The 144,179-nt window shown below is 41.0% G+C and overlaps 1 protein-coding gene and 2 pseudogenes across 3 annotated transcripts; 1 reads left to right on the top strand and 2 right to left on the bottom strand.

Moving 5' to 3' along the window:
- Positions 1-52,549: 52,549 nt before the first annotated feature.
- On the bottom strand, positions 52,550-141,726 carry UACA (uveal autoantigen with coiled-coil domains and ankyrin repeats). 3 transcript variants are annotated; one of them, XM_037047164.1, is made up of 19 exons: positions 141,511-141,726; positions 99,172-99,305; positions 94,122-94,210; positions 91,679-91,743; positions 90,829-90,886; positions 82,778-82,848; positions 82,570-82,676; positions 80,193-80,374; positions 77,054-77,091; positions 74,349-74,417; positions 73,161-73,268; positions 72,054-72,086; positions 71,431-71,529; positions 66,853-66,889; positions 65,993-66,045; positions 60,263-63,001; positions 58,428-58,580; positions 56,271-56,336; positions 52,550-53,776 (listed from the first exon to the last, which is right to left on the bottom strand). In XM_037047164.1, the coding sequence occupies exons 1-19, from the start codon at positions 141,583-141,585 to the stop codon at positions 53,705-53,707; spliced, it is 4,248 nt and encodes a 1,415-aa protein (XP_036903059.1). In that variant the 5' UTR covers positions 141,586-141,726; the 3' UTR covers positions 52,550-53,704. The 3 variants fall into 3 exon arrangements, with proteins under 3 accessions (XP_036903059.1, XP_036903060.1, XP_036903061.1); XM_037047165.1 differs by lacking the exon at positions 141,511-141,726 and adding an exon at positions 101,396-101,838; XM_037047166.1 differs by lacking the exon at positions 141,511-141,726 and adding an exon at positions 101,662-101,838.
- On the bottom strand, positions 64,130-65,087 carry LOC118987661 (GTP-binding nuclear protein Ran-like; annotated as a pseudogene).
- LOC118987660 (cell division control protein 42 homolog) lies at positions 84,276-84,874 on the top strand (annotated as a pseudogene).
- Positions 141,727-144,179: the final 2,453 nt, after the last annotated feature.

The raw sequence follows: 144,179 nt of genomic DNA, 5'->3' as shown, positions 1-144,179 counted from the left end.
AGGTCAGACAAGTGCAAGCAAGATGAGAGGCAGGCAGGCCCCTGGCTGTCTGTATCCAAATCACAGTCAGTCCCTGAGCCCAGTTTTTACATGAAGAACTTAGACTGAAGTTAGAAGGAATTTTAAATCTCATCTTGAAAAAAACTAAGAATGATACAAGATCCCTTTGTAAATTTTTGCATTCCTTAGACCATAGGTTCTTTTCTTGATCAATCTTGGCAAATGTTTATTTTATTAATCTTTCTAAAACACTCACTTTTGGTTCTATTTTATTACTCCTCTTTTTTCTTTACTTATCTTTATTACCACTTTTCCTCACTTGCTACATTTATTCTAACTTCTTAAGTTTGATACTTGGCTCATTAATGTTTAGGCTTTCTTTATTTCCAACATAGCTATTTAAGGCTAGGAACTGTCCTCTGCTTTGATGCTTTGGCTGCATCATCATGTTTTGATGTGTAATATTTTCATTGGGGTTTAATTGTAAATATTTTCTAATTTCTATTATGATTTCTTTGACCCATGAGTTGTTGAGAAGCACTTCTTTTTTCAATTTCCAAAATAAGAGGCATAGAGGTTGTAGTTTCTTGTTGTTGATTGCTAACTTAATTGCATTGTAGTTAGATAAAATAATCTATATGAAAATAATCCTTTAAAAATTTTTGAAGGCTTGGCTTCATGGCCTCTCTCAGGATCAATTTTCATTGATGTTCCAAGTGTGCTTGGTAAGAACGTGTGTTCTCTATTTGTGTGCAAAAGTCTGTAAGTTTCTATTAGGTCAGGCTTCGTGTTGTGCAAATATTCTATATCACTGTTATTTCTTCTTACAAAAATCAGTTAATAAAAGAAGTTAAAATCTACTTTGATCATTAATTTATTGATTTCCCCTTATAATTCTATCAAATATATATAATATATATATACTTTATATATATATATATACACATATATATACATATTTTGAGGTTCATGTCAGTTTAAAATTGTTATATCTTTCAGGAGAAAACTGTTCTATCATTAGGTAATGATACTCTGTTTCTGCGGTTATGGTTTCTCCTTAAATACTATTTTGTCTGATATTTATATTATCATACCATTTCTCTTCTTTGGCTTAGTATTTTCCTGGCATATATTTTTTCTATAAGCTCTGACACTTAGCTTTTGTGTATCCTTATGTTTTAGGTATGTCCGCTGTATCCAGCATATAAGCTAAGTTTTGCTTATTTTAAAAAAATCAACTCTGAACCTCTTTGTCTTTTTTTTTAGATTTCATTTATTTATTTTTAGAGATGGGAAGGGAGGGAAAAAGAGAGGGAAAGAAATATCAATGTGTGGTTAACTCTCATTCATCCAACTGGGGACCTGGCCCACAACCCAGGCATGTGCCCTGACTGGGAATTGAACCAGCAACCCTTTGGTTCACAAGCCGGCACTCAATACAGTTAGTCACATCAGCTAGGGTAGAACCTCTTTTTTCCCCCAAGAGATTTTATCTACTTTACACTTACTATGATTGTTGACATATTTTAATTTATTTTTGATATCCCACATTTTTTATGTCTCTAGTTTTTCTTTAATGCTTCATTTTTTAAGATGTAGGGTGTTGATTGACTTTTTTAGTGTATTTTATTGATTATGCTATTACAGTTGTCGCATTTTTTCTCCCCTTTATACCTCTCTGCCCAGTACCTCCCCCACTCTTCATTATACCGCCCCCCCACCTAAGTTCATGTCCATGCGTCATACATATAAGTTCTTTGGCTTCTCCATTTCCTATACTATTCTTAACCTCCCCCTGTCTATTTTGTACCTGTCATTTATGCTTCTTATTTCTTGAAGCTTTTCTCTCCCATTCTCCTCCTCCCTCTCCCCACTGATAACTCTCTATGTGCTCTCCATTTTTGTGATTCTGTTCCTGTTCTAGAGTTTTGCTTAGTTTGTTTTTGTTTTTTTAGGTTCAGTTGTTGATAGTTGTGAGTTTGTTGTCATTTTACTGTTCATAATTTTGATCATCTTCTTTTTCTTAGATAAGTCTCTTTAACATTTCATATAATAAGGGCTGGGTGGTGATGAACTCCTTTAACTTGACCTTATCTGGTAAGCACTTTTTATGCCCTTCCATTCTAAATGATAACTTTGCTGGATAGAGTCATCTTGGATGTAGGTACTTGCCCTTCATGACTTCAAATACTCCTTTCCAGATCCTTCTTGCCTGCAAGGTTTCTTTTGAGAAATCAGCTGATAGTCCTATGGGGATTCCTTTGTAGCTAACCCTCTGCTTTTCTCTTCCTGTTTTTAAAATTCTTTCCTTCTCTTTAATCTTGGGTAGTGTAATTATGATGTGCCTTGGTGTGTGCTTCCTTGGGTCCAACTTCTTTGGGACTCTCTGAACTTCATGGACTTCCTGGAAGTCTATTTCTTGCACCAGAGTGGGGAAGTTCTTCATTATGTTTTCAAATAAGTTTTCCATTTCTTGTTCTTCCTCTTCTCTTTCTGGCACCCCTATGATTCAGATGTTGGAACATTTAAAGTTGCCCTGGAGGTTCCTAAGCCTCTCCTTATTTTTTAAAATTTTTATTTCTTCATTCTGTTCTGGTTTAATGTTTCTTTATTCCTTCTAGTCCAAACCATTGATCTGAGTCCTGGATTCCTTCCCTTCACTGTTGGTTCCCTGTACATTTCTCTTCATTTCACTTTGCATAGTCTTCAGTTTTTCCTCCATTTTTTTTTACCATATCTATGAGCATCCAGATTAACAGTGTTTTGAGCTCTCCATTTGATAGGTTGGCTATCTCCTTATTGCTTAGTTCTTTTCCAGGAGTTTCAATCTGTTCTTTATTTGGGACTTTTTTTTTTTTGGTCTCAGCACACCTCTTATGTTGTAAGGGGCAGAACCTTAGGTATTTGCCAGGGTGAGGCAACCCACTTTGCCATGTTGTGGTGCTGTATGTAGGGGAGGGGTCATAGAGGGAACAGTGCCACTTGCTTGTCTCTTCCCAGCTTTCCGTCACTTCTGTCACTTCCCACAAGTGGATTGTGCCCTTTCTGGTGCTGATTCCTGGGTGTGCAGACTGGTATACGTTCTAGGAGCCCTGTGGGCCCCTCCAACAGACTTTCCTGTGAGACTGAGAGTTACTCTTGCTGCTGCAAGACTTTCAAGATTTCTTTATTTATCTTTAAATAAGGGAAGGGAAGGAGAGAAATATCAATGTATGGTTGCCTTTTGTGTGTCCCCTGCTGGGAACTGGCCTGCAACCCAGGGATATGCCCTGACTGGGAATCGAACCGCGATCGTGTGGTTCGCAGGCCTGCGCTCAATCCACTGAGCTACACCAGCCAGGGCTTTAAAGTCAGAGGTTTTGAGGCTTTAGTTTCCTGTGCTGAAATGCTGTGTTGCATGGTCTGTCTCACTCCCCAGTTGTTCCTCAAGGTTTATCCACACGTGAATGTGGGATCTCCTGGTTTGCCGCCACCTTGTTGCATGTCCTCACTGCCCAGGCTTCCTCTTTCTGCCCCTCCTACCAGTCTGGACGAGTGTTTCTTTAACTCCTTGTTTGTCAGACTTCCATACAGTTTGAATTTCTGGCAGTTCCAGTTATTTTTTGTTTTTAATTGGTTGTTATCCTTCTTTTGGTTGTTCAAGGAAGCAAAGCACTTCTTTCTACACCTCCATCTTGCCCAGAACTCCCCTGATTGACCTTTTTCTCATTCAGTGTTTTGTCTCTATGATTTAGCAATTACTCTAGAAAGTTTAATGTACATATTTTTAAAGCTGGTCATTATTTTTACCTTCTGCTGAACAATCCATTGACTTTAAAATATTTAACTTTGATTACTCCTTTCTACTTGCAAGGTATTGGAAACGACTTTTTATCCAACGTTTTATTTAATTTTAAAAATAGGCATTTTCTTATTTTATACAGTCAACATTTATTTATTGTTACCACTTTCTTGGCTCTTAATTCCTTGTAGTGTGTAATATCTGGCACCTGGGATCAAGTAATCACATTATTTTTTTGAGAAGTACATGATTTTAGAATGTCTTTTAATGAAAATTTATTGGTTTCCACTCCCTCATTTTTTTGTTTGTATAAAAAATGTCTCTCATTTACCCTTCCATTTACAATACACTTTTGCTGAGTATACAATTTTAGGCTAATAGTTACTTTCTCTCAGCACATTTTTCTACTGCCTTCTGGCTTCTCTTCTGCTCATAAGTGTAATTACTTTGTAGGTAATCTACTTTCTAGCTTTTGCAATTTTTTTTAATCTTTAGTATTTTACATTTTCACTATCATGTCTCTATGCATGAATTTTTTTATTGCTTGATATTCAGAGTATTTTAGTTCTAAGGTTTAGTATTATTCAACAATTCTGGAAAATTCTCAGGCACAATTTCTCTGTCTTCTCATCCTGCAACTCTGAATAGAGATCCCTGTATGCTACATGTGGCCTAACTTTTCTTCCATATTTTTCTATTGCTTTTTTCTCTCTAGTTAACATTCCAGTTAACTACTCCACACCTATCTTTTAATTCACGATTCTTTCTTCAACTGCTTCTGGTCTATTGTATTCACCATATACTGGCTTTAAGTTTCAGTTGCTATGCTTTTTGTTCTTAGAAGTTTTATTTAGTTCTTTTATCATTCCTCTTGGTTGTTTCATTTTAATACTCTTTTCTTCTTTGCTTATTTTCAGGTATCTCTTGAGTTTTTTTAAATGTATTGAATATACTCTTGACTATGCTATATTTATTAACTCCAACATTAAGGTCTTTTCAGTTCTAATTCTACTGTCTTCTTTTTCTGCTGGTTCTTCCTCGTGATGCCTTTTTTTGTGCCTGTTTGTAATTTTTTACTATGAGCACAAATTCTTTAGAATTTTATTCATGGGAATTCTTTGAGTTATGGAATACAGTTGTATTTCTCCAGATAATTTATATTTGCTTCTGCCAATGTCTGGGGCACTATAAACCTAAGAGTACTTTAGGTTAAATTTTTTTAAGTTTTTTTTTTCAGATTATGTAAGCAGAATGAATTTGGGCTGGAGATTTACATGAGGGCCAGCTAGTAATTATGATTTCTCAAAGGATATTTTTTTCTCCACTCAGTGCAAAGTCTTGTCAGGCAAGGACAAGTTTGCTTGTTGTCCCACCACCTTGTAGGCTCATTTCCCACATTCCTGAGACTAGAAATACATCCCTCTTGAGTCCCATCTGTATGTGAAGGCCTGCATTAGATTGACCAGCCTGGGTGAGCCCCCGACTTTATCTCCCCACATCACATTCAGCTTTCAAAAACTGAAGCTCATGGTCATCGGTTCTTGTCAAATACCTTCAGGGGGAACACGTTTCTGTGTTAGCTTACCAAAATGGCTTCCCTGTTGATGTTACTGTGGTTGTTACTTCTCCTTCTCCTCCTCTTCTTTTTCTTTCTTTTCCCCTGAATATTCATTATTTTCTTGTCATCTCAGCTTTTCATATAAAACCCTTTTTAAAACATAATTCATCCCACAACACAGCAACCCTTCTTTTGGGTATCTTCCCTAAAAACTCAAAAACACTTATTTGCAAGAATGTATGCACCCCTATGTTCATTGCAGCATTATTCATGGTGGCCAAGACATGGAGACAACCGAAGTGTCTTTCAGTAGATGACTGGATAAGGAAGATGTGAAACATATGTACAAAGAAATATTATTCAGCCATCAGAAAAGATGAAATACTGCCATTTGCGACAACATGGATTGACTTGAGAATACCATGCTAAGTGAAATAAGTCAGCCAGATAAAGTGAAAGACCATATAATTTCATTCATGTGTGGGATATAAAACTGAAACTCACAGGCACAGACAACAGTATGGTGGTGACCAGAGAGAAGAGGGTGGGGAGTAATAAAGGGTAAAGGGGGCAAATATATGGTGACAGAAGATGATTTGACTTTGATTGGTGGGTACACAATGCAATAAACAGACCATGTATCATAGCAATGTACACTGTAAACCTATATAATCTTATTAATCAACATCACCCCAATAGATGTAATAAAAAATAAAAATAATAAAAAATAACTTTTCCAGTTTTTTAAAAAATAATTTTCTTGCAGAATCTAATTTAGGGTGTCCAGTTCATCAAACTCCCTGAAACAAAGTCTAAAAGTGTCTTTGGATTGTGGGCCCTAACGGATTTGTAATCACACTGTCTGCACGCCTGAGTCCCACAAGTGTGGTGGTCATTTCACATCCTTGCTTCGTGCCCCCCTCACCTGCCCCAACACCAGACCTTGTGGATGATGCCAGGTGACTTTTGTTTTCGTTTATGGGGAGCCCAGAACAGTACTGAAATTACAGAATTAGTGGCTGTTCTTCAGGCCGTCTTCTAATGCGATAACAAACACAGCTTCCTTTAGTTCACACTTACTGCGTGCCAGCCAGCATGCGGAATGCCAGGCAGGATTGCAGTTGGAGCCCAGGTTGTATCTGACTCAGAATCAGAGCTACTGACCGCTGCGCATACTGTCTGAGTAATGGCTCCTTGGCCATGATGACCAACAGCTGTGGAAAGCACTAAATGGTACAGGCTGGAATGCGTGGCTGATGGGGCTTAAAACCTTATGCATCCCAGAGCACTCTCAGCCTTCAGAAGCCCTTAAAGCTAGAGATCCATCCTTTTAGGTGAACATATTGTGTTTTTAACCCTTTACTTCTGGGAATGGCGGCACAGAATAGCTGGCAATACAAGAAGGAAAGAAAACTATCATTTATGTAGCACCTATTATGTTCCAGACTCTGAGCTTGGTGCTCCCACATCAACCCTGTGAAATGGATATTCTTGCCACATTTGCAGATAGAGCAAGTGAAGCTCTGAGGAGCTTAAACGACTCACCCTGCATGAGCATGGGGTTCAGACCAGGACCATCTGATTTCACATCCCTCTGTCTTCCATGTAATACTGAAGATGGTGAAACAACGGAGTAAGACACTAGCCTTAAGGCTGTGTGGGAGAAAGACAGAGAGACCAGACAACCCAGTCAGAGAATGTCACCCAGTGTCCCCAAGACACATACTGACAGGGAAAGAGAGCTACTAAGGATGGGGCTTATCTAGAGGAACTATTTGGAGCCTGCTGGACTGCCCAAAACTGGACATCTACAGCCAAAAAAAAATGTATCTTAGGCACAGACCTTCCATCTTTCACTAAAATTACCTTAACTTAAAATGGATTGTAAAGCTAAGTGTAAAACACCCAAAAAAATATAAAATTCCTAAAAGATAGCATAAGAAAAATATGTGACAGCCTCGAGTTTGATGATGACTTTTTAGCTGCAACAAGACGTGATCCATGAAAAAAATAATTGACACACTGGACTACATTAAATTAAAAACTTCTGTGAAAGATACTGTCAAGAGACTGAGAAGACAAGCCATAACTGGGAGACAATATTTACAAAAGACATATCTAATAAAGGACTGTTACCCAAAATTACAAAGAACCCTTAAAACTCATCAATAGAGAATGAACAACCTGACTAAAAAATGCACCAAAGCATTTAACAGACACCTCACCAAAGGAGATATATAGATGGCAGATAGGCATATGAAAAGATGCTTCATATCATATGTCATCAGGGATGAAAATTAAAGCAATGAGATACCCCTAACACCCATTGGGATGGCCAAAATCCAGAAACTGACAACATTAAATGCTGACAAGGATGTGGAGCGATAGAAACTTGGATTTACTACTGATGGGAATGCAAAGTTGGTACAGCCACTGTGGAAGACAGTTTGGCGTCTCTTGCAAAACTAAATATACCCCTACCATATGACCCACCAATCACACCCCTTGGTATTTACCCAAAGTAGTTGAAAACTTATGTCCACCCCCAAATTTGTACACCTCTTTTTATAGCAGCTTTCTTTGTAATTGTCAAAACTTAGAAACAACCAAGATGCTCTTGGTGAATGAATAAGAAACTGTGTTACACCCAGACAATAAAATGTGAGCCAGTGGTAAAAAGAAATGGCCTCTCAAGCCAGGAAAAGGCGTGGAGGGAACTTAAATGCATATTACTAAGTGAAAGGAGCCCATCTAAAAAGCCTCCATACTGCGCGATTCCGACAATGTGACAGGCTGTGACAGGCTGGGACAGGCAACGCTGTGGAGACAGTAAAATGTATCTGGGGTGGGGGGAGCAAGGAGTAGGCAGAGCACAGAGGATACTTAGGGCAGTGAGACTGCTCCGTGGGATGTTGTCGCAGTGCGTACATGTCACTAAACATGTGTTAGAACCCATAAAAAATACAACACCAAGAGTGAATCCTAATGTAAACTGTAGACTTTGGGTGACAATATGTGGCCACATAGGCTCATGGGTTGTGACAAACGTGCCACTTCAGTGCTGTATGTTGACAGTGGGGGAGGCCGTGTGTCAGTGGGGTATGGAGAGTATCTTGGAACTCTGTACTTGCCAGCCGGTTTTGTGGTGACTCAAACTGCTCTAGAATGAATCTCTTAAAAAAGAAAGGAAGTCAAATGGCAGGCCCAGATGAGATAGTGATCAACTCAAGTTTCCCTGTGAAAGCCAGGGGCCCTCTGTGGAGACTCTCATCTCCTTTCCCACCGGGGCTCCTGTCCTAATAGTCCCCACATGGAGGTGGCAACGCTAAGAGGCTGAGTCTCCACATCGAAGTCGAAGTCTTCATAGAAGGAGTGAGACCCTGAGATATGGAGCAGGGATACTGGACAACCAAACCCGGGAACCTGAAACCCACAGATGCCCTGAGTCCTCAGCGCTAGAAGAAGCTCCCTTCTATTTTTTAGACAAGAGAGGCCCCCCCAGGTTTAGAGACTACACACAAAGCTCACCAGAGACAGGCACCTCCCAGAATGATTTTGACCTTCTCAAGATCTTTCCCGGGCATCACTGGCTGCCTTAGGCCGATAACCAGGGTGAGGACCCAGCACAGCCCACGCAGAGAAACACAGTTCCTTCTCTGAGAGGAGACAGCTCACACGTCTTGCAAATAGATGCCTGCAAGACCCATGGGAACAGGTGTGGGAATAGAGCTGGAGTCTGGGCTCACTACATTTGGTTCAAGATAAGGTTGGATACCCTTCGTATTTATCGACATGGGAGGATGTCATAACACAGGGTCCAGTGTCTTGGCAAGGACCTTTGGAGCTGGCCCTGACACACTGCTAACTCCTTTCAAGGCTGGACTCAGTGGAGGCCTGGGGTCAGAAGGCAGAAACGCCGGGAGATGAGCATGATACTGAGGAAGGCGCAGAGTCCTCAGGAGGGTGTGAATGTTGGAATGGATGCACAGAACTCACTTCATTTCCTCCACAGCCCACTCCCATTAGGAGGCCTAAAGGTAGCACAGGAAAGAGGACCACCGGCATCTGTTAGAAGCTCGGTGGTGGTGGCTCTTCTCTGCAGGACAGGGTTGAAAGTAGGACCTGCAGCCATGAAACTGAGGTCCCCAGAATCCCTCGTGGGGATAATGGGGTTCCAGAAAGGCTGACACTAAGAAGAGCATTTAATCAGCAACGGCGAAGTAGACAATTACTGTAACAGGCAGCGAGGCTGGAGTGGCAATCAGGCTGCCCTGACCTGTGGGGATCATCATAATTGCTAATTGATCATGCTGTCCCCGGGGGCATGAGAGATAGCCAAAAATAAAGAAATAAAACCCACCGAGCGCTAACAAGCAGAGGCCGCTCTCAGCTGCCGCACTAGAATACCAAGTGCCTGCACGCACTTTCCAGATCTAAGTCAGCCCACAAGCCTGGGGCCCGTCACTGAAGAGGAGGCCCAATCTCAAGAAATGGCTGTGTAATGCCATCAGAAGTATATACAGTAAACCATTTCCTGATCCCTCCCCTAAGAATCCTGCATCCAATTTCTATGGTAACCGTGCACCAGGAAAGGAGAACGCCCAGACTCTTCAAGAGATTCTGGATAAGGGGTCTGAGCTGGCACTGATTCAAGGGGAGCTGAAATGCGCCTGTGGTTGCCCAGGGGGCCTGGCACCACTGGAGAGGAGGGGCCAGGGGGTGGTAGTAGGCGTGGACCCTTGACGACCGTGCCCGTGGCCTCCTCTGCAGAGGTGATCGCGATGGTGCCGGCCTCAGACCAGTGACAGCCCATGGGAGAAGACTACATAGTCACACTGGCCAGGGAGAAGTGTCCGTTTACTTTATAGGTTAGGAAAATGAGAGAGCTGGTCTCTAAACCAATAATTAAAACAAACCAAACAGAAATATTGAGGAAACATCTCTGGGGCCTCAGCAGGTCTGAGAAACTATCTAGTTCTAACTGTCATCTCACAGAGACCTTTGAAGTCACTCCCTTTACCCAACACAAACACCCAACTTGTTTCTGCTGGCAGGTGCGGTCCAAGTTCCCAGGGGCAGGCCGCCCAGCACTAAGCAGCCCTACACGACTCTTGCCTTGGGACCATCCCTGGACTATCCCTCGCCCCACACACTGCTCTTCTCCCGTGCAGTCTGCCCTCAGCCGTCCCCAGACATGCCCACTGTGTCCTGCAGGCTAGGCAGGAAGGGAGGAGGCCCAGAGAGCCAGGCCATGGATCCAGGCTGCAGGCTCTGTCTGGGCAGAGCCGGGCCAGGGCCCAGTTGGGCCCAGAATGCGTCCTGCAGGCAGACGTCTGCTGCCTCTTTCTCCTTCCCGCGCGTTTTGGCAGGGCCCACACTGTTTCTTCATACTAACAGTGAAAAAAGAAAAACCCTCAACGAATGTGCAGTGAAATGAATCTGCAATTAATTTTAAATAAGCTTAAAATCCCATCGCAATGCCCTCCCTGGGTATTTTTATGGGAAATGGTTTTCGCTAGATACGCATACCATAAAGATCCTGAAACATATGACAGACAAAATCCTCTTAGGCATGCTAAAGTATAATTTGGTTTTTCTCAAAGCATTAAAAAAAAGGGGGGGATAGAAATAAGCCAGCTTTTAAGGAAATATTAACCGCTAACCTATAAACTATCCCAAAAAGCAATCTCCCTACTCAGGAAATTTAGCATATGGTTCTCTGAGTTTAACCCTTTAGCTGTTTTGCATCTTTATGCATCTCTCACATAGGCCAAATCACTTTAAATCCCTCATCACAAAGAGCCTCAGAAGGCTTTTTCTCCTGGATCTAAAACCAGGAGAAATGACCTGCAGGCCAGAAGCTCCATCCCTCACCTGGTTGGTCTGGCTGCGGGTCATTACGGGGCAGGAGGGGCAGCCATTCCAACGCTTTCTCCCCCAACCCCTCCCCGGGCCCCAACTCTGGGACAGTTTCCAGATCCAGTTCCCCACCCCCAGGCCTCTCTCTGATCCAGGGCCAAACCATGGCTCCAGCAATAACAAAGAGGCCCAGGAGATGAAAAGCTGAAGTCCTTCCCCTTCCAGCTGAACCCAGGTGTGATGTTGGCCTGGGGGGTGGGGCGGTTCCAAGCTCCAGCGGCCAGATGAAGGCTCTCGCAAGCAATTACCGGAAAACATGCCCCACGTGGGGCCAGATGCCCAGACCTTTCACTTATTTTGCTATAAATGAGCATCCTGGGGCAAAATAACTTCTTCCTTTAAAGAAAATCATAGTCAAAAGCCAAAGAAGAGAAGGGTGAGGAGAGAGGGAGGAAGTGAAGGAGAGGGGGGGAGAGGCACAGAAGGAGGCGCCTCTTGGAAGACAGGCCAGGGCTTCCCAGGAGTTCAGCCAGCCCAGAGGGAACTGTCTGCTTGTAAACTCCCACTTTGATCTTTGCATGGGGAGCAGCCCTCGAAGCTTTGCCTAGACTCTGGGCTGGCGCTGTGTCCTCAGCAGGGAGGCAACCGTTGTGGGGTTTGCTGGCCTCCCAGTGGGCTGGAAGGCTCCAAGGGAGGCGTCCAAATCACAGAGTAAGGTCTTGGGGGGTGGGTGCAGACTGCAGGCTGAATTTAAAGATTGCACCTACTTCCTTCTGCCTCAGTGGTGGCCCGGGGAACAGAGATTCGAGAAGGCAGCCATCAGCCGTGCCTGCCAAGAAACCTTCGCTCTTATCTTGTGATCCCAGAGTCACATATATTTGGAGCTTCTGGGCTCCACTTCAAAATGAAAGCCAGATGCCCTGCCAAGCTGCTTCTGCCTGGTCAGTTCAAGGGGACAGCGCCACAGGTTGAGCCAGGCATGTGGCCATCAGTCCTGAAATGGGTGTTTTCTGCAGGGATCGGGAATGGCGACAAAGAGGATCCTTCCTTCTTGCCCTTGGTAACAGCTAATTAGGTAGCGGAAGGTGGTCTGGCTGGTGGCTGCCACTCTTCCCAAGGCCTCAGCGGTCTCCCGGATGCGGAGCCGCCATCTGGAGCGCAGCACACTCAGCGCCAGAGCAAAGCTTGCTCCATCACCGTGCCCCCTCCCTCCCCACCGAGATGAAGATAGTGGCTGGGGGACTCATTTGTTCAACTGGTATTTACTGAGCACTTACTATGTACCTAACATGGTTGTAAGCCTTGGGAATATAGCTAAGAAAGAAGAAATTTTTTTTCTTCTTATAGTCCCAGAGCAGGAATCTGCAGTCTTCAAAAATTACCCAGTCCAAATTTAACTGTCTAAAGAGGAGAGACTTTTTAGGCAAGGGTGTCCAACCGGTGGCCCACGGGCAGATGCAGCCCAGGATGGCTATGAATGAGGCCCAACACAACATCGTAAATTTACTTAAAACATTATGAGATTTTTTTGGTGAGTACATACCACAATGTATTTAATATGTGGCCTAAGACAACTCTCCTTCTTCCAGGGTGGCCCAGGGACGCCGAATGGCTGGACACCCCAGCACCAGAGCGTCTCCCCTGCTGAAGGGACGCTATAGAAAGAGGGAGGTTACCAGGGAGAAAAGAGAGGTTTACTGAAGGAAGAAAACAATACTTAAGGGGAGGACACAGGATCCTGAGTGGGCACAAGGGCTGGCCTTCAACACAATGAGAGAAACTTCCTCTGTAGTAACACCCTCTTGATGTTCAAAAGCTGCAAAGCTCCCAGGCCACAGGGCTTGTGTCCAGGAGCTGGGAGAGATCAAACAAGAGGAAGCCAAACTGCTTAGAGCCTTGAATGCCAGCCCAAGGGGATATGACCTCCTTCTGAGGCACTGGCTGTCGGGGCCAAATGCTTCCAGCCAGAGGAGCACACAAGGGCAAATACCTGCAGGAGGCCCAGATCAAGTGCAGGAGAAGGAGCACCGTTACCGGCACAGTGAGCAGGTGCGCGCCTGGGTGCCGGGCTGGCACCGGAACTGGCATTGGAGCCTGGGACGACAGAAAGTGGAGATGTGAGACAGAGCCCCACTTTTGGATTCAGACGAATCTGGGTTGAAATCCTGAAGATAAACAGCTGTGAAACTTGATGGAAAAAAAGTGGGAAGAATAATTGTTCCTCTTGAAATGAATGTTGAGAAAATTAGATGAGATTAGATACTTTGTCTAGTACATAGTAAGTACTAATTAATAGTAACGACTGAATCATCATTTCTGCAAGAAGGGCCTGGATCCACATTTTTAATGGACTCTGGGAGGTGATTCAAGTGTTGGTTCCTGGGGCCTTTAAAAATGCTTGTCTTGGGATTTTCCTGTGACCTGGCAGATAGCGGGCACTCAGTAAGTATTTATTGAATAGATAGATAGATAGATAGATAGATAGATAGATAGATAGACAGATAAAAGAAAAAGAGGGAGAAGGAAAAGGAAGATTAGTCCATTCACCCTGCTATAACAAAACACCACAGACTGCTGCGTAAGGCCACAGAAATTTATTTCTCACAGTTTGGGGGGCTGGGGGTCCAAGATCACAGCACCAGCATGGTTTGGTGAGAGCCCTCTTTGGGGTTCACAGCTGGTGCCTTTCTCTGGGTCTTTACACGGTCAGAGTGGCTAGGGATCTCTTGGGGTCTCTTTTATAAGGGCATTAATCCCATTCATAACAGCTCCAGCCTCATGACTTAAGCACTTCCCAGGGGCCTCACATCCTAATACTGTCTCCTTTGGGGGGCTAGGATTTCAACGTGAGAATTTTCAGGGGTGGGGGACAAGCATTTGCACCATGATAGGTAAATGAAAGAGAAGGGAGAGAGGGAGAGAGGGAGAGAGAGAAAACACCTTGATACGTAGCCAGAACTGACTGCAAAATTCTACAGTTTCAATTTGGAACATTAAAATTTAGAACCTTCTTTACGAGACCTAGCCATGCTCCTGTAAATAACAATGCCATAGTGAGTGAATCATTTCTCTCTTTGGGGGAAAAAAAACAAAAACAAAAACAACCAGCAAGGCCAGGCCCGTAATCACAGCCCAGCACCAGGCAAAGCCAAATGAGCCACGGACTCATTGCCTGCAGACTCGTTCTCTCCTAATAGGGCAGTTGGGGTTTTCAGCAACACACTTGCAAACTGATCAGCTTGAAACAAACATTTCTTCTGCAAGCAGAACAATTCTGTTGGGCCTAATTTTGTGGAATCCGCTTCAGGATCAGTTTCACGTCTCCATCCCAAGCTATGCCAACCACAGAGCCCACATACCCCAAGAGGATCCCTGCCATGCTCCCAAACCCCGCCAAGGCCGGTGCTGACCCAGGCGGGAGGAACCACTTTAAAGAGGCCCCTTGCGGGTTTTCACCAATGCCTTATCTTTCACCTAATTTATTAATGTCTGAAAACCAAGGCTTTGGAACGGTCCTGATTTCACTTCTTCCTGCCTGACTGGCAACTCCCCAGAAGTTTAAATAAGCCAAAAATTTAAGTAGATGGGGAGGGGGTGGTTGGAGGAGTTGGGAGATGATGAGGAAAGAAGTCCAAGAAAAAAAAACACACAGCCTGCCTGACACTGTATTTCAGGAGAGTCGTTCATTATGCTATTAAAGCTCCCTGCCTCATCATTCTTGGTGAAGGTCAGTTTGAACATTCGACTTTTCGTCAACCCAGATCTCCAGTTGACAGCCCTTCTCCCTGCAGAGCAGGAATTTTGAAAGGTTAGTGGCAAACAGCCCCAACATCACAGCCCCTTAGGGGTTTGGAAACCCGGCTGCCTCTCCTGCTTCACCTCTCCCAGCAGTCAGTCGGCAGTCGGAGTTTCCCCGGGAAGCTGAGCCTCTGCCCTGTTCTGTGTGGGCCCTGGGGGCTACCAGGGATTTTTTCTTTTTATTTTCCATTGTTCAGTGAACAAGACACTCTGAACCTAAAGCTGGGGTATTTATAAAGTCTGAATACAAAGTCTGAAATTCATAGACTTGATTTGGAAGAGTAATTGTTCCCACAGATGGTCACATCGCCAAAGCATCTTAAGGTGGGTCGGGCACTCCTAAGAGATCAAACTAGCTGGAGCCCTGGGGAAGATTGGCATAAAGATTCAAAACACTTTACAGTTTTCATTTGAGTGTAGCAGCCCCGGGTGGTAGAAAACCCACCTGGGCTTGGAATGCTGGTACGCCCACGAACTAGCTGTGCTACCCCTGGACCTCAGAGTGCTCATCTTGTGAGCTGGCAGGGGGAGGATGCCTGATTCTTGAGGGGACGTACGAAAAATACGGAACAGGCCGTGTGGGGTGCCTGGCCCGGCCCCTGACACAAGGTGGCGCTCAACCCAAGTGGGCTCCTCCCTCCCACCCGGGCCTCTTCCGAGGAGCTTTCAGGGGTCAGAAGGGGTTCTTCCGAGAAGATGCTCACCCGTTCAGAAGAGCTCTTCTCCCGAGGTTTTGTTCCTGCATAAACTCAACAAGCAAAGACTTGTTGAGACTATCACTTTATTTCTGAGGCTCAACGGAGAAAATTCCTCAGTGTCCTCACCCTTGGCCATAGCAGTTTCAGTATCAGCTTCTTGCTTTACATGAACTTTTAAGAACTTGAGGGATTTTTCCTACAGAGTAAATAAACGCGTGTATTTTTCTTCCCTGAAAAGACCTCCACATACCCCACTCAGTCCTTGCTGCATCCATTCCAACAGTGGGTATTTATTTTTTAGGACGCAATTATATTTTTCTCTTAGGAAAAAGAAGTTCCAGGATTTGTGAAAATCTTTTTAGACCAGGCCTAAGATCTCCCATGTGGCGCCATGGATTCCCCACTTGCCCACCACCCTGCAGAAACCTACCCCGTTAGACCGTCCTCTGCCTACAGTTCTACCACCGTGGGCCCAGCACTTTGGGTTAAGCGTCCTCTTTCACTTGGCTCCTGGGGCGTTAGAGAGCCTAATAGCTGCTAATGACTCAGTAGCAGGAGTAAATTTCTACATGTAATACTTTAACATGCAAAAAATATAATTGTATTTATTTTCCTGAAAGGATTCGGGACTCATTCTAAACCCCTGAGTCCTGAATCCTTCCAGAATTTCCTCATACACTCCTGATTCCTGCTCCAGTCTCTGGGGTCTAACTGAAGTTCGCGCTCCTTATTCACGTAAGACTTGGGTGGGAAGTGGCCCCCACTGCTGGGTGTTTATCTCATTGCCTGACCTCTGGTGACCCAGTCCTAAGTGGCTTCACATCTTCCCTAAAATAAGCAACACTGTGCTGACCATCTTGGTGCCTGGGTCCCAGGAAGAAGTCTCTCTGGCGTTTGAGAGTAGAGGGCTAGATGCCAGGGTACACATATGCCCAGCTTCTCTCGGCACTGCCACGTTACTCTCCCAGACCGCTGGGCCAGCACACCCATGGTTCCTGGTACCTCATGGCCTCCCCAACATGTGGCAATATCCAGCTTCTTAATCTTTGTCAATGTGACAGGTGTGACGTGTGCCTCTCTCAGTTTTGCTTTAGTCTTTCCTTTCTGTGACTGCCATAGACATTCTTCATGTACTTGATATAATCAGGTTCCCTCTGTGAGTTGCCTGTCCTTTGCCCATTTTTCTAAATTGTTGTTGATCTTTTAATTGTTGATTTTCAAAATTCTTTGTATATTTTGAATATCACTTTATTGCTATTTTCTCCAACTTTTTATTTAAACATTTTTTAAAACCAACAAAAAACTAATGTGGATATCATACTAGATTTACCAGTTGCTAATATTGTTCCCTGTCTGCTTTATTTATCCCTCTCTCTATGATATAAGTATATAGACACATAAATGTATTTTGATGAAACTTTTGACAGTAAGTTGCTGACATTCAGATGTTTCACCACTAAATACGTCAGTACGAATCTCCTAAGAATGAGGATATTCTCCTCCATAAGCCATAATACAGCTCCCCCACTCAATACATTTAACATTTATACAACACTAATGTCAAATTTAGGGTCTATATTCAATTTTCCCACTTGTCCCAATAATTTTTGACGTTGTAAAAAGTACCTCCCAACCTGTCATAGATTTATTAATATCATCAATGAAGGAGATTTAACAAAATCTTTAATTTTGATATCAGCAAATGTATTAATTCTTCTTCCTAATGAGATGGGTTTAAGGGTCTCAGTTAAGAAGTTTTTGTGATCCCCAAATAGTGAGGATGTCTTCTAAAAATTTTTCCTGTTAGTTCTACAGTTTTACCTTTCAAATTTGGATCTTAAATCTAAGTGGGCTTCACCTTTGCATAGGGTAAGAGTAGGATCAACCTTTTCTTCACAGAGAGAGCAAGGTCGTCCAGTGCTGCCCAATAAATATGCAGTTGCCCCAGGTGACCGGCGCTTGGCTCTCCATCAGGCACCTGCGCACAGGGACCGGTTTTCAGGCCTGTGCACAGGCTCCCTTTTCTTCTCCTGTACGCCTGTGCCACGTGCTGTCCCTTCTTCCTGTCTAATCAGTCAAGCTCTCTCTCTGCTCTTATTTTCAAACCTGACAACTATATGGGGCCTTTCATTAGATTTAAGTTCCTGGTTCTGCCTACAGCCACCCCCTGTAGTAATAGCTGGTTTGTGATGCTAGCCAGCAAAGTTACAAATGTGGGTTCAGTTTTTGAAAACTCATTTCAGATACCGCAAAAATGCCCAAATGTATCCTGAAAATAGACAAATCAAAGCAAATCCTTGTGAAGAGACTGAGAATCCCACTTCACGAGTTCAAGGTGCAAAGAAGAATACTCTTTCTACTACCTCAAAACTGAATGGCAGGGTAGGTATTAGAGTCCCAGAGGACTCATGAGAACCAAGGCTTCAAAGGAATTGGGGGGGGGGGGGTTCTATGAAGTCCTTGGTATTATTAAGAGACAGGTATCATTAGGCACCCATTGTCCATCTAGTTCCTAGTCGATGGCCCCCGAAGGTGTTTCTCTGTTCCTCTCCTGGGCTCCTGACACTCAGTCTGTGGTCATGTGAAGGGGAGAGAGAAATACTGTGAGACTCCATCTGCCCAGATGCTCCCCACAACCACCGGTTCTCTGGGATCTTGCTGCCTCTCAAAACTCTACCAGGAGAACTGGGCACAGGTGTTGCACATCCCACAGACCTGTGAGAGTTCCCACAGGGCTTATTCTCCTCTCCTGGCAACACCAAAGCTCCCTCTGTGTGTGTCAGTGTTCCCCAGAGAAACAGACCCCGCAGGATGTGTGTGTGTGTGTGTGTGTGTGTGTGTGTGTGTGTGCGTGCGCGCGCGCATGTGTATTTATTTATTTAAGAAATTGGCTCATATAGTTATGGAAGCTGGGAAATCTAAAATTTGCAGGGCAGGATGGTGAGCTGAAGACCCAAAGAGAGCTGATGTTCCAGTACGAGTCTGAGAGAAATCTTCTGTAGAGCTAAGAAAAGATGTTACCGATGAAATCCAAAAGCAGTCTACTAGAGAATTCTCTCTTGCTCAGGGAGACTGCTCTTCTCATTCCATTCAGCTTCTCGACTGACTGGATGAAGCCCACACACATCATGGAGGGTGATCTGCCCACCAACCTGAATGCTTGTCTCAGCCAAAGCAGCCTCGCAGAAACACCGGGGTAACGTCTGACCACATATCCGGGCATGGTGGCCCAGCCGAGATGACACCTGAAATGAATCCCCACTCTCCCCTTGGTTAATGCTGCGTCAATCAGGAGCCAGTCAAGCAATTTAACAGAGGATTGATTTAATGAGATATAATTCACAGATCATTAAATTCACCCTTTTGAAATGTACCATTCAGTGGTTTTTAGTAAATTCAGAGGTTGTACAACCACCACCACTCTTTGGGGCCTGAATGTTTTCCTCACCCAAATAAGAAATCCTGTAGCCATTAGCAGTCAGCAAGAGGATTTAACACAGGGAACTGGCTGCAAAGAATAAATGATAAAGGAGTGAAAAGGCAGAAAAAAAATGATGATGGTACACAAACACATAACTGCAGAAAACAGCTCCCACTTTCAGGGCTGGGGGAGCAAAGCAAAGGAGTTGGAGTTATGGGAGCTGAGGCCCTGGAGGAGGGGTGTCACGGAGCTGGGGCTTGGATCTCTGGGGAGGGCAATGAGCTGAAACCTATTGCTATCGTACCACAGGAGCTCAGAGGACAAGCCTCTTGAAGTTACCCTAATGTGGAGAGACAGGCTGGTTGATCATGGGAACATCAATAAACTCAGGAAACTGACAGGCTCTGCTGCCAGAATAAAGCTGGCAAGACCAGCAAGCTCACAGGAGGGGTATGCACATCCATCGTCCATCTCTATTGAGTGCTACCGGTTAGCAGTCATGGGGAATCAGGGTCAACAAGCAAAGTCGCAAACTTAGAGCTTCACTATTGTGAAGAGTTGTTAGGAGCTGAGACGTGGTAGCTTAACAACTCCACATCCCAGCACTCGCTGTGGAACCCCAGCCCAGGGGGAAATTTTTTTATCTGGAGGTTGGAGGACGGGGATGACAGGCGGAAGTCTTGTTCTACCCACAATGTTTCTTTCAAATAATTTTATCTGCTGCAAGTAGTTTTGTACGATGTCCTCTACCTGGTCCTAGTACCAGTTACCATGATCCCCAGAGACACCTGGGAATGGAGACTGGGCAGTGGTGAGGTGGAGGGGGAGGCAAAGGAGGACTCTGTCAGTGCCCAAGCGGACCAGACCACACTGCCCATTGCGCACCCCTGTGACGGATGAAGGCTCAGCTCGATGAGCTGGGACCTGGGACCTGATCACACTCACCCCCGTGCAGCACTGCACCAGCTTCAAACCCAGAGGTGCCTTCCTTGATTGAATAAAGAGCCCAGCACCAGTCTTAGCAGATAGCACTGTGCTCTTTTCAGTTCATAAAGCTGGTTCAAATGGGGGTGGCTGAGCTTCAGAAAGTCTGACATGACCCTCGCTCAGACATTATCACTTGCAAGTGAGAGTCCATAGTGTGGGACCCCAGGCAGCCCAGACAAGGCTGTTCCTCTGCCTGCCCTATGTCCTGACTACACGGCTTGTGCACTGCGGTAAGTAAACACCAACCTACCCAAGCAGTGTCTGGGAGGGGTTTTCCTCTAATCCAAGCCCACGGCTGACATTCGTCTCTGCAGTATAGTGGGTACAGTTTCCAGTAGACAAAAGGCTTAAGTTTTGAAATGCAGGGCACTGGAGAAAGAAGGAATTCTTTCTTTCTTTGCATTTGTGTGTTCATCCCCTCTGCTGAGAGAGCTGGCACGGAAAGGCCTAGTCACTTCGGTGTAGAAGGTGGGGTGGGAAAGAGACGGGTTACAGTGGCTTGTTTTAGCCTTTTGACTTGGTAATGTCACATATATTCAGTTTGCAAAAAGAGGGTGTGCAGCTACAGAGTGGGCATCCAGGTAGCCACCACTAAGGCCAAGAAATAGGACATCGCCAGCCGCACAGGGGTTTCCCTGTGCCCCTCTGCGTCACCAACGTCACCCTGCTCACTGGAATTGGGCTTCCTGGGCTCCCCGAGTTGTGTGTACAATAACTCAAAATTTTCCCTCCTCCCCCACTCCATTTTTTTTGCAAGATTTGGAAGGCAGACGTGACATAGCAGAAAGCAGTGACTTTCTGAAGGTTGTCACAGATGTGGTGGCAGACAAATGCAGCGATCCCTGTGGACCCCAGCTTGTCTTCCTCCCCTGCCTGCTGAACAGCGACCCCAGCCCACAACCAGAACATTGCTGCAATAGCTGCAAACACGGTAGCTACTCAGAGACACTAGCCTCCTACAGACTCCTGCCTCCACCAGCCCCAGTCCCCCAGCTGGTGCGCCTGTTTCCTGGAGCTTCTGGAAAGCTCCGGCAAACAGCGCTTCCTGGGTTTGGTTAGCAGCTTTTCTGCCCCCTTCCACTCTGGTTCTGGAGCTCTACTCCCCCAGCCTCTCCCACAACCGAGTCAGGTCTCATTAATCCCGCATTGCACAGTATTCATAGGATCCCACCCCCACCCCATGGAATGCTGACTGACCCACACACTTCCACATGAGCACTTTCTCGCCTTTCTTTGCAGAGTTCTTATCAACTAAGCATGCATCCCTGAACACTGGAGTTTAGTTTCACCTGTTTTCTTTGAACAATGTGTGAGTGGAATCATCCGGGGTGTATATTTTGTGTTCAGTTTTGTTTATGCATCGTGTGTGTGCAAGATTCGCCCACATTGAAACTGGAGCCTGTTCGTTTTCTTCACTGTGAGAACTTCCTGGTCTGAGTAGCTTGCAGTTTGTTTACTGCATTGTTCGTGCATGTATGTATTGTCTGTCACACCATCATGCCTTGTGCTGCCGTAGGTATTCTTGCATGTGTCTCCTGTGCACACGGGTTTGCGTTTGGGTTGTGTACACACTTTTGGGCAGAACTTCCAAGTCAGTGAGGATGTGTGTTTTCAAGTTTAGTAAATAAAATCAAATTGTTTTTCAAAGTGGTTTTGCCACTTCACCTTTCTACCAGCATCATAATTACTATAATCCATCTTTGCATTTTTTAATCCTCACCTGGGGATGTACCATGTTTTGCTGTGTATAATGCACACCCACATTTTTGGCCCAAACTTTCAGGGAAAAAAATCTTTTGTTTTAATTTTGTCATTAAATTATTTATTTATTTATTTATTTATATTTAGATACTTGTTTTTTATATTATAAAGGAAATTTAGCATTTGTTTTTGATCATACAGATATCCTTATTGCTTTCTAAAGTTACACTTTAAAAAATTTATTTATTTATCTTTAGAGGGGAAGGGAAGGAGAGAGGGAGAGAAATATCAATGTATGGTTGCCTCTTGTGTGTCCCCTGCTGGGAACTGGCCTGCAACCCAGGCATGTGCCCTGACTGGGAATCGAACTGTGGTTGTTTGGTTCACAGGCCTGCGCTCAATCCATTGAGCTACACCAGCTAGGTAAAGTTATACTTTCAACGCATAAACCTAAATACAAGAATTTAAAACATTTATTTAAATATGGAATTAGTACTACCCATGTATAACGTGCATCCTTATTTTTCCCTCAAAAATGTGGGCAAAAAGGTGTGCATTATACACAGCAAAATGTGGCAGTTACTGATTTAAGAGAGGGAGGGAGGAAGGGGGAGAGAGAGCCCTGGTTCAGCTGCCTGCCGTGGGTGCCCCCACCGAGACTGGAGCCCACAGCCTTTCCGTGTGCGGGACAGCGCTCCGCCCACCTGAGCCACCCAGCCAGGGCAGTCTCTCATTCTGTCCATTCTGCTGGGTTGGTAGGGGAAGCTCATCTGGACTGAAACCACATTGTCTCGGTAATGAGGTTCAGCACACCTGCGTGTATTTGCTGGCCATTTTTTAAATGTCTGCTTTAGTCTCCTGCTCATTCTTCCTTTAGAGGTTGTTTGCTTGTTAGTTTTTCATTGATTTGTAAGAATATTTTATATTTTTAGATATAAGAACTCATTTTAAGTGTATAGTTGAATGACTGTTGACATAGGTGTACACCAATTGTTAAAAAGACTACCCTTTCTCTATTACCTTTGTCAAAAAATCACTTGCTCACACACGAATGGGTCCATTTCTAGACTCCCCTCTGTTCTGCTGATCTATATGTGGACATGTGCACTGTCTTGTTTGTCGTAGCTTCACACAGTTCTGTAGTCAGATATTTGGAGTCCTTCAACGTTTTTTCTTCTTTTTAAAATTGTATTTGCTATTAATGGTTCTTTGCAAATTCAAGTTTGAAAAATCAGACTGTCAATTTCTGGTTTTCAAAAGACTGTTTTGATATAGATTGATCTAAGGTTCCAATATCCCAGTTTGGAAAGAATGGACATTTTAACAGTGTTGAGTCTTAGGATCCATGAACATAATATATATATTTATTAATTAGATGTTAAATTTCTCTTGGCCATGTTTTTTAATTTTCAATTGGCATGTTTTTTTTTTTTTACTTAATCCCAAGTGTTTTATGTTGTTGACTTTGTATTAAATGAAAGTAGTTTATTTTCCAATGATCGCCATTAGTACATGAAATTACAATAAATTTATATATAATGGCCTATAGCTTTTCTAAATTCACTTTTTACTTCTATTATCTTACTGACTTTTTAAGATCTGTAGTGTCTACAGTAATAACATCTTTTTTTAATTTAGGTTCATCGGGGTGACCTTGGTTAATGACCTTATATAAAGTTCAAGTATTAATTCTGTGATACATCGTCTATGTACTGCCTCACGTGCTCACCATCGAAGTCTAGTCTTTCTCTGCTGCCATGAATTCGAACCTCGTTATCCTCTGCCAACCTCCTCTGATAATCATCTTTCTGTATCTATGAGTGTTTTATTTATTCATTTGTGGCTTTCTATTTTATATCCCACATGAAAGAAATCATATGGTTCTTGTTCTTTTCCACCTAATTTCGCTTAGCATGATACTCTCAAGATTCATATTCTTGCGAATGTCAATATTTCATCCTTTTTATAGCTCAGTAGTATTTCAGTGTATATATGTACCACCTCTTCTTTAACCAATCATCCATCAAAGGACGCTCAGATTGTCTACATGTCTTAGTTACCTTGTATAATGTTTCAATGAACATAAGGGTACATATATTCTTATGAATAAATGTCTTCAAATTTTGGGGTAGATACCCAGAAGAGGAATTACTGGGTCACATGGTAGCTCTATTCTTAATTTTTTGAGGAACCTCCATACTGTTCTTCATATTGGCCGTACCAGTTTACATTCCCACCAGCAGTGAAGGAGGGCTCCTTTTTCTCCACAACCTCCATCACTTACCAGGAAAATGGTTGAAAATTGCTGGTATATTTAGATTTTCCAGTTCCTTGTGATTCATTCTAGGACAGTTATACGTTATGTCCATTTCTTCTAGTTATCAGCTTTGGTCGTGTAGCGTTTCGCAGTATTCTTGTGTAGTTCTTTGTATTTCTGTGGTGCTCATCATCACTTCTCTTTTATTTCTCATTTTGTTTATTAGAGTCTTTTCTCTTTTTTCCTTAGTGAGTATAACTAGAGGTTTGTCCATTTTATTAGTCTTTCTGAAGAACCACCTCTTTGTCGATTTTTTTCTATTGTCTTTTTTCTCTATTTTATTCAATTCTGCTCTAATTTTTATTATTTCCTTCTCTAATAACTTTGGGTTTTGTTTGCTCTTCTTTTTGTAGTTCTTGAAGATGAATGTTAGGTTGTTTATTCAAGATGTTCCTTGTTCCTTGAGGTAGGGCATTTTCTGTTATTACCACTTTTTGCTTCATCCAAAAATTTTTGATATGTTGTCATCACTGTTCTCATTTGTCTCTATGCATCTTTTAATACCTTTTTTTACTTTTTCTTTAGCCCAGTCATTGTTTAATGGCGTTTTATTTAGTCTCCACATATTTATGGATTTTCCAGCCTTTCTTGTTGCAATTGCTTTCCAATTTCAAAGCAGTGTGGTTAGGAAAATGCGCTTGGCATGATTTCAATCTTCTTAAATTTGCTGAGGCTAGTTTTTGGCCCAACAAATCATCTATCCTTGAGAATATTCCATGCGCACTAGAGAAGAACGTATGTTCTTGTGTTCTGAGATCAAACACTCAGCTCTGCAGAATCTCTAGTCCGGCGCTGGCTAGCTGTGGAAGCCGCAACCCTCTGCACCACCTCTCTGCTCCTGACCTTGGCCCGGCCTCCACGTGTGTCAGCCACCCAGGCCTGATTCTATCTCTGCCCTTTCAGTTGGCCCCATGGTGGTTGCCCCCAGACGCTTCATTGTTATTGCATCCACTGGGGTCCTGGGAAGTACCAGACTGTGCAAGTCTTCCATGTCTGTCCTTTCCTTCCATCCCATCTGCCCTATTCACTCCTGCATACCTTCTCATGTCTCATGTGCAGATCTCTCAGATGCGGGTATGTGCTAGCCGTCCAACGACTGGAACCTCAACAGGGGAGACATGGAGGTTTTCTCACTCTGCCCTGCTGCTGGCATCTGTCCACTGAATCTTGATACTGGTCATGTCTCTTCTGTCTATAAATTTATAATCAGTCTAGATCATGATTACCAATTGTGTTCCTCTTTTTAAGAAAACAACTTTTGGTCTGGCTGATATTTGTATTATTTGATCTCTCCTATACTGATTTGTGCTTTTGTCTTCATTTTTTTTTCATTCTACTTGCTTTGTGCTTTCTTTTTCATTTTTCCCTGACTGTTTAAATGGTCACATTGGGCATTATTTTGGATCTTTCATTTTTTCTAATGTGAGGAACTTAAGTTTATACCTTTCCCTCTAAACACTTGTTTAGCTAAATCTACAAATTAAGATGTTGCATTTTCATGCCCTTCAATCTAGAACATTTTCTAATTTTCTTAGGACTCCTTCTTTGACATGGAACTGTGTTGTTTAATTTCAAATATGTGGAATATTTTCTCAATGCTTTATCATCATTGATAAATAATGTAGAGCATTCTACAATGCTCTAGCTAGTCTTATAGATTTTCTCAAAACCCAATGTCATTGTTAGGAGGAAAAGCTTATTCCCCCACTTGGATCTCATTCTACATGGAGGGGCACCATTTTGTTTTTTTGTTTTTTAAAGATTTTATTTATTTATCTTAGAGGGGAAAGGAAGGGGAGAGAGAGAGAGAGAGAGAGAAATATCAATGTATGGTTGCCTCTCATGCGTCCCCTGCAGGGAACCAGGAACCGGCCTGCAACCCAGGCATGTGCCCTGACTGGGAATCAAACTGCAATCATGTGGTTCACAGGCCCGCGCTCAGTCCACTGAGCCACACCAGCCAGGGCAGAGGGGCACCGTTTTTGGTGACACTTTCGGTCTCACTCAGGTCAGTGAGTCAGAAAGGAGGAGAGAGACACTTGCCACATGCGGTCTAGCCTCCCTCCTTTTCTCTCGGGAACAGGCTGCCCAAAAAGCACACCCTCCGTCACACTCCACCTACAGCAGAAATGCCCAGGCCAATGTTTCTGGATGGATACACCTATCAAGGCCTAAATTTCAGGAGTAAAGATACCAAATATCTAGGTCACAATTAATAAAGGAGCTGTTTTGGTGTTGATTTGCCTTATTCTTTTGCAAGGTAAGAGTGTGCTACTTGCTAGTTTCCCTTGAGCCCAGGAGATACGCACACCTACTGTCTTCCTGACATGATCGATCCATCCTTTGCCTAAAAAGAAAACGTTCTCATGTTCTCACACATTCCATTCAGAGACTGGCTCTACCACATGGTTCCATGTGCAGAGGAGCATGGGTATAACACATTACAGGAGAGCTTTACCACCTCAGACACCAGCTCGTCATATTTCTGTCACCATCAATTGCTTAGACCATCAGTAACTTCATATGACAGTTGAATTCACAGATTAACCACAACTAAAGGAGTATCAATTGTGATAAAAAAGGTGAAAACGGGTAAGGGCTAGTGAAAATGTGAGTAAGTTGAGAGTACCTCTGATGAGAAGAAAACGGTGGTCTTGAGTCTTTGTGTGGTATGATAAACAGACCTAAGCTCAATTCCTGCTCCATGACCTTGAGCAGACACTGGGCCCCCATTTCCTCCCTTGTGGAAAAAAAGGCAAATAACATCAGTCTTAAAAGGCTGTTAAATGGGCTAATGTATTGGAAAGCCTAAAATATCATGAGTACTCAATAATTTTTTCTTTCCTTCTAAAAAACCAACTGGCCCAAATTTTCTTGATTGTTTTAGGAAATGTTGGGGAAAATTCTCTATAATACTGAAAACCAGAGAAATAGGAAGATTGACAAATGAACAAACAAACAACAACAACAACAAAAACCCCTCGCAAACAACAGAGTTAAGAAAAGAAGTGATTCTATAAAGTATCCTATACTGGTACAACTTAATGCTTTGCCTAAGGGCTTCCCCAACTGTTGTTTGATTTGAGTCTCGTGTTTGATCCCTCACGGCACTTCAATGCCCGATCTAGTGGGCCCCTCTCAGGGCGCCCCTGACATGTTATGGTTACTCTGAAATAATGACGGAGGTGATGCTGCCAGTCTGCATAGATGGTACTTTTTGGTGTGCAAATCTCACGTTCATTTTCTCATTCAGTTGTCACAACAAGGATTTCTGGACATTTCACAGCTGAGGAGCCCAAATCACCAGAGAGGCCAAGCAGCCAGCCTAATACCACACACCTAATTCAGAGGCTGGACCCAGGCCTTCCCACAAGTCCAGGGTCCTGCGCTCATGGGTTTTAATCCTGCTAAGGATATCCAGGGCAGTGGGGAGGCCAATCCATGTCCAGGATGACAGCAGGCCACGTGCTCTTCAGCCCTGGAGGAGCACCGCCCACGAGTGGCCCTGGCCCTTGTGGTCATAGCAACTGGTACAGCCAGCACTCTGCCCAGGTCCTTCAGTAAATCTGCAGCAACTATGTGATTTATTGATAACTTTTATTTCCCACTGCCATGTTATCAACATAATCAGATGAATAAGGAGCCTGTGATGCTGGAGTGCCCTGAGCTGGCTCTCACAGAAGGAAATCATACACTGGGAGTCTGCCTGGAACAGAACACCACGGTGAGGTCTCTGCAAAAGGCTGGCCTCGTTTGCCCCTTTGACAGCATATCATTTCTCTCTATGGGCACACGCTTAAGAGACAATAGCACTGGAAGTCTCCATTCCAGGAGTAGAGATCAATTGGCATTGAAGGGATCAGAGAGGACAGCACAGAACCTCATCGTGGGGGACAAAGGCTGCATTTAATCCTGTGGTAGTTGGCAGGAAGCCATCGCCTCCGAGGTTGTCCAATGCACGGGAAGCTGCCCTACCGGACCACAAGTCATGGCACTTCCCTGGTGGTGCAGCCACGCTGTATTACTGACCTACTGCTGACTCGCAAACTACCCTGAAGCCTAGAGCCTTCAAACAACAATCACTTTATTACTCATCATTCCATGGGACAGAATTTGGGTTGCCCAGTGGAGAAAGCATGGCTCCACTCCCCATGTGTTGGCTGGGGTGGCCCAACTGGGACTAGAGGACTAAGGTGGCCTCATTCACCTTATGGGGCCAGGGTGCTGGCTGTTGGCTGGGTGCCTCCGTTTCCCTCACACATCCTTCCTCCAACTCGCTCCCTCCCCATCCCTGGTGCAGCTGTTACCTGGATGACCCAGACAGGATCCTGACCAGGTTTCCTCCTGCCACCCTTTCCCTCTGAAAACCAGTGTGTCCGCAGCAGCCTCCCCTCTTTCTAAAACAGAAATCTCCTGAGACTCCTGCTTCATGTCCTTCTTTGTTTCCATCACCTCAACACCAAACCCGAGCCTCTTGACATGTCTTCCCAGGCAAAGCACAGCTTTGCCCCAGCACATAGCCCAGCCATGGTTCCTATCCTGCTGCTTTCCCCCGACCCTTGGGAGCTTTAGGTGCCCCTCTTGCCTCTGCACAGATGCACAAGCTGTTCCATCTGCAGGTATACTCTGTCCCGTGTAGTCCCCTTTCCCGCCTCTCTCACCCCCCTCTGCTCACTCTTCAGTTAACCGATGGTTCCTGGAGCCTTCCTGGCCCCCGGAGGCCCCCTCAGGTGTGTCAGGTGGCTCTCTCATGTCCCCGTGGCACCCCATACTCCCTCCCCCCAGGGCTGTGCCCATCAGCGTAGGTGTCTATCTCCTGCCAGACTTGACCCATGTCCACTGCACATCATAGCAGCTGAGTTGCATGTTCTCTGGGCTATGCTGCTGAACTGACAGCTGGGGGGATGACGAGAGGAAGGAAAAGAGGACTGCAGGCTGAGGTCTTCAAGGGACAAGCCTCAGAAAATGAGTGCTCTCAGAGGAAGGGAGAGCAGCCCTCGGCCTGCCCAGCCACAGCCTGGAGAGACGAGTGCCTTGCCTCAGGTGCGAGGTTGACCGAGGGCAGTGGGAGCCTGAGGGACACCCAGCAGAAGTGGATGGGCTGTGGAGGGCACCACTCCCTTTAAGACAATATCCACATCTGTCCTCCTTACTAAGCTCCTCCACATTGGCTATGCCCCTAGAGTTCCTACCAGGGGATAAAATGCTCTCTCCTGCCCCAGAAAAATGCTGCCCACCCCCAGAGCAAGAGAATTGTTCATCATTTCTTGAGTTCGTACTGTGAACCAAGCCTTCCCAATGCACTCTATGAAGCTTATTGTCATTGTTTCTCAGATTGGATAACTGAGGTGCAGGGAAGTTAGGTGGCTCGTCCAAGGTCCCCACAATCAGAAAATGGCAAATCTGGGGTTTGAAATCCAGTTCTGTCTGCTCTGAGCAGCTGGAACTTTGCATGAGGCTGTGCAGGGCAGCCTGGCAGAGTTGGAGCTCACCCAGGGGAAGCAGCTCACAGCCGCGGGAGAGCGAAGAGGGAACCTGGAGGCTCGCTGGCCCAACTGCCTCCAGTTGTGTTTAATTTTACTTTGTAGCCCCCCAAGACTGTGGTTTTAAGACCCACCACATTTCTAAGTGAGCATCTGGTCCATTGCTTTTAAATGCTCCTATTGCTGCATCGACACTGGTTTACTGTTCATGGCTGTTGGGAGGAATGCCCTGAGCACAGCTCCCTCCACAAACTGCACTGTGATCACCCATGGTCATCACTCTCTGTTCAAAGGGCCAAGAACAGGGGCCAAGGGAAGAGGCTGGCAGCCACAATCATCTGTCAAAGATATCTCTAGTTATCTCTCAGCAAACCCGGGGGCAAAGGCATTTTTCTCTCTCCAAATTTCTGTTTGTCCATTCAGGGAAGAACTCTGAGTGGTGCTGCCTGAGTGTTCACACCTGTGACTAATCCCTGGGGTAGGGCATTTTGATAGGTTGAGCCTGGTCATGTGATCACCCTGGTTTGGGACCAATGGAGCCATTCTTTACCTCCCTACAGGAGATAGATGGAATGAAAAAGGGACACTTAGTTCTACAAAAAAGAATCTTTGCAAAGAAAAATAGCAGGTGTCCACTTAGGGTTTCATAGTCTTCCCAGACTATGACACCAACTCTTTTCGTAGGGGCAGGGTCCTTGCTGGGGGTGAGGCCTGGTGGAACTTCTAAGGGGCAGGAGGGATGAGTGCAGGTGGGCCAACACCGCCTGTGTGTGGAGGCGGGTGTTTCCTGCAGCGTGCTTCCCCCAGGGCAAAGGAGCCCAAGTGCCTCTGCTCGCCTTGCAGTGACGAGCAGGGAGCAGCAGGACTCCCATATTCACTACATACCTGTCTCCTCACCCTTGCCCAGCCCACAGGAGAGAGATGGTGAGCGCTTGCTAACAGGCATCACCACATCTGCACAGAAGCAGGCATGGGGCCAATGAAAATCCCCAGACGCCTGAGAAGCTTCATCCTCCATTCCCCTAAGTGCAGAGTCTGATTCTGTTGATAAGTGGAAGAAAAAGAGTAACTCTTTCTACGGACTTAACCGTGGTCAAAAAAGAACTGACTGTGGAAATGGGAGAGAAAGAAAACTGAGAACATGACCATCACCTCAGAATATGGATGTGGACTAGACGAGTGCCCATATGCTTCTGTGTCCCTGAGCACCAGAGACCATACGCCACCTCTGGAGAGGTACAGTGGCTCCCTCACAAGCAGCACTCACCACCAGAGAGGAGGCATTTGGTGAATGGACCCCAGCTCCCTTTGCTTCTGCGGTGTGCTCTCTAGCGCCCCCTGGGCTCTCCACTGGGTTCAGCTTCTGTTGCCCACAGTGGTAACTCATCGATAACACACCCCCAACCCCGAGTTTCCTTTCTTTCTTGCCTGGCTTGTCCACTCCCCTATCACGGTTTCCTGGAATCACTTTCCAAAAAAAAGCACTTACACTCAAATCCTCCTCCCAGGCTCTGTGTCTGAAGGGACTCAAACTAAGACAATGTGATAACCAAGAACATAAATCTGGGAAACTGGAGACACAGCAGCAGAGTGGATAAACTTACAGGCTTTGGAGTTAGACAGTCTGTGTTTGAATCTGTCTATACTTGTATATAAATATTTGATATTAAGATGAGTGTTATTTATAGCCATTAGGACATAGAGTTCAGGACAGGCATAGATGGAAACTCTAAGAACAGAAAGATGGCTCAGAACAGATGGGAAGCTTTTAAAACCCTTAGACTATACAAGTAATTCCCCAGAAGCAGCTACAGAACCGCTGCGGTTTTCCAGGATGCACTCCTTGGTGGGGTAGGGGAGCAAGTATTTAAAGCAACAGGCAGAGGAATAGCCACGGCAAGACAGAGAACAAAGGTCCCCATGCACCCCAGCCTATAAGGCAGGTGTTAGGAGGTCATACCCCAGGATGAACAGAAGCTTGTGACTGTCTGAAGGGCGACGTTAGGCGGGAAATGGAATAGGAACTCCTGAGACACTACAGCTGTCATCAATCAGCTCCCGATTTCCAAGAATCGCCTTGTGACACCTGATAATAATCCTCCTCAAGTGGGCAGTCAAGGAGGATTGTGGGAAATTGCATATGTAGGAGCTTAAATCAAACCCTTATGAAGCCTGTAACTGTTCAATAGAGAAAAGCCATTCCCTGGCCAGAGACAAGCTGCTCCCCTGTCTCGGGAAATGTACTTTCCTTAATACATTTCCACTTGCTTCACTTTACAACATCTGTGTGGTCAGTTCAATTCTTTGTTTGCAACTGCCAAGAGCCTGGACCCCACCTCCATCTGCAAGGGCTTTGTTAATGGAAGGGAGGAGGAGGAGAGGGCAAGCCAGAGCCTGTAGACTATTTCCAAGTGGCAGGAGAAAGCAGAACTGCTGGACTCCTGTTTTACTCCTGCCGTTCCTGTCAGGCAAAGGGCTTAGGACATAAAAGGTGAAGACACACAGAGTTGAGAGAAATTAACACTCATCTAGAGGCCTGGCAGGCTTTGGGGCTTGACAGGGATTCCAGACTAGTAGACGCCTGTGAGTCAGTGGGGCTCAGTTTGGGTTCCACCTCAGAACAGCATCCTCGGTCCCTAGGGGTGGGCTGCAGGGCTCTGTCCTTGGTCCCAGCATGTTTTCCAAGGAGCACAACAGAGATCCTAAGCCCAGAGAAAGCTCTATACCTGTGGTTCTCTCCACAGGACATTTGGAAAGATTGGAGACTATTTTTGGTTCTCCTCATTGGGTTATGTGTGGGGGCGCCACTGATATGCGGTGGGTAAAGGCCAAGGATGCTGCTTAACTTTCTATGATGCACAGGACATCCCACAACACAACAAAGCATTATGTGGTCCAATATGTCAATAGTGCCAAGGTTGAGAAGCACAGCTCTGAATGGACTACTTTGAATGAACAAAGCAGCTGTTGAGTACCCACTGTGTGCCCTGGGAATGCACAGACAAAAAAGACAGTCTCTCCACTCAAGAGCTCATACTCTAGTATAAGAGAGAGAGGGGCAAGTGGCTGCATTACAGTGTGCAATATGCTCTAATGGAGGGGCTATGAGAACAGAGAGAAACGGATCACCAGCACTGGCCAGGGTGGCTCAGTTGGTCAAAGTGTCATCCGTGGACCAAAAGGTCGGGTTGGGGGTCAAGGCACATACAAGAAGGCAGCTGATGGATGTCTCTCTGTCTCTCTCTCTCTGTCTGTCTCCCCCTGCTCCTCTCTCTAAAAGCAATGAAAATATGTCCTTGGGTGAGGATAAAAAGACAAAAAAACACCACCAATCTCACTAAGCCACATGAGCTGGGCTTTGAAATATGGGTGGAAGTTTGTTCAGGACACAGGTGGAGATGAAGGGTGAATGGGGGCATTAAATATGTGGCTGGTGTGACGGGAGTGCCAGGTTCTTAAGAAACAACTGGAGACAGGGCAGGAAGGCACCAAATGCCACGGAAGGGCCCCTCAACTTTGTCAGACAACCGCAGAGTTCAAGAAAGTTGTTAAACAGATAGTAACAATTTTTTAAAAATAAGAATATGTTTACATCTCTTTAGTTAAAAAATTCTTCTCTCATGTAAAGAATCAGCATAATATTCATCTCATTAATAAGTCTACCATGATGCCCTCACACAAAAACACAGTGGAACATACTAGAACCTTCGAGAGCACACCATAACACTCTGCACATCCATACTCATCAGTCCCTCCTTTGCCCTAATATGTGCCAAATTTTGTTTGATGCGCTATACAGTAATTTGTAGTAAATTTGCAGAGTTGTGCCACCGTCACCATAATCCAGCTTTAGAACATTTCTGTTACCCCAAGGCATCCCACGTGCCCACTAGTAGTCAGTCCCCAGTCCCACCCTTGGCCCCAGGCAACACCGATCTGCTTTCTACCTCTGTGCATGTGCCATTCCTTGACATTCCGTCTAAACGAAAGCATACAGCGTGTACTCTTTTGCTTCAGCTTCTTTCACTCAGCACTGTGTGTTGAGGTTTATCATGTGGGAGCATGAATCAGCAGCTTGTTCCTTTTTATTGCTGAATGATGTTCTGGTCAGAGCTCTGTTTAAAAGACAATGCTGGATCTCGAACGGAAGATGGGTAGGAGGAGGAAGACACTAGAAGCCAGGAGACCGGCTAGGAGAACACCACGGTTGTTCAGGCTGGAGACAGGCCTGAGCTGGTGGTGGGGTGGCAGGTGGGGAGAGGGGAGGCATGACAGGTCACAGGGCCTAGGGGCAATTCATTCCCAGGGGCTGTATGGGGAAGGTAAGAAGCCATCCACCCCAAGGACCTTCCTTGGGCCACTGGGATGAAGACACTGAGGACATTTATCAACTGTGACAATGACACAAAGCTGTGAAGGACAGCAAATCTGGGATGACAAAATTCTAACTCTTGGCAAGTTCCAATGATGGGTCATGGCATAATCTTGCCAGTTCTATAGTCATAAGACCTAAAATTGCCAGTGGAATGTGCTTTTCTTTTCTTTTTTTAAATACATTGTATTGATTATGCCATTACAGTTATCCCACTCCCCCCCTCACTCCCCTCCACCCTGCACACCCCTCCTCCACCATTCCCCCCCTTCAGTTCATGTCCATGTGTCACAAGTTCTTTAGATTCTGTATTTCCCATAGTATTCCTGCCCTCCCTGCTGTCTATTTTCTACCTACCATCTATGCTACTTATTCTTTGTACCTTCTCCCCCTTCTCCTCCTCCCACTCCCCTGTTGCTAACCCTCCATGTGATCTCCATTTCTGTGGCTCTGCTCCTGTTTTAGGTGCCTGCTTAGTTTGTTTTTGTTTTTGTTTTAGGTGTGGTTGTTAATAACTGTGAGTTTGCTGTCTTTTTACTGTTCATATTTTTTATCTTCTTCTTCTTCTTAGATAAGCCCCCTTAACATTTCATGTAATAAGGGCTTGGTGATGATGAGCTCCTTGAACTTGACCTTATCTGAGAAGCACTCAATTTGCCCTTCCATTCTAAATTAAAGCTTTGCTGGATAGAGCAATCTTGGATGTAGGTCCTTGCCTTTCATGACTTGGAATATTTCTTTCCAGCCCCTTCTTGCCTGCAAGGTCTCTTTTGAGAAATCACCTGACAGTCTGATGGGAACTCCTTTGTAGGTGACTGTCCCCTTATCTCTTGCTGCTTCTAGAATTCTCTCCTTCATTTTAAGCTTGGGTAATGTAATTATGCTGTGCCTTGGTGTGTTTCTCCTTGTGTCCAACTTCTTTGGGACTCTCTGAGCTTCCTGGACTTCCTGGAAGTCTATTTCCTTTGCCAGATTGTAGATGTTCTTCTTTATTATTTGTTGAAATAGGTTTTTGACTTGTTGCTCTTCCTCTTCCCCTTCTGGTACCTCTATAATTTGGATGTTGGAACATTTACAAATGTCTTAGGGGTTCCTAAGCCTCTCCTCATTTTTTTGAATTCTTGTTTCTTCATTCTTTTCTGTTTGATTATTTCTTTCTTCCTTCTGGTCCACTCCATTGATGTGAGTCCCAGTTTTCTTCCCATCACTATTGGTTCCCTGTGCATTTTTCTTCATTTCACTTAGCATAGCCTTCATTTTTTCATCTAATTTGCAACCAAAATCAACCAGTTCTGTGAGCATCCTGATCACTGGTGTTTTGAACTGTGCATCTGATAGGTTGACTATCTCTTGGTCGCTTAAAAATATTGGCGCTGGGGCTTTGATTTGTTCTTCTGATTGAACCATTTTTGGTCAGGTCGCACCTGTTACATATGAGGGGTGGAGCCTTAGGTGTTCACCAGGGTGGGGCAACCCAGTTGCTGGGTTGTGACACTGTATTGAGGGGCGGGGTCAGAGAGGGAACAGTGGCGCTTTTTCAGCTCTTTCTCGGATTTCAGTCCCTTCTGCTGCTTCCCACAACCTGGCACCTTTTCAATTGGTGCTTTTAGGCTTTATTTCCCGCCGTTGGGGCCCTGGGTTGCGTGGTCTGTCTTGCTGTCTGTTTTTGCCTAGTTTTTCTGCGTATGAATGTGTGACCACAGTCAGCCTCCTGCCGCCTGTACTCCCTGGTCTGGCAGCCACCGCCTGTTTCTTCCACAATCCCTCTCTGTTGGCCAATGACTCCACCCCTCTTACCGGTCTGGTTGAATGGTTGTCGGACTTCCGTACAGTTCAATTTTCTGTCTGTTTCGGTATGTGTTTTTCTGTCTCCCCAGGACACTGTGAGCTTTGTGAGAACAAGAACAGGGGCAGGGGGGTGGGATATAAGGAGGATCATGTGAAAATGACCCCGGTAGCTTTCTCTGGGTTGTCAGGACCTCCTCTCCTCAGGCCCTTATGGGACCTGGCGCTCTTCTGCTCAGCAGGAGGGTCGGTGTCTGCCTGAAACTCCCTCAGACCCCCCTGGTCCCCAGGTGTATGGTGACTACTTTCTGGACCATTCTTCTGGCCTCTCACCATCAGACAACAAGTCCAGCACGCCTCTCCGTGGGCTGTTGAAAAGATGAGGACCTCATGTCTCTACTTGCTGATCTTGACTTTGTGTGCTTCTCTCAGTAAAGTGTGTTCCTTATCCTTTCCTGTGTGTTGTGCAGCAATTATCCCTAGCCCTGGTACAACACAGGCGGTCATCGCAGCAGCGACAACAGCACACTGTCCTCCCATGCCAGCAGAGTGCCCGGCCCATGCTAAGCATCTGAGAAGTAGCTAAAGGACCAATGAATGCACGAACCACCTGGAGGAGGGATACCTGCCTTACGATGAGTCAGCTCAGACGTGTGAGTGTTAAGCAGGAATCCTATCACGGTACTCCCTCATCGTGCCCCAGTTCTCGGGAGCTGTAAATTCTGATAATAGTCACCATCGTTTCTAATTATAGAAGTAGCATATCATCTCCAAGGCAGATGGCCTCTCACACACACCCAGCTGGGTACCTGGCCTGCAACCCAGGCACATGCCCTGACCTGAACTGAACCTGCAACCTTATGTTTTACAGGCTGGTGCTCAGTCCACTGAGCCACACCAGCCAGGGCCAATGGTTAACTTTTTAATTAATTCTTTTCTGTCTCAATGCTGAATGTATGCTCAGAATATTCATTCGTTCATTCATATACACAGAACACACACATACACCATAGATATTTCCTACATAATTAGGATCAACAGCAGGATTTTCAGTTTCAACTTAAAAATCTGTCATTAAAACTCTTTGAAAACACCCTTTATCATCAGGGCGGGATATTCCATCACAGGTGGGTTACATGATTTATTTCCCCATTTCTGTCTCGTTGCCCCTTAGGTTGTATCTGGGTCTGGGACTGGCTTTGGTGATGCCTTCATCTGCATTTCCCACCTGGGGCTTAGGCGTTCTCCCCCAGCTGCCTGGCTCTGCTCCCCGACGTAGCCCACCTGTGCTCAGTGCCTTACACTCTCCTCCTCTGGGTACTCTGCTCCGGGTCTGTGTGCAACCTCACGGCCTCCCTGCTCTTCATCCCAAGGGCCAGTTTGGTCCCAGTGCCCTGTCTCCTCCCCATTTCCAGGCTTCTACATCTTCACCTTCCCGGAGGACACCAGAGTGGTTCCTGGCTCTTTCCTGCCACCTCCTGCCCACTTGCAACATCTCTAGCACCCTGGTTTAACTCTTACAATGCTGGGACAAACTCAGAGGACAGGCATAAAGCAACATGACATTTCATAGGTTACTTGTCAAGTCCTGTACGTACTTTGTTCTCAGTTATCTGTATATTGACACTATGAGAGGCCTGATTTAATTACATCTGAAGATACTCCTGGAGGCTTTATTTGCTAATAAGCCTAATACAAATTAATAATGGAATGTGGCTGTCCTGTCCAAAAAAAAAGTGAATGTCATTTCTAGCCCCCTATATTTTTAGGCCCAACACCAATAGAAGGAAGTCAGGTCAAAATAAGGAAAGAACTTCACAGACTGGCAACAAGTTGCCCGCAACTGGCAATGCTCAAAAAGATGGAGTCCCTTATGCCTCTAAGATTCTATTGCTACCCCCACAAAAGTATTCCACTTCTTAATGAGCTCAGAAAGAGAGAAAACCCACACTGTCCATGGGAAGTGTGAACCCTGGCTTTGCTGGTGAGCTTTCATTATGCAGCCTGTTCCTTAAAGTGATCGGAGCCCAGAGGCCTTCAAAGGCCAAGTGAGGTGTGTGGCTGCTCCTGACGCGGCCCTGAACAGGCCCCAAGGCAGGCTTTTCACCCAGTGGCTGGGCCTTGGCGGACTGAGGCAGCGCAGGGATCTCACTCACTCCCTCTGATCCCCCACCCCACCTCCTCCCCAGCCCCTTGATGCTCTGCTGCGGTCACTACCACGGCTGCATTCAAGCCACAGCAGCTCCCGCAGTCACCTGCGTGTTATTCATCCAACACACATCCCCTCCCTCAGGCCTATGGTTCAGGATGGTCTACAAGGGTGCCTGAGGGGAAGTTTCTGTTTCCCTCAGGGAGGGGGGTCAGGAGACCACAGGTTTTACAGGGCCCAGGAAGAGGACATCTGAAAGGCTGTGCCTACAGACAAAAAAAGATCGCGTGCAAAAGCACGGGGTGGGGGCGGGGGGAGGGGGTGCAGGCGCTGGAGAAGACCGCAGTCAGCATGCTGAGTGGCTTGGTCTGGCTGGGGATGAGGTGTCACAAAAAGAATGGGGGGTGGGACGTGAGGCTGGAGGGGCAGATGGGGCTCCGAATAACAGCCATACTGAGGAACCTGGCTTTCAATCCAAAGGCCTCGGGGAGGCACTGAAGAACAGCAGGGAAAACCTGACAAATTCAAGGACTATGGGGTAGGTGGTTCCTCTTAAGGGCAATGGCCAGCTGAAAGAAAGAATGGAAAGCTCTGATTCCTAATTCTTGACCCCATAGGGTCAACTTGCCAGCAGAGACTGACATGAGACCTCACACAGCACCGTGTGGAGATGGAGCTTCTCACTGAAACACATTGGCTTTGCTTCCCAGATGCCTCTGCCCACGTGGTCCTCCATGGACTCACCTTCTGCACAGACTTGGTATCAAAGACGACCTCGCTTCTGAGAAACCCATTTTTCTGCAATGTTGGAAAATTGGTCGATGGTCTTCATTCACTATGTTTTTACCGTGTTCCAAATCACCTGGAGGGGTGCAGTCGTCACTTACTGAGAATTCAGGTCGTAGTAGCACTGGGGAGACAGCGCCCCTGAGGTCAGTGCTGAGCTACAGTGTACAGTGTATGCCCTGAACCAGCAACCGGAATGCAGGCCAGGACCCCAGCGGCGGGCGTAGGAGTGCTCGCTTGTCATCACGCTAATGACCCACTCAAAGCATTTTTGCATCCCGTCCCTGTGATGCAGGGTTTTAATATTGGGTTTAAATGTTTTTGTCTTGAGAGAAGACTTCCATCAGAAGTGTTTCAAACTCTTGGCCACTTCAGACACTTGGCTGTGTCACCTCCGTGTCACTGCGGTGCTGCCACACTACCTCTACACGTGGCAGGAAGACAGGCTGGAGCCCAGAGGGCCCCTGGGACTGCTCCTGGCACAGCCAGTGGGAGAGAGGATGGAAGCTGCAGTCCGTGGTGCCGGAGCGTCGTGTGTGCCAGTGTCCTTAGAGTGCAGACCCCTGTGCGGCCGGTTTCAAGCTCCCAGCAGCACCTTCCTGAACTACAGAAAGCAGCTGCGTAGGATGAGTAGCGGCACACAGTCGTGCCATACTTTCATCATATGTTTAGAGGTATAAACAACCCCCAAAAGACAAATAATAGTCAAATAATTAGAAAGTGGTAAGTTTCAGGGTATTTATTACGTTGTTTTTAATATGCTTATTGAACGATGAGTTTCTATAATTTGATTTTTAATAATGGCTGTTTTTAACAAATGGCCCACAGCATTGCTGAAAATGTACTAATCGGTCCTCGCCCGTCAGTGCAAGACAGATTCAGCACACCACTGAGAGGCCCTCCATTCCTCAGAAACGCAGGTTTGGGTCACCTTTCCTCGTTAAATGATCTAGTTGAGGTTCTGGCTGCAGGCAAAGGGAACCCCCAATGTCGTGGAGAAGAAACGTCACCAGTACCTTTTCTGGTCTCGGGTCCGGTTGCAAAACCCATCACGAGAGCAGTTACCCGTATGTCCTTTCTGTCCGAACACAAATGCATGTGTTCATTTATGGGCTTTAACCCATTTTCCTGGTCTTTCCTGTCATTATCCCCCAATCTTGGCATAGTTAACTTTACCATTTTGTCTCTAGGTCAGGTCACAGAATTTTGAAAAAGAAAGTGACAGAATGAGAGGAGGAGGCCCCAGAGACCCTGGACTTGGACCCGAAACTGGTGACAGTCCTTAAGAGACAGTGGGTTGTCTCCCCTTGAAAAACCAATGAACACATTTTTATTACATGAGGGTTAGGACAGAGGGAGTTATGTTTACCTTGTTTTAAAGAAGGGATATTATTGATATGGTAAAATCCCACAATAACGCACTACCTCATAGTGCAAACCCGGACACAGCACCGTCACTGCCTGCGTCCCCTGCCAGCCTCTGTCCTCAGACGGAGGCGGGCTCCGTTCGTCTTCTGCTTCTGCAGCGGGACCAGGGGATCTGGAGGGAGGAGGAAGCTGAGCAAGGAGACAGCAGGCAACCCGCACTGTGAAGTGGAGAAGTGGACAGTGTACTCCTACACCACTGGCTTTCTCCCCATATCCGGACAACGCCATGAGAACCAGCCACGCAGGAGAGTCTTAGGACCATTGCAGCGGTTCTAGAATTCCTTCCCACTGCGGGATCCAGGACCATTCTCTTGGTATTTGAGCTGGAGCTGACAGCTGCCCCGAATGACACCATACGTGAGCCGAGACCTAGACCCAGTTGAATCACGCAGTGGGGTTCTCGGTCTGCCATCCAGCCAGCTGCCCTGTCTTGCCCAGCTATTAAATTTGGTCACAATAATACAGCCCACACTTAACAAGACTTGAATACTGGAGGGAACTTACTCATAGCATGACAACACGGTTCTATGGTGTTGGAGAGCAAAGGGAAGCTGATAGATATTTGTATTTTAGTTGTTTGATTTTCGACATTGGATTTAAGTCCATTTCCATCATTGAGAAATCCCCATGTTATGAGTCTCGGTATGAGGCAGTGCTGATGATGCCCCGTGCTCAGTTTCCCAGCCTCCCTCAGGGTCAGCACAGTGAGGTGCCACTGATGCCAGCCTGCCCAGGACCTGGTACTGAACCAGTTCTGAGAGGTGGTTTGGCTGCGTGGCCTTGAGACATCTTCCCAGTGATTCCGTGAGCTTCCTCATATTTTTTTTTTTTCAGTAAACGACTTTCCTTCTTAAATCAGACAACTGTTCTTATAGCTGAACTCTTTGGTTAATACTATAAAAATAATTTCAAAGGGGAAGTAGCTGAGTCTCATTCCAACTTCTGGACTGCTGACCCCGGAAGCAGGGCCACCCACTAAGAGTTCTGGGCACAGAGTGGGTTGAAGTGAAATGAAGAGTCACTTTGAGCAACTATGAAATGCTTTTGAATGAGTCTCTTTCTGGCATCAACGTGCTGCCTCCTTGGTGAGAGCTCTTTGAATCCTTTGCCTTTAATCTCACCTTTCAAATCGCCTGTGTTCCAGTCACTGTTGCGGAGGCAGGAGAGGGGCTCTTCTATCCGCAGTAGCCGCATTGTTCCGTGTTCTCTGCCAGCCTCATTCACGCAGGTAAGCAAGAGCTGACTGCATCTCAGCAGAGGGGAGGGGCAGATGGGTACGCATGCAAGCACACATACGTCTCAACCAAACTTAGTGTCAAAGAAAGGAACCCTGAAGTTCACAATTCAGAGAAAACAGCAAGAACATGATGGGTCCATGTACCAAAACAGAAAACGGTCACTCCACGAATGGAAGCTCATAAGACTTTGGTGCTCAGAAGTACTTTTGTAATAATCACCCTGGCTGGTATAGCTCAGGGGATTGAGCACGGGCCTATGAAGCAAAGGGTCGCAGGTTCGATTCCCAGTCAGGGCACATGCCTGGGTTGCAGGCCAGGTCCCTAATAGGGGACACATGAGAGGCAACCACACATTGATGTTTTTCTCCCTTTCTCCTTACCTTCCCCTCTCTCTAAAAATAAATAAATAAATATTTTAAAAAATAAAAAAAAGAAGTACTTTTCTAATAATCGAAGCAGCTCTCTTTCTATTCAGGTCTAGATACGGGAATTCAGGTCATACCCCTTCTCAGGAACATGCCCAGGAGCCAGAACCAAATCTTGCTCACAGCTGTACATTTCACAAAACCTTATAAATTCTCATCATTAAAGATGTCTTGGAGGGTCCATAAATATTACTAAATGTGATCTCACCCACACATTCATTACCATTCTTATTCATTCTCTCTCTCTTGTCTTAATCTCCTGTAAGACAGAGACTTTCTACAGAAAGAGAAGTCCCAACGTCTAACGGAGTGTGCTCATCACTGAAGATACCCTTCACTTGATTTAAAGTTAATTTCTCCCCCCAAGACATGAACCTCTTCTCTGGAGCAGGGCCATTTTAGAATGTTCTCAGTAAGCTTTGAACTTTGGAAATTCACTGTGCTAGTTCTTCCAGCATAGGCCCTGGCTTTTCCTGCTAACCATCACAGCCAAGGCACTAACCGACTGACCAGCCTCCGAAGTGCACCAAGCTATGAAAAGCAGAAGGGAGAGGATTGGCCTGCGCTGCTGCTCAGTGTTTTCACTGTAACGCAAAGTGACAGAAAAAGCTTTCTGGTCCACACAGGTCTTAAAGGTGCCCTCCTCTGGTTGAGAGAAGTGGCTGGGTAGCAAATACAAACAGCTTTGCAGACTCAGGTTTTTCTTTAACCTTTAGGAAGGTCAGAGCTGACTTTGCAGCCCAGTTTAGTTATGACATGGGGAGTTTCTCCTACTTTATCTTACCCCTCAATGTTCTAATATAACTACTTTTACCTTGTGTATATATTTCTATAAGTCATTGCTTATTTTTATAGGGTCACTGAATGTTTTAAAGATTTTACAGAGAGGCCCTGCTTACTCCGTGCCTAGTTTCCTCCAACGGTTACACGACATAAACACAATGAATTTTATCAAAACCAGAAACTGGCACAGAGGGTATGCGTAGTTCTAGGTCATGTAATCACCTGAATAGATGCACATAACTACGTAACCTCACCTGCAGCCACGATGCAGAGCCGCTCCCCCACCAGGAAGGTGCCCTGCGCTGTCGCTTCCTGCTCACGCCCACCCCCCCAACCCTGGCAACCACTGGTCTGTTCTTCACTGTACTTTTGTCATTTTGAGGCTGTTCTGTGTTTTTGAAGTACATTTACTTGTCCGCTCAACGGAGAGTGTTGAGATTGTTTTCATCTGCTGTTTTTTCACGTATTCACTTCTTCATGTGAATGAAGTCTCTGGGAGTCTCTGGGCTAGGGCAGCCAGTTCTGGAGGGGGTTTCCTTAGCACCCCTACAGTCAGTAGCTTTCAGTTTGGCTTAGGAGGTTTAGGAACAAAACCAGTAGAACTGATTTTGGAGCTCGGGCTTCCAGAAGAGTAACAGAATAAATTCTGTGCTTGAAGCCACCCTGTTTGTGGTAGTTTGTTACAGCAGCCGTAGGAAGCTAATACTGTCCCCTGCAATTAGGATACGCCTTTCTGATACGAGGTATCTTTTACAAACTTCTCTGAGTTCACACTAAGAGTAAAACTCTCCCCAGAGGGAATCCCTTGCCACATGGCTGTGCATTGATTTTGAAAACTGACTTGATGTCATCAAGAGTAAAACATTAATGAGTAAAGAAGGCTGCACAGAAGTAGAATTTGAGTTGTTCCTTGAAGAATTAGGTGACTATGATAGGAAGGAATGGAGAGACGGTTTCAGGTGGTGGGAATAAAGTGGTCCAAGCAAGGAGGCTGGAAAGCTGAGGACTATGAGGTCATGATACTGGTCCAGTTTGGCTGGGATAGAAGAGGGTCCTTACTGGGAAAAGTAGGAAAAGAACCTAGTACAAATGCCTCGGCTCCCTCCTTTACCAGTCCGGGCGTGGGTTTTCATTAGCTCCCTTCCTATACGAGTAACCCCACCAGTGTGGGAAACTTCTACAGATTATTTTTCTTTCTAAGACCTGAGCCTCAAGAGTGGTGTTCTGTGGTTTGCTGTAGAAACCCCCCCTAAGTGAGTCCTACTGACTCCTGTGCCAGGAAGCTATTTGGGTCCTAGTAGGACAGAAATTTTTCCCTCTTCTGGGAAAGGGTTCCATGAATTCCTGACCACCCGTGTATCCCTGTCTTGGCTATCACTCTGTAACAGTCCTCACAGCCCATTCATCAGCTCGGGGTAGGTGTGGTAAGTCACAAAGCAAGCTGAGGGACTTGTCATCTGTCTGCAAGGGCCCTGCCACTCACTTCAGTGCCAGCAGCCAAGAAGAAAAAATGTGGGGAAGTCTATTTTATCCAACCGTCTGCTCAGGCCGTTAATGAGCACATCAGCAGCGTGATGACAGTGTCTGTGGTGCTGAAGCCCCTGAGATGACATAAGGTCTTGACAGGCCTTGTGAATTCTCAAAGGCAAAGTAAATTTGCTTTTTTAAAACTTTTTTTTTTTTTACAAAGTAAAAGGCAAAGTTGCTTATTTAAAAAAAAAAAAAAAAAACTTGCATTAACCAGAACATTGAATTCCCTGCCCACAATAAATAAAGAATGTGGTTCTTCACAACAATCTCCAATGGGCAGGTTGCCCCAAATCCCTGCCTGTTTATCCAAGATTGTCATTTCTTTTCTTACAAGCAATTGCAGAAAGATTTGGAACTTGAAAGAACATACAGATTTTGAAGCAGAGGGAAGAGCTAGGTAGACCAATGAAACACAATGTAGGGTCATAAACTAGCCTGAGATACACACAGAAATTTAACACCATCACAATGGGGCATCACACATCAGTGGGGAGAACAAAGACTTTTGATTTAAAAACAAAAGACAATGGATTAATGAGCCAATCTGGCTAACAATGTGGATAGTAACTAGACTGCTGCACTCACCTGATACCATAAAACAAATTCCAAACATATTATTTGTTTAACAGGCATAAGAAGATAATAAAAGCACCAGTAAAACAGAGGCACACGTGTTGGGGAAAATGTGCCCGGTGTGACACCACACACCACAGAAGACTGGCAAACTGTATTCTATACAACGTTGAAACCTCTGGGTGAAAGAAAAATAAATCAGAGGGAAACACTTGCCACTTACATGGCAAAGAGATAACACCCTTTAGAGCTGATTCTTAAATAAGCTACAAGGGTTAAGAGCAATTCTTGCCCACAAAGCCCAATTCAATCAAGCACTCAACCCTTTTTAAAAAAGGGTAGGAAGGCTGTTTATTTGATTTCCTGAACGAAGAAGGAAGTGGCCCCAACACCCTGTGCCCTAATCTTCTAATTAAGGACAGGTTTCCTTGGAAGGGTGCATGCAGTGTTATCAAAAAATACACACCAAGGCTTTTCAGGCTTCTGTGTTTCCTTCGGCAGGCTCTCTGTTTTCAGAAGGGGTTGCTCCGTTAGTCTCATCCAGCAGCGGCGATCCTTCCTGAATGTAAAAATGCCTGTTAAAAGGTCGCTGAAATTGGATGATCCATTGGAAGCAAATGACTTCCGGCCAAGATGGAGTCGTAGGTAGACACACTGTGCCTCCTCGCACAACCAAAATAAGGACAACAAAAATGTAGAAACAACAACCAGAACTGACAGAAAATTGAACTGTATGGAAGTCTGACAACCGAGGAGTTAAAATAGACACATTCATTCAAACCAGTAGGAGGGGCTGAGTCTGACAGCCAAGCAGAGAGGGGTCATGGCAAAAGAAGCAGTGGCACCAGGTACCAGAGGCAGCAGCTGACAAACCCCAGGTGCGCACGTCGGCAGCGAGCAGGCCCTGGGTGCACAGGTAGTGGCTGGCAGACCCAGTGAGGCAGGGCATGGTGGCACAGGGCGGCTGGTGGACCAGGCAGTCTCACCTTCTCACACAGATAAACCAGATGAAACTGGGAGCAAGACAGACCGCACAACCCAGGGCTCCAGCGCAGGGAAATAAAACCTCAAAACACCAAATGAAAACACCTTTCGGGGTTGAGGTGCCGGGAGAAACCCCCAGCCTCACAAGAGAGTTTGTTGGGGAGACCCACAGGGTCCTAGAATGTACACAAACCCACCTGCATGGGAATCAGCACCAGAAGGGCCCAGTTTGCTTGTGGGAAGAGGCAGAAGGGATTGAAATCTGACAGAGTTGAGCAAGCGCCATTGTTCCGTCTCTGACCCCGCCCCCACATACAGCGTCACAACCCAGTGACTGCGTTGCCCCGCCCTGGTGAACACCTAAGGCTCCGCCCCTCATGCCTAACAGGCATGACCAGACAGAAAAAAATGGAAGAACAGATCAAAGTTCCAAAACAAATACAACTTAGCAACTAAGATATAGCCAACCTATCAGATGCACAGTTCAAAGCACTGGTGATCAAGATACTCACAGAATTGGTTGAATTTAGTCACATACTAGGTGAAAAAATGAAGGCTATGCTAAGTGAAATGAAAGAAAATGTATAGGGAATCAATAATGATGGGAAGAATACTGGGACTCAAATCAATGGAGTGGACCAGAAGGAAGACAGAAACAACCAAACAGAAAAGAATGAAGAAACAAGAATTCAAAAAAATGAGGAGAGCCCTGGCTGGTGTAGCTCAGTGGATTGAGCGCGGGCCTGTGAACAAGAGGATCGCGGTTCGACTCCCAGTCAGGGCACATGCCTGGGTTGCAGGCCGGTTCCCTGCAGGCCAACTCCCAGCAGGGGACGTACGAAAGGCAACCATACATTGATGTTTCTCTCCCTCTCTCCTTCCCCTCTAAAGATAAATAAATAAATAAAACCTTAAAAAAAAGAAAATTTAAATTAAAAAAAAATGAGGAGAGGCTTAGGAACCTCTAAGATATTTGTAAACATCCCAATGTCTGAATTATAGGGGTTCCAGGAGAAGAGAAAGAGCAACAAGTGGAAAAGTTATTTCAACAAATAATAAAGGAGAATGTCTACAATCTGGCAAAAGAAATACACTTCCAGGAAATCCAAGAAGCTCAGTGAGTCCCAAAGAAGTTGGACCCAAGAAGGAATACACCAGGGCACATCATAATTACATTAGCCAAGACTAATGAAGGAGAGAATCCTAGAAGCAGCAAGAGATAAGGGGACAGTCACCTACAAAGGAGTTCCCATCAGACTGTCAGCGGATTTCTCAAAAGAGACCTTGCAGGCAAGAAGGGGCTGGAAAGAAGTATTCCAAGTCATGAAAGGCAAGGACCTACATCCAAGATTGTTCTACCCAGCAAACCTTTCATTTAGAATGGAGGGGCAGATAAAGTGCTTCTCAGATAAGGCAAGTTCAAGGAGTTCATCATCACCAAGCCCTTATTATATGAAATGCTAAAGGGACTTATCTAAGAAAAAGAAGATCAAAAACATGAACAGTAAAATGACAGCAAACTCACAATTATTAACAACCACACCTAAAACAAAAGCAAAAGCAAACTAAGCAAAAACTAGAACAGGAACAGAACCACAGAAATGGAGATCACACAGAGAGGGTTAGCAACAGGGGAGTGGGAGGGGGAGAGGGGGGAAAAGGTACAGAGAATAAGTAGCATAGATGGTAGGTAGAAAATAGACAGGGGGAGGGTAAGAACAGTATGGGAAATGTAGAAGCTAAAGAACTTATGACATATGGACCTGAACTAAAGGGGAGAATGGGGGTGGGGATGTGCAGGGGGGAGGGGAATGAAGGGGGAAAATGGGACAACTGTAATAGAATAATCAATAAAGTATATTAAAAAAATTAAGCCTCTTGCCATCAAGTCTGACAGAAGTGTGTGGGAAGATGCCCCTGTTCTTCAATGTCTGACGTCCTCGAGCAGGTGCCCGCTCCAGCGAGAAGTGTCCCGACTGCTGGGCTGGGGCCACAGGCCAGGCTGGCCACCTTGGAACCCAGGTGCCTCTGCTTTTCCTAACGGATGCTGGGCCTCAAGTGTGGGATGCCCTCTGCCTTGCACTGGCTGCTGGGAAGTTGAATCAGATTGAGGTCGGCTGCAGAAAAGTTCACCAGAACACTTGGTGTTCATGGCATGTTTTCCGCATCCCCAGCTGCTGCTTGTTTTTCCTATCCTTTTAGCATTTACCACCTCCCTTCCCCTCCCCGCTATTCATGAAAAATTGCATGCCACCGTCATTTAAAATCCTTTCTGCAGTGGTAGGGCAAAAACACTAAATATGCATGTTGACATTCACTTGGGAACCTAGAATATAAGTTCCAGGCACTAGCTCCTTTTTCTCATTAGCATCAGATCACAATGAAATTACCTCAAATTCTCTGTTGTCCTGGTAACTGCTCTCTACTTAGAGAACACAGAGGCTGAAATTGCCCGAAAGGGTCTGGAAGAAAAGCAAGGGCTTATTAAGGAATTCTTCCTGATGTTCATAACCAACACAGCGAGCTGAGCCAGATGGTAGCATGGAGTCAGAGAAAAGCCCTCCTCACGGTCATCCCAGTTGCTGTGATGTACTCGGGCTTTGCCACCGTTAAGAGGCCATGCACATTATATTAACAAGATCGGCTACGGCACAGCAAAAATATTGACAATGAATAGTATTTTGGATCATCACAGACTGCCAATCCTTTTAAACACTTTCAACTCTAACAGATATATTTAGTCTTCAGGGAACAAACAGTAGCTGGGGGAATTTCTTCAAGTGTCAGTTGATGTGAATGAATAGAGATGGTTTTAGAAGAAGTATATTGCTTAGGGATTAGGGCCAACTGGAATAGCTCACTTAAAAAAAATAAAAAAGCCCCACAGTTCCAGGGAGCAGCTGCCCTCTGTGTGGCTGAGGCAGGCGCTCTTGTCCTCGGGGCTGTGCCCGTGGTGGCTCACTGACCCGTCCTGCCTCCCTCCCCACAAAGGACAGTTTGTAGTGATGCACTGTGCACACACACGGCAGCTTGGAACTCCTGTACGTGAGAGTGTTTGTAGCAACAGGGAGGACAACGATTTAGGGAGCAGTCATTTTTATTTTGGCTCAACGGATTTGTAGCAGGAATACTCTGAGTATGAATTGGCTTCATTTTTAAATCCTGAAGAGAATTTCTGAAGAAGTCCATAAGGCGCCACTTTAGTCAGAGGCCATTTTTAAAAAGCTTAGAACGGCAAGAAAGAAAATCACAAAAATTTGTTTGGGAATAGTAGGGGAAAAGTTAGTTTATAATAACTCCATTCCTTCCCACATGCTCCGAGTCTATGTGCCTTTATTCTCCCACAGAATACTGGCCCCCGGTTTCTGGAGGAGGGAATGGGGTGGGAGGCATGGTTGTAAAGAGCAAGAAAAGTTTATGTTAAGGTATTGCTTGTCATGTTTTAACTGCAACTAGGAGAAGTGTGTTCTAAGCACTTAATAGACAGCATGGTGCAGACGTCCTCCCCACGGGTGAGTGGCTGTCCCGAATGTGGACTGCAGAATGGTCCTGTCTGGATTGCTTGGGTATCACTAGTAAAAGCTGACACTCATTAGAAGTAACTCCTCCTCTTCAGGTCTTTCCCCGGCCATGGTCTTTAGGGGCCACGGGAGTACGCATTTTCAAACTCATATTCTTTACGATATAGAGTGATCTGAAAACTGAGAAATGTGGTTTCTCAAAATGAATTATCAACAGAGGGGTCCCGGCTGCTTGGATCTCCTGCAGGCACCACTTTTAAAAGGGCCTTCCCCATATTCTTCCAGCCTGTAAGAAAGCAACTTAATGATGCATAAAGCTAATTATTATAAAATAAGACTGAATCTGCACGGTAGCTGTTCACAATGTGGAAAATGGCACTCCTTCACAGCCTGTTTTCTCTGAACACATGTGCCCTTCTCCCCACCCCTAATGCAGTCTGTATACGTAAACAAATACTCCATGGGGCGGGGCCTGGGCCTTAAAACCATAGAGGCCTGTAGTTTAATGTTCCTTAAATGCTCGACATCTTCTTCACTTAATGTAAAATCCATCTGATCTAATAGCTGTGACTGAATGATACAGTTTTTTCTATTAAATGTTAATCTTGTGACTTGGCAGAGCAATATAAGTCTTCTAAATTATTAAGAAGGCAATAACCTCTCTAAACTCCTTCCCGAATTCAGAATATTCCCAGGACTGTTATCTCAGAAAAATTGCAAACCTGTTTAAAATATAAAATCCGGGCCTGGTAAGTACAATTTGATGCTAAATATCAATTATAAGGGGTACGTTTTCACTGATGTCTCATGTCACTGAATGGGGGACATACACACACATGCTGGGCAAGGCAGCCCTCACAGGCTTGGCTCTTTCTCACTTACATGACATTTTTGTAACCTTCCCTCTTTGGTTGAATTCATTCATCAGCAGTGTTTGTTCATGCAGGCATAAATAATGAAAATGTCCTCTAATGAGTGAGCGATGCCACACGCCCAATTATGCTGAATGCAAGTGCGCTGATGAGGGAGTCTTACTGGAATGCCATCTCTGCGGCTTCCTCTTAAAAGAAAAATCTCTGCATTCATGACTCTTGTCAGCCAAAGGCCCCTACAGGCTGTAAGAAATAGAGATGATGCTAAGAAGCAGATTAGTATGTACCTGGAGAAGTTGGTCTAGACAGCCTTGTTTCAAATAGCCAAGGCCCAGAACACAGGCAAGAATTTCCAACAACGAGGCGTCAGATCCAGTTCAGTGGGAACAGAGAAACAAGAGCAAGACTGCCTGGTTCCCATCTTGCACTGTGTGCACGATGCATTCTGAGCGTGACGCATTTTATGGTGCCATTCCTACTTTTCTTTCTGAAAATTATTCACCACATTTAGCAGCCAGGAGTGAGGTCCAGGTTCTTTTTTTTCTGCCAGACATGCACAGCCACCCTCTGCATGCTCATCACAGGTGGTCTTCTGTCAACCCTCATTTTAGCACCAGAGGTAGGTCATCACTTTGATGAACAGAACGTGCAAGAGGAAGAAAGATCACCACAAGGCTGAAGAATCCAGCAATGAGGAGAATACAGAGGCAGTGAGAAGCCGTTTTCCTCAACTGTGGAGAAGCAGACAGAACCACTGCTGGCTAATGTCTGGCGTCAGTGTGAACAGTCACCATGGACACCAACAGCTCATTTGAATCTCTGCCCTATTCTAGCTTGGAACAAGGGAACCAGGAGCACGCCCTTCAGACAGGTAAGAAGCGTGTGCACGAGAACGACGCTTACGTCCCTGTTAGTGGACAGCTGGGACCACTCAGGAAATGGGATCGTCTAAAGCTGCAAGACTTTTAAAGCAGCAATAATCCCGTGCCTTTAGAATAACAGAACATTTTAAACCGTAACATGTGGTTGGGGACAAGAGAAAAGGTTAAAACAACACCCAAGCCATCAGAAAGATTGAATTTAATCTGTAGTTTTTGAACAACACAGGAACACCGAGACTCGTCATTGTAATGTGAAAATTTAAGGTGTTCATCGGATGAATGTCTGATTTTATGTGAATAGCTCTTTACGATGCTGATCCTCTGTGGAAAGGAATAAGTTTTTCTGGTGAGCCATGAGCGATAATAAAGACTAAACCATGGAAGTGTAGAGCTTCCCACAAAGGGGACCACACCCCACAGCTCAGCGGTCCTTCCAGAGCCCGCACGTCTCGGGCAGCAGCGCGCCTGCTCCCCTGGCCAGGAGTCCGGAACCTCCCAGTCGTTCTGAGCACAGGGCAGCAGAGAACGGCATCACCTGTTTCTTATGTTCCACTCACTTACTGTCTAAAAACACTAGTCCTCGGGGCTGTAAATGCAGTCTCTGCCTTTGATGTCACAAGGTGAGTGAATAAGTGGTTGGGCCGAATTCAAGGGTACCCGATACTTCCTTCACTCTACACAGTAGCTGCCAATGGATATCACCGTCTGTACTTTGAACCCCATGGATCTCCACACCCAATTCTCCAGAGACAGTAAATAGACTTTGTTTACTTACAAGATGCTCAAAACAATATTCTGCAGAGAACACTTTATTGATGGTTGAAGACAAAATAAAATACACATAAGGCTCCCTTCCCACCCCTAATACGGAAAACACAGCACTGAACCGAAACCATTCAGTTAAGAACTTACTCCACTGCAGGGCTTCAGTAGGTGACCTAATACTCGTGAAACAGAACCCAGGCTGTACGACAGGGGTCCCCAACTTCCAGGCCTGTTAGGAGTGGGGCCACACAGCAGGAGGTGAGTTTGAATGTAATGTGCTTGAGTCATCCGCAACCACTCACCCCCACCCCCACCCCAGGTCCATGGAAAAATTGTCTTTCACGAAACCGGCCCCGGGTACCAGAAAGGTTGGGGACATTAAATATAGAAATTAAAGCCCTAGCTGGTGTAGCTCAGTGGATTGAGCACAGGCCTGTGAAGCAAAGGGTCACCAGTTTGATTCCCAGTCAGGGCACATGCCTGGGTTGCGGGCCAGGTCCCCAGTAAGGGACACCTGAGAGGCAACCACACATTGATTTTTCTCTCCCTCTCTTTCTCCTTCCCCTCTCTCTAAAAATAAATAAATATTTTAAATATAAAAATTAAAGAATCCAAACACTGCTTACATAAACTCTGCACATTCACCTGAAGAGCTAAGAGTAAACCCAGTCCTGCCTTCCCGCTGCTGTCTCCACACTGAGGCACCGCCACAACTCCATGGGCGGGGGGGGGGGGGGTGCTGCCTGACGGCCCTGTGCCTTTGCTATCACACCTGAGCGGGCTCAGCGGTCTGGTTCCCAATGTTCAAAGATGACTGTAAACGTACACTTTGCAATTAAAAAACTTGGCAGAAATAATTCATTTGTTCAGTTTATTTGCTAATAGTCAAATTAGTAATTCTCAATGTGAATGGTAAACAAAATTAATAAAAATATCAAAACATAAACTTTAATGAGATGTAGTTAATACAAATGGTTGGTTACAACAGAGCATTTACTATAAACATGTCCAATTTTATTTATTATTTTCTTACTAACTACATTCTTAAAGTTTACTATATTATTGCACTTTTGTCTAGAATCTTAAAGAGCTATTTTCATGCTATTTTGCAAGAAAGTTGCTTTTCACATTATTAATCTCATTAGTGTGATTTTCCTATAAATAAGTACAAACATTTGGAGGATGTATGTGTAATGAGTGCTTGGTTATTATAGTTGCAAATATCAACATAATTGCTAAAAAACTCTAAAATTTTTGACTCTGAAAAATCTACCATACCATTTATACTTCTCTACATACTGCAGCAAGGAACGTCACCACAAGTGAAAATTAAGGTACTGTTCTGGAGATTACGAGGCAATTTTATTATAAATTCCTGATATATTCTACCCTGGCCTGTTCTTAATCTAAATGTAATTCAGCACTGCAAACCATTATGAAAAGAAATTTATTTTAAAAGGCATAAAAGTTACTTGTGTAAGAAAAAAAATTCTGTAATTCCAAAAGAAGTCAAAGGCACTCACTCAAGTTACTTCAGTAAAAATGAACTTGGCCAGCCAAGTCACAACGCATTCCTCGAAACTGTATCGGTCTCCTGGCTCCGACTGAAGATCTGAGAGATCTTTTGATCCACTTGAAAGTGGCCACCGACCAAATTAATTTCTCTGAGAGAAATCTTTAAGCAATTTTTTCAGCCTAACCCCTCTTCAACCCCACTCAGATGGCTCAGGTTTTATTAGGGATGCAAGGTTTAAACGTACGTGGCCAGTCCTGGGCAAAGCATTATACTGTTTGCCTGACTGTAAAGTTAACACATATGGAAGGTCAGATTTGAACTGATATTAAAAAAACTCAATAACATACTCATCTAATTGTTTAAAACCTGTTGATGGAACAAAATATATTTTATTTCAATTATACCAGTACAGGAAGGCTCAGAAAAGCCATGCAGCTGCAAGAGAACGCTCAGCACCAGCAGGCGAGGCGGACACTGTGGGCCGGCGCCGACCCTAGCACACAAGCCCCTGCCGCATCTGTATGATCTGGAGTAAGGCCGCCTGCACGTCTTCATCCATGTGACCCTTGAGACAGAGAGGAAAGGGGAGAAAGAGTTCACGTCATCTTCATTTACACAAGAATTCTGGCTAAAGATTTGAGGCTTTATAATAGGGCCCAACTGGTTGTGATTCACCAAGTGCCCAAACCTTACCACCCTGGTCGTATTTCTAAAGGATTCATTGGGAAATGGAGTAGAGCTCCATCGTGGAAACAAAGAAACTCATTTTAAAAGTTGTTTATACCAGTTGCTCTTAAAATCTATTACCAGAAAACAGACACACTTCTCTTTTACAACAGCTTGGAGAATAAGGCACAGCATGAGTTTATAAATGAGCAAAGTAAACTGCAAGGAAATTTTTATTCTTGCTCCTGCTGAGAGGTTTTTTTTAATTAGAAAGGTTATTAATGAAAAATCCCCATATTTTTATATTTCACACAAATAGAATCATACATGTAATTTTGCAACTTGCTTTTCAGCTGGTGTCATAGGAATCTATCCCAAGTTAATTCCCTAATTATTTTAAAATACTGTATAACATACCACTGTATGGATATATCATAACTTCTTTACCCATTCCCCCAATCATGGGCATTTTAAGGTGTTTCCAATATTTATGAGCAGATTCCTAGAAAACAAATTGATGGGTGAAAAAGCAAGCTCAGCCCTGGCCGAGTGGCTGAGCTGTTTGGAGCATCGTCTTGTGCACCAAAAGGTTGTGGGTTCAACTCCTGGTCAGGACACACACCTAGATTGGGGGTTTGACCCCTGGTTGGGGTGCGTATGGGAGGCAACCAACTGATGTTTCTCTCTCTCTCTCTCTAAAATCAATAAGCATGTCCTCGGGTGAGAACTTAAAAAACAAGTGAACTCAATTTTTAATTTTGCTAAGCACTACAAAATTTCCTTCTATAGAGATTATAAGTTTACACTCCCAACAACAGGGGGTACGTGCCTACTTCCCACAAGGCCCTGGCCAACAAACGCTATGACCCAGCACCTTGTTTAACATTGACCAATCCCATGAGAGAAAAATGGTACCTCCCTGTTCATTTCCATTCCCCCCATTACTGGTCAGCTTGAGATCTTCTTGGCCATTTACTCACATATTTAGAAAGAAACACTTCAAACTTAAAAAGATGGCAAGCGGGTTGATTAATTGCAAGTCAATATGTGAGTTTATTACAGTTCCCCCTTCTTTTTCTTTGCTGGAGCACTTGAATAGGTTTCAGCATAATGCTTCCTATTAATATAAAAAGTTCTGCTTCCAAAATCTGTTTCTCTAACAGCAGGGTGTTTAAATTTCAAACATTAGCCATAGTTGACTAAACTGAATTTCTTAGTTAACTTTATGATGCCAGAAGGTAAGACTATTTCAGATGCCAGCTGCTTCCGTTATGTTTCATTAGGAGTCAGCAGAACAGTTTCAGAAGCTTGTTAGTTGGCAGTGTCTCTTGAAAGAGCACGCTCTCCCTCCCTCTCCAACACAGATCTACATACTTGCCCACTACTCCCCTCCTCCACTTCCCATCCTGGCCCCTCAACAGCCTCTGCAGTAAACTCTCCATCTCCAGCTCATCTCCTACCTACTGAGAGAAGGGAGCCCGAGGCATTTTCTATCATCGCATTCATTCTCTTCCATTGGTTTCCCATTCATCTCCTATAGAACAAGCCAGCTTTTTTCTTTTAAGAATTCTATGCCGTGGTTTCTTCCTTTTTATTATTTTACCCAGTTCTTTTTTTAAAATGACTTTTCTTTGAACTTTGCTTCAAATACCTTTTTTTCCCCCTTTTAACAGTGTGGCCTGACACACTCCAAATCCAAACCAATCCATTTATGTCTCACCTGCTATTCTAACATAGTCTCTTTCAGTGCATATTCCTGGAAAATCCATTATGAGAATTTTGGAGATGCTGATCACAGGGTTTCTACAGAGCATTAAGGGTAGTATCTTTCGTATGTTAAATATTTTCTTAGTGAGATTTATTTTTTTCTAAATAGAGCTTTCTCACTACAAACCCAAAGAAGGGAATTCTTAATCTGATGCTTCACTGAGTTTAAGACTCAATACATAAGTATTATTGATAATCTCCTAACAGAATCAAATTTTCCCCTTAAATTACTGTAATTCTGGGCACACCTTACTTGTCATTTTTTACTCTGACAGTGTTCTCTACATTTCGGAGAAGTACTCCCGCGCCACCAAGAGACGAAGCAGCCTGTCCCGCTCTGTTACACCGCGTGTGGCCAGCAACACCATCAGCGTGTGCTGCTGTTGTGCACTGCAAAACTGTTAGAACACGGGTGACAAGCAAATGGCGCTAACACTAAATTTAACATGCTGTGTTGCCGTATAGCTTTGTACACTTTCCTGGGAGATGTGTAAGCCGCGGTTAAAAGAAACAATTGTTTTTAACTAAGTGCATGGGGTACACCTACTTTAAACATACACTTACTTGAACATAAAAAATTATTTTCTCTAAATAATATCCCTCGCAAAGGAGAAACTGCTCTTTACCTGTGCAGCACTGAGAAGGTGTGTCCGGTAAATTGCAATTACTTCCTGGTGCTGTCTGTCAGCATCCTAGAAATGTGGAAAGACAGGCAGATCAGCATTACCAGCATTCGTGTTTTGAGACACATGGAGGCTCATGACACTGCTGTCCTTGGGTCTGAGGCTACAAATCTGCAGTATTATAAAAGTGCAGCTCCTGCTGCTTGTAACAAACCACCGCGGACCCACCCGTGCACAACTCCACAGCATAACAATAGTGTGAACTTTTCTCATGGCTCTGTGGGAACATCCACAGTGAAAGCAACCCTACTTATCCCCAGTCACACGAAATTATTGCCTTACTTTACACCTAATGCTAATAAATAATATGGACACTTAACAACTTATGCTTTAGATTACTGCGAAGTGTCTCTCGTCCCCATCTCTAGACTTTATTCCCTATCATGCTTTGGGGGATAGAGGAAGATCTTTCCTCATATCATGTTTGGCTTAAAAGCCTTGGGTGACACCTCATTACATATAAGAGAGAATCTAGGCCCTGGCTGGTGTAGCTCAGTGGATTGAGCGCGGGCCTGCGAACAAGAGGATCGTGGTTCGATTCCCAGTCAGGGCACATGCCTGGGTTGCAGGCCAGTTCCCTGCAGGCCAACTCCCAGCAGGGGACGCACGAAAGGCAACCATACATTGATGTTTCTCTCCCTCTCTCCTTCCCCTCTAAAGATAAATAAATAAATAAAATCTTTAAAAAAAAAAAGAGAGAGAATCTAAAATCACCTGCTTGGTTCTCAATAGGCTCCACGATTTGGCTGCAAATACGGCTCCTGTTACTGGTCAGGCTGGTCAGCCTTCTACTGCACCGGGCCGGGCCACTCGCATTCCACCTCCACGCCTTGCTTCACGCTGCTGCCTCTGCCTAGAGGTTCTGCTTCCCTCTCACCTACCAAAGCACCACCGACCCTACAAGCTCAGCCCTTCCCCTTTGAAACTAGCTCCCGCCACACCAGCAACCATTCCTTCCTGGGACTTGATCATCACTTAGAATCTGGGACTATACTCACAACTCTATGTCTGCTCTTTTTTGTCATTACTTTTGTTGGACCTATACTTTGCCCCTAAAACTACCCAGAACTCCCCGGGGACCAGACTGCACACTCTTTTTGTCCCCGACAGTGTTTAGTACAATGTCACGAACATAATAAATAAGCAAATATTTCCGATTACTGAGGGACTACCATATCCCTTTGAGAAGACCCAAATCAGCAATTTTGACAGGGTGCTACTGGCCTATAGTGTTATAAAATGGCTACTTAAAAATAACTTTTTTTCTACTCAAAAATAATTCATAGCCAGTTCCTATAGAGTACAAACATATTAGCAACAATTTACATTTGACCGGGCTATGTTTTACTTGGTGCTTCCATGCACATAATTTCATTCCATTAACAGACAAACAATCAGTTCTTCTTATCCTGTTTTATGGATGAAGCAGCCACTGCAAAGGGAGATGCCCATGTCACTTGCTTTTAAAGGTAAGGCTCACAACTGAACCCCCTCTTCAGCTCTAAATCCAGACGTTTCCTTTAATATATAAAGGGGATATATAGCCTTATAGGTATTTATATGGAATATAGGCACCTATATGAATATATATATCCCGATGTTTTCTTTTAATAAATAATGATATAAGGTATAAGGCCATGGGAAGGCCTATCTCTACTTGTAAAGATAAAAGAGTGTGAGAAAATTTCCTTTCAGTTGAGTGGACCGAGACTTTAGAGAGTGTGCCGCAGCTGGAAAGGCACCAGATTCGGAGTCAGTGCACCCCAGGGTCGAATCCTAGCTGTACGGCTCCAGGCATCAAATATTTTCATCTTTGTTTCCTTAACATGGAATGTTAAATGGGGGGGAATAAAGCCTTGTGAGGTTGTGATGAAGATATAGTTTAAAGTATGTAAAATGTGTAGTGTAGTGACTGGCAGATAGTAGGCACCAGATAAAGTATATTATACCACTAGTGTAAGTCACTTTTAGCAAAAATGATTACATTCTTGGATCTGAACACAGCCACAACTCCATCTGACTTCTCAATCGGCTTTTATAAACCAACAAGCCGCCGTGCCCCTGCACTGGCAGCCCGAGGCCCGAGGCCCTGGTACTCACAGCCAGCTGCTGCTGCAGAGACCGCACTTGGTGCTGCAGAGTGTCAATCAGCTGGCTCTGTCTCTTGCTCGGACTCCCGCTCGCGTAGGTAAGTTGTGAGAGGCCATTCAGTGCCTGTTTTAGTCTTTCTACATCATTAAGCAGCTCAGTTATCTTATTGGGAAAAGAAAACAAGTTGTGGGAGAAACGTGCATTACTCCTTTACAATGAACACCTTGACACAGTATACACAAACATATTTCTTGAATTATATTCCTCAGGAATTCCTTACGAAAGCATTACAAAATTAAGAACGAATATGACATATGCCCTAAGATGTGAGCGTGACCCCAGTGTTCTTGTTTTTAGGTAACACAAAAGTACCTGTGAAGCTACACAGACTATCTTCCAGGTCGTCTGAACGAGAGAGGAAGGTAGAGGTTTTCTCCAAGAATGTTTGAGAGTAAAAAAGCCTGGCTCCTGTTCCTCCAGCACTCACTCACGTGCCCTGTGCCTCTCAAGAATGGTGGGTTTTACACTGCTTTGTCTTAAAGAGGGAGAAACCAGGGAGGCTGTTTAGAATAGCACAGAGGAAGGCTTTAGGGCTTTAACTTCGGCAGATCTGATGCTTTATCAGCTGTGTGAGCTGGGCTGATTGATTTCCTTTTTTTTTTCTAAGCCTTAATTTCATTATCAGTGAAAGGGGGAAAATCTTTCACAGTTAAGAAAATCAAACATTACCATAAAGATATGCATGCCTGGTACATAATACACACTCAATTCATGGCAATGATTCTAAGTAGAAATTAATAACTTGCTATGATGGTATATTATTATACTCATAACCACCTTCCCAACAAGCAGGGAGGACTCAGATTCCGGGGCATCTGTGTGGATGTGTCAGGTTAGTACCTGCACCTACCCCAGGGCTGGGCTGCGTCTCCTCTCCCCAGGGCTGCGCCCCCTGCCCTGAGCACAGCACCCAGCATGTGAAAGGCATTTAACAATTATCTGCTGAACCGATAAAACTGCACTCAGTCCCCCTGAGTTCTCATCGTTACACTACATACTTTATGCAACTGCCACTTCTGCAAATGTCGTTGAGCTCCTACTCTGTAAATTATACTGTGAGAGTGGATGATAAAAAGAAAAGGTGAGTCGTAATTTTTCTTAACAATTGGTTGCGAAGATTGACCACATAATTCTGACACTGTAAAACGTATGTTTTAAATGGATGGCAATGCTGAAACAAAACATGCATTTTGGAAGAGGAAAGATTTACTGCGGACTAGACTGGACAGTGAAGGCTTCAGGAAGGACAAGTACTGATGTGAGCACAAGGAAAAATGAACAGAATCTGGCTGTACAAAGGAGGGGCAGCACATTCTGGGTAATGGGACCGGTCTGTGGAAAGAGGGGGGGAGAGAATGTACAGTGGGGAGCTTGGTGTGCTGGTATGGATGAGTGCCAAGATTACGTGTGGGTGCTCCCCAGCATCCTTGGTTTCTTGCAGCCCAGAAATATAGTTTTTTTCCCTTTCCTCCTTCACTGTTCTTCATGTACCACGAAACCCCCTGGATTCACTGTGAGGAACATGACCCTTGCATCTTCTCACCTTTCCTCAATTCTTGGCTGTTACCAGCTGAAGAAACATAACTCAAAATGCTTTTGATTTTCCTGTGACTATAGTTTTTTTATTCAATTCCAAATTTTCTTGCACACCAGTAGTTAAATAGGGGGGTGACATGTAATGGTCACTATGTTAATGCTTTTGTTAACCTGCCTGCAGGATGCTCAAAAACTCCGTTTGCTCTGCAGTTTCCAATGCAAAGGCACACAGACTACACAGGACCTACCTTATTATCTTTCGCTTCGATCTGCTTAGCAGATTCATGAATTCTCCTCTGTAACTCTGTGATTGTTGACAACGACTTATCGCACCGCTCCTGCTGATCCTTGATTTCTTGCTCGATGCTGAAATGGAGTAATTCTTTCTCATCCTTTGCAGACAGTTCCTTCTTTTTGGCATGCAAAACCTCCTCACATACTTCTTCATACTTCCTATTCAGGTTGGCCAGTTTTTCATTCAAGTTGGAAATCTGTGTCTCCAAATCACTTTTCGTTGCTTTATATTTAGACAAATCAACCACCTCTCTGGTCTCTAAATTTTTTAATGCTTGTTTACTATTCTGAACCTCTGACTGGAGTTTGGAGACTTCCTCAGCTTTGCATTGGTTTTCTTCTTCCTTGGCTCTCAAGCCCGCTTTCAGGATCCCAAGTTCTTTCTCAAAGGCTTCCTTCACCTGCAAGTGCTCTGCCAGCGGCACAGACGCGCTCCTCTGGTTCTCCAGCAGCCGGTGCAGGGTGGCCACTGTCTGCTGCTGCTCCTCGTAACACTGCTGCTTATTCCGCAGTTCTTCCTTCAGCTTCTCAATCGTGCCATTGAGAGACTTTTTCAGGGCCTCCACCTGTTCCGATGGAACATACTGCTTTTGCAAAAGTGCCTGTGCTGCAAGTATGTCAGAAGCCTGTTTGGCATTTTCTTCTTCCAGTCTCTCCTTCTCGCTCTTCACCTCCACGTATTTCTGTGACAGGTCTTTTAACTGTCTGTTCAGCTCTTCTGTCTTTCTGCTTAATGCTCTTTCCGTTTCATGAGCATCCTCAATGAGAACCTTCTTACCCTTTAACTCCTTCTGAAGAGTGCAGATCTCCTTCTTTAACTCGTCATTCTCTTGTTTGCACTTCTTGTTCTCCTCGTCCCTGAGATTACACTTTTGTGTCTGCTCCGATAACTGTTCTTTTAGTTCCTTCTCTACTGCCTTAAATTTCCTCTCACACTCTTCAAAGCTGACAATTGGAGCATATTTTAGTTTAATGCATTCTTGTATCGTGTCGAGTTCTTTTTTCTGGGCTTCGATTTCGCCCTGCAGTGTCACGATCTCTTCTTGGCCTCTCCGGTAGCTGGCCAGGATGTCAGCGCGGTCATCCTGCGCCTTCCTCGCGCTCTCACTGACAGCGCGCACCTCTTCCTCGTGCTCTCGAAGGCTGATGTACTCAGCTTTTATTTGCTTCTGAGTGTTCTCCAGGTTTCTTCTTAATATTTCATTCTCATCTTTTATTTTCATAAATTCTTGATTTACATGTTCAAATTTTTTCTTCACATCTAACAATTCTCTGTTAGTTTTATCTAATGTGCTACTCAGTGCAGTTTTAATCTCGTCATGGGTTTTAACTGGCACGTACTGATTACTCATAGTCTTTTTCAGTGTCGTGTTTTCAGACATGAGTGAATATACTTTCTCTTGGTCTTCACCACATTTCCTATTAAGTTCAGACAGCTGTTTGTTAAGTTCAACTATATTGGATTTCAGGGCCATTATCTCTTTTTCATGTTTCTCGGGAGCTATGAACACAGTTTCCAGGCGGCTAACATTTTTACGTAAACTGTCATTTTCCATCAGCAGTTTCTCCATCTCCAACTTCTTTTCTGTGTATTTTTGTGTTACATCTAAAAGCTTTTTATTCAAATCACCAACAGTTATATCATGTGACTTTTTCATCTCTTCACTTACTTTTAAAGGAACATAATGGTTTTTCATGTCAGCTGCTAAGTTATGCACTTGCTGGTTGAGGAGCTTATTATCCAGATAAGCCTTTTCAACCTCCTTTTGTAAGGCCTGATTTTTCGACGTTAACTCGGTGACCTTCTTCCCAAGTTCTCCCGACCTCTGTTCTAACCTGCTCTTGAGCTGCTCGTGCTCCTCTGGTCTGACGTGCTGGGAAAGCTTGGCCTTACTGTTCTCCAGTTCTCTCTTCAACTGTCTAATTTCACCAAGTGACTTCTCATGTTCTCTTTCCATATCAATTAGCTTTTTTGTCTTCTCATTTACTTCATTTGACAATAAGCTCTTCATGCTTTCAAATTTTTCTGCTGGAATGGAAAGGGCCAACTTTGCTAACAGTTCTTTTACCTGGACTTCCATCTCTGTGACCTTCTTACCTTTCTTCTCTCGCTCCAATTCACACATACTGAACTCCTTCTGCAGTCGCTTATTTTCTTCCTTCAGCTTGCCTTCATCCCGCTTAAACTCTTCGACCAACATCTCGTTTTGCTTGATTTGGTTTCTTAATTTTCCCACTTCTGCTGAAGCACCTTCATATTTCGCTTTCATGTCTTTCAACTGATCCTTCAGCTCCTCTGTTAGCCTGTGACTCCCTGTAGCTGCTTCACTTGTCAGATGCTCTTTAAGGGCAAGAAAATGCGTCTGCATTTGTTTCACTTTCCCTTCGGACTCATACATTCTCTTCTGCACATCTTTCAGTGCGTCTTCTAGCTGCTTTATCTGTTCATCGGAGTCCTCCTTGACCCTTTCGCATTCGAGGGCTAGCGCCTTGCACTCTGCCACCTTGTGTGCCAGCTCATTCTGCAGCTTGAGTCGGTCCTGCTTTGCGGAATCGCAGAAAGTTCTCATTGCTTCCAACTCTTTCTTCAAAATTTCATTTTCAGAATATGAGGTTTGATTGGGTAAGGACAGCTCCAGTGGTCTTAACATAGATCTACTTTGCATATGAGCTGGCATGCCCGTGGAAGTACACTGAAAAGGAGGGGACAGGTATCAATCACAAAAGCCAAAGACACCCCCTTACTTGCCAGACTTACACAGGATCCAGAACATCAGTAGTCAAAGGTTTTCAGACTAGTATTTTGGAAAAATATACTACTGATGTACGAGGTAAGAAAAACAGTTTTGGGTATGATTTCCTTAATATACACTTAAGCGGTGACATTTTGGAAGTCTGTTCACTTACACGTATTTCTAGCAGAACAAAGAAAATAGCTGTGGGCTCTGGAAACTGTCGTGTCCTTCCCCGTTCACAATACCTGCCCCCACATGACTATTAGCTCAATCAATACACGTGCATTATCTCTATATTTTAGGACATATAATGTGCTTAGAACTTCAAATTCTGAAGCCATCAGAACCCTCTTAGATTTGAGCCCTTGAAAAAAAGTTAAAAATTATTTCTAAAAAAATCTGACTTCTGAGTATCCTCACTGTTAACTCCAAGATAATGTTCTTAAGTCATAAATATACCACCAAAATAAACCTAGCTAGCATGAGAGTAGTCAAGAGACTGATGTTAATCAACCGGCTAAAAAGCAACAAGTTTTCTTCTCTCAAATAGAAAGATAAATTAGAACTTTGCATTCAATCTTACTACAATATTTGATTGATATCTTGTTCCCTTCTAGTAAATGCTGACAAAAAGAAGTATAATTAAACTTCTCAGTGAAACATATAATCACGAAAGACTAAATTTAACAATTTGTATTTTTTCCCACATAGCCTATCACAATAAGGGCTCTCTACAAGTACCAATTCACTGATAAAAGCCATGTGTTATGCGTACATTCCACTATTTTGTTTCATTTTTGTTACATGAAATACAACTTTATTCTGACTCTAAATGAAAAGGAATGAGAATGACAGGAACAAAGTTTCACCTTGAATACTGTGATGTGGCCGCAGCAGTCTTAGATTTGAAACTCATTAAGGAAACAACCCTGTTCCAAAACAGCTAAACACGCAGGTCCAAAAAACGAAGGTATTTTTGAACTGCCACCGTCAGTCCCAAGTCCGCTCATCTCCAGCATCCCAAAGATCAAACACAGCTTCTGCTTAGCTAGGTAATAAAGCCGCACCACTGACACCACAGGACAGCTGCCTATAAAACTAGGCATCTGATGCTGGGCTCCAGCTTCCCTTTCTCACAAAGTATCATCCTTTGTCATCCAGGGGAGCGGTGGTCTGAGCAATTTCAAGGTCATGTCACACTCAGACTCTGCTGCCAAAGCTGGGTCCATGACAAGCAAGAGCAGGCATGGCGACAAACTCCAAGTTGGGGTCTCTAATTAGTTTCTTTCTTTAAAATATTTTATTCATTTTTAGAGAAAGGTGGAGGGAGAAAGAGGAGGAGAGAAACATCAATGTGTGGTTACCTCTCATGCATCCCCCAACTGGGGACCTGGCCTGCAACCCAGGCACGGGCCCTGACTGGGAATTGAACCCGTAACACTTAGGTTTGCAGAATGGCACCAATCCACTAAGCCACCAGCCAGGATCCAGTTAGTTTACTAGTGAGCCAGAGAAAGGGCTTTTCAAAGTTGTAGTTACTTTTGGCAGAATGTTATAGTACTGAAGATTCTTCTTTCAGTGGAAGACCATTGATTTTGCCTTAACTTTCCTGTCCTTAACATCCACTTAGTTGTCACACGTGATGATGGGGATGCTTTCACACACCCGTACCAGATCTCTGTGCCAGGCAGACACATTCTTGAAGTGACATCAAACATTATATTAGCACACTGGGCTTGGATGTTAGTAGCCATCCCTCAGCGCGCCAACTTCTCCTGGCCCACTGTGTCTTGTGCGTTGAACTTGATGGACCCTCTGTTGGCGTGGAACACCAGAGGGGTGGACCTCCACACTCAGGGTGGCTACATACTTCTTCTCAAATTCACCCGCCAGACTGGCGTTGCACAAATGTGGTTTTCCCAGTCCCACCATCACCAACCAATAAAAGTTTGACCTGAACTTGGGGTTCTCTTTGGGTGGTGATGTGACTTCCAGAACGCCTCCCAGTCTGTATGACCGAGAGCTGGAAAGATGGCGGAATTGTGATTCACATGCCCAGAGACACAGCTGACCCACTGTACTATTCCCGCGTTGTGCAGTTCAAGCTACACTCCCTTCCCTGGATCAAGACGAGAATTTACAACATGGGATAATTTCCCAGCCTCAGTCTGCTTCTAACTACCTTTCAACTTATCGATTATCTTTAGACTAAGACCACTATAACTTACCAACAAGTTACTTGCACAGCTTCCCAATTTCCATACTTGTTTTACTTTCATCAAATATTATCTAATCTTCTTAAACATCATTCAGTTGATTAATATCCATCCTCTCGCCTTAGAAGTTTCCAGCTTCAAATGATTTTACACACCACACACACTAACTCACTGTGTCTACAGATGCAGGCACATAAAAAAGCCTCTAAAACCCAAATATTTCTCAGTTCTGAGGTCCATAAGAGGCATTAGGAGTGTAAACCTTGTTATTACTGGAAACTAAAAGTGAGGGACAGATAAACAAGCAAGAAAATCAGACAACACTACCTTCTTGGAAGCTTTATTTATTTTGAGGTGAATTTCTAAAACACAGCAATTTGAAAGCAAGGAAAATATACATATATATTTCAAGGTCAAAACAAATGGCTCTTTAATTATTCATACATGTTTTCCTCTTTTTATGGGAAAATACGAAGAGTTAACCACTGCTGTAATAGAGGCTTACTGTAAAGACCATGAAATTGTACATTCAAATCTAATTTAAGCCACTGTCATCAAAAATACACTAGGGGGCACCAGAGAAAGCAGTATCTGCGAAAGAATGCAAGACCAACTTAGTTTTTTTTATAATGAAAACCATATTCGGCATACATATTTTTGATAAATATAAAAATCATTCTTTTTAAAAGACAGATATATTTTTTATAATTTTTGTATTAAAAAGTAGTATTACCTGTGAGTCTGTCATGTATATTTGACCTTGTTTAAGAAGCATATCTTCTTTTCCTAAATAAATCCAAATAAATGATGTCAACTTCAATATCAGTATCAAAGTAGGCTAAGTATTCATTCGGGTGTTATTATCTCTCCTTTACTTTTCAAACAAAAGAGAAGCATGAGTTATAGTATAAAGTTATCTCTGTTCTAAGACATTCATTCTTTTCCTTTTTTCTTTGTATATAAGGAAAGTATTGGTATTCTTCTGAATAAAGTTTAAGTTTGCTTTTAGAAATATGTAACACTATTAAATTAAATAAGCTCCACAATTATTATATATGTACCTGTAATCAGTCAAAATAAAAATGGCGTAACTGCAATTGACTGAATAAATATTAATACTCAATGAGAAGCAAAAGATGTTCTAGAGAAATTATTTAAAATTGAAAAACAAGAAACAAAAGTGAAGATTAATTACGTATACTCTTAAAATAAATGTTTATGGAACTTCTAAACTAATTTTAAAATTAGTACCTGAATTTAAACAATATCCATAGATTTCTCCATATCAGAAAACCATGTATATTTCCACAAAAAACAAGCCCCAAATATCACAAGATAAATGTCTACTAACCAGCAAAGCAAACTTGGTAATATACCAGACACAATTTTTAAAATACGTGCCATGGGAAGCTCAGTGACGGCTGATTTTACGTCAGAGGCTACAGAGTTCCGTGTGTTGAGGAATGTCACACATAAGTAGCCGGACGAAGTTTAGCAGCAGGAGTAGCGTGTACAGTTAGACAAAGTCAACGGGCATCAACACTCTGCTTAAGCTGGGTGAACTGGAATGACAATCTACATTTGTACACTTACGGTTACTGAAATGACTTCCTGATCCAACATGATCACTCTGAAATCAAAAGTATAAATGTAAACATTTTAGGTGAATACTGCTTCCTTTTGTTATATTGTGTACCTAATTTATCGCCAAATGATCCAGTCATTAAAACCACATTTTAAACATTCCTTGTTTCTCCTGAGTATTATCCTGCTAGAACCCACAAAGACCCAGCAGTAGCAACAATCAGCAGGGAATAAACTACCTCACTAGGCATTTTAATAACAGCAGCCAAGTGTTCAAGGAAAAGCTTTATTGTGCAACTGAAAAAAACTGAGCTTCAAATAAACTGAATATTTTTTATTTTATTTTAATTGTTGTTCATGTACAGTTTTCTGTCTTTTACTGCCATCCCAGCCCACCCCACAACCCTCCCCATGAATAATTTTCAATGTATATTCTTTGCTGCTTCTTTTCCTCAAAAGGAAGGAAATGCCACATTTGTACCACATCACTTTACCACGGCCAGGAGTGGGAACCCTGCCTCGCTGACTGTGAAATATTAGTATTAACCTCTTGTTTCTGAATTTATAAAACACCCATTAATTTTGAAGGCAAAAGGAGACAGAGAGAGCAGGAAATGAAATTGAGGCAAAAACCTACACTTAGTACCACACCTACCAATGCATCAGGGAAAGAAGAGAGGAACTCTGCTCTGAATACAATATATCTGGGTCGCTCCTTTTCCCAAGTAAGTCAAATACAAATAATCTAACACATAGGTTTAAAACATTATACCTTCAAGAGTGAAGATATGGGTATGTAAATTTATGTTTGTGTATCTGTGTGTATTAGAATAGTTGTGTGTTGAACTCTGATATAGGTAAACACAATAAAAAGGGCCTATAGTTCTGTAACTAAACTAATGCTACCTCTACCAATTCTTATTGCCCCAAAGGTATGGAAATATGCCTGTGAACTTAGTTAAGCTCTTTGTTCTATGTAATATTTAATAGTCGAGTTTGAAACAGCTACCAAAACAATATATCAGCAAACTGATATATTGTTTGTATGTAAGTATATCAGCAAACTGATATATTGTTTTATGTATCTAACAATACATAAAAAAGATCATACACCATGATCAAGTGAGATTTATTTGTGGGACGCAAGGATGGTTCAATAATCGCAAATCAATTGTGATATACCACATTAACAAAATAAAGGATGATAATCATGATATCAATAAATGCAGAAAAAGATTTTGGCAAAATCTAGCATCTATTTATGACAAAAGCAGTCAGCAAAGTGGGATAAGAGGGGACATACCTCAACATAATAAAGACTGCATATGACAAATACACAGTTAACATCATACTCAATAGGGAAAAGCTAAAAATATTTTCCTTAAGATCAGGAACAAGAGATGTTCACTTTCATCACTTTTATTCAACATAGTATTGAAAGTCCTCACCACAGCAATCAGAAAAGAAAAAAAAAAAGACACCCAATTGGGAAGAAAGAAGTAAAACTGTCAATATTTGTACATGACATTATACTATATAGAGAGAACCCTAAAGATTCTACCAGAAAACTACTAAAACTGATCAATGATTTAGTAAAGTAGCAAGATACAAAATAAATATTTTGAAGTTGGCTTCACTTTTATTCACCAATAATGATCAGAAAGAAAAAACACAATACCATTTACAGCTGAATCAAAAAATAAAATAAAATAAAATACCTAGGAATAAAGTTAACCAAAGATGTAAAAGACATGTACTTGAACAGTTACAAGCCACTGAAGGAACTAAGTAAAATACAAATAAATGAAAGTATATACCATGTTCATAGATAAGGAGAATTAACATCATTAAAATGTCCCTACTATCCAAAGCAATCTGTAGATTCAACACAATCCCTATCAAAACACCAATGGCATTTTTCACAGAACTAAAACAACTCAAAATTTTATATGAAACTAAAGAAGACAGCCACAGAAACCTTGAAAAAGAATAAATAACAAAGTTGAAGGTGTCACAGAACCTAATATCAAACTACACAACAAGGCCACAATAATCAAAACAGCATGGTACTGGCATAAATAGGGACACAAAGATAAATGGAACAGAATAGAGAGCCCAGAAATAAACCCACACCCATGTGGTCAATTAATACATGACAAAGAAGGCAAGAACATACAATAGGGTAAAAACAGTCTACTCAATAAGTGGTGCTCGGAATATTAGATGGATACATGGCAAAAAAAGAAAAAACCGAAAAAAGTGTAGACCATCTTCATACACCATACACAAGAATAAACCCAAATGGATTAAAGACAAATGTAACACTCAATACCATAAAACTCCTAGAAGAAAACACAGGCAATAAACTCTCTGACATTTCTCTTAGCAGTATTTTTTCTGATATATCTCCCCAGGCAAGGGAAACAAAAAATAATAATAATAAAGAAATGGGACTACATTACACTGAAAAGATTTTACACAGCAAAGGAAACTATCAATGAAATAAAAAGACAACCAACTAAAGGAAGAAAGTATTTGCCAGTGATACATCAGGTAAGGGGTTAATATCGAAAACTAATAAAGAATTCATATAATTCAACACCAAAAACACTCACAATCCAATTTAAAAATGGGCAGAGGACCTGAATAGACATTTCTTCAAAGAGGACATACAGTGGCCAATAGACATACGAAAAGGAGAGCAACACCACTGATCAGTAGAGAAATACAAACTAAAACTATGAGATACCACTTTACGACCGTCAGAACGGCGATCATCAATAATTCAACTAACAAGTGTTGGCAAAGAAAAGGGAATCTCCATGCACTGTTGGTGGGAATGCAGACTGGTGCAGCCACTGTGGAAAACAGTATGAGGAAATTAAAAACAGAACTACCTTATGACCCAGTGACCCCACTTCTGAGTATATGTCCAAAGACACCCCAAACACTAACTTGAAAAAATATATGCAGCCCTATGTTCATTGTGTGTTATTTACAATACCCACGATACAGAAGCAGCCCATCAGTAGATGAGTGGATCAAGAAGATGTAGTATATACATACAATGGAATATAAACAGAGAATATAAAAAAGAATAAAATTTTACCATCTGTAACAATGTGGATGGAACTAGAGGGTATTGTGTGAAGCGAAATATGTCAGAGAAAGACAAATACCAAATCATTTCACTTATCTGTGGAATCTAAAGAGCAAAATAAAAGAACATGAAATAGAAACTGAGTTACAGATGCAGAGAACAAGCTGATGGTTCCAGAGAGGAAGGGGGTTGGGATGCTGAGGGGACAAGCGAAGAGATTAAGAACAACAAATGGGCAGTTACAAAACAGTCATGGGGATGCAAAGTACAGCACAGGGAATACAGTCAGTAATACTGTACTAACTGTGTATGGTGCCAGGTGGGTACTTAAATTATCATAGGGATCACTTTATAAATTATATAATTGTCTAATAACTATGCTCTACACATGAAACTAATATAAAGTAATATTGAATGTGAAGTGTAATTGAAAATCAAAATTTAAAAAATCACTTTTGTATTTTTCGGACCATAAGACGCACCCAGATTTTAGAGGAAAATAAAAAAATTTTGAAGCAAAAAAATGCGGTAAAATATTTAATAACATAACATTTCACCAATGTAAACAGAACTCAACAGCAGCATTAACAACCATTATTCCTCCCCAACAGGGGAGGGTGCATCTTATAGTCCGAAACATACGGTATATTCCTGAATAAGGATAAAGAATCACACTGAATAAGCCACTCTCTTCAGCGATCCCCAGTGATGAATGACATTTATAAAACACATATTACGTCCTTGCACAATGAATCCATGCAGTTATAAGTCAGGAGAATGGTCCTCCTTGGGGTGGAGAGTGTGAGTCCTGACAGGAAACAAGTGTAAGAAGCTTTTGGATACTGAAACAGTAATGCTGTTTCTTCACTGGGTGTATGTTCAATTTGTGAAAAGTTCTCAACTAATACTCTTGAGCATGTATACTTTTTACTTTTCAATAAAATTTTTTTTAGAAAAACATGGCCTTGGAGAAACTAAAAGTTAACTGATCCAACTAAAGATGAGTACATGATCTGACCCTCTTAACACCCTATTCTTCATCAAACAATGTGTTCTGCTTAATCTAGATAGATATGGAATTTTTCCTGAGATAATCCTGGAAATGCCACTATTCATTGATATAATGCTTTGTTACTACTGCCATCATAATCATTGCAAATTTACAGGTAAAAAAAACTTTTTAAATGGTAAGAATGGACAATGAGGAAGGCTGGGATGAGAAACTGGAAGTAAATTAAACATCAGTTACATGCCAGTCAATTTCAATGATCTCATTTACCCGTTAGGACAGCTCTGGAAAAAGGCACAATAACTCCAATTTTGCCAAAAGGTAACAAGCTCAGAAATTTTAAATAAAAATCTGCCCAAGGTCAATGTATTTAAACTATAAAGAAAAGAATGATAACACAAATTCACATCTGACTCCAAGCCCTTTAACACTATCCATTATGAATTATATAAAATAATTTATTTAAACTTTTCTATACCTCAAAATATTTATATCTATTTTTCAGAGCCTCAATAGTTCTCAAACTTTCTTCATGTTGCTTTTCTTTAGCCGCCAAAAGAGACTTCAGCTTTTCTTTCTGAAGTAGAAAGGAATAAATACAGAACAAAATCACACTGTGCTTGAAACTGAGTTTAAACTGTGTTTTAGGAAACATGAGTTTGAATTACTCTGAGGGCTGCAGCTAATGAGATCTCTAGCATAGTGGATTTTTAACTATTAGCAGAGTTAACAATTTCTTTAAATATACTAATAAAATATATAATACATATAAACAATATTATAAAAAATTCAAAATTCCTGTTTGTCTTAAACATTATTTTCAGATATTTATTTTAAAATGTTTAGAATTTTACATCTTTTCATGAAAAACATCACAGAAAATGAGATATTCAGGTGATAACAACGAAATGCCAACGATAACCATGCCACTACTTTCACAATGTTCTTTTACAGTCACGTGTAACCTTTTTTTCCCTTTGAGCAATAGCCAGAAATACATAGAATCCTGGTCTCTCTCTCAGCTGGGGACTTAAACCTCTACTGACACGTCATCAATCTGCACAACGTTTCACAGCTTTAAAGTAGAACTTATCACCCTACCTCGCTTTCCAGATCATCAGCAACCATTACTTCCTAAATTGGAAAGAAAAAAAAAGAAATGTATTTTCATTCTTGGAAGTTCATTTTAAAAGGCTTAAGCATGGCACATACCCTTTAAAAAGACCAGCACGTTCCTTTAAGAGTGGGAACAAGAATGCCCACTCTTAATGCCCACCCGATTCCGCGGAGCTGTCATTTATTCTGCTCACTCTCCAGGTTCAGAAGCACCTTCGATTCTTCTGGAAACCCATCAATGATCAACCCCTACCTGCTCTCCCTCCTCACATTTCTGTCTGCCCTTTCCTCTACAATCCCACAGTCCCAACTATAATTAAGCCCTTTGTTACTGCTATATACCAACATCATTTTCTGTTCTTGTGAGGGGGTGACTCACCCCCACAATGGAATTTATTCATAAAAAATTGTGTATTTATTCTTACATGTTTAAATGTCCATCACCTTCAAAGTACTCCACGTTTGATGCAATACACCTATCAAGATTTTTTCCCACTGCTCAAAACAGGTTTTGAACTCGTCTATTTTGATGCCTTTTTAGTGCTTGTGCTATTTTTTGTTTAATCTCTTCCATATCAGCAAAACATTTCCCGTAAAGGACTTTTTTCATCCAGCGAAACAAAAAAAAAATTCCTTGGGCAATCAGGTGAATAGGGAGGGTGGGGCATGGGGGTCATGCTAGTTTTAGTCAAACACTGCTGAACACCCAGTGTGGTGTGGGTAGGTACTTGTAAATCGCCCATCACGAAATAGGAAAATGTGTTGAAAGAGTCTTCAAAAAAAATTGATTCAAGCCAAACGCAGCCTCTCACAACAACTGGCACACTGGCACACTGGCACAGATGGGGTCCTAGACTACTCACCTAGTGGGAGAAGCCTGTACTACAAAAGGCCCACCCTCCCATATCAAACACTAAAAGCTTCATGTAAAGGCCCCAGCGAAACAGAACTTCCCTCAGAGCAATGACCAAATTTTACCTCTTTAAGCACATAGTATCTGACTTGATTTGACAAGTGATTATTAATAATTTATTATCAATGGTGATTACTGCAGCAAAATAGTGTGGATTTTTTAATATGCAGATTATTTACCTCATTTAGCTGTAGTTGTAAACCATTGACTTTATCCAATAATATTCTCTGTTCTTGCTGAATTTTTCTCAGCCTGTCTTTCAAATCTCCATTTTCAAGCTCCAATTCCTTAAATAGTAAAGAAAACAGGTGCTAGGTAGACAACTTTAAAAGACCAATTCTTATGAAAGGAATTTTAAAAAACAGTGTGCTATCACATAATGATATATCTGTATATAAAAGAGCTTAACTCTAAAGATACAATGATTTCAATGATATGCAAATTATATAAATCCATAGATTGGAAATAAAAGAGAAAATTAAAATCTCATGATATCCAGTGAATACAAGTACATAAAAAACAGCAAACCATCATGATTCTAATAAAAAGTAAAAGGACCATCTATCTGGAAACAGAAAATAGCAGAAGAATATGCGGTTTTAACTTGTTTAACACCCTCAAATTTACAAGACTAATCTAACGCTTTTGTTAAACTAATCACCACTTCAGTGGTATAAAAAAAACATTTAAGTCTCCAATTTAAGGCTATATGTTTCACTCTCTTAATACTACATAGTAAACTATAAAACCCAAAGAAAATACTTTTGTTTTAGCATATGGAAAACAGCTATTCAACTTATATTTTAATGATATTTCAGTCATAAGATAAACTATTTAATTATGGGATCTTCTTCCAACATAATCCACATAACAATTACTCTTTGAACCCTTTCCCAAATGTGAAAGGTAAAAAATGCTGTGTGGTTAACAAAATTTTTTTTCTGAATCAAAATAAAAATACTTTCAGAAGAAGTTCAGATTTTATTTTACTTACATTAACAAGCTTCATTTTTATCATTATAATTAGTTATGTACAATGAATAGCAACTTATGATTTCTGGCCCAAATGAATACTTTTAAATGAACAAAAAGTTATATAAAGTTGTTAAATTATTTGCTTCCTAATATGTACTAAAACAATACTTTGTGTAAGATAATACTGACCCAAACATTCATATCAAAAGTAAATTCTTTCCAAAGGGACTGGATAAGAAAATGGAGTCACAAAACATAACAGGCCACTTTCGCTTCCCCTACTCATTCCCCCAACATTTTTGCTTCCTCTCTTTCTTCCCTACCCCACCACCAAAAACAACAACAACCAAAATCACTGGAATTCGTTGCAAAGAAAGATAATATTTTTTTACCTGAATGCTTTGATGTTCCCTCTGATTTGACTTCATATTTACATCATCTAGCATGTGTGTCAAATTTCGCTTTGATAAAACAGAAGAGAACACAGGTTAGCAAGTATGAGAACAGAGAAATATCCATTTTGCTCACTAGGTAATAAACTCAATTAGTGATTTTTCAGTTTATCCAACATTAACTTTTGGTATACATAACGCAAGGTAGCAGCATTTGTTTCCATTTAAAACTCCAAATGGAAATCATATTTAAGGATATTGATTTTAAATAAATCAAGTATAACTTATTTTAAAATGCTAAAAAGTAACACAACTTAAAATACTTATTGCTAAGGATTTACTTGAACCAAAGGAACCAAATTCTGAAAGAGAGAATTTGTACTAGACAGAGTCTAAAGTTGTGCCACGAAGCATCACCAACCATTCCCAAAGGAAGAATTTCCTCTTTGAAAAGCAAGAAGGAGGGGAGATACACGTTGGAAGAAAAATATGGAAACTCTTTCTTTGAGCACCTATGAAATAAAACACCAAGGGGCTGCGGTAGGTAAGAGACAGACAACCCCCTGACCAGAGCTACACGAAGGTCTCTCGAGACTTGGCTGGGTGTGTGTTATCTAGTGCACTTACTGCTCTGACACCTCACTCCAGCTTAGCGAGCTGCTTTAATAAAAACAGAATGATTAAACAAGACAGCAAACAACCTCCTTTTTTCACCCAAACTGACCTTTAAATCGACAATAATTTAGAAAGCTCTTTCTTTCTTATTATTTGAGAGCAAGAAAATTAAACAAAGAAAGAGCAGCTAATGCTTTAATTTTCCAAGATAATTTTTTTATGTTTTGCATTATTTGTCGAGTTTCATTTAACCAAGTGTATAATGAGTTTAAATTTAGAATTCGAGGAACAAGTTAAGATATTCTATATCTACAATTAAGAAGATATTCTATATCTACAATTAAGAAGATACTCTATATCTATCATTAAGAAGATATTCTATATCTACAATTAAGAAGATACTCTATATCTATCATTAAGAAGATATTCTATATCTACAATTTGGCCCAAACTATATTTCTACCCCCTTTCCTCCCACCAAAGGACTGTCCTTATGTGCAGTCTGACCCGTCTGACTACCTTTCACACCTCCTCCTTCCCTTCAGAGGGTCCCTCATAACCTGGCACCCGGTTACCGGTCCCGTCACTTCTCCTGCCCCATGACGTGCGCATCTCTCCTGCCACTGTGGCCATGTTACACATGCTCCCTCACAGGAGCTTGCACGCCCCCTCCCTCTCTCAGTCAGGCACCTCCCACAGATCCCCGTGGCTTCCTTCTCCCTTCCTTCAAATCTCTGCTCCAATGTCACATCCTGGGAGAGGCCTTTGCTGACCACTCAGTCTAGAACAGCTTCTTACCCTCTTCCTCTTCATCTCCTAATCCTGTTCAGTGTTCTTCAAAGACTCTGCTATAATCTTAAATACTCATCCACCTGCTGGTCATCTCTCTCACTGGGTTGGGAGTTCCATCACTTCAATGACTCAGGAACTCTGAACACTAAGATCTCTCCAGTAGCTAGAACAGTAACTGGCATATAATAGGTGCTCCACAGATATCTGTGAAGCAAATTGAGTAAGATTTTAAACTACACTTCTTAACAGGAATTATATGTCCCTTAGTACTGGAAAATATCCTAGTTACAGAATACATTTTTAATAGATCTAATAAATAATGGAAACAAATGAGTTTTACAGTTCTTAGCAGAATATCAACTCCATGTATTCTTTTAGATAACACTAAGCAGAATACCATTCCCTTATTAATATTCGATGATAGTTCTTTAAATATCTATATGTTTTAAAAATTATTTTTCTCTGACTCTATGTGAGATGGCTGGTATAGATAGATACAACAGTGTCTGTTTTATTTCACTCTACCCCCCCGCCCCCACTTAAGTTATCTGAGGAATGAGAGAGGAGGCTCAAGCAGTTGCTCTGGATGGAAAAGCACAATGACAGTGGATATGATCCATGCATAAATATATTATTTAATCTGACAGATTAAAATGAAAAATATGCTTTAGTATAGCTTTCAGGTTCAGGTGAGAGGTGGAGAAATGATGCAGAACGATGACCAGGAATGCTCAGAAAGTACCTGATTACTTTCTCTTCAGGGCTGGGAAGTGCTCAGATTCCTTTCGCTAGAGAAAAGCTGAAAGCCTGGAAGGAAACGGCCACAGAAGAGGAAAGCTGCCTACACTAGCTTGTGGCAAGATGGACAGAGTGCCGTAAACCAACCCCTGTAACTTGAAGAGATTGGGCAATATAAGACATTTATTGAGACTAGGTCACAAAACCTGGGTTAAATAGTGACTTGATAATAAAATTAATGCAAGGCATAAACTATTTTTATGGTACCCTGTGACTCCTGGCTTTTCCCCAAACTAAAATCACCTTTGAAAGGGAAGAGATTTCAGACCATTGATGAGATTCAGGAAAATACAACGGGGTAGCTGGTGGCCATTGGGAGAACTGTGTGAGGTCCCAAGGTGCCTACTTTGAAGGGGGCTGTGGCACCATCGTCCTATGCACAATGTTGCTTATATCTTGTATTTTCGTCAATAAATGTCTCTATTTTTAAAAATACATGGATGGATACCTTCTGGGAAGATGTCAAACATACAACTTTTCAAATTAAAATTAACACCTACCTGTTGTAATGATGGTCCTTTCTTCCAAAGCTCTCTCCCTGAAGATTTAAAGAGATGAGGAAGAGGAACAGTGAGACAGCCGGCTAACTTGAGTAGTTATGAATTTCCTAACTATACAATTGAGTCAATATAAAAAAATAAATTTTAAAGTTGCTTCTCAAGCTTACTACTTTAAAGTTAAAATAACAGTAAAATATCACTTTTGCATCTCTAATTGGCAACATTTTTTTGCTATGATGACATCCAGGTAGACAATATACAATGGTAGGGAGAAGACAGGTGAAAACACAATATTTAAAACACTCCTAAATTGAAAGGTAACTTATCAATAATACACAAGGTCTGGGAGAAGTAACGCCTGCTTGAGTATGGTTGGTAGGGTAATAATATGGGTGTAATAATTTACAGTTTTAATTTGAACATTTCACCTAAAATGTCATATGGTGTGCTTGAGTGTGATAGTTATGTTACAGAATTATATCCTTATGATTTTGTAATAAGAGATCTTCTAATTAAAAGGGGCATCATTTGTGCCAGATCCTGTATATTGAAAGCTTAAAGAAATATGCATACCCTGAAACTCCATGATTCAACTTCTAAGAACTAACCCTAAGAGTATAATAAAAATAGGCTGAAATAGTTATGTACAAGGACAGTTACTAGATTGTTATTTATATTAGTAAAATCTATAAACAACTTAACACCTATAGAAAATTGCTTAATTAAGTTAAACCTAAATAGATGGAATTTTAAGCATCAACAAAAATCATATCATAGAAAAAACATTTATTTATAATGGAAAAGCCTACAAAACACGTTACACAAAAAGCAATCTACAGCTCACTCCAGGTAATCTCGATTTCATACAGAGGGAGAAGACTGGGAGGATATTCCTCAAAATGTTAATAGAGTCTCCTCAGTAGTCAGATGACTGACTAATTTTATTTGTTGTACTTTTCTGTATTTTCCAATTTCTCTTTAAAATCATAGAAAAATATTTGGCACAGGTACTCAATAAATATTGGTTGAGTATTATATACACAGGTTTGAACAATGATTCTTTAAAACTACAAATATAAAAGTTAAAAGTTTTGCCCCTGCCATCAAAAATATATTACCAAAATGCTTGATTTGACTCCTTCTACTCAGTCCTTAAATAACTCCACAGTATAGCCGGGTCTACTGATAAACTAGACAATATATGCAACATACACTGCCTCAAAACAAGTGACAATGGGACTTCCAGCCAAGATGGAGGCGTAGGTAGAAACCCTTCGCTTTCTCGAACTACCAAAAGGAGGATAACCACCAATCTAAAATCAATAAACAATCAGAAGCACCAGAAAATCAAACTGCATGGAACTCCAACAACCAAGGAAATAAAGAAAAAATCAACCAAACCAACCAGACTGGTAAGATGGACTGCGCAGGACAACTCAGAAAATCAGTGGCGAGAAGCCTGAGGGGCGGAGCCAGCTGACTGCCAAGCTCTGGGGCTGCTGGGGCTGAGGGACTGACTTAAGGGGAAAACTGAGACTCAGAGCTCACTGTGGGCTATGGCTGGGGATGCCCCAATGGGAGAGTCTGTTGGAAAGTGCCGTAGAGATGAACCAGTAAGCTGCATTGTTCCCTCTCTGGCCCCTCCCACACGGGCATTGCAGCAAGGAGGACTGATCTGCCCCAGTGAATACCAAGGCCCCACCCCTTACAACTTATCAGCTGTGCCAAGGCAAAGAAAAATGGCCCAAATGAAAGAACACAGCAAAACCTCAGAACTAACCAATGAGGAGATAGCCAACATATCTGATGGAGAATTTAAAGCCCTGGTAATCAAAATGTTCATAGATCTGACTGAGCTTGGTCAGAAAATGAAAGAATAAATGAAAGATACCCAAAATGAATAAAAGCAAAATATTTAGGGAACCAACAGTGACAAGAGGGAAACCAGGATTCAAAGCAACGATTTGGAACAAAAGGAAGAAATAAACATCCAACCTGATCAGAACAAAGAAACAAGAATCCAAAAAAGTGAAGAGAGGCTGAGGATTCTCTGGGACAACCTGAAACATTCCAATATCTGAATTACAGGGGTGCCAGAAGGAGAAAAGCAACAGCAAGAAACTGAAAACTTATTTGAACAAATAATGAAGGAGAATTTTCACAATCTGTTAAAGGAAACAGACTTCCAGGAAGTCCAGGAAGCTCAGAGAGTCCCAAAGAAGTTGGACCCAAAGAGGAGCACACCAAGGCACATCATCATTAAGTTACCCAAGATGAAAGACAAAGAGAGAATCCTAAAAGCAGCAAGAGGAAAGGAGACAGTTACCTACAAAGGAGTGCCCATTAGATTATCAGGTGATTTCTCAAAACAAACCTTGCAGGCAAGAAGGGGCTGGAAAGAAGTATTTGGAGTCATGAAAGGCAAGGACCTACATCCAAGATTACTCTGTCCAGCAAAGTTATCATTTAGAATGGAAGGGCAGATACACTGCTTCCCAGAGAAGGTCAAGTTAAAGGAGTTCATCATTACCAAGCCCTTACTGTATGAAATGTTAAAGGGACTTATCTAAGAAAAAGAAGATCAAAACTATGAACAGTCAAATGAAAACAAACTCACAACTATTAACAAATGAACCTAAAAGAAAAGAAAAACAATGAAAACAAAAACTAAGCAAACAACCAGAACAGGAACAGAATTGGAGAAATGGACATCACACAGAGGGAGTTCAGTGGGGAGGGGGAAGGGAGGAATAGGGGAAAAAGGTAAGGGAAGAAGCAGCATAATCAATAGGCACAAACTAGGCGGGGAAAGATAAAAAATGGTATAGGAAACAGAGGACTCAAAGGGACAACCCAGGGACATGAACTAAGGGGGAGGGGAATGCTGGAGGGTTGGGGCGCAGAGGGGGGTAAAGGGGAAAAATTGGGAAAACTGTAATAGCATAATCAATAACAAGTACTTAAAAAAAAACAGGTGACAATGTAAATACACAAATCCATCGTACAAAGGGAGATAAGCCAATACTGTTCATCCAGTAACAAGTATTTTGCTTCTTAAAAATTGTAGTCCTACCATCTAATCTTTAAAAGCTACTCCTTATTAACCTGGGCTTTTCTAGTTACAGAGAACTTCTGATACCTCTGTTGGTATTTTCCGATGCAGTCTTCAACAAGGCTAGAATGTCCAGGTTGTCACCAATTCTTGCATAGTAAGCACTATCATGGCCAAGAGCATCCAGCAAGCTTACATCAGCACCATTTTTAAGTAGGACTTCTACGGCATCTTTACAACCATACTCGCAACCTAGCATGAGAGCAGTTCTAAAAGGAAGACAAGGAATAAAAGACCTTGAGAAATACCCAAGAAAATACTTCAGAAATCTTCCAGAGCCCCCATTTTTAAAGAACAAATATTACTTTAAAAAATCATACTTATTACAGATTCAAATTTTACTCTAAGTTTTAATCTCATATTTTAACATCACAGCATTTATAAAAACATTTGCTTTGTTTCTTGGTTTGCAGAGCTAAAATCTTTGATCACTTTATATACATTTGTTACTTCTGATACCAAACTAACTGCCTTTATTTCAGTCCTACTATGTCCTGCAAGCAAATTACCAGAAATCTTCCACAGCTGATACTGTCATCCCACCTGCTCAAAACCTACAAACCCAAGCCACCCAGGCCCCTCCGTGACCTGAACCACAGTGCGCCAACCTCCCCCATGAGTCCCTTCTACTCCAAACTAAACAAGAAGTGAATTCCTGTTTATATCAGCAAGTAGTAATAATGCAGCAAAACAATTAAATCATTATGTAAATTTAGAAGGATCCTAGTGATTATTTTGCCCAATTCTCTATTTTTATGGCTGAGGAAACGAATACCTAATGAAATGAAGTGACTTATCTAACTCTGTCTTCAAATGTGTGTGTTAGATTTTAGAAAGAAATTGATTCTTGACTTACTCTGCTATGTATGTTCTATTTCTTTTATACTCTGTAATAGTTATTGGTATACAATTTTATATAAAACAGGAATTAATGAAGTTTTTAATATTGGGGAAAATGCCATATATAGATAGAACAGGGAATAAAAAGAAACTTGAATACAGTATTAGAACTTAAGATTTTATTTTTAAAACCATCTGCTATCTACTCTATATAATACAAACTGCCCTACCTCACTGATTTTTTTTGTTTAATTCCAATGGGAAAAAAACATGCTTGAAAGAAATATAAGATCAATTTTCAAAAATGAGGCATGATACATGAATCAACCAGCTCATTGCCCTCTGATACTGACATTTATTTTTAAGTCAAATTCATCAGTAATGCCTGGAACCAGATTATACCCACAAAAACAAAGTAATATAAAAAGCCGCTTTCTTAATAATCACATCAATGATTTAACTGCTTAAGAATTTCTTCCTGCCCTGGCTGGTGTAGCTGATTGAGTGGATTGAGTACGGGCTGCAAACCAAAGTGTTGCAAGTTCGATTCCCAGTCAGGGTATATGCCTGGGTTGTGGGCCAGGTCCCCAGTGGGGGCTATGTGAAAGGCAACCACACATTGATATTTCTCTCTCCCTACCTCTCCCTCTAAGAGTAAATTAAAAAAAAAAAAATTTCTTCCTTTGAAATGCCTGAAAAATAAAAGCAATCAGAGCCATAAAATCTAACATCTAAAGACTATTATACTTCCTATTTCCAATGAACTACAAAAAAGTAAGATAAGTTTAAAAAAATAAAATTAAGAAATCAACAACTTCACTCATAATCATCTGCAAAACTCCAGAAATTTGCTATAATTACTGTGATGCTTCAACTAGTGGAGGGGCGGTATTCAGATACTTTGTTGTCAGATACTTTCTGACTATAAATACTAGAATTATAATATAGCAAGGGCCATGATACACTAGTCCTAGAAAAGGGGAAAGGGAAAATCACAGAGAGAAATTCTAAGTGCAACCAATTCATAATTGGCACGAAATACAGGAGCAAAAATAAACTAACAGAAACTTGGGACGGAGAATGAACCCGGTTTCAGAGCAGGAGTCAGCAGGCGCCCGGGCCGGGCGAGGAGAGCAAACACCCGGAGAATATCTGCGCTGAAACCTGCGAGTCCCCAGGACACCCAAGGGGACTGTTGGAGGACTCGCTAACGAGAGTGGACTGTAGGTATAATTCTGTATTCTTCTCCCTTATACCTTATTTGAGCCCATTTCATGACGCCTAACTGGGATTCTCTTCCTTTAACCCTTCGACTCCAATACGGGCCCTAGTCATTCTGTGTATTCTGCATTTGCCCGTCACCTTCCCTGTGTGCCTCTCCCCACCCTCCTTCAGGCAACACTGAGGAAAAGCAAGAAGTGGCGCTAATTCCAAGGAAGGGGAGAACCGAAGGGGACGGGAGGCCAGGATGACGTGACTTGCAGGCCAGGGCACAGCAGCAGTTTCAGAATCGCTGTGCAGCCAGTTGGGGCGGGGAGCTGTGGTTAAAAACAAAAACACTCACCTGTTTTGTTTGTCCCTAGAATTAATATCCGCTCCCCTATCTATCAGCAGTTGGCATATCGTTGGCCTACACATCTGAGTGGCCAGAACAAGTGGTGTCCGCCCATCCTAAGCAATGAGAAAAATAAAACAGCATAAGGCAACAAATCTCCCAAAACAAAAAGTCTGAACGCATGAGTTGAAATGAGAATAAACATGCGCTGACTTACTACATCTCTGGCATTCACCGAGGCCCCGTGATCACAAAGCAGCTGTATGCTAGAAGGACAGTCTGCCATAGCTTTGGGGGACAAAGGAAAATGATAAATGGTGAACATCTGTCGGTAAGACATGTGGTGCTTTGCTAGGTCCATTTGAGGGATAAATTCTTCATTTTCTAAACTACCAAGCTTCTCATCATCCACTCTCAGGTTAGCATTATATGCATCAATTTTCTATCAGAAAATGGATTAGACAAGACCATCTTATAAATCTCATATACTTTTTAAGGAACAACAAATTTCATTGTCCTACAGAAGACAAGAATATACTGCTCTTCTAAGAATAAACACAGATAATAAAAATCAAGCTTAAATTTTCTATTTATAGTATGTTTTTAAACATGGCTATAACAGGCTTGATCCTTGAAGTGTTAGCTGGTTTTTATTAAAGAACCATGTTCACTTTTTAATAAAAGAGCCACAGTAGATAAAGTATGACTCATACAATTCGTACTCCCTTTCAAAAGCAGAGATTGCAATGTCTGCCCTTAATGACACAGAGCAGGGTCATTTTGCTAAAAACTAAAAAATGGCACGATGTGTCTTCTCTGACCAACACTAGACCACATATTTGTATAATGAAAAAATATTGTCAAACTCATAAAACAGAACTGTGTTTATATTGCCACGAACTTTTTAAAGCCTATGCATTAATCCTAGATTGTCAGCAGAGAGAGTACTAACGAAGTCAACAGCCTTTTGTCTGTGGTGTATAATTCAATAGAACAAAACCAAGCAGACATGAGATCAAGTAAATGTTCATTTCTGGGTGTCTTTAATCCAGCAAATCTTTAACATAAAATATATAAACTTAAAAAAAAGATAAGCTGAAAATGAGTACATTAATTCAGAAATAAAATTAAAAACCACTGAGGCCCAATTAAAAATAAAAATAAAAAAAGTAAAGCATGATACAATTCCAGAGTGATGAGACAATGAACAAGTGCAGTCACTGTAAAAGGTGCCACAGTGGAGAGTGGCATCTGGTTGTCCTTTCTTCTAGGGCAGTGAAGTTGTACTGGGGACATGGTGGATCGCCCAGAGACCACAGTTTCCAGTGTCCCTTGCATGTATGTATGGCCACATGAGTTAGGTCATGTCTATGAGCCCTGACAAGAGTGATGTGCGCCACTTTCTAGTCCAGGGCTCAAAGCAGTGGTTTTACATTCCTGTACAATCTTTCTCCTTCCTGTTAGCAGGAAAACGGAGGTGCTGCTACCAGCTTCAGTCTTAAAGATGAGGGCAAGGCCCTGGGCGATGGTACAACTGCAAAATGGGAGGAATCTGGATCCCTGATGACCATACGGAGCAGAGGCACAAGCCAATGTGAAAACCAGGACTGTAACATGAAAGAAATTAATTCTGGAGTACTGTCCATGCCCTGCTAAAGAAGCTAAAGCCATCATCAGATTGGGAATATTTAAGTGAACAGAAAACTGTTTCGGCAATGCAGACAATTAAATGAGTTTTGGGCTATGGTACCGTTGGTAAAACATGTCTCTTGGTATTCTACATAACAAACAAATTTCCATCTGAGGATGTACTGACTTTTTCCGATAACTATGCTGTCATGGTTATGATTGGTGGAGAGCCATATACTCTTGGACTTTCTGATACTGCAGGGCAAAAAAATTATGACTACCACCAGAGTTACGTACAAATAGATGTATTTCTAGTCTGCTTTTCAGTGGTCTCTCCGCTCTGCTTTGAAAATGCAAAAGAAAAGTAGGTACCTGAGACAACTCACCACTGTCTGAAGACTCCTTTCTTGCTATTGGTACCCAAACTGATCTGCGAGATGACCCCTCTCCTATCAAGAAACTTTTCAAGAACAAATAGGACACTATTGCTCCAGAGACTGTTGAACAGCTGGACCATGACCTGAAGGCCATCAAGTGTGTGAAGTGTCCTGCACTCACACAGAAAGTCTTGCAGAATGCATCTGACAAAGCAATATTAGCTACCCTGGAGCCTCCAAAAATGAAGAGCCACGGGTACACATTGCTTCAGAGTCCTTCTGCACAGCTGGTACCAGCATCATATTAAAAGCAATGTTCAAATCAAACTAAAAATTAAAAATTATAATTTGATTTTGCAATAATGACACATGTTCTACACTCAGCCACATGCACTCGTGTGAGACAAAGCCCATAGATAGGTACGCCCCCCCCTTCTCACTGTTCATTAACTGAGTAATTGCGCATTGTCAGAAAAGTGGTCAGTACTAGTCTTTGTTCTGTTTCAAAAAATTTTATTTTGGTACAACCACTATGGAAAACAGTATGGGATTTTCTAAGAAAACTAAAAATGAATGTGCCTTTTGACCCAGCAATTCCACTGTTAAGAGTATATCCTAAGAACCCTGAAACACCAATCCAAAAGAACCTATGCACACCAATGTTCATAGCAGCACAATTTACAATCGCCAAGAGTTGGAAGCAAACTAGATGCCCAGCAGTAAATGAATGGATCAAAAAACTATGGTACATTTACGCAACGGAATTCTGTGCAGCAGAAAGACAGAAGGAGCTCCTACCCTTTGCAACAGCATGGATGGAAATGGAGAGCATTATGCTGAGTGAAATAAGCCAGGCGGTGAAAGACAAATACCATATGATCTCACCTTTAACAGGAACCTAAACAACAAAATAAACAACCAAGCAAAATATAACCACAGACACTGAAATAGAGAACAGGGTGAGTGACCAGAGGGGAAAGGGGAGGGAATTTCGGGGGAAAAGGAGAAGGACTCACAGGAACAAGTATAAAGGACACATGGACAATAACTAAGGTAGCGGGCGTGGGGGGTGGGGAATGGGAGGGAGGTGGGGAGCACTCGGGGGGGGGCTGAGATGGGAGTATAAGACAGAAAATTGTACTTGAACAATAATTAAATAAATTTTTAAAAATCCCCCCAATTTTTTTATTTTTGTTTAAAAGCAAGGCATACTTGTGATGCCTCTGTAAGTCTAATTCAAGTTGTTAAAGCTGTTCCCAGGTTCCACTTTGCAGGGTGAACTGGGATATCTAGCTTTTTTTCGTGTGTGTGTGTGTGTGTGTGTGTGTGTGTGTGGAAGGGCCTTGTTTTTGTTGAGTCATTTTTGTAAAAAATTAATTAACCATAGGACAGAACTTGAGGAGGATGGAGTGATTCCACAATCACTTCCTAGATTTAGTTTAGAAAACATGCTCCCCACCTGGTGCTTGTATGAAGGGGTATGGTACATGCCTCATTTCATAACATGCTCCTTTTCGGAAGTTGCCTTTCCTCCCCACCCTTGCGCAGGCCCAGTGTTCGATGAAACCCCTGACAGCGGGAGGGACCTGTCTCGTCCCTCCTCTTTTCCAGATGCACTACATACGTAACTGTGACTTTCAAGGAAATTTGTTAGCCATTTGCTGATTTTTTGAAGTTAATGTCTAACTTCTTCCACAAACGAAAAAAAGTATTGTCCCTTTTGAAATACACCAAATGTATTGTGTACATAATTTTTAAAAAAACCAAGCCTTTCCCCCATCAGTCATTATCTTATATGCTTAGCACAGATATGTAGCTCAATGTGTACAATCTGGTATTCCTAGAACGCAGCCGAAAACCTGGTGTATATGAGGGGTGGTACTGGGAGACAGATGTCTGTGGAACCATGCACATCCTCTTTCGTGCTATGAGGGTGAAGTCATGCTTCATTAAGAAGCTAGGGGTGGGGTCGGGTGGGGAGAACATTGAACAATCTGGAGACCAGCCAGGGGACTCCCCTTATTTATGTTTTACGTGAGGAGCCCTAGAGCAGCCAATAGAGGCTCTCTCGTTTAATAAAAAAATCACAAAGAAAGTCTTATGAAGACTCTTTATAAGTGTTAATAGGGATTTTATCAGCTTATTTTGATTGCAGTTTACAGTTTTTAAAAATGTTCAGGTAATCCCTACCTTTCCCAAATCCTAATTCTTGTAGATTCATTAGTGTTGAACTGATGCTTTCTCATGTCTCAATTCTTTGTGTATATATGCATTCTGTTTAGATGTATTAAAAAAACAAACAAACAATGCTTCACAAGCCAAAACGAAAAACAAGAAAAAAAATAAGTTAATTCTGTGGGTTTTTTTAAAAGGCCAATGTTACTTTACAGCACCTTTGTTACAACAGCCTAGCCTTACCCCTGATTCAAATAGACAATGTCGCTATGTGGAAACAGGCACTGCCGTAGCAAATACCCAAAGTACAGGTACTAGTTCAGTGGTTGGGTTCTAGGTGGAAAGTAAATATGTTTCAGGCTAGAAACCTTGTGGCTTTTTGTATGCTGTGGGAAAACATTTGATAGAGCTACCATCTATGATAATTTAGAAGGTACCCCACATGACTATAGAGGCTTTCTAGGTAAAGCAATAGAAAGAGCCAAAATTTTAGTGCATATGGGCATCTGCTTACTGCTTTTAGTTAGGTATTTAGGAGAAAAAGATGAGATCAAGCAAGAATCAGTCAATTTATGAACAACAGATAATGTCCAGATATTTGGACCTTCACAGGTGTGGAGAGACAATTGTTTCTCTATATCAAACAACAGGTTGTAAAACTATTCTAGGTCACACATTTTCTCAAAGAACTTCCAATAAAGAAAAAAAAAAGATCCAGTTCTAGATAAACATCAGATTAAGCATATTATATTGCCATTCAAGGATATTATTTCAGATAGCTTTGAGGTAGCAGCCATTAAAAGTACAGACTCATGAGTCTAGAAATAAAAAACAAGAAAGAGAGGAGGGTTAAGAACTTTATGTCCAGAAAATAACTTCAGAGATGGTTCTGGACATAATGAAGTGGCTGGCAATGAAGAGACCAGAACTGTACCAAAGTCAGGGGGAATTATACTACCCAAGGCCCCAGAACCCCAGCTGGCTAAAACTCAGGTGGGCTTCTGGGGCCTTGGGTAGTATAATTGCTCCTGCCCTTAAGCTACCTCTACAGAGGGCGTACCCTTCAACATCAATTTATCTGTGATCTTGGAGAACAATGGATAAATAAAAACCTCCTACAAAGCAGAGCTAGGGCCCACAGAGGACAATGGACAGGGGGTTTCCACCAGAAAACAGAACCCGGGGGGCATCCAGAGGAGCTAACCAAGAAATGTACTCCAAGACCTCAGTAAGGAGTTTGCAAGTTTTGCCCAGCAGCATTTGATATCTGCTATTGACTAGTAACTGCAACGTTTTGGGTTCTCCCTTTTCTGAAAGAGACTTTGTCTTTCATTTATCCTGTTCTTGCTCCATAACTATATATTGTGGGGAGCAGACCTCTTCTCTTTGAGTTTACAGATTGCTGAACATGAAGAGCCATATCAGAACAACAACAAAAAAAGGTCCACTACCCAGGAATCCTAGAATTTGAGCAAGCAGCAGTAACTCGGTTGGCTTGTGTATCCCCTCCCTTAGGACAGAGTTCTGCGTGGGGAAAGTAGGGGCTGTAGCAACATCTAGAAGGCCAGAGGGTTGGACTGTGGCAGAAAATGCAATTTGCTACCAGAATCTTTTCTTCCCTTCTACAGTGTAGCAGCTCAGCCATGACCAGTGACCTAGAGAGGACATTTCTGAGCCTTCCTTGAAGATAGATACAGCTTATCCACTTTGCTTTTATTGATGGAATATGAATAGAGGGCTATCATAGACTTCCAAATCTGGGCCGTAGAATTCAGGCAAGTGCTTCTTCATGCTCTTTCCCCTTCCAGCTCACTGGAACATGGATATGACTGCGACCCTGCTTCAACCATGTAGCTGAGGAAGACACTCAGAGGAAGGAGATCAATAAGATGGAAAGAAATCAGTTCATGAATGACCTTGAGTCATCTGCCAACCTCTACCGCTTAACGATTGTTTTATAAGCAGCTGATATTGGAGTTCTTTTATCACAGCATCCTTATTCTAGCTTCATCCATACAACTACTGAACAGATGTTAAGATTTCAGTTGGTTAAGTTGTGCCAGTTTTAAATACAGGGGTAATAAAATCTATAGCATACACAAAATTGCACATGTTTAACATATACGTTTTGATGAGTTTGGACATATGCATATATGATGATACCATTACCACACTCAGGTACTAAATACATATACTCATCACATTCCAAAATGTCATCATCATGTGTGTGTGTTTTGTTTTTGGTGGTGTTTACTCTGTATATGCTAAGAACACAACCTGAGATACAACCCCTTATTATATTTTAAAGAGCATGCTAATTATGTATTAATTATGTACAATTTTTTCATACAATTATACCTAAAAAAGCATTAAAAAATAAAAACTGGGGAAACTGAACATTGACTAGATAACATTGAAAACATTTTCAAATGCCTTAAGTGTAATAATGGTATTATACTTAGCTTACAAAATAGAACCATTATCTTTCAGAGATACAAACTGAATTATTTATGGATAAGGTTATATGATATCTTGAATTTAATATAAATAAGCCAATGGAGTGGAAGAATAATGTGTGGTGGTATAAACCCAAATTGGCCACATGTTAACAACTGTCTAAGTTGACTGAAGAGTACAGGTATTTTAATATAATATTCTAACTTTGTGTGTGTTTAAAATTGTCCATAATAAAGTAGTTAAAATAATTTTTAAAAGTGATTATTAATAATGTTGGATTTTTAAAACTAGGAAAAGGTGGAAGGAGAACAGAAATATCATGTGTCACATATTCATTCTTCAGCAAGAGGCAAAAGCATTTTCAAAATTCCATCAAACACCGCAAATTAGTATTATAAGTATAAACTGTATTTTTAATGGTTTTAAATTTAACTTGTAAACATGTCTTAATGATTCCATAACTGTACAGGCTTGGTAAGTATATCACTTATAAATCTAGGCTTATATTTTATTTCAGTAGCAATACAAAACTATCATCAAAAATAAAATCTATAGTAACGCACAGGGGCACTGTGAGACTAAAGCGACAATGTATGTTAAAATACTTTGAAAATAATACTATTCTATACAAATATAAAAAGAAAAGTGCATTGTGTAGAAAATTAAACTATCATAACAGCAATAAAATATAAAAAGAAAATTAAGGTGTAAAAAGTTTGAAGGAGATTTGAAGTCCAATCCATGTTTAACACAAATGACTTTAATCTAGTGCAGACAGTCCGTATATGTGAGAGGAGAGGGCAAGTGGTTTTTCCTTCCCTTTGGCCTCCTAATAAACTACACGACTGTCAGGCCTACAAGAGTCAGGCCACTGGTCAGACATTACATTCTGAAAATATTTAACGTCCAACTTTTTTCTAAGTATTTTAAGACACCTAAAGAATAATACAGACTAGTTTAGATATGCAACCCTGAGTAATAAAATCTGTGAAGTTATTAGTATACATCTTTTTAAAAATATAGCACATTACAGTGATATGAAATTCAGCACTGACACCTCTAAGTAAACAGCCACCACCACCCTTAATTAAGAAATTACTACTGTAATTTAAGGATATTTAAGGTAGTGGTGGGAGTGGAAGTTGTAACACTGTCCGGGCACTACTTATAATTTAATTGTAAACACTTATTGCAGTAGTATTAACTTCATTTTGAAGATGAGAAAAAGGAAATTCAGATATGATAAATAGGTAAATGTAGTTTTCAAGGAAGAGAAGTCTTCCTCCCTCCCATTTCTCCTGCCAACTCCCAAACTAACTCACTAACTTACTAATTCTCTCTCGGCCTTTCCCTTCCTCCTTCCCTCCCTCCCTCCCCCCTTGGAGGTCCTGAGAGCAGGTTACAGTTTATTCATTTTTGGACTTTTGGTATCTAGCAAACTGGACAGTAAATATTGGCTGAACGAATCTTTTTAAGCTGCACGATCTAAAAAAATTCAAATTCAAGTAAAGAAATTTGAAATGCTGTATTTGAATCATACAAGTACATGTCTGTTAAAACTTTAAAATTAATGTAAGTGCCTAGCCACTTAACGAGTGCTTGTTTCTGTCTAAGTGCAGCCTTGGCTTACCAGCGTCATGAAGTGCGGTTCTACCCTGCAGGTCTGCATGCTCCGTGGGACAACTGTACTGTTAAAACACAGAGACCGAGTCATCTAAAAGAGTTTCATTTTAAAATTAAACATCTAATTTCCAATGAATAGCTGTCATTTAATCTTTAAATATTCCATTTATTGATAAACAAGGACTACCAGACAGGCTACTAAAATATTTTGACATGAAACAACTATAATACTTTATGCTGTAAATTTAACAATATTTCATCAAACACAAAAACATACGGTGCACTATAATAGCCTGGGATATAGAAACTATGTTATTGTTTGGTTGTATTTTTTTCGCATCATAGGTTACAACTTGAACAACTGAATCAGAAAAACCACTGAGTTCTGCTATTAAACTTGTTGTGAAAACGTTTATGGTGATATATGATTGGACCTTTTAACTGAAAATTCAGCCCACTAAGTCATAAAATTTTGTGGCTGCCTGATTACATGCTTAAGTAATGGTTACTATTATTTAGTGTAGGTAACTGATGTTAGAAATACACAGATTCTATGCTGCCTCACTTTATCTTATCTCATATACCAGAAAACAGAGAATTCTAATCTCCAGCTAATGTCAACAGGAAGGTCATGTCTTTGTTATTTATTTTTAATACACTGAGTTATGCAATTCATTTCCCTCAGAGTTTTTGCTCTTTATTGTTCACATTCTTTCACAAACTATGAAAAAATATTATGTAAACTATTAAAGTTAGCCTATTATTTTCTTTTATCTCAAATTCTGAAAACATATTAAAAACACATCTATTATTTGCAGTCAAAATAATAAAGCCAAAATATTAACCACTTTTACTACCTGTAGAAGTTTTTGTAGGCACAATGCATGTCCATACTTTGCAGCCAGGTGAAGAGCATTTCTCCCTATAAAAGTTTAAAATATATGTGAGTTTTCCATAGAAATGTGATTAATTTTTTCAAATTGAATTGACAGACTACTTAATTTGTAAGCATGTTTTCGGTTTCTAATATATTTCACCTGGATTGATATTTTAATACGATATAATTGCACGCACCGAAACAAGAAAGGTGAGAAGGAAAATTATGTACACGAATGCATAGAGAGCAAGCACTTTGTCTTATTAACCCTAGACCTACAATGCCTATAGCAGTGCCTCAGACAGTGAATAATCGCACACCAGCAGAGCAAAAAAGGCAGGAAGGCAGGGAGATAGGGAGAAAAGAGAGAAGGAAAAAGAGAATGAGGAAGACAGAAAAGGAAAGATACCTAGATTTCTCATAACATTTCCAAATCGGCATCATGTATACTAAAATGAAGTAAATTAAGAAGTATGTTAAAAAAGGGTATTCACTAATTTCTATATTCCAACTAAAATTTAAAGTTCATTAAGAAACTGTCTCTTAAAATCAGTCTTGTTCACCTATGAGGGGAGGGGAGGGGAGGGGAGGGGAATGGTGGAATAGTCCCTGGTATTCAACAAAATGTCACAGACACTGGGTCACATAAAAATTCAGGTTTTGTTAGCCAAATTCAGATCTAGCCACTAAGACACAGCACTAAAAATCAAGAAAATATCAGATCTACGGCTTACCACTGTAAATTATAGTAAAGGTTCATACCTGGTAAGACCCAAGTCATAAATACACCAAAATCACACTAACTTGATATCTGGTTATTTTCAATATACTTTCGTATTGCTTGCAAATAAAGAAATTAAGATTGAATAACATTTTTAAATCCAATTTTATCAAATATCCACATTTGGATTATAACAAATAATATAACAACAAGTGAGACAAGATCCTTGTCCTCAGAAAAGGACAACTCTAAGGACAAACATAATAAAACAGGGTAAATAAAAGTATGACTAAACAAAAGCAAAAACAAAAGACAAAGCTAAGCAGGTAGTTGAAACAGAGCATATGAAATCGTTTCTTCTGCGCTTGGAGAAGCAGGTGAGCACGACCCGCACAGGAGGAAGGGGGGCAAAAGTTACTGGATTGGCCACTAGGCAAAAATGGCAGGACCAGAAAGGGCACAGACAAAACCAAGAAAGGTACTTGAATCAGGAACAAATTTTAAAAGTCTTAAGAGTTCTAAAAAGGTATAGTTAGTTCAAATTTCTAAAAGTAAATATTCCTCTACATCAATGGAAGGCATGTATAATAGACCCACTCTTTTGTTCTTTCAAAGGTGGCAGATAGTTTGGTCTTTAATTTACAATTTGATACACATTTAGGTAAAGATTTTCCTCATTAACTCAATTATGATCTCTCTTCCTCTCCCTCCCTTCCATTTCTAAACAAAGTGCTAGTTAACAGTAATGCATTTATTTGTTCACACATGGCCTTATAGAATAAAAGATTAAAGCTGGTAAGAAAATTCTCTGTTCCAGGTCACCTCCTAGTTAATTGAATACCAAAGTAGAACTGCAGAGAAATAAACTGTCAAGAGTCCCAGAGAACTGAGAACGGTTATCCTGATGAACAGAAAACTAACACAGTCATTGAAGAAAAGCAACAGTTGTGTTCAAATACTTAAAGGTTGACCTTGTGACATGCACTCAGACTTATGCTGAAAGATTTTAAAAGACAGATAGAGGTACAACTAAATTTAAGCAGCAAACATGGTAATGGATAGACTTGGAACTATCTATAATAATTTTTTAAAATTTAGTTAGCCAAACACAGAACAGGTTTCCTTGTGAGGCATAATAATGAAGAACACAGACTCTGCTGGTGACACACCCACTGAAGGACCCAGTGCCTCCCAGCCTCACGGGGCTGATGCAGCAATGAAAGGAGTTAGCAGGTGTATACCACTCAGATGTCATGAAGTGGCAGCTATTCTTGTCGTGACCATTACTGGTAATGTTGTTGTCACGAGGCTGCTAGTTCCCCACCACAAGGTATGTCCGACCAAATGCCACTTGACCTTACAACATAAAGGATCCATGTACTGAACAGAGTATGAGTAGAAACTAAACGGCTCCTAATGGTTCTTCGAAATCTGACATTTTAGGAGCCTGTAACCCTACCAGGACCACCGCCAGGCCGGAGGCCCTCAGCTGATCATCAGCTCAGTAATCCTTTCTACTGAGTTTCCTGAACCTGACCTCTCCCCAGCAACACCTCAGAAGTAAACCTTTTCTCAACTACACAAAAACAGAAAATTAAGGATTTCTCTTTTTAAATCACATTTATATCTGCATAAGGACATGAACAGTGGATATGTTTGTATCTCCTTTCAGTCTGGTAATTGGCTGCCGAGGCAGACATACCTGCAGTGTCACTGGTTGTAATATCAACTCCGTGTATAAGGATGGCATTCAGACATTCGAGGTTCCCCTTTGAGGCCACCACGTGGAAGCTAAACGAAAGGAAAGTATGTGTTACGCCATGGAAACTCCCAAAGGTCAACTGAAATGCTACAGTAACATCACTCTTCATTCAAAAGACATACACATTTTAAAAGCTGGCACATTTATGTACTTAACAGAACAAAAAAATCTATCCCATGTTACTGAAAAACTCATTTAAACCCAAACATACATAAAGGGCCAATTCTTTTTAGAAATACCTCCTTAGAACCAATGGAATATTCCAATAACCAATAGTCAATAATAGAAATTTTATACTATGAGACGTCTGTCTGGAAAAACTCCAACCATCACCAACATAACAAGAACAGTTTGTACCACATTGATGAAACCCGGCAGCCAAGGAGGGTGGACTGGGATGCACATGTGTGAGCAATGATGACTTCACTGTACCAGTCAGGGAGGGCGGTAGATGCTGGTGAGTGAGCATGCGTACAGTGTGGCCACCACATTCAAAATGACTGAGCAAGTAGAGCAACAAATTTGCATCAAATTTTGCATTAAGCTTGAACATTCCTCCACAGATACTATTCAGATGATTCAGAGGGTTGCAACTATGGGCAACTGGTGATTGGCAGCTTCATCACAATAACGTCTGCTCATGTATCTCATCTCATGGAGAATTTTTGGTAAAACATCAAATTGCCCAGGTGTCTCAGCCTCTCTACAGCCCAAGTTTGTTGCCCTGCGACTTCTGGCTTTTCCCAAAACTAAAGTCACCTTTGAAAGGGAAGAGATTTCAGACCAGCGATGATTTCAGGAAAATACAACAGGGTAACTGATGGTGATTGGGAGAACTATGTGAGGTCCCCAGGTGCCTACTTTGATGAAGGGGACTGAGGTGTCCTTGTCCTATGTTTCTTTTATCTAGTATCTTCTTTAATAAATGTCTCTATTTTTCACACTACATGACTGGATAGCTTATGGACAGACCTTGTATATCATTAACTCTATAGTTTATTATTTCAATAGAAGGCACTGGTGCTTAAAACTTAATAAATGCACTGAAAAATTTCTATCGGTGATACACAGAAAATAAATTATCTATACTGACTAGTTTCAAATGTACTGAAACTGCCAAAACAAATGAAATTACAGTAGAATACTAAGTCCAAAGCCTGATCAAAATACTATCCCTTCTTTTTCAGAATTAGCAAATTAAACCTGACATAGATATGTCTTCAAAAACAACCAACTAAACTACACTTGAAAGCCATAAAAGAACTGGCATCAACCTCTTCTCTAAAAGTAACAAAGACTACCACCTAATTCTTCCTTTCACTCATGGACTAGAACAACTGCTTGAAGTTTCACATAAACAGACATAATTGAACAATTTTCCATAAGGCAAGTAAAGCCTGCTTAAAAAGTAGCTTTAAGCCATCAAGTATTCCAGACACGAGATGAAAAATCTCATTGGTTCCTTGATTATCTAACACTTCATCAATCAACAAATATTTACAGAAACTTTTTGCGTGCAATAAACTGACACTGACTACACTCCACCAAATCCAGATGGGTAGGTAAGTCCAAAAGGACTTGTTGGCAAAGGACGGAGAACTCAGGTTGAGACAGAACTGAGGCCCTAAACAAGCACAAGAACCACTGTGAGGATGGCAGGAGGTAAAGGGTGTGCGCGTGCTCAGCAAGGCGCCCGGATACCGATGCTCTCTGTATCACACTCACAGAAGGGTCTTTCCTGACCCCTCCACTTAAACGTTCGACAATTCCCCATTCCCTGAAACCTCAGTACTCCAGTTCCCGTCCTTGTCTTTATTATTCTATATAGAATTGTGTGTTTCCTAACATAATATGTAAATTCAGGATTTATTTTCTTCATAGCCTATCAATCCCTTCCCACTCAATTATAAATTCATAAAAGCAAGGATTCTTGTCCATTTTGTTTCCTATTATATTCCCAGAACCAATCTAAGTACCAGTCACATGATGGGCCCTAAGATATGTGAATAACTGAATACTTAAAGACAAAATCTGGAGACAGCTTATAAATTCATTCCCACATATTACAAAATTCTATCTCTATGAAGGATATAAGTGCAAACTAGAGATAAAGCACTACTAATTAAAATTAAACAGACTTGGTATAATTTGAATTAGAGAAAGATGTTTCTGATAAAAAGAATATGGTATTCTTAAAAGTTAGATAAATTCTACTTATAGTAGAATTAAAATAGTATAAGGTTGAGGCCATCAATCTCTCTGTAACACTGAAGTGGGGAATTACACCATGCAAGGTGCATCTTTACACCATTAGAATCTTTTGAAGAATGGCAATTTCCTTCAAGCACAGGTTTTATTCTCCCAGCAATCTTAAAGATATTTTTGTTTGTTTTCATTTCTTAGCTCACAAAATTTGGAGGACTTCTTTCTTCAAAATAAATCATCATTACATATTAATGATGTACGAAAGGGCGGAAATCATAACAATCCTCAATGCATTATTAATGCTGGTGTGCTATAAACAGATGTGCTTCAAAAAGAAGATACAGCAATCATTAAATTGTATGCTAAGAGTTGTAAAGGAAATCTGAAAAACTGCACTAAGAAATACTCTTTCGCAATTAAAAAATCCATACATTTTCTTTTTCTTAATATGTTTTCTTTTTTAAACAAGACATGTACTACTACTTCCATAACAGAAATGCAAACAGTTCAGACAATACCCACCCTGTAAGAACTAGAAAAGCTGCATAAAATATAAGACACATGTGTGGCCCTGGCTGGGTACCTCCGTTAAGTCAGAGCATCATCCCAATGGGCCGAGGTTGCGGGTTCGATCTCTGGTCAGGGCACATACAAGAATCAACCAGTGAATGCTTACATAAATGGAACAACAAATTGATGTTTCTGTCTCTCAAATCGATAAATAAAATATTTTTTTAAATATATCCGGCATATGTCTGAAGTTATCAGTGAGCTAAACAAGATAGTGAAAAATTAAATGGGCAAGATGCAAGAAAGGACAAAGGTCCAGAGAGGTGAGCTTGGTGCTTGAGGCCATTTTTGCCTGGGAGCAATTCTTGATTCCAGAGAAAATAGCTGGGAAGTTGAACCTCTGACAGCGTTAGGGCTGGGGAGATGGGAACTGGAATCCACAACTCTCCAAGTGGTAGGGGGATTTCTTGGTGGATCTGCCCCATTTTGCATTGGCAAAAGACTGCAACCTAAGAGAGAGGTGAACAGGAAGGAAATAGATCCTTGCACTGACTACAGCCAAGATCCAAATATTTCATTTTTGGAATTGGGATTGAACTCAAGGAGCACTTGTTATTTTTGTCTTAAATTTCCAAATTAACCACCCTCCATCATTGAAAATAAATTTATGTTTATAATTATAGATAATACAGAAAATATATTTGTAACAAGTTGTATATTTGACTAATTATAAAATGCTTTAATTAATGGAGAATACAGTTTGTGTGTAATAAAATGAAAATATTTCCTTATAAATCCCAGAAAGAATTCTACCTCCTGTAGTGAAAACCTCAGACTAGTTACACTCAAATATTTCACAAAATAAAGTTCATAGTTCATCAAATCACTTTATATTTTTACAACTCTAACCTGACCATTAACACAAATAATTTCACTCAAAATTGAACCCTAGCTCAAAAGAATCTGAACAAAAACTCAGCAACCCTTCATTTAAAACATCTAAAGCAGGGATGGGCAGAACTAAAGAAAGAAGGGTTTGAAGATTTTCAAGCCCAAAGAAGATTCCCTTATATCTTTTTAACATCTTAGTGTTTGGGAGAAAAGAAACCTGAGAAGCACAGTCACTTTTACATGTTAAATTTTCACTATATATGCTGTGAGTCCTATAAATAGCTTAAAATTTACCTAAAATAGGAGCAGGACTCAAAATAACCAATGTTTCTATACCTATCAAATTGCCTACTTGATAAAATTAAAATTGTATAGAAAAACTGGAACTTTTCAAACTTTATTGCTCCTAAAAACTGTTTAATTTATAAGTCATGCTTCTTTATTTTTACTATTCTTAAATATCTAAGCATCCTACGGTAGTAACCCACATCAAACACTGACTATTCACTTCTTAACATTCATCTCTATATTTAGTATCTGGTTTCCACTTATGATAGTCTAAATAAATTCACGCTAGTATAAGACAGAGGAATTTCAGGAAATGCGACTTTTCACCTCTAACTTTGGAATGTTTCCCAGATGTGGTTTTAACTGCTATAATTATAGATGATAGTAACAGAACCTAGATCTTACCCTTTAACTCAATGGATCCCCACCCTGAACTGGAAGGGAAGTGATGGCTGGGGGGGTGGGAGAAAAGGTAACATGGAAACAAGCCACAGGCCTCAGTAACACAGAAACTAAAAGGAAGGATCGCTATCAATGTCTCCCTAAGCCACACAAGTTTTTCTGCCTCCCTTTCTGCTAAAAACATTCTCATTTAAACTAAATTTAAGTCTCATTCACCCAAATATACAAATGAATTGGGGGTAGAGAGGAAAACACAGTGCAATTTACAGAACGGGAGACATAGAACTTGGGTCCTCATCCTACCCCTGTAACTTTTGGTGCAATTAGACCAAATTATTTAACTTCTGTAAACTTTTCCTACTTCTTTTAGAGGGCCACTGCGAGGATTAAACAGGAGAAGGAATATGAAGAAGCTTCTAAAGGAAACACACCAAATAACGCAGGCTGTGGCGAGCCGCAGGACCTAAAGAACTACATCACTGCTGGTACTTTTAACATTCGCTCTCTAGCTTGGAAATCTTTCAAGGAACAATTATTAGTCCAGAATGTTTAAAAGAGATGTTTGAAAACATTTTAAATGTGGGTTTTGATAAAGATTTTTCATTTTAAAAGCTTATACGCACAATTCACAAGCTACATTTGTATCCCAAGGGTCTTCCCAAATTCCCTTTAGGACATCATCAGTAATACTTACGCAGATCTGCCTTCCACATCTAGCTTGCCTGGACTGACCCCTTTTTTGGCAAGGATTGAGGACACTTTTTCTACATCACCCCTTTCTGCTGCTTTCATCAATCGGTCATCGTATTTGTTCCAATCCGCTACATTCTACAAAAATAGGGAAAAAAAGTAAATATAGCATACTGTATATACTATACTAGTAAGACTTTCTAAAGAAGAAAAGAAAAACATTATTGCATACTATATCATTCAGTTTCTAATTGCATTCCAGATTTCCTTCTCCCTGTTATGCTAACTTCACAAAGAGAACCTTTTAAAAATACATGATATGCAGGAAATACTTCAAATTGTATTTTTGAGAAAAAGCATGCTTCTCATGTTCTCTGCTCTGTTTTCTTTGCTTTCAGAACAAAGAAAGTAAACGAATAATTGTTGAACACCTACCCTGTGCCAGGCATGAATTACTCAAACAACCCTAGTACACTAAAATTATTATCCCCAATTAACAGATGAGAAAAGTTGAGGCTCCAGAAACATTAAATGACTTAAGTGGCCAAGTCCAACCTTGACTTCTCATGATTTCCAAAATCAGCATGCTTCTCCTATCCTCCAACTCATGCTTTGAAACTTGGCTCTGGTTACATATCTCTAAACACCTTTAGATGCAGTGGAATTCTACACATATTTTTTAAAAGCCCCTCTCTCCTGTGGTTGGAAATATACTTATGGAGGCAAATGACACACACACACACACACACACACACACTCTCTCTCTCTCTAAATAGAGAAAGCAATACATTATATGTATATTAGGATAAAAAGAAACTTCTACAGAGAAAACATTTTAAATACGACTCTGAAGTATTACTACTTAAAAATCCTAAGATAACAGGACTATAAGTGACTTTCATTTTCTTTTTTTTTACATTCAACATACATTGCTTTTGTTAAAAAGATTTTTAATTTTATCAAAAGCTCGGTGCACATGTATCTAAAAGAGCAAAGGCAATTTTTAAAATATGTTTAAAAGTGTTTCAAGGCTATCTTTAGCTTTGAATGGAAAAAATACAGTCACGATATTCTGAAGCCAATAACTTGGATCTTCTCTTAGTGAGCAGAAATGTAGAACCCAGAACTAAAATATATATTATTTTAGCCTTTTAAAATATTATATAGTAAATGTATTGCTAAGTTTTGTGTTGAGTCCAGTATTATTTGTAGAGCAAAAAAAGATGTACATAATTTTGAATTACCTGACAGAGCAATTCCTATGTCCACAAATATCATAACACATTTCTGGAGGAGAAATGAATCACTTATATGAAGCATATCCTCTAAATGTTTGACCATTATGATTATTTTATATACTATCCCCTCCAAACCAAAAGGAAAAAATCACCAGTTTTCTAACTAAATAAGCAATGTATTTATTAAATACTTGAAGTGAAAAATAAATATGAAAAAAAGATAAATACATTAAAATTTTGACCCACTGCTGAAATGTAGTGGAATCTAGTTCAACTACCTACATAGACCTGTCTCTAAAGTAATCAAATTTGGAGATGAACCCCCTTCCTTCTAACTTCAAAAATTCAAACTGACAACTATGAGCAGAGACAGCCCTACTTACTGGCTCAAAGTCTAATCTAGGTACCTCCTTTCTTTAGCTTTAAAGCAAAACAAAGGGTTTACCGACTTAGTGGTAGAAGGTGCAGGCTTAGGAGACTGTTCTCAAATGCCTAAGGGATCAAGTCACACAAACACGAGATCTAAACTGATTAATAACTTATCCTTGCCGTTAAAACAATCCTAACTTTACACCCAAGTAAATTTGTTGGGGGAGAAAGAAACTATTTGAAACACTAAGAAAGGTAAAATCCAAAAGTAAGACTGTTTAAAATATACTTTAAGGTGATTGTAGCCTCTTACTATCACATGGTTTTCACTTCTACTCTACCAAGCAGGTTTTCCACTTTGCTCCACTGTCAGTTAACAGAAACACAGCTGCATTATTAAGATTCTATCATAAGGTTTTTAAACCTGGAAACAGAAAGAAGAAATTTTGTTTTCTATCACTAACACCAATCTGTTAATCGGACAAATCAGAAAGAACATCACAAGACAAAGAAACCAGAGTTAATAAAGTTAACCAAAGTTAACAGTAGTACACTTTAAACAAATACAGTTCAGAAAGCCTAAGAGAGAATCTTGTTAGACTGGATGGCACGGATACCTACTCTGTTCTTAGGCGCACAAGAAAACCAGCAGTTCATCATAGGCAGGATTTAGTTTCTTTTGCTAACACTAAACTACTTCACATTAAGTTACAAATCTCCGTGGCTCACAAAGCAAGCCTGCCAACTCCTAACCAGTGCCTCGTCCCTCTCTCTACAACGCTTCCTGTTCCACAATCCTCATGTGGCGCTACACTTAGCTTGGATCTCTAACGATATTTTCTTCATCTTCGGGATCATTCTCCGCCTTCATAACGCTTGAAAACTACCTTCGCCGCAGTGCAGAACTTGACAAGAGCAGCCCCAAGTCAGGTACCGTAACTCCTCCTATTTCTTATTCTTCAGAGGCTGTCTTTCAAAGCTGTTCCCTTTCAGAGACTCTGGTGGAAAATTTGAAGTACACTCTGCATCCTGCTGCCTCAAGACTGCAACACAGACGCTGCAGTGCACGATAAAACAGACCACACCCGAATCACCGGTAAACAGCGCGGAGGCCGTCTCCCATTGGTCAGGTTCTATTTCAGATTCCATAGGACTTGACAGCTGAGTGACAGAAAGCAGCAGCTAAGAATATACTGTAAATGAATGCCTCTCCTCTGAGTAATACATCTCAGGTCTACTGGGGGCCCAATGACCCAAACATATTGTAAAATATACTTATTGTATCAAAACAACTGGTGTGACATTATGACAGGATTTTTAAGAGTCAAATTTGGTTATTCCACAAAATAATATTTAAAACCAGCTTCAGCCTTAGGACCATCCACAGTGAACTTATAATAGCATTGATACACAGAATATAAAATTCTATTCTAAGCAAATGTGTCACACTTTAATTTAAGGAAACACACACACACAGTAACACTTTCAAATTTTCTCCATTTTCCTTCCTACCCCTATCAGTCTCCCGCACACAACCAGGTTTCAGTTTACAACGGCTGCCAGTCTGTCTCCTAACACGTTAAATGAGAAGAGCCGGAGGTACTGCCAAGACACTAAATAGACTGCATTATGATGAATACATTTCAACAAATTTTATATTTAACTCAGTACTCTTAATTTCCAAGTTTAGCATCCTGCCTGATATGACAAGTAAATATTTTATCGGTGGAAAATCAAATTATCGGGATACAAGGATTAAAAAACAGACTGATTACATACTAAAAGAGGCAAATGTATATTAGACACTGAGCCAGACTGTAAATAAAACTCCACTTGGACACAAAGCAGATAACTCCTCCACATTCTCATTTAGAACACTTGTACCAACATTCCTTATATTACCAAGGACCGGAACGAACATCTGCACGCTCCAGGGTGTTTTTCACCTTTTCATGGCCGCAACACATGAGAATAATTTATACTTCCTCCAAAAAGACAGATTTTGGAAACATGTTTCACAGGAACGTAAAACTTTCCAACACAACAGCATAGGAAAAAGCTAACTGCTATGCTAGAGATCATGCTGCCTGTTAAAACTGTTATAAACTTCATCAAGAAATCCATTTCATACTATTTAAATTTAAAATATTGGGTACATATTCCAATTATAAAATATATATAAGGTCATACACATAACGTATTATTTCTGAAACAATGATTTTTTTTTCTCAAATCACATTAGACATCACGATGCATTCTTGGCTGGACCCAGAGACTCCACCCACTGTGTGTCACCCTTCTTCAAAGGAAATCTGGAAAAGAACTCAGGCTCTGTCCTTCGGTTAACAAAGCAAGCACATTCTTTCTACAAATAGGACAGCAAAGGCAAAGGAAACAAGAAAAGGGGAAACCTGTAACGAGCATTCAAAACCATATAAGGAGCTGTCCGTGCTAAGGCGACAATGACGTGCCCTCCTACACTGCAGAAGTCCTGAACCGTCCCTGCCTCTGTGACTTAATCTCCTACTCCTACTCTGACAACCTCCTCCCCAGATACGTCCCCAAAACTGGAGGTAAATTCCCACCTTTGCTGTCTCCAGTGCCCATGGGTTCTTCCCTCACCTTCACTCAGGCTCTTCCCAAATGTCGCTTCCTCAGAAGGCTTCTCAAGCCTCTATACCAAAACAGTCCCAGCCCACTCTACCCCTGCTACTCTCATCTTCCTGCCCTGTTGTACGTCTATTTACATATGAAAATCTCAATGCAATATACCACATGAACAGAATTAAGGATGAAAATCACATGATTATCTCAATTAATACTTGAAAAGCATTACACAAGCAATGACTTTAACCCAATTTAATTTTTTTGATTTAACAAAAAAAAACACTCAACAAATAAGAAATAGAAGAGAATTATCTCAACAAAATGAATGACATATATGAGAGGCACACAGCTAAAACCATGTTCAATAGTGAAAGACTGAAATTTTTTTCTCTAAGGTCAGAAACAGGGCAAGGAAGCTGACGCTCGCCTCTTTTATTCAACGTAGTATTGAAAGTTCTAACCCGAACAATTAGGCAAGAAAAGGAAATAAAGGCATCCAAAGTAAAAAACTATCTGTTTGTGGATGATCTGATCTTATGCGTATGTAGAAAACCCTAAAAATTCCACACAAAAAAACCTGTTAGAACAAATAAATGAATTCAGTGAAGTTGCAGCATACAAAATGAACTGTTCCCATGTGCTTACAATATATACCAAAAACAAAATTAAGGAAACAATTTAACTTACAGTAGCATCAAAAAAAGTACAATTGGGAACATAGCTAACCAAGAAGGTGAAAGGCTTGTACACCAAAACCACAAAATGTTGTTGAAAGAAATTAGAAAAGACCCAAATAAGTGAAAAGACATTGTGTTCATAGATTGGCAGCCTTAATATTATTAATATGTCAATACTACCCAAAGTGACCCCACAGATTCAACACAATCCCTACCAAAATTCCAATTTTCATTTTTCTGCTGAAATAGAAAAATCCCTCCTAAAATTCATATTGAATCTCAAGGGGATCCGAACAGCCAAATACCCTAGAAGAAGAAAAGCAAAGCTGAGTGACCTCCAAACCACTTCTTGATTTCACAACATCTTACAAAGGCACAGTAATTAAAACAGTGTGGCACTAGTACAGAGAGGTTACACAGATCTGCGAGATAAAACAGAGAGCCCAAGGGTAAACCCTCATATACATGGTCAAATGATCTTCAGCAAAAGTGCTAAGGCTACTCAACAAGGGAAGAACAGTCGCTTCAACATATGGTGCTGGGAAACTGCATATTCACGTGCAAAAGAGTTTGTCTTACATCATATGTGAAATAATTCAAAATGCTTAAAGACCTAAATTTATTATTTTTTAAAACTGATTTTCTTTTCTTTTTTAAAAAAGATTTTATTTATTTATTTTTAGACTGAGGAGAAGGAAGAACGAGAGGAAGAGAAACATCAATGTGTGGTTGCCTCTCACGCGCCCCTTACTGGGGACCTGACCTGCAACCCAGGCATGTGCCCTGACTGGGAATCAAACCAGAGACCCTTTGCTTTGCAGGCTGGCACTCAATCCACTGAGCCACACCAGCCAGGGCAAGACCTAAATTTAAGATCCAATTATAAAACTCCTAAAAGAAAATACAGGGAAAAGCTTCATGACATTGGATTTGACAGTGATTTCTTCAATGTAACACCAAAAAGCAAAAACAAAAATGGACACATTTTTGTGGAACATCAAATGTTTTTTAGCTTAATGGAACATCATTCTGTACCACTTTCTGTATATCAAAAGATGTAATTAACACAGTGAAAAGGTAACTTTTGTAATGGGAGAAAATATCTCTAATAAAGGGCTAGTATGCAAAATATATAAAGGACTCTCACAACTGAATAACAGAGAATCAACCCAATTTAAAAATGGACAAAGGCCTTGAATAGACATTTCTTCAAAGATGACATCCAAATGGCCAACAAGCATATAAAAAGATGATTAATATAATTAATTATAAGAAATGCAAGTCAAAATTACTTCACACTCATTAGGATGGCTACTCTAAAGAAAAAAACAGAAAACAGTAAGGGTTGCCAAGGATGTGGAGAAAATTGGAACCCTGTGTGCTGTTGGTGGGAATAAAATATGGCACAACTACTACAAAAACCAGGATAATCATTCCTCAAAAAGTTAAAGATAGAATTATCAGATGACCCAGCAATCCCTCTTTGGGGTATCTATCTGAAAGAACTGAAAGCAGGGTCTCAAACAGGTACCTGCACACTCAGGTTCACAGCAACACATCCACAATAACCAAGAACTGGTAGCAATCTACGTGTCAGCTGATGGGTGAACAGATAAACAATATGTGGCACCCACATCCAGTGGAACAGCACTGAGCTACAGAGAAGAAAGGAAATCTGTTACGTGCTACAACATGAATGTATTTTGAGGACAGTGAAATACACCAGTCCCAAAATCACAAGCAGTGCGTGATTCCACTTCTATGATGTATCTACCTGTCAAAGTCATAGAAACAACAAAACAGTGGTTATCTACCTGTCAAATTCATAGAAACAACAAAACAGTGGTTATCTACCTGTCAAATTCATAGAAACAACAAAGCAGTGGTTACCAGGGGCTTGGGGAAGAGGGAAATGCTGAGTTGTTATTTAATGGGTAGAGCACTTTAGATCTGCAGTAGGAGAAAAACCTGGTGATCAACTGCACAATATGAACATGCTGCAGTTAACACTACTGAACTGTACAACTAAAAATGGCTAAAGTGGTAAATCGTATGTTTTTACCCCAATTAAAAATAAAAATAATGAGTCCTGGCTGGCGTGGCTCAGTGCGTTGATTGCCAGCTTAGGAACCAAAAGGTCACTGGTTCAATTCCCAGTCAGGACAAACACCTGAGTTGCAAGCCAGGTCCCTAACTGGGGGTGTGCAAGAGACAACCAATTGATGTTTCTCTTGCACATTGATGGTTCTCCCCCTTTCTTTCTCCCTTTCCCCTCTCTCTAGGAATGAATAAATAAAATCTTTTAAAAAATAATGAAATAAAAGGAATGTAATCTCTCATAGTATCATTAGCATAATTAATATGAATTAACAATTTTTTAAACAGAATCAAGTAGGTCAGGGTATACATGAAGTAAGGTTAGCCATAGGTTAATAATTATTAAAGCTGAGTTATAGGTTCATCAGGAATCATTTACTAAATTACTCTCTCCCCTTCTGTATATTTTTCATGCACTTTTGATACATGGTCCAATAAATCTGGTTGATGTATAAAATGTTAAACTACATTACTTGCTTATCACCAAGGCCCTTCACTGACTCATTTATAAGACAGGAAATGCAAGAGGATGTGCTCAATTCTCTCTGGATTGGAATGAAGCTACTGGCATTTCAACATATCTTGGTGAGTCCACAATCATATACTTATGAGATAAGCCCATGGTAGCTACTGAAAGCATTCTAAAAAGAAGCAGTAAGACTTTTAAGGAGTATTAATGTATAGTATATATTATAATGAATATACTTCTATACTAGGGCATTGCATTGGTTTGAAAAGGAGATACTCATCAAATTCAGAATACAGAAAGCCAAAGTACCTTTAGTAAGACTCAAAATTCAGCTCTAGTTGGTGTGATTCAAGTGAGCTGAGCACCGGCCCGTAAACTAAAAGGCTGGTGGTTCACTTCCCAAGCAGAGCACATGCCTGGGTTGTGGGCTGGGCCCCCATTTGGGGGCCCACGAGAAGCAACCAATTGATGTTTCTCTCATATATCAGTGTTCCTCTCCCTCTCTCCCTCCCTTCCCATCACTCAAATAAATAAAATCTTCTTTTAAAAGAGAGTCAAAATACAGGTGTTTCTAGAGAATACATATAACATTCTAACATAAAGCAATTACTGCACTAGGTAGAAACCTAACTGGATGTTAACGTTAAACTCTAAATCAACATAAAGGAAATCACTTAAAATTTTTAACAGTGATAACTCATATTAACATCAATTGTGAATTCATAACTTTTCCAGAAAAAATAAAATTTTTAAAAATTTAGAAGTAATTCATGTTCAATGTAGAAAAGCCACAATATATTTAAATTTATATATGAAAAGAGATGACCTATAATTCCACCATGCAGAAAAGACTATTATTAAAAATTTTGTATATTACTCTCTAATCACTTTTTTGTTAAAAGGGTCTAATCGAGATTGTTTTTAAACCTAAAGGAGTCCAACAGTTGCTTCATTTATTCAATATTTAGATTAGGTCTCCTGAGAAGAAATTTACTGATACAAATAAACAAGTAGACTTTAAAAATACATGCACATACACAAAAAATACTATGTTTAAAGGATGAACTCAAAAGATCACAGCTAAAATGATTTGATGAACACTTTTAGTCCAAAGGCAACTTTTGATATATTATCAAAAAAATTTATATGTATATATATACACACACAAGATGACAGCAAAAATTTCATTAAAAACTGTTTAAAAACAAGAGGAATCATGCTGAACAAAAGTATCTGACTCACAGATCTTAATAACTTTGGTACCATGGGCCCCATCAAGAATCTGATGAAAACAATGGACTCTCTTTTAAAAATTATATATGAGTACACACATTATGACAAATTTACATTTATCTTTAGGGTGTTCAGTGATCTCTCTCAAATATAAAGTCCATGAATGAACACCAAGATAAAAGACCCCTAATATAGCTAAAGAGAAGCAGCAAGAGGCTTTTGTCTTTTATATAATGTTAATAGAATAAGTAATAGCCCTGGCTGGTGTAGCTCAGTGGATTGAGCGCAGGCCTGCGAACCACACGATCACGGTTTGATTCCCAGTCAGGGCACATGCCTGGGTTGCAGGCCAGTTCCCAGCAGGGGACTCACGAGAGGCAACCACACATTGATATTTGTCTCCTTCTCTCCTTTCCTTCCTCTCTAAAAGATAAATAAATAAAATCTTAAAAAAATAAGTAATAAACAATAGCCAGACAATTGGAAAATTTGTTCAACAAATATAAAAATTCACTGAACATCTATGTGTAAAGGGATATAAATACTTCACTCAACACCCATACATGCACAATTGTTTGGTATGGGCCACAGCGCATGTTGGGTGTGGACACACCACCAGAAACAAGGCAGACATGAGACCTGGCCTACAGCAGCTCACAAGAGTAAGACCCAGCCACATTCTTCTAACTGAGCTCACAGTTTAAAAAGACAGACAGACGTATACAGACATGCACATAATCATAATACACTGCGATAATACCATGATCATTACATGTATGGGATGGAAGTAGTTCAAAAGAGAGAAAATCAGAAAAGTCTTATAGAAAAAAAATGACTAAAACACCTACTAAGAGATGAGTAAAAAATCACCAAGTTTGAAATAGCACCAAAATTATGAAACTACAAACACAAGCTGCAGCCCTTTATGATTTGCAAAGCACTTCATATTCATGCGTGTCAGTTAAAAATGTATATACGAATGATTCACATATGCCTGCAATCCACGCTTCTCTACAGTCCAGGCCCATGTGTTCAATTACCTTATTGACAATTCACCTTTAGTGTCCTAAAAGTATCTCCATGTCCCAAAACAAAAACACGTTCTTCCTCCTGAAATCTGATCCTTTTCCAAGTTTCCCCAACACAGCAAATGACACCATGATCCACCTAGTTGTACAAGACAGAAACCTGGAAATCAGTCTTTCCTCTTGGTGGCCTTCTACCACTGAGTCCCAGTGATGCCACCTCCCCATTAGTACTCAAACCCACCCGCTCAGCTCCACACCCACCAACACTACTCTGTCTCAAGTTAGCACCACCCCTCATCAGCAGGACTGCATTAATCTATTGAAGTTTCTGTCTATATACCTCCCAACCCCTTGCCCTGTGTTCTCCACACAGCAGCCAGAGTGCTCTGTCCAATACGGAAACCCAATCACATCACCACCACTACCACTTGCTTCCACACAACCTGTCCCACCTCTCTTAAAATCCTTTGGTAGTTTTTCTTGCAGGATAAAGAGTCATTGCTTAACAGGTCTACACTCCCTGAACAGCGCTGCCCCACTATCTCGTGAAACGTTAACACCATTTCTCATGCACTATAGGCTGAAACTGAGTCACTAGGAGATTAAGGAACTTGACCCACTATAAGGCAATTAGAGTTAGTGGCAGAATGATTAGAGAATTCTATTGTTATGATTTCTTGTCCAGTTCCTTGTACTAATTAAGCTGTTTTCCACTAATCAAGCTATTTCCATTTTTCTAATCATCTGAAAAAAAATCTTTACTATAAAAATGCACATATCTTTAAAATATTTAAACACCATAAACTGAGATGTCCTTTACATAAAAAGGAAAAAAAGAACGAAAACTTACACATTTGCACATGCAAACTTTTAGGAAGCACCTACTACATGTCTTGTATGCCACTGGGGACACAGCAATGAACAGGACAGCCAAAGTCTCTTTTTTTAACAACTTCGCTGAGACGGGTTTGACATGTAAAAAGCTGTATATACATCGATACAATGAGTCTGGGGAGAAGCACATACCAGTGAAACCATCCCCACCATCAAAGCCATAATCATATCAAGGTCTCTCTTCTAATGGAATTTGGTGTTCTGATGGGGAATGATGGGGAATGATGGGGAATGATGGGGAATGATGGGGAATGATGGGGAATGATGGGGAATGATGGGGAATGATGGGGCGAAGGACTACGAAAAACTACCAGGTGAGACTAGGGAAGATGCTGTGGGAATACCGGGGCTGAAATGTTAGGCTGGGTAACCTGAAAAGTTCTAAGACAGTGATACTGATCCCTGTATTTGAATAAAAAGGAAGAGCCAGCTGGTGAAAATTTACATTTCAGAGGAACAACTAGTGAAAGGAAGCTGGCACGTTTGACAGAGGGCAGTACAGCTGACACGTGAGGAGTCTGAAGGACCACAGAATATGATGAGGGTGTGGAAAGGCTGGCACTAAACTGTGGGATTTCACAGGTTTCTCATAGAAACGTTTCAAGAGGTACTTCTTCAGGAACTAAGGCAGCTTTTTTTTCATAAGGTTCTTTTGGCCACTTTAGAATTAAGTCTAAAAAAGTATTCAACCCGACATACTATTCTGTTTTTGTTTCTAAAAATGTACATTGAGCCCCAGCTGGTGTGGCTCAGCGGATTGAGCACTGACCTGTGAACACCAAAGGGTCACCGGTTCAATTCCCAGTCGGGGCACATGCCTGGGTTGTGGGCCAGGTTCCCTGGTGGTGTGGGGTGTGTGAGAAGCAATCAAACATTGATGTTTCTCTCCCTCTCTTTCTCCCTCCCAACCCCTCTGTCTAAAAATAAATAAATAAAATATTTACAAAATTTACATTGAATAATAACTACTAAATCTTAACTTGCATTGAAATATTTATAAAATTAATTTTACCATAATAGATATCATAATCTCCACCACTCTCCTCAGACATAAAAACCCAAGGAAACTTTGCAATGAACTACACTTAAAAATCTACCTTAAAAGAAAAACAGCACTTCAAAAACACAGAATTTCACAATCACATCCTCAGGATAAGCCTCTTCAAGAAAAAGAATGAAATCTTTTCCAAGGGGAAAAAAATACTAAATAAAAACTAAACAACATGTACCTTTAGGCAAATCCCTTGAACACCTAATTGCAACAAAGTATTACAATAGGCTTCTATAGTATCCTACAATTGTCAACACTCCCCATTATTAAACAAGAGACGAGCTTTATGACAACCGAAAACTGCGCAAAGAGCAGAAAGCAAAGCTCACCAAGCATACACATTCCTTGAAGATTAGGCTCCACAATTAAGAACTGTTCAACAGTTCACTGGATTGATGATAATTAGAAATAGTTGCTTCGTTCCATTTAGTCCAAAGGTGATTCATTCCTCCCTCTTACATAACAGCACATTTGAACTTACATAATAGAAAAAGAAAAATGTTAAAACAAACCAGGAAAACAAAAGCTGTTCAACCAGCTTCTTTCTCACCAACATTTGACTTTTCCCTGTTTTTTCTCATCCTTTTTCATTTTGCCCCACCCACTCCTCTTACCCCTCGAGCCTCGCACTTCACGATCAGCGGGCACGCCGTGCGCGCTCAACGGTACAAGGAGAGGAAAGGGCAAATCAGACTGCACCCATCATCTTTCTGACCAAAACAGCAAAAGGCTTCATCCTGCCTTATTGTATTTCTCTACATAAAAGTGTCAAGGACAAAAAGATAATAATAATGATGAGTATGATGATGATTTAAATAATAAATCTAACATCTTCAGGATGGAAGGTAGCTATGAAATAAAAAAATAAAAAAAACTTCACAAAGACCTGGAGTTGGAAAGACTCAGAGAGCACTGTTTCACCAAGACTCCCTCACCCTCCGATCCGATTCTATTCTTGTCTGTTGTACGAATTCCAGACCGTCTGCCCCTCCCCGGTGCAGGTATTTGTTCCCTTATTGGATCTGTCTAGACACCAAGAGAGTTTACTAAAAATACAGACAGGAAATTGTCTCTCCAATTTTAATGTCTCATTTCTCTGTAATATTACTAATTTCACCTTCCTCACTAGAAGAAGCAGTAAATTCCAAAGTAAATATACACATGAGTCTTAAAACACAACAAATTATAATGTGTATCACACAAGAACAGCCCTCTCAGGCTGGATGAGTAAGATTTTGTTTAATACCCCCTTTAAAATGTTAAGCAATCAGTGATCTGGGAAAAAATAAATATGTTTTGTCCTTAAAATATTTTGTAGAAAAAAAGGTATTCAAATGCCTAAGTGTCAGGAGTAAAATCTTTAAAATATGAAGGTAAAAATGAAGGCGGGTCTATCACATTCCTACCCCACCCAACACCGTACACCAGTGAACAGAACACTTCTCGTAAATTTTAACAAACATTTTTTGCCAATGTCTGATACACACACACCCCTCAATACAGAACAGATTTAGAAAGCCGTCCATGTTCCTGACAAAGCAAAAACAGATATGCTTATAAATGAGCCTCTGATGGGACCTGACCACAATAAAAACGTAAGAGATATTTGTGTTCCTTTGACTTTCTATTTTTTCTCGGCTTTAAACTAGCTAAACAAAAATATGTTTGCTAGAACTCAAAAGGCTCTTCAAGAATTAAACTGATAACAAACCTTACACTACATTACAAGGCAATTATTTTTACATTTTAAATGGAAAATATAAAGATATGTGTATGCAAACAGAGGGTTATAGGAAAATGTATGTTTCTGTAAAGACATTAAAAGTTAACTGCTCTCTTCTTTGTATTTACTAAATGAAGAACAGGTATACACAAAGGCACGACCCTTCCCACACAGCTGTTTTACACATTTCCTTCAGGGAGTCTTAATATGTTAAAACTACTTGGCCAAATTAATAACGAGAAAAAATTCATACTCTTATGATACTTAGGTATATAACAAACAGAAATTAAAATCAGAATTCAATTTCAGAATTAAGAAATGATTCCAAGTACTTCATATACATAAGTGTTGACCTATAAGAACTCTTCAAGTCATATCGCTATTTCTACTTTCCAATGGGCCATAAAGAAACCGAGCAGTTCATGGAGGCGGACTGCACAGCTGCTACGAACTCCTTCCACTCCTGTAAGTCCATCACTTTGCGCTGTGACTCCGCCACGCCTGCTACCAAAATGGCATTTATTTCCTCATCTGTTAAATCTGGCTGGCCTTGTAACTTATTTTGACAAGGAGAATACAGAAATGACCTTGTAGGACTTCTGAGGATAGGTGTGAGCATCCTCTTGGGACAGTGTTGCACGGTGTGAACAAGCTAGCTAACTGGACATTAGAGCTCTTGAAAGAGAAAGAGCCTGGCCGCCAGGCTGCGCCGGCGAGCATAAAGTGCCAGATATAACAGTGTGGCCATCTGAGCCCACCCAACCCTAGAGGAGCTACCAGATGACAGAGACACAGGAGTAACCCAAAACAAGACCAGAGAAACAACCAACAGCAGAGCCCAAACCAAACTGCAGACCTATGAAGTCTGCACCAAATAAAACAGCTGTTGTTTTAAGCCACTAAATTAAAAGCTGGGACTGTCTGAATCCACAGCCTAGACTCCCTCCACTAACTAAACCTGCAATTTACTCTTTGGTTTGAAAACAAATACAGTTTATAGTCTAATTCAATTTTATAGACATACAAGAGCAATCAAACTGAAAAATAGGTTTACATATTTTATTCATTATCTAAAAAAGGAAATACACTTTTTACTGCCTCAAAGGGCAATAGACATATACACTGAAAACTATAATTGTAATAACTGAAAGCGGATAAAACTTTATAGAAAAAGTACTCTCTTCATTCCCAAAGATATACAAGTATTCATTTAAAAGTTAATAAGATTCATATACATTTATGCACCGAAACTGAACTCACCGTGTGACTAAAAGAAAATCTGAATAGCTATGCAACAAACAAATGGAGAAATTATTAATTTTTATGAATCTAATATAATTTATGGCTTTAAACAATACGACATTGCTATTGTAATGTTTAGTGAGTATATATTCATATTGAAATGGAAACACTAAGTCAGAACCATGACGGAGTCAGGCCCACGAGTGCCCTTTCTATGGATTCTTTAAGGGCTGGCAAACATTTTCTGAAAAGGGTTATTAGATAAGTAAATGTTTTAGCATTTGCAGGTCATGTGGTCTCTTTTAGCTACTCAACTCTGTTGTAACTACTCTGCCATTGTGGAATAAAAATAGCCATAAACAAAAAATATAAAAAGTAAACAAGGCTATGTTCAATACAGTTATAGCTATAAAAACAGGCAGTGGGTCATAGTTTGCCAACCCTTGTTTTAAGTGCTTAATTATCTGCAGCCAAAATACACCTAGTTTAATAGTAGTGATCAAGCAACTTTCCTGCCTCATTATGAGACTTATCACAAAGTACTCTCTGTACTCACAGCCCACTATCAGCGAAATAATGCTATGTATACATGACGGGAAATTTTATGTCCACTTAGCTCAGCTATGGAACCCAGTTTTTCAGTCAAACATGAGCTGGATGTTGCTATGATGACATTTTGTAGATATGATTAACATCTAAAATCAGATGACTTTGAATAAAGGAGATTTCCCTTAATAAGGTGAGTAGGACTCATCCAATCACTTGAAGACTTTAAGAGCAAAACCTGGAGTCTCCCAAAGGAGAAACAATTCTGCCTCATAACTGTAACAATTTGCCTTACAAATTCCAGGTTTGCCAGGCCCCAAAATACATACAGTGAGCAATTCCTTAAAGTATATATTTCTCTCACAGGTACAGATATATAGGCCTATTAATAGGTACTCAAATATGCCCTTAAATTTACAAAAGGATACACTATTGACTTTTTTACACATTATCCAAAACTATGTGAGAAAGTTGTGGTAGACTGTATTGACATCATTCATTCCCCCACTTTCTGGCAAGATAATGAATTATGTGTGTGTGTCCATGCAATTTTCCCAGAAAGTATCCAGCCATGCACTATGAAAAATAGAGATATTTAGTGAGAAAATATAAGATACAAGAAACACTGTACACTGGACAATGATGCCTCAGTCCCCTTCAAAGTAGGCGTCTGGGGACCTCACACAGTTCTCCCAATCACCATCAGCTGCCCCATCGTATTTTCTTGAATCTCATCACCTGTCTGAAATCTCTTCCCTTTCAAAGGTGATTTTAGTTTTGAGAAAAGCCAGAAGTTGCAGGACACCAAACTTGGGCTGTACAGGGACTGAGCCACCTGGGCGATTTGATATTTAGCCAAAAACCTCTGCACTAGACGTGATGCGTGAGTGGCTGTGCTGTCGTGATGAAGCAGCCAACCCCCAGTTGCCCACAGCTGCAGCCTTCTGAATCATCCGAACAGTTTCTGTGGAGGAATGTCTAAGCTTAACACAAACTTTGACACAGATTCATTGCTCTAGTAGCTCAGCCATTTTGAATGTGCTGGCCACATAGTACACATCGTGGGCAGCACTCAGCTGCCCTCTACCGCCCCCCACTCTCCAGTACAATGAAGTCATCATTGTTCACACACGTGCATTCCAGTCCACTCTCCTTGGCTGCCAGGTTACATCGATGGTGTCAGGCAAACCATTCTTGTTATATTAACAATGGCTGGACTTTTTCTGGACAGACCTCGTATATCCGTATGTAAACATGTGACTAATGCGTATCTCACAGGGATAGAATGGACATCCCTAGGTTATCAATTATGGGATCACTCTTGTGATTATGCTTTGGCCAGTAGAATGTGGGCAGATGTGATATACTGTTTATCACATCTGAGCAAAAACTTGAAGCAGCGATCTGAATTTGGGCCAGTCTTTCTTGCTTCAGTACTTTATCAAGAGACTGGCACACTTCATAGAAGGGCTGTTCTTCACCCTCAGTTCTGAAGGGGAGCCACAGGCTGTTTCTACGGGGCTGACCCACAGCCTACAACATAAAGTTATTAGGAAATATAACTTTCTTATTTTAAGAAGCCACCGAAATTCACAAGCAATTACTACGACAAAGCTGAACACTGCAGAAATTGGTACATAAGTGGAGGGCAATCTTAACTACCACCTCCAAAAATAAAAAAAATTTTGTGATGTAAGCTTTGGAGCCAGCTGGCAGACAGTGAAGAAACTGTTATTGGAGATTGGGAAAATGGTAAAGCACATATCATAGTGGTAACTAAAACTGTTAGGTGTAAAAAACTAGATACCTTGGTAAATACCAAGACTGGACTTGGGAGTGGTGTCTGAGGCGGGAGAGAGGCAGTCTTGCGGGACTGAGCTCTGAACCTGTGGTGTCTGAGCTAACTCTGGGGAGCGTCAGAACTAAGTTAAATTGTAGGACACCCAGTCTGTGCCAACAGAGGATTGTTTGGTGTGGAAAACCCCCCACACACATGTACTACAAAAGTACTCAGTGAATAGTGAGAAAAGGAAACGAGTGTTTTCCTTTCACCTACTGAGCCCTTTCCGGTGAAACAAAATGACTTGGAGGGGGATTCCCCACAGGAAAAGACTAAGGATGTGGTCCCACAGAAGCCCAATAAGCTCAAGATAACTGTATGCAGGTCTAGAGAAAAATGCACACCCAGAGAGTTGAGAATATAATTATTAGCAAGTGGATCTGACTCACATCAGATAGATAAAAGACAAAAGACAACTTCCAAAACGACCCCTGGCTTAAATTAAGGGTCTGCTCCGCTTCTAGATCATCCTCGGCCCCAGATGTCTACCGGCAAGAGTCAGGCCGGGAAAGCTGCTCAACCATTAACCTCACTCCCCAGCCAAGGGAATATCCTCCGATCCCATTTTCAAATGTGGAAAAGGATGATACACTATATGAAACACCCCACAGAGGGCACAGCCAAGAGCCACGGAACACAGTGGACTGGGAGCTACACACGGGAGCAAAACCAGGGCCACGTCAAGGAGCACCCCTGTAATGCCAAGAAAACGAACCCTCGTTACACTCACGCAGCAGGATTCTCACAAGCACCAGGGACCAGTGACTGCCGTGTGCCTCCATCCTTCTCCTTTCTCAACAGGCACGTTTACTGTGGATATTCTACCTCTGCTCCATTACTGTATGTCATGGGGCGGGGGGGGGGGGGAGTATAAGACAACTGGTCTTTGGATCAAAGAAAATCTACATGTATAGACATACAAATTCTACTGAGGTTCTAGATGTTAAGCCTGTGACTAAAATTCTGGAGGTATTTTCCTTGAGAAAATGCACTTTGTATGCAGAAGGAAGAAAAAGTTAATAGTTTTGATCCAAAGGACAGATTGTGGTAGATTATACTATGGTTCACTATTTACCACCCCCATCCCCAGAAGAGGTTTATACATCCGCCCACTGATGATAACCTGGCTATACCTACAATGTGAAGAGTATTTCTCCCTGCGCCTCACTAACTTTGAGCCTAGCCATGTCACACGCTTTGGAAGTCATGACGCACTCCACGCGTGAGGAGAAGCTTTCAGAGGCACCACACATTTCAGCCAACCCTGAGTCCTCAATATTATGCAAATGGCAGGTCCAGATAAAGGCTGCTCCTTAAGTCTGGGTCTCAGAAAAAAAAACACATGGAGCCCTGACCAGTCTGGCTCAGTTGGATGGGCACTGTCCCACAAAGCAAAAGGTCACCAGTTCGATTCCCAGTCAGGGCACATACCTGGGGTGTGGGCTCCATCCCTGGTCAGGGTACATAAGAGGCAAACGATCAATACTTCTCTCCCTCCCTTCCCCTCTCTCTAAAAATAAATAAAATATTTTTTAAATGTGGACTAGAACCACTCTGCAAAGGCAGCCTGAAGTCTACATATAATGTAATGCTGATATACGCCACCAAGATCTGAGGGTTATTTGTTTCTGCAGCAACGCTGATTAATACAGAAATCAAATGAAATCAAAGGTAAATAGGGGAGGAATTATGTGATGCATAGCTACTATTTTGGTTACCAAATACAGAGTGAGAGGCCTACGGTTGCACGTAAGCACAGCTGGTGAAGGACCTATGTTTCCACAGCAGCTATGGGTACAGGTAAGTAAGATCCTGCAGAGGACTAAGCAGGTTAGATGTTGAGGTGAAGCTGTGGCAGAGAGAAAGCTAAGGTTATAACTTGATATTTTAACATGACTATTAATAATAAATGCTTCGCACACACTTCACATAGTCCTCAACTATAATCGAAAAGACTTTTATTACCATCTACATTTTTCACATAAAAAGAAAGAAACTTAGGGAAGTTCAGTAACTTGCCAACATTAAATATAGCTACCAAGTGACAAGAGTTAAAATTCAAATCCAAGTCTATATAATTTTTTTTATTAAATTTACTGGGGTGACATTGGTTAATAGGGTCATATAGGTTTCAAGTGTACATTTCTATGACATGATCTGTATATTGCATTGTGTGCCCACCACCCAAAGTCAAATCATCTTCCATCACCATATATTTTGTCCCCTTTACCCTCTACCTTCTCCCACTCCCTTCCCTCTGGTAACTACCATACTGTTGTCTGTCTGTGTCTCTTGAGTTTCAGCTTTACATCCCACATAAGGGTGAAATCATATGGTTCTTAGCTTTTTTCTGACTTCTTTTGCATAATATTCTCAAGGTCCAACCATGTTGTCACAAATGGAAGTATTTCATCATTTCTTATGGCTGAGTAGTACTCCACAGGAGGTCTGTCCAGAAAGTACCCAGCCATGTGCTACAAAAAATAGAGACATTTACTGAGAATACACATGATACAAGAAACACTCTGCACAGGACAATGACACCTCAGTCCCCTTCAAAGCAGGCACTTTGGGACCTCACCTAGTTCTCCCAATCACCATCAGCTGCCCCATCGGATTTTCTCGAATCTCACCACCTGTCTGAAATCTCTTTCCTTTCAAAGGTGATTTTAGTTTGGGGAAAAGCCAGAAGTTGCAGGGTGCCAAATGTGGGCTGTAGAGGGGCTGAGTCACCTGGGCAATTTGATGTTTTGCCAAAAACCTCTGCACTGGACGTGATGCATGAGCAGCCATGTTGTGATGAAACTGCCAATCACCAGTTGCCCATAGCTGTGGCCTTCTGAACCAACTGAATAGTTTCCACAGAGGAATGTCCGAGCTTAATGCAGAATTGGATGCTGATCATTGCTCTACTCACTCAGTCATTTTGAATGTGATGGTCGTACAGCACACACGCTCACTCACCAGCATCTATCTCCCTGACTAGTTTCATTATTCACACATAGGCATTCCAGTCCACTCTCCTTGGCTGCCAGATTACACTGATGTTGGGCAAACCATTCTCATTATATTAACAATGGCTGGACTTTTTCTGGACAGATCTTGTATACACTGTGTGCCATATCTTCTTTATCCAGTCCTCTCCCGAAACACTTTGACTGTCTCCATATCTTGGCCACCGTAAATAATGCAGCAATGAACATAGGGGTGCATATATCTTTGTGAATAAATGTTTTCAAATTTTTCAGATGGATAACCAGAAGACGAATTGCTGGATCATATGATAACCCTAATCTTAATTTTTTCAGAAGCCTCCATGCTGTTTTTCAAAGTGGCTGTACCAGTTTACATTCCCACCAGCAGTAAATGAGGATTTCTTTTCCTCCACAACCTCTCCAGCACTTGTTATTACCTGTCTTGTTGTTGATAACCATTCTGACAGGTGTGAGGTGGTATCTCAATGTAGTTTTGAATTGTATTCCCCTAAAGATAGTTAAGTTGAAGAAGACTAATTTTTCAACTGTTTTTCTGTATCACGCTGTCAACCAAAGTACAGATTATGTAGTAATAGTTCTATAAAAGTGATAACTTAACTGTATACTATTTACCAATTCTACTAGACAGATGCAAGAAAAAGCTGATACCATGAAGTCAGTTCTAAGTCTGAATCCTATTAAATATATTATTCATAATAAACTTTTCTCATACTCTAAAATGTTCTTATTAATGTAACACATAAGAATCTGAAACAATATAATTTTATTTCTAAATGTTCTTAAATTTCAACTATACTAATTGAGAATTTTAAAGATTCAGATAAGCGATGACCTAAATTTACCTTCTCGATATGCAAAAGATTTCCTAAGCAGATTAGTTATTTCCTGATGCATTAATTATTAACATTAATGCATTTTAGACTACAACAACAAATATTTTAAACAGTTTATAAACCATTTAAATGCCCTTACATGGTTCATGTAAACTACAAATAAAAATTATTTTTATTAAATAATAAATATTAATAGAAAAATTAGACAAGACTAACAAATACTCAAAAAGTAGGGAAAAACCTAGTAAAACCACTATTAAGTGGTAACAGTAACTTCATCTTTTGTTACATGTCTTTCTAGACTGTTTTTCAACACCTAAGTACATGTGTACTTCATACCAAAATAACATACTACAGGGTACATACATATTTCATTTCATGATTATGCTTAACATGAGTTCAATAGAATTACTTAAGAATGAAGATTCCCAACTTGGAAAATTCCAAAGCTTATTAATCTTTCTGGCTCCCTCTGCTGGTAACTATGAGAAGCTTTTTTAAAACTCAAATGGTTTGAAAAATCAAACTCAGGCACTAATTTACCACTAAAAACATCTTTAGGTGCAATTGTACATCTAAAATTGTACAAGATGTACAATTTTGCCAGAAAGCGTACAGTGGACAATTTTTTAGTGAATCCTATTAGCCAGCAAGGATTTGGCATCAGAAAAACCTGGACTGAGTTCCCAGCTTGATCACGTACTTGCTAAGGACCTGGGTCAAATTACTTAATCCTTCTGAGCTTCATTTTCCTTATCTGTAAAATAAAGCTAACTTCAACTACCTCCCGAGTTGTAAGAATTAGAGTTAATATATTTATACTCGGGTACACCCTAAAGCATGGATACAGAGTAAGTACAAAATAAACCCCCACCACGACGCTGGGTTGTGGTTAGATAGCATAACTACTGAAGAATTACTACAGCGCTACTAAATTCAAAAAGGATAACTTCTAAAATATAAACTTACTGTACTTACACTCTTTTAATAACTTCCTATTGCTCAAGACCAAGATTGTTAATATGAGACTTCTAAAATTCTCCACAGTCCAGCCCTCACTGACCTTTGAAGTGTTGTCTTTAAGTTGGTTACCCTCCCTCCAGCCCTCCAATCATTTTTCATAGCGAAGTTCTTCAAAAGTAACAAGTTCCCTAGGAATAGTATGCCTTTCCCCTATGCTACTTAACAATAACTTTTTTTAAAGATCTTAGCTCAGTGTTTTCGGGGAAATGTTCTCTGACTTCCCAGACCAAGTCAGGCCTTCTCTATGATATATTCTGGTACACCTTTCCTTCGCACAGCTTATTATTATATAGAGCTGCAGCTTTATCTTTAAACGTGTTAGCATGGTAATACTCTCTGCTCCATTTGGCTGTCCATGAATTGCTCAAGAGCGGGGAAGTACTGAAAACACTGTATCCTCATAATCTAGCCACTTGTCTACATGGAGTAGGCACTTCAGCATCTGTTCAGTGGCTGAGCAAACTGAAATGAACACATATGAAATTAAAGAATTCTTTCTAAACATGACTACTTCAGGTCAAGGTGGCCATGTAAGTATAAAATAACATTACAAATATTTTGCTTTGTACTCTTTATTAGGCTAGCTGGTATTCATAAAGTCTGACGGAAAACCATACACAGAAATATCTTTAACATAAACTTACTGAAAAAGTTGTGCTCTTCAAAAAAAAAAAAAAAACCCACCTTTAAGAAAACAGAAACCTAAATATATGGTAGTCCTCTTAACACTTCTGATTTAAACTTCAAAAAATTATATTGTAGCCCTGGCTGGTGTAGCTCAGTGGATTGAGCGCGGGCCTGCGAATCAAAGGATCACGGTTTGATTCCCAGTCAGGGCACATGCCTGGGTTGCAGGCCAGTTCCCAACAAGGGACACATGACAGGCAACCATACATTGATATTACTCTCCTTCTCTCCTTCCCTTCCCCTATAAAGATAAATAAATAAAATATTTTTAAAATTATATTGTGTGTGTGGTTTGGTTTTGTAACAAATATTCAAGTGAAAACTTGTCTGAAACGGAGTGTTTTACACTGTAGTAGAGTTTTCTTTTTCCAGGACATCTGGGGTAAATAAATTAGCAGAGCTAATGACAACCAGCTAAAAGGTGTGCTTCACGGTTCCTTTGGGAAGTATGCAAACTGCATTTCTTTAAATCAAAGCATACCTACGATTGCCTTAAAGCACGTGAACTTGAAGAGCATAAACTCATTTTCATGTAGTTAGCATTCCCAAAGTACATAGTAAATTTTGGTCTCAATAGCTCTTTTCCTCTACTCATGTATACCAAACCAAAAAAAGCAACAAGGTTTACAACACATCTCTGAAAATCAAACCTTTATTTGCTAGGATATCTAAAGATTTTTGATAGGCTTTTATCATTATTGGCAGATTTGTAGCAAATCCTATGATTTCAAAAAAGCAACGGTCATTTTCCCCCAAAGCTTCATGCTGTATTAAAATATTAAAAATTAATTTTCCCTTGTTATTGTAAAGGAAATTACATTTTAAACTACATCTCCTATAGGACAGAAACAAGCCCTTTGGAGACCATCCTGCCCAGACATGGGAAATACTTAGCATTACATGTGTCTACTCCCATAGTGAATATGGATAAATCAATCTTCGCAATTTCCTTTTGACCAAGAAGAATGTCCACAGACCTCTTGGTTCCTATGGACAATGTAAGAAAAGTAGGGTCATTTTCATTGCCACAGGGAACTTTGTGCAAGGAAGTAGCCACAACGGGTAAAGGTTTCCTCCCTGTTGGAAATGGAAATGTCAATTTTTACAATGTCCTCCCTTAGGGAGCATCTCTGGTGACAGATCTCGATAATTCCACCACAGTCCACAGAGTTAGGTGGGCTGACTAAATAATGTATTTCCTACTTTATCATTTAAACAAGAAGTAGGAGCCAAGAGTGAAGTACCTATAACTGTTCCTGAAAGAGAGCAGAGGTGCCTTCCAGGAGTTCGGACACTGACCACACAGGAACAATCCAAGGAAGAGGACAGGGCACCAAGTCATCAAACCACACAGCTTGAAACGTCTGAGTCCTGTCATTCACTCCCACTGATCAGGTGCTAACTCCATCAAGCAGGCTTCTCAACAAACTCGCTTCCCTGTATAGGGAGACTGGATGAAGTATCCAGCCTAATAGCCAGCTATTTAGTCCTCATTATACATTAGAAAAATGACATTTGATACCTCATTTGATACCTTTTGGTGTAACTCAGCATCTTTGAATCCAAGCAAGGCTCAGTTTCATGTCAAACAAGCCTGAAATGAATTTATCAAGGTGACAAAACCCCTCTCCCTGGCAACAGAGAATTGGATCTCCCCCAACAAACTTTTAACTCCAACTTTTACAAAATATGTACTATATGAGCAGCACTGAGAAAACTATAAATACAAAGTGTAAACACCACTGATTTTTTCATTGGCTTAGAAGCATATTCTTTGCTGTTCTTTTCATGATATTAAATCTCTCCAAAATTTAAGTTTTATAAGTATACACCCACTAAATAGTTTCTCCAATTAATCTCCTTTCACTTAGCTTTAATTTTCATCTGAACTAGAAATAAGATCACAGAGCTCAGTACAATGAAAATGCATGCAAATATTAATCATAAGAAATAAACATTCAGAAAAATAATGGGAGAAAATAAAAGTTAACTTATGGAATGTGGCATTACAGAAGGCTTCAATTCTTCACACCTTCAAATTTTCGGCAATGAATACTATTTGGGTCAGCCTTCCTTACTTGCATTCTTTGAGTTGCCTTAAAAAAAACATTTATCATAAAGCTATACAATGGGGTATTATGGAAATCTCACAGAAATCAAGTAATGGGACCACAACCGAGCTGAGCCCTGCAAAGTTGGAGCTACAGGGTGGCACTGGAGCCGATCCTGCTGTAGGAACCTCCTGAAGAGGGCAGAAGGGGAGCTGCCCCCCCAGTGCTCCGCCTCGCACACGGCTCACCTCTCGTCCACCCACATCCTTCCACTCTCCTCCATCCTCAACTCCACATTTCTTCCATTTTAAGTATAAAGCTGTGGTTCCCACAGAAGGTCAGGAAAACAGGCAGCTTTTGTTTAAGGACTGAACTCTAGTTTTGGGATTATGAACTGAATACATACTCATGGTTTTTAGAAAGACCCAACAGGACAGAGAAGGGCGAAAAAGGAAAGTTCCCTCCTCTTTCCCAGCATTTTTTGGGGGAAGTAGTAATCTATAAAAGAAAAATAATTTATGCTTCTAAAAATCGTAAGTATATTACTTAATGGAGCATAATATCTATAAAGTTTTTCTCTCATTTTATTATTAATTATTGTAGAAAACTAGAAAATGTCCATAATCAAAACAAATAGGATCCTTTAAACTATTTGATATCATATCACATAGAAATAATATGAAGCACTCTGGTTGATTTTTATTTTTTTAATATATTTTATTGATTATGCTATTAGAGTTGTCCCAATTTTTCCCCTTTTGCCCCCCTCTGCTCAATACCCCCATTCCCTCCAGCAATCCCCACCCTTAGTTCATGCCCATGGGTCATGCATGTAAGTTCTTTGGATTCTCCATTTCCTGTACTATTCTTAACATCCCCTTGTCTATTTTGTACCTACCAGTTTGTACTTCTTAATCCCTGCACCTTCCCCCAAATTCTCCCCCTTCTTCCCCTCCTGACTGATAACCTTCCAAGTGATCTCCATATCTATGATTGTTTCTGTTCTGCTTCTTTGCTTACTATATTTTTCAGACCATAAGATATACCTAGGTTAAAGGTACATCTAGGTTAAAGGTACATCTTTATGTTTTAGAGGAAAACAGAAAAAAAATTTGGAAGCAAAAAAAATGTGGTAAAATATTTAACAACATAAATAATATTTCACCAATGTAAATGTAAACAGAACTCGACAGCAGCATTAACAACCATTATTTCTCCCAAATCTGGGGGGGGGGGAGTGCATCTTACAGTCCAAAAAATACAGGTAGTTTGCTTTTTAAATTCAGTTGTTGATAGTTGTGAATTTATTGCCATTTTAATGCTCATAGTTTTGGTCTTTTTCTTATAGAACTCCCTTTAACATTTCATGTAATAATGGCTTGATGATAATGAACTCCTTTAGTTTTACCACGTCTGGGAAGCACTTTATCTGCCCTTTGATTCTAAATGATACCTTTGCTGGATAGAGTACTCTTGGATGTAGGTCTTTGCTTTTCATCACTTTGAGTACTTCTTGCCAGTCCCTTCTTACCTACAAAGTTTCTTTGAGAAATCAGCTGATAGTCTTATGGGAACTCCTGTGTGGGTAAATATCAGCTTTCCTCTTGTTGCTTTTAAGATTCTATTTTCATCTTTAAACTTTGGCATTTTAATTATGATGTGTCTTGATGTGGTCCTCTTTAGGTCCAACTTCTGTAGGATTCTCTGTGCTTCCTAGACTTGTATGTCTGTTTCCTTCACCAAATTAGGGAAGTGTTTTTTCATTATTTTTTCAAATAAGTTTTCAATTTCTTGCTCTTCCTCTTCCCCTTCTGGTACCCCTATGATTCGGATGTTGGTACACTTGAAGATGTCCCAGAGGCTCTTTAGTCTGTTCTTGTTTTTTTTTAATTCTTTTTTCTTCTTGCTGTTCTGACTGAAAGCTTATTTCTTATGTTCCAAATCACTGATTTGACTCTTGGCTTCATCCCCTCCACTGTTGGTTTCCTGTGGATTATTCAATATCTCACTTAATGTAACCTTCATTTCTGCCTAGGTCTTTTTAATGCTATTGCATAAAATGGTATCTTTGAGGACCCTGATACGCAGTGTTTTGAACTCTGCATCTGATGTTATCTCCATTTCATTTAGTTCTTTTTTTTCACTTGGGCCATATTTCTTTGTCTCCTCAATTTGGCAATTCCCTATTTGTTTCTATTAGGTAGACCTGCTTCGACTCCCTGTCTTAGCAGTGCAGCCTACTGTAGAAAAGTGCACCTGTAAGTTGGATGGGGCAGAGCCTCAGGTAATTGCCAGCGCAACCCATGTCCAGCTCTGGGCTCTGTGTGGGGGAGAGCTCAGGGAGGGGACAATGCTGCTGCCTGGCCTCTGGAGATTTGTCCAAGAGGAAGTTGTCTCATGGCATTTACCCTGTTCCCAGTCACTTCACTTTCTCCCCGAAGGCCACTGGTGCCCTTCTAGCTACTGTCCCAGTGCTGAATCCCAGAGCGGGCATGTCTGCCTAAGTCCTAAGACTACTGTGGGCCCTTTAGGAGGAATCTCCTGAGAATCCTTCAGTCTTTTCCTACACCTCAACCCCTACTGATTTTTACAGCCAGAAGTTATGGAGACTTATCTTCCTAGTGCTGGAACCCTTGGCCGGGTGGTCTAATCTAATCTGGGGCTGGGATCCCTCACTCCCAAGGGATACCCTTCTGACTTTTATCCACCCTTCATTAATGTGGCTACCTGTTCGGCATCTCCGGGCCTCTCGACAACACTCTGCATCTCTGCCCCTCCTAGCCATCTGGATGAATGTGGCTTCTTCAAATTCTTGAAGAATTGTTGGACTTCTATATAGTCCAGTTTTCTGACAGATCTGGGTGATATTTGTTCTATAGTCTAGCTGTAATTTTTGCTATAGTTGTGTTAGGAGGCAAAGCATGTTTACCTATACCTCCATCTTGACCAGAGGTTGGTTCTATTTTAAATAGACATTTTTCTGAACTTTACCATCCAAAAAGAAGAAAAATTTAGATTGGCAACCTATTGATAAATTATTTGGAATATTCTATCATGGTGGAAAAATTTGAATTCCTATTATATATTTTTCACTTGTCCTGTTCACAGGACAATTATTAAAAAATTGGCTAAGATAAAAACAGAGAACGTGTTCTCAAAAACTAAAACCACTGAATATACATAAGGTACTGATGTTTAAAATTTTACTTACTGAATGCCCTCAAAATGTCCTAGAATTTCTACTTGCTAGGACAGTTATCTACTTGCTAGGAATGTTTGAGAACCCCGTATTTCTGCATCTCTTCAACACAGAAAACTATTTTTAACAGTTTGGTGAAGAATTTGGTGTCAATTTATCCAATTAGAAAAAATGTCCACTAACAAACTGGATTAATAAACTGCCCTCTAACTTGCTTTTTCACATTACAAATATTTCTTGGATATTTTGACATGTCACCTATATGTAAATATGGAAAATTTTCACATTCTAAATGATAATTTCTAAAGATTTCTAATTTTCTATAATTGGAGAAAATAAATTTAGGGAATGATTAACAAATATTTTACTTTTGCTATTTTTGTTATTTCCAGTACTTTGAATTTAATTTAGAATTTAATGTCTGAGATAATAATATGAATATTGTACTCATAGATACCTTTATGAGTATCTTAAAGGTATCTGATACCTTCAGACCCTTGGTCTGAAGTTTGGAAGTTAACTGCTAGATTTCTAAATTGGTTTATTAAATTAGCTTTCATGTTTTAGAAATATCAGATAATTTTTAAGGCAAATTTAAATGTTTTACATTATATTTTACATCAGTCAAGTAGCTGTATATAAAAAAACTGAATTTGGTACGAATAAGTAGCTTCCATATTAATTAGTATTCTTTAAGTATTGTATTATTATAGTCAAATTCCTACTTATAACAAACTATTCTAAAAATTATATTTTACTATCCAATTAGAATTAAAATATTTTGTATTGATTTTAATAGAATGCTGACATATCTAATTTGCTTTCAAATAATACTTCCTGTACCTGAGGAAAGATGGAACTTAAAGTTCAATATCTTTATTATCACGTTAACAGGGAAGTGTATTGAGGTGATTATTCCTATCACAATTAGTAAATGTTCACACTCGCAACCACCCGGCTGACAGTGACAGAGCTCATGCTTCTGCCAGGGGAAGCCCCAGGCTTTGTGTCTACCACATTCCAACTCACTGGTTCTCAAACGTTGACTAGTGATATTCCTAGATACTGCGATAGGTACGGGGTGTCTCTTATCCATCATATTACTTTTCTGAATTTTAAGGATGAGGAAAATGTTTAATAGTGAGCAGATGTGAAATCCAGAAGAGTTGTGGTGCTTTAAAATCATTACTGGCCCTGACAGGTGGCTCAGTTAGTTGGAGCATCATCCAGTACATCAAAATGTTGTGGGTTCGACTCCCAGGCAGGTCGTGCACAGGAGGAAACCAGTCAATGTTTCTTCTTCTCTCACATCAATGTCTCTCTCTCTCTCTCTCTGTCTCTTTCTCTCTCTCAAATCAGTAAACATATCCTCAGGTAAAGATTAATAAACACAATAAATGTGAAACACACCTCAGAAAGCCTCTGTAATAAATTACAAAAGTAGAAAGCATTAATTTTAAAAAAAGAAGGAAAACGACAAATGAAAATATTCTCTGGACAATTAAGAAAATTAGGAAACATACTGGAAAACCCAGGAGACATAGTCACGAAATATTGATCTAAACTGTTTCTACAATACTTATGTTCTTGAAATGCTATATATAAATGAAATCACTTCAGATGCACAAGAAATCTTGAGAATCTTTGTAAACTAAGTATTTTCTACATTACGATAATGTACAAATCTGTGATCATGTCAGCCAAAGACTCTCATGATAAATTCTCTGGGTGAAAAATAATAGTTTCTCCTTCAGAGAAAAGAAAATGGGGTACCGCATTTTGCCATGTGTAATGAGCATCCATGTTTTTGTGCGCATTATACATGGGTTTATTATACCTATACTATGAAATCATTACACCCACGTGTAATGTGCATCCTTATTTTTCCCTCAAACATTTAGACCAAAAAAAGGCACATTATACACAGCAAAATATGGTCATTTGCTAACCCAGTGATGCACCAATCAGCAAGGCTGGGACCAGGGTAAGAAGAGTAAAGTGCTTAGGTCACAAAATTTAGGGAAAGACTCGCTCTCAGGGCCAGGCACCGAACCAGGCTCTGAGGCAAGAGCCAGCTGCTCTCATCCCCCCTCCAGTCCAGCAGGAAATGCACCTCACAGCAGAAAACAGCACCCCATTTCCACATCCCCAAAGTCTGTCTATACTAAGCCTCGACACTTACACCTTACTCATCATCATCTCTGCGTCCCCTGAAAGAACCATAGGGCCTGTGTGGCCTCCTAAAGTGACGGTACCAAACAGAGAATGAGGAGTCCAGCAGAAAGGAAGGGTCACTACACATATACAATTGGACCACTTGCAAGTTTCTAAATTGTGACAGTGGAGAAGATGGGCATCCTAGGAACTCCACAACTCTGTCCTTTATAGAGTTGGCCTTGTGTTTAAAGATGGTTTGTAAATTTTAGATGTGTGTATTCATACTTTCAATGGGACTGTTATATTTTAGTCAACCTTTCCAATTATTGTTATTTAACTGAATCAGTGTTATCACCCAGGAACGCTGAATAACAATAGTATACTATGTGGTTAGGAATATAAATTTTAATAATCCAGTTTCATACAAAAATGACTATAGGACAGGGATAGCACAATACTATTCCTTCCCTACCTACCGTCCTCTTTAAGGTACATCTCAAGGCTAAGCCGTAAGGAGCAGACACAAGGAAATTTCATCCTACAGGTTAATTAACAACAAGCCCTACCCCACATGACAGCACGAAAGAGACACTTCGCTGGTCTTCAGAGCACACTCTAACACACCACCACACCCAAAAGTGTTTAGAATGGGCCCTAAACGTAGTTCCTTCCTCCTTTGTGACTCACCCTTTCCCAAGCTATCAAAACACTTCCACAGCAGGAATGTAACTACATCTACTCAAGTGGGAAGCCTGCTGTTCTATTTCCTCAGTGTGATTAATAAAAACTACAAGACCCCTTGCAATAAGCTCTTTAAGAAGGCTAAATTACTTAAAGTGTCTTGAAAACAAGTAATAATAGACACAGGTCCTTTGACATCTTTATTTTAAAGGCCACACATAAGCAACTTCAAATCTATCTTTCAAACAGCCATTCTTAGACCTCTGCACAGAACCTCTTTTCAAAAAACATGCAGGCTTGAGCATTCTCCTCAAGGCAGGACAGCAAAAGCTATTTCCTCAGCAAATTGGTGAACTGGTGAGTGTTAAGGAATATAGGGCTTTCCATTTGTTACCTACAGATTCTTAATACCAATGATCTTAATGATATATTCAGTAATTAAGCAATTTTGGGGAAAACATTTGTTTTTTCATGTATAACACTTGCCAGCAGGAATCTTTCAGGACTATAAATATGCATGCTTCCAGTAATAAATTCCCAAATAAAATTAACTTGTTTAAATTAAATTTCTATTATTATATATTTTACTAATATAAATCTATTTTACCTATAAAAAGTAACAACATAAGAAATGAAGAATAAAAGTTTCATAATCCACAACTGTGATCATCTTTGTATATGCCCTGTTGGTCTTTTCCCATGCACATGAATATTTTACATGACTATATAAATATAGGTTATTTTTCATTCTTTTTCATCTGTAAGAGTTCCATTTTTTTCACAGAATTTCTTCATATGGATATGAAAGTCTTGCATATTAATATTCTATTACTGTATAAAATATTACCACAAACTTAGAGGCTTAAAACAATACTTAGTTCACAGTCCTGCAGGTCATTAGTCCAGGTGGAGTGGTATGGGTTCTTTCTTTTTCTAATTTTATTTATTTATCTATTTTAGAGAGAGGGGAAGGGAGGGGGAAACAGAGAGGGAGAGAAACATCAATGTGTGGTTGCCTCTTACATGCCCCCAACTGGGGACCCAGCCAGAAACCCAGGCATGTGCCCTGACTGGGAATCAAACTGGTGACCCTTTGGTTCACAGGCTGGTGCTCAATCCACTGAGCCACACCCCAGCCAGGGCAGTGGGTTCCTTATTTAGGGTCTGTCAAGGCCAAAATCAAGTTGCCAGCCAGGCTGGACTCTTACTTGGGAAGAATTCACTTCCAGAGTCACTCAGGTGCTTGGTAGAATTCAGTTCCCTGGAGCTGTAGGACTGAGATCTTGTCCCTGTTTTCTTGGTGGCTATGGGCACAGAGGCTCTCTCTCAGCTCCTCAAGGCCACTCACATTCCTTCTCACACAGCCCCATCCATCCTCAAGTGAGCAACGACATCCCAAGTATTCCTTCCTTCAAACCTCTCTGGCTTTTCCCATTCTACTGCAAGCCAGAGAAAACTCTATGTATAAAGGGTTCATGCATGTAAATTAGGTCCACCTGGACAATCTCCCTTTTTAGGCTAATTCAAGTGATTTGTAACCTTAATTACACCCACAAAATCTCATTTACCAGGTAACATAACATAATCATAGGCATATTTTCTCTTCATATTCAAAGTCCTAGAGATTAGAGTGGGAAATCACATGGGGGTGGGGGGCAGGTTGCACTTTTAGAATTCTGCCTATCACATCTCTGCATCACAGTAGAAAATTTTTTAGAAAAAAATTTAATATAGTTTTTAGTATATTTATAGTTTAATAAATTTAAACTATATTTCTAAAATATAGTTTAAAAAACTATATTTTTCTTTTTTATTTTATTATTATTTTTAAATTTTAATTGTTGTTCAAGTACAGTTCTGTCTTTTACTCCCATCCCAGAAACTGTACATTTTTAACTGTGGGTGGTAGTCACAAAGTTTAAAGGTCATCTAGTCACTGGACTAAAAAATGTTAAGGTCCTTTCCAATCCTAAAATGCTAAAAATTGAATAAACACATTAAAGAAATAAAATGTATATTTCAAAACTTGGGAAAAATATAAAACTATATGAATTTAAAAGTTAGCTAAATCAAAAAAAGAACTGCTCTGGCTTAGTGGGTTGGGTGTCGTCCAGCAAACCAAAAGTTTGCCAGTTCGATTCCTGGTCAAGGTACATGGGCACGTGCCTGGATTATGGGCCATTTCTGGTTGGGGGCACACCAGATGCAACCAATTGGTTTCTCTCTGTCTCCCTCTCCCTCCCTCACCCTCTCTCTAAATATAAATAAGTGAATTTTTCTTTAAAAAAAGGAACTGAACTTTCTCCTAGTTAAAGAAAAAAAAAAGACATGGCCCTGGCTGGTGTAGCTCAGTGGATTGAGCACAGGCCTGCGAACCAGAGGATCGGGGTTCGATTCCCAGTCAGGGCACATGCCTGGGTTGCAGGCCGGTTCCCGGCAAGCCAACTCCCAGCAGGGGATGCACAAAAGGCAACCATACATTGATGTTTCTCTCCCTCTCTCCTTCCCCTCTAAAGATAATAAATAAAATATTTTTTAAAAAATTTTTAAAAAAGAAAAAAAGACATGTTTTTGCAAAACTGTCACCTTTTGGGGACCCAATTTTCTAGTCCTAAATATTCAATAAATAAATATTGTTGAATTTAAGTATAACAGAGCACAAATGTTTGTTAGTCTTGGACTTTTACCCCTAGACAAAGAAGATAACTCTTTCTAAAGCTCAGCTACAAATGGGCTAAAAACTAACAACAACCTGCCGACACGCTGACACAGTACGCTGACAATGAATCCAAGGTGGGCTGTCTGCAAGAGGACTGGGTAACAGCTCCTAGGAGTCACAGAAGAAAATGAAGGGGAGCAACAGGAGTGTTAAGACAAAATAAAGTCTGCTATATATTAGTGGATCTGAATTTTGCTGAAATTTTTAGTCTCGGAGTCATTACAACTCATACAATGGCAGATACAAAAGTAGGTACAAGGTCACTCAACAGAACTCTAAAGATAAGTAAGCGAGGGCTCTGCCTACTTTTGACCAGTAGGCAGAAAGAGCACATTAAGCAATGAATGATGCCATGGAATGACAAGCTCATAAAAGCAGTAACTATAAAACACTAATCACAGCTTCAACTCTTCATCAAATACACAAGCGTAATGTTTTCCATAGCTTGCAAAACACTCTTCCTCATTCATTGCTTTCTTCTGTGATAAAAATTCATTGGGGGAAAATATGTATTTTGTCACCTTACAAAGCATTTTTCCATCCCAACTGTGCTATATTTAACTAACCAACTCAAAACTCTTTTGTAAAGAGCAAAAGTTGTACTCTTCTTGTTCCCCATTCACGCAATCACTATAAAAAGCAATTCAAATTACAATTCAGAATATCTTCATTCCACATATAAACAACAAGCTTTATTCTTCACCTCATAAAAATGGAAACATTTTCTGTATTTTCAGAACTGGATCAGTGCAATTTTAGGCACACCTAAAAAATCGTTTAAGCAATGACAACCATCACTGCTTCAATTACTATGCATACTGTTTTACAGCTTCTAAAATGTTTTCATTCTTTTTAGTACCTAAAATCCCCAGTAGGATTGACGGGCACATAGTATTATCCGCACGTTCTGAGAGGAAGAAATGAAACTTACTACGGTAGAGTGATCCGCGCAGTCACAGAGTTTTTCAAGAGAAAGTGCCTGAACGCAAACCAGATTTTCTGACATCTTGTCACTCCTGATCTTTTTTGCCTATTTTGCCTACTCCAATGGTATTGACACAAAGATGAAAGGTGGTACTTTTAAAATTGCAACACAATTCTCCTTTTATTTATACAGGGAAAAATAAAATAACAGTTAAATGTTAAAGAAAATCACCAACTTTATAAAGAAATAAACCAATGAAGGAAAACAAAAATGGCCATGTATCTAATATTCTAAACTAGAATATTTATTTAGTTAAATTCAAATATTGGACACAATCATTTCTATATTCATATATGCTATTCTGAATATTTAACAACTTATATGCTATTCAAAAATTAGTATTGTTATTTTCTTTAATATAATTCCAGGTGATTTTTAAAATTTAGAGAAAAGGAATTGAAGAAAAATAAACTTCAACTAATCTTCAGTATACACTGAATAGTTTGTTTATGTTACTAGGCAACATAGTACCCAGCAAAAAGTCTGAAAGAATATGTGCTGACTTTTAAAAATGTACATTCTCCAATTTAAATGACTGAATAAATAATTATTTAACTAAGAACTTCAACAAATTAGCTATAAAGCAAAGTTTTAAAAAACTGATCCACACACACAAAATATTTACACAGTAGCAGAATGGTGCAATGGAGCTTTTCTCACGAGTATGGTACACACACCACTGTGCTGATGTGTAGGCCTCACTGGCACAGGGACAACCGTGGGTGACAGCCTACTAGCAGCCCCTTCTAAGGTTCCAGACCATCTACTGTCAGCCTGCAGCAGGGATATGTGCAGCAGTGGGGCCTGGAACATGAAGTGAGAAATATAAGAAAAATGCCCAACTGGAGCCAACACCAAAGCCCTGGCCATGGGCTCAACCTAGTGACAGGACGGGCAGAACAAATGCAGGCTGCCTAGTAAGCAGGCTGCCTCCGCCTCCCGCCTGCCCCATCCCTTTACTACTGCCCTTCCCTAGAGACGCTCACCTCAAAGAGATCATTTCTGCAACTCAGACAACGACTAGGGCCCCCTTTTCTTCCTCTTCTTCATATAGTGCCCTTTCTAAATAAATATTGATATTTATGTAGTTTAAGTCATTTTTTAACTCTTGAGAATCTTCCTCAAAAAAAAAAAGACCTTATTTACATCTTTTTACAGAGAAGGGAAGGGAGGGAGAAAGAGAGAGAGACACTGATCTGTTGCCTGTCATACACGCCTGTCCCACAGACCAACCTGCAACCTAGGCATGTGCCCTGAAGGGGAATGGAACCCTAGACCTACCACTTCATGGAACAATGCCCAAACCACTGAGCCACCCCAATCAGGGCTTAAGTAAGTCCTTTTAAAAGAATATTAACAATTGGCACAGTGTTCCATGCATGAGACAAAAATCATCAAGATAATATATTAATATTACTGAACCAATATTTGAAAGATAGTGTTATCATGTACAATATGAGTCACAGCAGTCTAAGGAACTAGAAAATATTATTTCTTCCAACTGTTTCATCCTCATACGTTAAATAATACTTCAGTTTCCTCACCAATAAATACAAGTTACAGTTTAAAACATCACTATTGTACTACAGAAAGTAAAAAGATGTCTTGTTCTTAAGTGAAGGATGCTATAGTATTTAAAGGTAGAGTGTAATGTCTGCCACTTTCGAAAGGTTCACTCAAAATGTGTGCGCATGCACGCAGAGCAGCTGCAGCAGAACGTTAACCTCGGGATCTGAGTGTGAGCGGGCAGGTCCCAGTTTATGGTGCTATTCTTTCCCATTTGATGTACAGTTCAATTTTTCACAATAAAAAGTTGGAGAAAATAAATTAGGTATCTGCTCAAAACCTATGATTATAATGATCATTAGCATAGTAAGTTAAACTTTCAAAAGTATTTTATCATCAGGACAATCAATGGTTCATCCACATCGATTATAGGTACACTACAACAACATGAAGTTGCTAGCCTACAGGGAGATGGAGACAGTGTTCTCTCACTCAGAAAGTAATAACCTCAAGTCGGGGGCTGGGAGTTCCGTACACTACATCAAGCCTGGGGGCGCTTAGTGGGAAACACTCAGGGCTGGCAGGTGAGGGCTCTGACAACTTACTTGTCTGTTGACGGTGTGACTTTGGCAAGTCACAATATCTCTGGGTCTCAGGTAACTTCTGTCTCTCTCAGGTAACATGTGCCCTCCTATCCATCCTTCCAACACTGTAATGATTCAGGCTCTCAATAACTTTTGCCTCTACTACTGCAGCAGCATCCCACCCCAAACAGAGCTACCACAATAGCCCATCTGAAAAACACACCTAACCACGCTATTCCCCATTTCTGTTCATACGGGACAAAGTCCAACACTCTTAAAACAAGGAAAACTGTAAGCCATCCCAAAATTTAGCCCCACACTCCCCTCTCCTGCCTCTCTCCCATCCAAATCCCTTGCCTCTTCTAGAATTCACCAGAGCTAAATTGATAATCCAACTATTCCCTCCCCCCAACTCCAAGACATTTCTCAGCTGCCAAGCCTTTGCTCTTGCCCTTCCCTCTAAAAGGAACCTCATCCTTTCCTGGATGGCTCCAACCCATTTCTTTTTAGCCCCAGATTGAGGAAGGCACCGTGCAGATTGGTGGTTGCCAGGGGCCAGAGGAAGGGGGGCTAGGAAGCAACTGCTTCGTAGGCACAGAATTTCCTTTGGGGTGATGAAAATGTTTTGGAACTAGGTAGACATGGTGGTTTTACAACATATGCCGCCAAATTACTCATTTAAAAATTATCAATTTTATGTTGCATGAATCTCACTTCAATTTTTCAAAAGAGGCTGCAGCAGCAGCTCATCCGGCAAAAACACCTGCATTTACTCCTCAGCAGACTGAATCAGCCAGCGCCTTGTACATGGACCTTACTCAGCAGTTCCTACTTTCTGTGATGCTTACGGAGTGCCCCTAATACTTCTATATTCTTACCTTCCTTCTCTTCTCATCCCGTAGTGCTTAGGCTCAACCCTCCAGAAATGTTTGTTTTTTTTTTTTAATAAATGAAAAATAGAACTACTACTTACTTCCCTCGGGGCAGGAAGCTAGAGCAGACAATGCTGTGAAAATCTAGGGTGTACAAAAGTCAAGGGCATGTATTAGTTGGAAAGGGCAAGATCACCAGGAAAGACTGCAGTTCATCTGGTTATAAAGGACAAAATGCAGTTCATCTGGTTACTATTTTCAGTTAGTAATAATAAGACACTTATTGAGTTATTCATTACTTTTCCATTTTCAAATGCAGAAACAAATATATTTAAGTAATTTACCTAGAGTCACAAAGCTGGTTAGTGGGAGCAGCAAGATTCAAACCCCAAGCCACCTAGACCACAGAGCTTGATCCTGTAACACTAAGACATCACCCTGCCCTACATACCGCTTAAAAGCTGCGAACAGATATTCTTTGACCTACAATTTGCCTTTTGTAAAGCTGAGAAAACACTCCTTTTTCCATTTTTGTCTACTTATCCACTGTCATGAGTACTGTTTATATATCATAAAGTACTTTTTTAAAATATGAAAAGTTAATCTTTTAAAAAGAGATGAATCAGTCCTGGCTGGTGTAGCTCAGTGGATTGAGCACAGGCTTGTGAATCAAAGGGTCACTGGTTCAACTCCCAGTCAGGGCACGGTCCTGGGTTATGGACCAATTCCCATGACTGGGTTGCAGTCCAGGTTCCCAGTTGGGGCTTGTGAGGGGCAACCACACATTAAAGTTTCTCTCCCTGTTTTTCTCCTTCCCTTCCCCTCTCTCTAAGAATAAATAAATAAAATCTTTATTTAAAAAAAAAGAGATGAATCATAAACAAGCTCTCCCATTAAAAAAAAACTCTCATTAAAAAGATCTCCCATTAAAACACTAAATTGCCCAGTGTTTGTGACCTATTCACATGCACAGCTGAAAAGCTCGGAGTGTGCTGTCCTCACTACAGCCACACCCACCTGGCTTCCCCACTGGAGGCTGATTTTCACAGCACCCCGACCCCTGCACAGGGTAAACACCCGGCAGTTGAGAAAACATGGAGTAACAACAAGCCGTAGGAAATACCACACACTCGCATTTTTAATTTAGTAAACATGATGTATATGTCCTTCCCCAACCCCACTCTTTCCTCTCTCTCAATGTCACAATCTGGTAAGAAAATAATTGACCAAAAGTCTCTAAGATTAAAAATATACATATTTGTGCACCTAGAAAAGAAAAACTTACTACAGAGATGTCAAAGTTTGAAAACATGATCAATAAGCTCAATATCATGCCCCCCCCTAAAAAAGTATGTGTATCCTTTTAGACAGACAACACACATCTCCAAGAGGTTGATAATTTTTAGTCTGGATTCTCAGGACCTACTTCACTTAAATGTACTCCTAAATATCTAAAACCAAACCATAGGGTAATATACTGGACGAACATACATGTGCACACAAAAGCAAAAAAGCTACCCCTTGACCAATGATGGGACAATTTAATCACCAGTAAAGATAACAAATATAGCAATAGACAGAAATATTTAAAGCCATGAGTTCATGAGAAAGAAAGAAAGTTTCAAGAAAAAAAGAAATAGAGAGAAAGAAAGAAAAAGAAAGATCACTTTCAGAACATGCCGGGGAAAATCAAGAGAAAGAATGAAACATCATCCTTTTTCTCAGGGTAACCAATATTCAATTAGGGGAGTTTCTTCTTTAGAAAAGCTCCTGTATCCCAGCCAGTCGATGGAGATGCGATGGGAGAATGACAGGCCTCCGTATCTAACAACCACTTTACAGAAAATACAGGAGGCAGAGAAATGGGGGATGCGATGAACAAAATTCTGATCCTGGGAAACTCTAAAGAACAAATGGCCTGGTTTCCTCAAAAAATAAACTAAGAAGGACAGAAAAAGGAAAACCTACAGATTAACAGAGATTCAGGAGACATTAACCAATTGTAATGTTAGACTTCATTTAGACCCTGATTAAATAACTGTAAAAACTAAAAGTTTATAAGACAACTGAGGAAATGAAAACACTAACTGGATATGTTGTGATACTATAGAATTACTATTTAAAAAGATTTAAATGTAACAATGGTATCAATGTGGATATGTTTAGGGAATGTTTTGTCTTTCAGAGAAACATTTACAAGTATATTATTTACAGATGAAAGGATGTGAAGTCTGAAATTTACTTCAGAATAATCTGTGGGTAGGAAAATTACGGGGTATATAGTTGAAATAGGATTGGTCCTGAGTTAGTAATTGTTCTAACTATTGTATTTACTTTTGTGATACTATTGTATTTTGTATATGTTCTAAAGTTTCTATAATACAAAAATCAAGTTACAGCCTTCAAGAATTTTAAGGTTCACATCCTTCACCTCAGTCAGTAAATCAGTTTTTAGTTGGGAAAAAAAACACTTTAGGAGAGCTAGGCATAAAACAACAACACAATATGTTCAAAGGCACCATTGTGGTGTGCATAAACTGCCCTGGGAGCATGGATGGGTAGGGTGGGGTCAGGGGAAAAGGTAGAAAGGTAAGGCTTGAGCCTGGACGGAAAGACAGTTTGCAGGGCTTTCCAAGCAAAAGCACAGAGAGTGTAATGGTGTGGAGCTGTGAAATTATATAGCCCAGGGAGGGAGCGGAGAGAGTAGCAGCCGGGGGAAGTTGTCAAAGGAAAGTTTTTCTTTCTTTCTTTCCTTCATTTTTGTTTTCGAAGTCTGAATTAAAATTGTGAATTGTTACAAATTTAAACCATTGTTTAGGGTTGACTGGCGTTATAAAGTTGCATCTTCAGAAATTATCCTGCTAGTGAGTTAACAAGTCCAATCCATTCTTCTTTTCCCTTTCCTGACAGAATTAGCCAACAGGCAGCAAAATTTTGTTCTCAATGCTTGGTTTGCTTTTATTCCTCATCACACTCATTTACTTTCATTTAATACTTTACAAAACTTATCCTGATATTTAACTTAACCTGAGATGTGTTCACTTTTTCTAATCAGATAGGTTCTATTTTCTATACCATGTATTTCTCTTTATTTTAATGTTGTTATTGTAAGAAAAATAAAATGCTCAATTTAGCAACTGCTAAAGAGTTAAGCTCAAAGAGATGCTTCATGTTCCAAGTGTACAAAATGCAAACCGGCATACTGGCAACGCCAATAATTACTCTGCATCTCCAGAAGAAAAAAAGATTAAATTAATGTGCATTAACCTCCACGTGGGATGTGAATCTTTAGTACAAATTAAGTGGAAAAAATATAGTGAATAAACCTAGAAAAGAGTATTTTTTTCTTTTTCATTGTATTTTTTCCATTACCATTTATTTCCTTCTCATGGGAAAAGTGTATCTTTAAAGCTGAAAACACAATCTGTACCACAAATAAGGTGAATCTTTAACTCAACTATAGTGACCTGTGCCATCACTAAATGCCATTTCTTCCAATTATTTTGAAAAATAATTTAAAACAGCCCTGGCTGGTGGGGCTCAGTGGATGGGCCTGTGAACCAAAGGGTCGCTGGTTTGATCCGCAGTCAGGACACTCCCCTGGGTTGCGGGTCAGGTCCCCAGCTGGGGGGCATGTAAGAAGCAACCAAACCATGTTTCTCTAGCTCCTTGATGTTTCTCTCTCCCTCCCTTCCCCTCTCTCTGAAAATAAACTTAAACAATATCTTTTCAATGTGAAACAAAGTAATTTCTCCTTCTATATGCGTATCTTAATAAAACAAAATCATGATTTAATAAAGAACATCAAATTATCAAACATACAACCTGAAGTTATCCCCCTTATTTTTTGAAAAAAATGGGGATGAAAGAGCCTAATTTCACGACGATTTCCTTTAAGTCCCAGGAAAATCATCCTAAAATAGGTGGAGGGAAAAGTACAATTCTGATTTAACTCAAAAGCAGGTTAATTAGTATTCTCATAAAAAGCATACAATCATTTGGTAAAATCTATGTAAAGTATAAAGGTCCGGTTTAATTACTCCAAATGGGCAACAGGGCAGTTCGAGAAACACGTCCTTTATGTTACTGACTCTTCAAGATTTTAAAATACTGTTTATTTCAGTAATATAAAATTTTGATGAGATAGCCATTCTTCTAACTTACCAAATTATCTAAATCCTAACATCTGCAGTCAGGCTGTTTCTCAAGATTTCTGTTCTCCTGCCAACTAAAAAGAGGCCCTAGTGCTTCCTCGAGTGCACCCTGAGGGCAGGCTCCACGTCCACACCGAATGGAGGTCTGTCCCACCAGTGAGACTGGATCCTGTGATACGAGTCTGTCCCACAGGTGAGACACGGCGCAGCAGGATAACCACCTTCCCAATTTCACCTCCACTTCCAGAGTTACCACCCATTTGGGGCTCTGTATTTCCAACTACCCCCGATTCCATTTGCTTCGCTCAAAAATCAAACTTTCCCAGTGACAAGCAACAGAGGCCAGAACAAAACATCCACCCTGCCGCGCAGCACTCCGTCTCTGACTCACGGAAGGTCCGGAGTCCGAGCGGGTTGGGCGGGAGGGCGGCGGGTCCGCTACCCTGATCTCCTGGGTACGGGATGCAAATCTCCTTCTCTGCCCGCAGCCCCGGGGACTGAGGAGCGCCCTCCAGGGACCCCGCGGAGCCGGGCGGGGACAGAGTGTGCGTGGGGAGCGGGGTCGCAGGGGAAGGGCCGGAGTGAAGGACAACCCAGAAATACCGGATTGAGGAGGGGGCGATTTGATCCCGCAGCGCCAAGAGCTCGCAGACCTGGGGTAGAGGGGCGGGGTAGAGGCCCCGCGAGGCCCGAGGGCGGTGGGTCGGGAGGGTCTCAGAGCCAACGCGGAGCCCAGACTTGATAGGGGTGGAGTCGCCCGCCGGAGCAGGGTGCACAGAGGGAAAGCCGAGAGGAGCGCGCGCTTCGGAGCAGGGGAGGACTCCGTGGGAGGGGAGCCCGGGAGCCCGGGACTCGCGCGGACTGCGGGACTGCGGGACTCACCGCGCTGGCGGCGGCGCCGGAGGACTGGGGGCCGGGCGCGTCCTGCCTCTTCAGGCGGGACTTGAGGCTCTTCATGGCCAAGTCAAGGCAGTCCCACTCCCGGCGAGCGCACCGCGCCTGGCTCAACAGGCGAACCTAAAAGTCTTCAGGAAGCTAGCGCTCGCGGAGGACCAGGCGTCCCGACCCCACCTACCACCTGGGGGCCCCCGGGGTCCGAGAGCTCCGGGCCTGCGGCGGCGCCCCGTTTCCCCGCAGCCAATCCGCCCGCGGCCCTGGGAGGGGTAGGGTTGGCTACAGCCAATCGGAATCCTGGAAGAGGGAGGGACTTCCCTTCCTAACTTAATAACACCCTTCCTCTCTCTGCTGGAGGAAAAGTTTGGAACTTCTAGGAGAGCGGCTGAGGTGGGTAGCTAGGAGCGGGTAGAAACGCCAGAGCCAGGCTGCTGACCTCCCGCACCTGCCTATTTAGGAGGTGGAGCACGCGGTCCATGCAGCGCCGGCTCTCCGCTTACAGGACCACCCTTTTCCCACTCGCGTGCTCCTTCCCAAGTAAAGTTAGTCAAGTTTTTTTCCTGTCGTCTGGTCCCAGAAAGGATTTCAGGTTAGGTAACCTGGCTTTCAAGAGCAACTTCCCTTCCATCTGCTGCTGTTGTACTACACACATCTCGGTACCTGGAAACAACCATAGGTATCAAAGACTCCACAAAAAGCTTCTGGGAATAAGGTTCCAGTTGTATAGAAGGACAAACAGTTAAGGAAAGACTTTGAAAGACCTTATGGTTAATCAAAGTACAGATTGAGTGCTCAATAATTATTTGTTCAGTCAAGAACCCACTGCTTTGGAGGGAAAGAGATGGAATGCTTGGGCTGGGGTTGCCTTTAATAAAAAATGACCCACATAGCCAAAGTGATATAAGAAGACGTCAAGGAATAAAGATTATGGTGTTTATTTGCAATTTTTTTTTGCTTCCTGTAGAAACACATTACAGGCAAAAGTGTACGATGAAAGTAATTCATCTTATCCAGAAATCTGGATGAAAATAATTTAAAGGAAGAAAACAGGTGAGCAACACTCAATAGTTTTTTTGTTAACTTGACGGCGTCAAAGTCTTCCTTAGAGTCCATTTTGCCCACCCAAATGTTTATTCTAGCATGCACCCATATGAAAAGACAAACAACCCACATTTCCAACTAACAAAGAACTCTCTGTGGGAAAGGTCAGTTGCTTTCTTTGGAGTCTCCTTAGAGTAACTCAAGGTTTTATTCAAATACTGTCAGAAAGTTTTTAGAATTCTCTTGGACAGATAGCATCCAAAGACTCTGTTATCTCTTAACAAAATAGTAAACAATTTTCTCTTGATTAGTTCTATAGACAGAAATTTTCTTGGACTTCTACTCCTTCCTCAAGATTCACAGCCATTCAATTTTTGTTGGCTCATTATAGTGTCTATGGATGGTTACTCTATGTCCCCACCTGCCACTGCAGAGCCAAAATTATCTCATACCTGCATATTATAGGAGCTACCCAACCCTCAGTCTCAACTCTCACATTACCGATAAATTACCAACCATCACCAAATGTCTTATTCCTCTTTTGCTCAGACCTTCAGTGGCTGGTGAACAAAAGCTAACTTTTTTACGGGCATTTACCTGGCTACAATATGGAGGCAACCCCCTCTACCAGCTGACACTCCAAATTACTCTTCAGCCCATTCTTCAACCACAGTGCTTGCCTTTTAATGTCCACGTCTTTACGCATGCTGATCCCTCCTCCAGTCATTTTCTTTCCATCTGCATTCATCTAACAAAACTCTACTCTTCCCAAGAATGGCAGGAAGAAGCACAGGGGGGCTTCTCGAGTATTGTACTATTCTATGGGTTACATAAATAGTGTGTTCGGTTTGTGAAAATTCAGTTAGCTTGTAGTCTTTATGATACATACACTTTTATGTATGTATAATAGTTGAATAAAAATGTTCTTATCTAATTGTATGTTCGTTTCAAGTGCCCTCCTCTCTCACAGAGCCTTCTTTAATCAGTCAACTGCAAGTGAGCTCTCTAAGCCCCTGAAGAGTTAAATGGTACCTCTCATATGATACTAATACATCTGTTCTGAACAAACATTATTTTACTACTAGACTTCAGGCTCCTTAAAACCAGGGAAAACTGATAATATCTGAATTCTTTAGAATTCTCAAAATATGTTAGGTGCTCAATACATACTTCTGAATAGTATGATCCATGAGTCCTTTTTGGTTATTAGAGTGAATTCTCATTTATTCTCCTGTAACGATTAATACTCCTCCTACTTTGAATACTGGGTCTCTCCTGTAGCATCCAAGTTCTTACAGTCTGGGTAACTGGCCCTTTTCAGTTGTTACTGGATAAAGCAAAAGCAACAGACAGAGCCACAAATACAGCTTTCATCAGTTTCCAAAAATGTTAAACAAGTTATTTTTATGAACTGTCTGCATGATGTCCCCATGGTGTCTGTGTCCAGTGGCCTTGATGAATTTTTCCAGGCTAGAAACTTGATAGCTAATGTCTACTTATTCCCATTTGAGAGCAGCTAAGTAAATAGCACTGGTTTGAATGTGCAGTAAGGTTTTTTTTCATGTTGATCTGGAAGCCCCTACATGAAGTAAAGTCACTATTATTAGCATTCAGCC

The sequence above is a fragment of the Sturnira hondurensis genome, unplaced genomic scaffold (assembly GCF_014824575.4).
Source record: "Sturnira hondurensis isolate 20B ecotype Veracruz unplaced genomic scaffold, ASM1482457v3 Scaffold0005329, whole genome shotgun sequence".
Classification (NCBI taxonomy): domain Eukaryota; kingdom Metazoa; phylum Chordata; class Mammalia; order Chiroptera; family Phyllostomidae; genus Sturnira; species Sturnira hondurensis.
Note: the sequence above shows the minus strand (reverse complement) of the source record. Positions and strands in the feature narration are given on the sequence as shown.

Excerpts from the sequence above, each read along its gene's own strand:
- UACA (XM_037047164.1), bottom strand. The coding sequence starts at position 141,585 with ATGAAGAGCCTCAAGTCCCGCCTGAAGAGGCAGGACGCGCCCGGCCCC. Across the intron at positions 66,890-71,430 it reads ATAGATATAAATATTTTGAG|AGTGATCATGTTGGATCAGG; the intron begins GTATAGAAAAGT and ends TTTTGATTTCAG. Across the intron at positions 56,337-58,427 it reads CTCTGCAGCAGCAGCTGGCT|GATGCTGACAGACAGCACCA; the intron begins GTGAGTACCAGG and ends CCACATTTCTAG.